The sequence below is a fragment of the Vigna unguiculata genome, chromosome 2 (genome assembly GCF_004118075.2).
Source record: "Vigna unguiculata cultivar IT97K-499-35 chromosome 2, ASM411807v1, whole genome shotgun sequence".
NCBI lineage: Eukaryota > Viridiplantae > Streptophyta > Magnoliopsida > Fabales > Fabaceae > Vigna > Vigna unguiculata.
The window spans coordinates 22,716,372-22,860,550 of NC_040280.1; the positions used below are offsets into that span (position 1 = coordinate 22,716,372).

The window sequence follows — 144,179 nt, forward strand, 5'->3', positions numbered from 1 at the left end:
AAATTAAGATACGTCTTTGTCCAAAATTTTAAAAATAAATAAATATAGTCATTTTAACTCAATTACGTTTATTTTTCTTTTACGTGTAAAACAAATCTTCCAACAAATATTGAAGTGAAAATATGTCAAACGATATAAACAACTCAAATATGAACATGAAAGGTGTTTGACATGTCAATAAAAAATTTAACATAATTGGATTAAAAAGACATCCACTCTTTATAAAAGTTTGAGGACCAAAATTAAATTTATCAGTTTTAAACAATAACAAATTCTAATTTCACATCAAAATTTAAGATTAAAAATATATTTAACTATTATTATTCTATGTATTATTACATTTATGTCATATTACAAATTATAATACTATCCTTTTATTTACTTTTTTACTCGGCATGTAATTTTTATATTTTGTTAATCGTTTTCACAATTCAAATGAATAGTTATATATATTTTTCACTCCGCACTTAATAATTAATGCATATCACAAGAATTTATATATATATAAAACCCTTAACCTATATATTATTAGTGATGTTTATTATACTAATGTGCCCCACCCTCCATCCAAAAAAAAATGAAAAAGAAAATGACGTGCTTTATTTTAAGGTACCCTACATCTTTGTGGATTATGATCCATTAAAAGTTGTAAGTCGTGGCATCCAGCTTGAAACTTCACAGTGTGGTGCTTTCCAATTCATGTTTACAGCTTTCCACCAATATTTGTTGGCTGTAAGTAACTCAAAAACTATTTCCAAAATAAAGTATATCTTCTCTACCATTCACATCAACCTAACGTCATAATTATTCATCACACAAAATCTTATTCTATGTTAATTCTAATTTTATTCATTTTATATTAACTTCTAAGGATTATAAATATCGGAATCCATTAGATTAGATTAAATGTTTAAGTTCTATTAATAATTAAATGTGTGGCCTTCTTATATCAATTATTGAATTAAATATTTATTATTAATTCAAAAATTATAACTTATAATTAAAACATAACTTTTTTTAAGTGGTAACCTAACAATTCAAATGTCACAATTTTGATTATAAGTTAATTAACCTAACGTTAACAACATAACAATTGATCTACTTACAATAATTACTACTAGTTTTTGTTTGACAATATTTTTCTACTTTGTGTCTTTGTTTTTCTTTTTGTAATGCATAGATCTAGTTTGATATACATTATAGATAAATAAAATTTATAAGTAATTGATAAAAAGATAAACTAGAAATTATACTGTATATACGTTTCTATCTACAAAAATGAGAAACTTATATATAAAAATCAAACTATTTTATGAAAAGTTGACCTGAGAATATTATTCCCTTTTGGTATATCTTTTGGAAAAAAATATTATTCTCAGAAATATAAAATATTCGTATTTATATTTTTTATCTCATGGTAATAAGTGATACCCTCACATTTTTATAGAAATAGAATTTACTTTCAAGAATAACTGTCCATTCTCTATGTTTTTTGTTCTAATATTATTTTTTTCAATTTTTAATTAGTGATTTTATTGAGATTATTGAATGTTAACTTGTAGTGTTCATGTCAATAATATTCTGAGATATATGCAATGTTAACTATACCTTAAATCAAATGTGACTACGTGAGTAAATATGCACATTTATACTCTTACATATTTTACTCAACATTTATCATTAACTAATATTATTATGGATATCATAGATTTATAAACTAAAATACCCCATCTCAAATTTAAATTATTTTACTAATAATTTAAATAATCGTTATAATATATTCTTAGTCTTATAATGCCTTCTTCTACATATAATGTTATTACTACATTTAAAAAAAATCAAATTTATATAACTAGTTCAACAATAAAATATATTCTTTACTCACATGCAAATAAAAATCTTCACCACCAAAATACTATACGAAGTCTTTTTTCTGCTATGGTATCAATAAAAAGAGATCAATAAAAAGTATAGATAGTGTCTTTTATTATTATTATTATTATTATTATTATTATTATTATTATTATATCAAGATTAAATTTCTTTAAGGCAGGTTAAGTATCTTTTGTAACCCGATTTAACAAAATATGTCATTAGAAAAGGGAAAAAAAAAAGGAAAGTTGATAAAACCTACATTTTTTTGTTAAAAAAAAAAATATATACATTGCTTTTTAATTTAGAGACTAATACGAACCCCTCCCTAAAACTATAACGTTTCTACCTAACTCTTCTGCCTTCAGCCACCCAATATTTATTTATTTGTAATCTTTCTTTCACTCTTATATAGTTTTTTTTTTATCAGTAAAAAAGATATATTGTATGTTGAAAATTTTTAGTCAAAATATACATTACATTATATATATATATATATATATATATATATATATGTGTGTGTGTGTGTGAAGTTAATATGATTCTAAGCGGAAGATGACGAATTTTTTTTACTTTGAATTTCTTCTAAAAATAATTAATATAATTAGAGTATCTTTTAATATATATATATATATATATATATATATATATATATATATATATATATATATATAACTCTTTCATGAATGATAAAGACATCTCAACCTTTTCTATATTTTTCAATAGAGAATAAGTCTAACTCTCATCACGAAGATGATTATTATGAAAAAAAAATTCTTTGAAATATTTAACATAATTTTAGTTAAACTAGCATAATTTTTTAGTAAGTGGTCCTCAGTCTTTTTTTTTTTATTTTGAGGGTTAGTTTTGAAGTTTGTGAATGGTATGTTTATAGTAAATAGAGTGGTTCTGGGCTGTTTTTGGATATGCAGTACAGAAAGGAAACTCATGGTTTTCAAATAAATACTAAGAAAGGTCAATTTATACGATTCAAGGGAGACAACACTTCAACCACAAAAATCAACAACTAAAGGATTCAAATTTGAAAAAGAGCAAAGTTTTCAGTTTCCTTTTTTTATATTCTTTCCTTGCCTCTTTCGTTCTTTCTCTCTCTTATACTTTTTTTCTTTCATTATTCATTGTTTCTAGTCCAAAAAGATAAAAAAATAATTGAAAAAATAAAAAGAAAACTCGTATTTTTTTTTTATGTACTTTAGTTATTGTTACCACTATACACCAAACTAGTACGATTCATCTACCGTGAGAAACAACTCATCTATTAAATAACTTTAGTTTCAACATATCGATAATTATTAGTCATGATAATGTTTTTGCTTCCTCTCTCATATCTCACACAACAATGACATAATCAGAATCAAGATTCTTTGTATTTTTCCTTTCTTTCTTCGTGTTTTTAAAATACATTAATTTTGATATATTAAAAAATATTTTTTAAGATATAAAAATCGTTATAATCATCAACATAAAAAAAGAAATCAATAATTAAAGAGTTCAAATATGTAAAATCATGACTTATACATGAACTTATCCATCTCATTTTTTTTTCATGTTATATATAAATTCATTACATCCATTTTCCCCCCTTGCATGGTTTTTTCAATTGATTATTTTAATTTTTTTTAAGTTGTTCTTCTCTCACAAATGATTTTCTTTCATTTTTGCCCTAAATAGGAAGAGTAAAGTATAACAAAAAAAAACAAGAAATAAGGAGAAAGAAGGAATTTACACAATTGTTCTGAAATTTATGAAAGATATTCTGTAATGAACTTTACAACTTGGCATATGCTCCGTATGAAGAATCAATTATTAAAAGTAAAATTGAAGTTGTCGGATTGAGAAACACATAAAATGGTTCATTATCTCCTTAACATGTCTCATTTGAAGAGTCCAATAGGGCTTAATTTGGAAATAGATAATACACATGCATGTCAACTTTGTGCTTTAATTAAATTCTTTTATTTATAATGGAAACACTATGATTGAACTTTAAGTCACTTACTTGGTCATGGAGACTTGATAGTTGCTACAGTGTGTGAACTATTTTCAATGCCTTTCACCCAACACATTTATTAAAACTATTATTCATCACACTCCTATGATCATACATACATACTTACTCAACCTCTTACATTATTTATTTCAATTTTTTTTTCTATTTTTCATAAAAATAAAGTCGTGTTTGTTTTTCTTTTCTTATTTTTTTTTTCAAGAAAAATGGCTTGTAAATTGTAAATGGCTTCCTTATGAAGAAGAAGTGTGATGTCGGTGTTGGAAAGTGGGAACCAACGCTCATTGACATTAGCTTTTGTCCCAAATCACACTCTCATTTTCAAAGTTGCCAATAAAGAAGGGTTTGAGTTTAGGGATCAAAAGTAATTGAAGGGTATTAGTGGAATACAACTAATAAAGATATCAACAACAACAACATATTCTCTAAAATACTCTTTATCATCGCCTAAATTAATGAAATATGAATTTTATTTATTATTTACTAAATTTTACTTCTAATAAAACTTAAAAATAAGATTATATATATTGGAAAAAAAAGTATGTTAAAAAGTATTATTGAGACTCTTTTTTAACTAAGTATTTTTATTTTTATTCTCGTTCATTTTATCCCAAGATCTCATCTCCATATTTGGAAAAAGCCGAGTAGAAAATGTCTTTGAAGACTTTTTCACAAAGACAAATTGAATTTAAGTTATATTGACCTTAATGCCACAACAAAACTTACACTCCAAATAAATAAAAGAGACTTATGAAATGAACTTAATGCCGACAAGAAACCTTTATATATATATGAACCATATAATGTCTTGAATATATTAATTCTTATTATAACGTGTGGTATATATGCATTTTTTTTTTCAGTAAACTACTCCATTTAAGAGATACTTACATTATAGTTATCTCCTTTTATTTAAAAATAAATAAAAAATGAATATACTGTAAATAGTTTAGTGTTTTTGAATATAAGAAACCCTCTTTACACCACTGAACAATTAAAAGGTGGTTCCCAATGATATATTGTCGTTTGTTTTACATTTTTCAATGCCTCCAACCACTGAACATTTGGTTTTAGTATTCAATAGTTGAATAAAATTTTAAACATCTTTATCATCAGCTTTGCACAGTGAGAAAGGTCCCATCCGAGTACGTAGCAGCCAACTGAAGATAATCACTGTTTAAGTAACTAGTTTAGCGACAGTGAGCAAGATCACCAAGAACTAACAATTTTTAGTAATCAATGTTTATTGATTGCTAAGTTCTGAATTTTAACGGTATAGAGATTAAAAGGAAATGAAATGTAATTAAAGCATATATTTGTTGTTGAGAAAAGAGTTGTGTGGAAGAATGGTGTATTAACTGGAGGAAATTGGAGGCAGAAGAAAAAAAGAATTGATAATGTTGGGAAATGTGAAGAAAGTTGATTGTTTTGATAGACTTTAAGGGTAGAAACAAATGAGTTAGTTAAGATAAGAAATTCCATGACTTCAAGAAACACTGAAATTTAGATATAGATAGATAGACATCACGGATAACCAATTAGGGTATCCTTTATTTACGAAGGCTAAGTAAGTGAAGTGTGAAGGTTATGTGTCTGCTTCTTTTAAGACAAAAAGAGGGGGGGCCGGAGGGAATCTAACCCTAGCCATTAACTATAACCTGTAACATGCCACCAAACATTCCAAAACAATATCTAATTACACTCTTTTCTCCCCTACCAAGTACTCTTTTTTTTATTTTTTTATTTATTTTTTATATACATTGTGCAAACAAATATCTTTGCCTGCTTACAACTATGCATTATAGATCCTGTCTTTGCTTGTCTCCTAATTAATATGCACTTTCCCATTAATTAATTAATTCATTAGTTTATATGTATCTGCTACATTTGTTTATTAATTTAATATGATGAAAAAATGAGACATAGACGTTGGGAAGGATGGGAGAGCAGAGATTCCACTTCCTTTAATTCAAGAAAGGGATGGGGCATCCTTCCAGATTCAACACCTGTTCCTTGACCAAGACTATTGTGCCATTCTTTGCTCCCATACCCCTCACACCATTCTTTTTTTTTATATTTTATCAGAAAATTTAACTAATTAATGATGAATTAGTATAATAGAGTATATTATTAGGGCATGATGAGTGAATGAGGCAGGTCCAATAAAATCCAAAACTCATTGAATTGTTTTGTAGCCCCCAGCACTTTCCCTTGGCTTACATCACCCATTGCAGAGGCTGTCCCCAACTCTCTACCACTGCTAAGTAACTTTCTCTGCCTTACCATCGTACACATCATGAATTATACATGCACAGTACAGTTTATTTTAGCCCCTTAATCACACCAACCCCTCCGTTTTCTCACTCACACGCGGGACACACATGAAACCATTGTTGTTGTTGTTGTTGGTACATTACACAGGAAGAATCCGTTTGGGAAATCATGGAGACAGCAATGTCTGTCACTGTCATGAAATGAAGGCAATAAATAAATGGTTGGGTTATTAGGTAATCTATAACATTAATGCTTCCCCTAGCTTTTCACGATATTTCAAAACAGTTTATTTTGTATAATAATGTATGGTCAAAGGGATAGGAGTATAATGGCCTGCCTGTCAAGCTTTTTCTGGTGTGTCAGAGTGGGGAAATCAAAGTAATGAGTTCTTCTCCATTTAGTCATTATGTAACTTACACATTCATCACACATGAGAGCCTACCAGGTGCAAACAAACAACATTACCATTACCATCAAACAACAAAGAGTAAAATTTCAAGTCTATAGATGCTGTCGTTGAAAAACTTTGTTTTTCTGATATGCTTCTTCATCATCATTTTCGTTAGGAAAATTTTCCACCACTATACCAGGTTTTGGATTAGCTGGTGTCATTTTATGTACATGCTGCGCTTTCTCTTTGCTTCCTTCCTACTAATTATGTATCACTCACACGTTGCTTTCGACTTCCACTCGAGGAAACTGGGAAACTTGTTACATCAACGTTTGAATTTGCATATCATGTGAAGAATGTGAAAAGAGATGACGGAATACCATGTCTTCCCTGGAACTGAAACAAGGGTTGAACAAGAAGTGTAGTGAGTGAGACTAATCCATTTTCTCATTTGGGTTCAAAAAATAATAACTCTCGGCTCATCCTTTTGGGGTAAGAAAAAATTATAAGAAGACTAATATCTGACACCACTCATGTATGTATATAAAGAAAAAGGATTTTCTTGCTTACGAAAAGTGATTAGCTATCGAATTTACGCATTATTACTGAAACTGGTTAGTACACTGGTTAGTTTGCTACTAGTGGCTACGAGAGTGTGATGAAATAGTATTGAAACAGTAATGTGATGTTGATATTTCGCTTCCTGTAAGGGATATCCTGGCACCACTATCTTGTTCCTCACGTAGCAGACAACCGATCGAACAAAACTACAAATCCTAGTTAATGGAAATATGAAAAAGCAGTGTCTGAGAGATATTAAAGTTAATTAAAAAGGTGGTAACATTTATTAGGTGCGGTGTTGTGGCCGGTTGAGTAGAATAAATGGTTGTGGTTTAGGAAGTTAGCCTGGGACTGGAATCATGAGTACATGCTGATACCTAAGAGTGTCAGGAAACAGAACGGTAAGCGATGGAACATGAATTAATAAAACATATAAAATATGTATATATGTGTGATAAGATGGATGCTGCTGCAGGAGCATTGGGGTTCAGGATCAAGGCTAAGAGTCACAAAGACATGGAGCTACGTGAGGGACAATGTATCATGATGTTTTTAAACCACATATATATATATATATAAATATAATACATTATTGATATTACGTTTGGCCTATGCTGGTGGTGGTGGTGGTGATAGATGATGGTTCATGAATTTGATTGTTTTGAAGTTTGGAGGATATTGAAAGAAAAAATGAGGAGTTGGGGAAGGGAGAAGGAAAACGGGAAGTGGGGTCTGAGTAAAATATTAAAATATTAATTTTTTGTGTAGAATGAAAAGTATATGGTTCATTTATTTCACCCCAACTTTCCCCACCTAAATGTATAGTATGTGTAGGAGAGAGAGAAAGAGAGAGGGAGTATAAATGTGAGATTTGCTTGTTGGTGGGTTTATATAAAGGAGGATAGGATGTTGCAGTTCCCCACTCTTAAAGATAGCTAGGTGAGGGGGTGCAAGAGAAGAGAAAGAGAAAGAGATCATCAAATTGTTTTGCTTTCTGAGGATTTATTTGATGGAGGAACATCTCACTCCACTCGCTGTTACCCATCTCCTTCAACACACTCTCAGAAGTTTGTGCATCCATGAAAATTCCCAATGGGTCTATGCAGTTTTCTGGAGGATCTTGCCCAGAAACTACCCTCCACCCAAGTAAGGAGAGGGGAATTATAGAGATCAATCATCTCTTCCAAAGACACATTTTTTTTCTGGACTAGCTAGGCACAAAGATCACACACACACTCACACACGTATATAGTTGGTATCTATATATAAATGGACTATTATAGTTAAGTATGTAAATATATAACTATATGAAAACGTTTGTGCTGATTCTTGAATCTTGTTTGTTGGTAATGGTATAGGTGGGAAGGACAAGGGGCTTATGATAGATCAAGAGGAAACAGAAGGAATTGGTATGTTAACTTCCAGTGTTGAGGTTAACTTCAACACTGGTGCAGAATTATTGTGTTTGGTTAACAAGTGTGTGTTTATGTGCATGTAGGATACTGGTGTGGGAAGATGGATTCTGCAATTTTGCTGCATCAGCAGCTCCTGAAATCAACTCTGGAGATTGTCCCTCATCGTCCGTTTATGGGAACTGTGAATTTCAACCCTACCAAGGACTGCAACCGGAACTCTTCTTCAAGATGTCCCATGAGATCTACAACTATGGAGAAGGGTATGATGCATAATAATTTATCCTTTCTTTTTTTCATTCTGCTCCTGCAAGATTTCAAAGCAAAGTAATTATGTTGAATGGAGCAGGTTAATAGGAAAAGTTGCTGCAGATCACAGCCACAAGTGGATATACAAAGAGCCTAATGATCAAGAAATCAACTTCTTGTCAGCATGGCACAATTCAGCAGATTCGGTGAGAAACAAATTAAAACCCCACCTATATCTTCCCTACGCTTGCAAAGTGAACAGCATTAAATGCCAAATTTAATTGCCAACAGAATCATCCAAGTTTAGACATTAATTTCACGTGTTGCAAATTAATACCCATGATTTCATGTTTATGTATATGTTCCTATGGTTTTGGTTTCCAATTTATAAAATCCTCTTTTGCAGCACCCTAGGACTTGGGAAGCCCAGTTCCTGTCTGGTATAAAGGTATGAATGAACTATGAAACATGGAGCCACTCTTTGATTTCACACTGCAGAATCTCCTTTCTCTACTGAATTATTCAAACATTGATTCTTTCAGACCATAGCTCTTATTGCTGTGAGAGAAGGTGTTGTTCAATTAGGAGCTGTTCACAAGGTTTTTTATTTATTTTTTTTCTCCCTCTTCTCCTCCCTCTCTTATTTCTCTCACCCACTTGGCAAAATTTACAATTTGACTCTCCATGGAACTAACTGAAGGTGATTGAAGACCTGAGCTATGTGGTTCTTCTGAGAAAAAAATTCAGCTACATTGAAAGCATCCCTGGTGTGCTGTTGCCTCATCCATCATCTTCTGCATACCCTTACAAAGTAGAAGGAGGGTATGCAGTTCCAGAACAATGGCATTTCCAAGGGAACCATCTTGCACCTCAAGCTGAGTTATATGAGAACAACCACTTCAACTTGCCACTGAAGATAACTCCCTCCATGAGCAGCCTCGAAGCACTTCTGTCAAAGCTTCCCTCGGTGGTGCCACCACCACATCCAACACAACCACCACAGTCCCATCATCATCATCATCATCATCAACTTCTGGCATCACCACAGCAAAGGCCACTGGAGTTCATGGGATCAATGCAGAAAGTGGCAAAAGAAGAGTTGGAAGAAGAGGTATACAGACCAGAACTCGACATTGGTGAGAGCAGCACTTCCATGTCAGGGTACCACCACCATCAACATCATTTTCACCAAGATCAGAATAATGTAACTAGGAGTGGAGCCAACGATGGATTTTGAGTTTCACTTTGCAAAAACACATGGAAACAATATCGTATCACTCGCATTAATGAAAATTTAGTCCTAATTATCAACTCCTAACATTGATTGTAGCCGGTGTTTAGCTTCATTGTCATTGTTATAATAATAAAAACAATAATCATAATGATAATAGGATAACAAGATAATAAGCATGATGATGATGATGTTTTAGCTTCGCTATTTTGTGATTGTTGGTAGTGAGAAAGGAAGTTGTGTTTCATGCATGCGTGTGCATATCTGCAGCTGCTGATCATGATGTGTCTGTCAGTCGGTGGGCGTGTGTATGGGTTCGTAGCACGTAGTCACACACAGCGAATCTAGCACAATATTGTACTTAGAAATCAACTGTTACAGTTGTTTAAGTATGTTAAGTGTTGCAAGTAATAATATAATACCATATATTTTGTTTTGTAACTTATAATAAAAATCTCATGAATAAGCCACACATGTTGTGTTGTATGGAAACAAAGAAAAGAAAAACAATATATGGATGTAATGTAACTATAGATATATAGTGGTTTGGTTTAGATATGTTTTTTGGCTTGAAGGGGAGAGATGAGAGATGCGTGAGTCTTGAATAGGATGACTAATAAATGGTATTAATATAATAAAAAATAAATAAGAAATAATGATAATGATAATAATTAACATGACAATAGTCTGTTATTTTTTATTGATACAGTTTCTGATTTCATTTGTGTTGGAATGAGGCTTAAAGAACAGTAACTTTGGAATTAGTATGATTGAGAATGTAGTCTCTATCTTATTTTTCAACATTAATTGCATTCACAATGATTGAATTTTAAAATAGATTAATATAATGATAAGATACATTTACTACTCATCTCTCCAAAATTAGAAGTGTTGATAATTGAATATTCTCTGATATTTTATAATATACCGAAAGGGAACATACATTGTTTGATCAGATTTTCGATGAACATATATTTTTGAATGAAGTTTATAAAGATTTGAAAGACAAAAATTATAAAAATGAAATTAATTTATTTGTAAATTCAAATTAGTTCACGGAAAAGTAATTTGGATACAACTTTTAATAATTTCTCTATTTTTTAATTTAAATATAAATTAATTTTAGTCTATAAAGACATATATTTTATTTTATTTTCATATTTTTCTTTTTAAAATATTTATGCATAAAGTTTCTTTCATCTAGCTATTGAATATTCTCTGATAAGTTAAATCATAGAAGTTTCTTTCATCTAAAAATAAAATATTTACTTTTGTGAAGAACATAAGGAGGTAGTGGTTGTGATGGTGCAGCATGGCATGCAATGGCTATATCATGCGTATAACAGTGAAGAAGACTTTGTTATTATGTGCACTGTGAAGACTACATGATTGAAAATAATAATGGAGGATGTTGAAGAAAGGACGTAACCAAATTTAGTGTCCATTGTCTATTGTAAATAATTGATTACCAAACAATACATAGCAGTCTGCAGCTGCTACCACCACCTACATTTCGACCTTTTCTCTAACTTGAGTAAAATTAGATTCCCTTCTGTTGCTCTAATTCTTACAGGTTTTACCCAAAAATGTCAACGCATCATTGTACACAATCACTTTGTGTGTGATTTTTATTTGATTTTAAAGTAAAGGTAAAAAATGACTTGGCATTGTTTTCTGCTAAAATTGACTATTTAATTAATTTACTTCTTTTCTCAAGAACAATGTGCTATGGTAAAGTGTGGTGGAGTAACTAGTTATTTTCTAATTATAGAATTTCATTTTGAGGCATAGTATGAGCTATATCAATGAAATACAAAACATTATTAATATACAGATGATGATGATGATGGAAATGTGTCACATATGTTGCAAACAATCAGACTGTCTGGTTTGTCCTGTTTGAATGAAATAAATAATAATTCTATGACAGTATAGAAATTAATAATAATAATTCAATTTATATATAATAGCCTGTACCACTTAAAACTTAATTTATTTTTAAAAAGAAAATATCAACATGACTTAAAGATGGATGTCATCTAACATATATACATATACCTAAAATTTCCTTTCCTCCCTTTTTTTCATAAAAGCAGATGTAATAAAGTTTAAAACACATGTATTGAAAATAAGTTATTGTATTTACAAATTAGCATCTAGAAATATTTTTAAGATAAATACTTCTCACAATAAATAATTTCACGAGTATTTCTTCAATCAAATGTCAATAATATATTAAAGTTACACATAGGTGAATAGTATTTTGAATCCAATCTTAAAATAGTTTTAGCACCACTAAATTCAAGTCTTAAAATCCTTGTGAATAACTAACAAAGAATTAAAAATAATATAATACAATTCACAGAGAACAAAACAAAAAAATCAAAAATAATATAATACAATTTAATAAGAACAAAACATCACGGAAAGTTTGAGTATTTTAATAATTGATGTATGATGATTAATTTTTAATTTAAATTCATCAAACATATTCTGAACTAAATAATTCTAAATTTTGTAGAACTTTTCTGAATAGTCAAACATATATAATAGAATAGACAAATTTTATATTTGCATTTGCTTGCAGATTAAGTTTTGAAATATATAAAATAGATGTAAAACATTTACATTTTTAGAAAGATATTGTCAAACAAATTTCGATTATCAAAATTTTATACACTTTAATATACTTGTTAGTTTGGTCTACATGTAAACTTTTATATACTTGTGGATAAAAGTCTGGGAGCAATGCACATTAAAGAGAATAAAAAGCATATGAAAATACATTCAAAGAAAAGACATGTATATCAAAGAGAATAAATAAAGCATGCATGAAGAACCTACCTACGCTCAAGTTCAATTGATTAATGAAAGACATTCTCACTGACAAACAAATAAAAAGTTAAGATAAATTCTAAAATGAGTCATTCTCACTGAAAAAAAAAATAGATGGATAAGAAAAATTCTAAAGCTACCCACTACTTGTGACGTCACACAGTTGGGTTGAGAACTCTCGAAGTTAATGCCACATAAGCCAACCAAGTACAACCATACGACACAAAATGGGTATGAATATCCAACTTAACGTTCTTCATAATACACCAAAAAGACAATCCTGGATCCCTACAAAAACCTAGGCAAGTTGCTAACAATCATCATTGAAGATCAACTCCAAAACGCATATTTTCTTCAAAAGTCAGTCAACAACTTCAAAGAAAATAGAAAATTCAAGAGGCATGTAAACTCGAGGTAGGAACGTAGAAACACCAATACAAGGATCTAATTGACTACGTTCCAGGTATAACCAAAAAACCCGTTATCTTCGTAGTGTGATGGCAATGCAATACACTGATCATTCAAATCATATATAAAACCAGGATAAATAGCAAAGTTAAATTAAAAATATAAATAATGCACACACAAATGTGTAATCTACGGTATTTGGGGCTGAAAATTTTCTTAAACAGTTTTCACAAGCAAAGTATCAATGGTAAGCTGCAGCTTCGTCTCTGAAATGTTTAAGTAGGTTCTCTATACTCATAACGTTATGATCTCCCTTGTCTCTAACTCGCACACTCACCTGGAAAAACAAATCAACTCAGCTTTCCACAGGTAGTAAACAGAATCATTAAAAGATAGCTACATGATCCATAAATAATGAAGCAACAAATGGGCGTAAACACTGATGTATAATTTATTTTACTAATGTAGAAATGAAAAAAAAAATTATATTTGGTCCAATAAGATAATGGTGTTATACTATTAATGTAGTTAACTTCTCCGGACAGATCAGGACCATTGGCATCTCTTAAGAGATAATGCGGGAGAAAGCCTCCAAGATTAGTAGATGATGCAATCTTAATCAGAATTCTTAGAAATGTAACTCAGGTATATACTTGAGCTAAAATGAGGAAAAATGATTAGGTGGTTCTACATTAATATTTAAATAACACATGACCTAAATTGTAAAATTTGAATTGTAATATATAGATATAGATATTGGTTGGATTAGGAACATGGGCACTTAGCGTTCTACTTGATAATTTCACCAAAATGAGAGATACTAGCATCCTTCAGCTCTTCAAATTAAAATCAATCAACACAAAGCTTAAACAGTCTTAACCAAGCTAGTATCCTTAGCCCAACATTGACTTGTTCAGTAGGCCAAAGGTTCTTTCATTCTTAACCCTTTCCGTTTCTGAATTTGACTGATGCTATACGTTTTGCACATGGCATGAGTGTGAATAAAATATTGTGATGAAACTGTTTGTGCATAAGCTCATATAAGCAAGCTTGCTTTCTCCTTTAGACACTTCTAATTAATCCAGACATAATTATCCAAGTGTGAGAAATTCATTAAAAACTGTGTTTACAGTTGTTAGCAACCCTAGGTCAAACAAATATGAAATGTATATGAGGATATGTCACGAGAGAAAAGGACATGATTATTTATGATAAGGGACAAATGAAGAACCTGTCCAGTATTTGCTTCCTCCTCTCCGACAACCAAGATGTAGTTGTATTGTGCTAATTGTGCTTCTCGTACCTGCAGAATGTCACAACTTCTATTTAAAGACAATTCTCTTCAATCAAGAAGCTGGATAAATAATAAAAGTATATAGTACATTGAGAAAAACAACTTACAATTACAGATTTACTAAACATTTAGTATACTAAATTTTTCAAAAAATAAACTCCCAAATATTAAAAACACAAAAACGACTATTAAAGTAGTTTGATATAATAAGTTATAAAAGTGATACTAAGTCATTTGGGACACAACTAGTTTAGTTGCGTTTAAATGAATTACGATACTGTAATTAAGGTTCCAAATGTATAAAAAAAATTGAATAAAATTCATTACATATAAAAAAAATTAAAATATTACAATAGAATAATACATACACTTTGGCAACGTACAAAATCTAGTAACATAAACTCATCAGTAGCTGACTAGTGGCAACAGCTTGGGGCAGAAAAGATACATCCAGTAATACAAAATCCTCTTTGGCAACAAATTAATGTTCTATCTAAACGCTTGTATAAAAAATATGAACCATATAAATGCTGAGTCTCTCCCATTTCAAACTTAATACCAATCATATAACCAATATAAATACTGAGTCTCTCCCATTTTGGGCATTATTATCCTCAGAATGAATATGTAATGAAATCAAACTTCTGGGCCTAAAGGTTTAGGTTACCTTCTTTTGAATCTTCCTATCAGTTGTATCAGCATCAATGTGAAATCCTGCTTGGTGGATCTGATCTTTCACCTAGAAAATTGCAGTCCAAAAAAGTTACATGACCAACAAGCCCTTGCATTTCACATATCAATATATGTAGCATTACAAGTATCCTAACAAATTAATAAACAGAACGATAAAAAGTCAATGGCCTGTTTGATTTAAGAAATGTTTCCTGCCTTTGCCAATAATTACAAAAATGATATATTTCCCTGTTGCCTATTTCCAAATAATTGTACAAGGTGAAATTTTAATGATCATTAGTGAAAATAGAAAGCATTCCAAAAAACCGAACACACTCTAAGATATTCAACTCTTCACGGAGATTGCTTGAACTTTGCGATCAGGTTACAGCTGGAAGTTTACTTGAAAATGAATGTGATGGACTGAACATAATTTAGTTACACAATCGAACTGATTCAATGGTTTCAACATCATACAGAAAAGCTCAGGAATAAACAAGGAAAAGCCAATGTTGCAAAAGCTCCTTGAGAGTACTAGACAGTTAATTTACAGGCATGTAAAAAATACAGGTGCTTCAAGGGATACGTCGTACAACATTTGTACCATTTAATAGTTATAAGCAAATATATAAAAGAATAAAGCATAAAATTCAGAGCTGCGTACCTGTAGTGCATAAGATTGTGATTTTTCAGACACAGGACATACAATTGCTTGACGAGGACTGAGCCAGAAAGGCCATTTACCCTTGTAGTGCTCTAAAAGTATGGCAAACATGCGTTCAACAGATCCTAGAATTGCTCTATGTATCATTACAGGTCTCTCAATTTTGGCTTCATCCTCAGCTGAGAATTCCAACTTAAAACGATCAGGAAGCTGGAAGTCAAGCTGCAAGCAACCACATTCACCTGGCTATTAGATGAAAAGTTATGCAAAACTAAATCATGTGAACAAAAATTTATCTGAGTATGGCGAACCTGCAAAGTTGCACACTGGAATTTCCTACTTAATGCATCAGATACACTGATGTCTATCTTTGGCCCATAGAATGCCCCATCCCCTTCATTCAACTGCAAGGTTTTACACAGAATATAAGCACAAAGATAGTAAAGCTTACAAATGTCACATTTCACAGAAAATAACAAAACAGATTATGAAAATAAAAAATGGGGTATGTACGTGCGAGTTTGCCCATACCAACAATATAAAGAGGAAGAGAAGAAATAGGTGCTGTCATACACAGAATGAAACTGCTAACATAAGCAAATTGGATCATATGGTGCAAAGAGGAATCAAGGACGGCCTGGAGGAATGGGCCTGTAGTAGAGAAAAGGACAAGAGGATCTTGAGGTTGTTAATAGAAACTTCATTTATCATAGGAAGATTGCAGAGAAGAGTGATTAAGTGCAATTATCACCGAATGATGAGAGAATGGTGGGATAAATGTGATGGGAGGATGGGAGAAAACAAGGGGGTAGGCAATGATTGAGTGAATTGAGAGGAATCTATGAATTTCCTTGGTATTGAAGATGAGATGGGTAAACTCCACTTTTGGATATCCAATCTGTATTAGTTCTAATCTAATCAGAATTATAACCGTATTTCAAAAGAATATCCTGAACTATATATCACTGGCATGAAATATTCTATAAGATATACAGAAGAGGACATAATTACCTGCCAAGGCTTGCCAAAATCATCTAAAGCTTCTTTAAGAGCACTTTCAGCTTTATCCCAGGTTGCAATATCTCCTAGGTATTTCTCTGGTCTCTAATCAAGTATCCGACACATGAAACAGTTATTTTTAATTGAAAAAAAAAAAACAAGGATTGGTTTGAAAAAACTTTCTATGCTTTTCTCCTTAAGTGGGACGCAGCATAGAAAGACCACAAATTTGCTGTGGAGTTAAAATGAGTATTAATGATTCAGTGCTACATGGAAGTAACGGGACTATAATGAAAGTCCACGTTACCATACCAATTAAATAATAATACATAGTGAATACGTTATTTTGAAAAATTTAATCCAGTGTTAGCACTAATACTGAGAGAACCTACAATAAAAAAAATACTATATTTCTTGGTAAATTTAAATAAGAGACTAGTGTAGCTATAATTATAATTTAATCTACTGGAGAAAACTGTCACATTAATGGGATGGCATAATAAAATCTAAAAACAGTCCACAGGCCACAACAATTAAGATACTGTTGAGAGCCCCTTAAGTTGAGGACTAAGCTTTGAAACTCTGAATTTACTGATTTTGAAAACATTTAGAAAGGTACATGGGCATTAAGAACAATTAAGATTGAAAGCATACCGTTGAAAGCTTCAGCTCATATGTGAAACCAAATATGTTATAGACATAATTGATGAAACTTAATGCGTTCCTCACTTCATCCTTTATCTGTAAAATAAACAAAAATCAGTAGCTCAAACTGCAGCTCAAAAGGGACTTGCAAAGATTTATGTTGCATAAATTTAAAGATAAAAACTCACCTGGGACTCCCTGCAGAAAATATGTGCATCATCCTGAGCAACATTTAAATCAAATGTCATTAACAGTATGAAACTCAAACAGTATAGAACAGAAAGTAAAAAAGATAAGGAAATGATCCATATTTTTCCTTTTAATGTTCTTTTGAGTTGTAACCGTATCATATTTTAAAGAAAGGAAAAACAAGCATCACCAGGAAAAAAATGACATTTTAGCTACACTACTATAACAGCGTATAAACACAACCACGGTGTTTAATTTTAAGATGAGCAGATCAATCTACTGTTTCTGTATATAAAATTGTCAAGCCCACAAACAGTAATCCCCAACTTATTTGATAAAAAATGCATTTTCTACTCCAGTATTCATAATTAATGAGACCGAAACATGCATTCAGAATCTCAAATACCAAATTGATATGTTTGTTATAGTTAGTATTCAATTCGCTATGTTTGCCTGCGAAATTGAAAAACCGAAGAATCTAGCCACAATAATGTATAAATATGTATGTGTTCCTGCCTCTGTACCTTGACATGAAAAGTAATGTATTTCGTGGTTCTATATACTAAGCAGCAAATTAATTTTATTGGATTAACCCAATAAAAAGTGGACCCACTTTCATAAAAACTACTGCTAATCCTGATACAGAAGAAAGATTCACCTGTTGAAATCTCCGAACACGTGTCAATCCACTCAGGGCACCACTAGCCTCATTCCGATGCAAAACTCCAAAATCAGCAAAACGGAGAGGAAGTTCTGAACAACCATTGAAAAGTTGAGATAATATTTCATGTAAAAAAATAAAAAATCAGCTCAATCAAATTCAATTCTTCAAGATGATATACACTGACACTCATGAAGCATATCAACCTTAAAACAAACTACAGATGACGGTCTGTTTGAATATTGTTTTTAAAAACGATTCTTTAATTTTAAAAAGAATAAAACTTGCTTGATGACATTACTTCTCATTTGAAGTTTGGGAAAAATGTTTACAAAATTAGTTTTTTAAAACCAAAAAATCAGAACAGGTTCAAGATGTTTTCTTAATCTGTCTTTTTTTTTTTCTGATTGATGTCTCTCAAGAAAGTGATGTCTTGTAGAAACTCAGCACTGTCATAGTCAACCCTTTTGACCTCTCTTATTTTCATCCATTTTCCATAACCTAAGTAAAGGGTTTGCATTGATGATGTTAAGCCATTCTAACAGCAAGTAGTGATGCTGTGATGGCAGCTGGTTGACAGTGTAAGGCATTCCAGCAGTGGAAGAGTGTGGCGGTACATCTAGGTGGTGGTGAGATGACAAGTCAACAAAACATGGAGACACAGGTGTGACAGTGACATGCTATTCTATTGATGGTGATAAGAGCCTACTAGTACAGCATTGATGATGGTCCTTGGCATGGTTGAGCAGTAACAGGGAGAGATTGTGTTATCAAGATATCATGTTATCAAACATATTGTGTTCTAGTTTTATGTTCTCAAGAATAGTTTTCCTAAACTATTTAAAAAAAACAGCTATTAAATACAAAATTAAAAACTTTCAAACAAGACCTTGGTATTTGAGCTCACTTGAAAATAAAAACAGACTGTATCCGCCTCTCACCACCACAAAGGTATAAATTTATACTCAAGTTCAATTTTATCAAGTTAGCTGATTGAAAATGCAAAGCAACAGTAAGATATAAAGTGGAAAAGTAGAAATTCTAGATGAACCATAGTCACAGTTCCCACCTTGGTCGTCCTGTACACAAATGTGGCTTATCATAGGAAGAGGAAAAACTGAAGCCATAATATAACGACAGTGAATACTTATTTTCCATATAGGCAACTGTAAATTCACTTATCTAGGAGCTCAAATATGTGCATTTTCCTAAATTCAAACTGAAATCTGGACTAGCTCAGCCAATGAACATACAAACATGAAAGATTGATACCATCTGAAAAAGATAAATCTCCATCTAAATGAAAATTACCTCTATATGATCGAACCCTGTGTTTAAACATCAGACAGTGTCCTGGGCAATTCATTGGTTTCAACCCAAACTCTTGTTTGTCAATCTAGTTCACATAAAAAAATACACTTTGGTCAATAACTTGATTGCTTGAAAATTAAATGCCTTCTTGGAAGGGTTTTATACTGTTCAGGTTGGGCAACTTAAAATACGTAGTAGAGATATCCTATACAAATCCCAACAACACTATTAGTTTCTTTTCCTACATCCTAATACATGGTCCCCGCCCACAAAGATCATTCATAAAGGTAATAATTACATGAGCACATACATCAACACAAATCTCATTCGTCCAGATTCCCCCATGATAAAGAGATATGTCCTTCAACTCTCTAACCAACATTCTTACAGAAGCTAGCATTAATAGATATTGGAAAAAACATACCTCTAAAATAAACATATCCTCTCTATAATTTGCAGCATGACCAGATTGCACCCACAGATCCATGTTAAATACATTTGGAGATATGACCTGTTGATTCCATTGGCAAATAAATAAGTACTAAGTGCATGGCCTTTTCGTCACTTCAAGAAACTCCTACAATACAGTAGTGTTGGGCCTATCTTTTTTTGGCTTTTCTTCTTCTTAAGAGGAGAAGCTAAGTCAAACATATTTGAGGAAAAAGTCTTTAAAAATCAAGGAGCTTAACGTTTATAAAAGAAAAGGAAAAGCAGCTTTTAATATATTTAACTGAAGTAGCTTGTCTTAAAAATTATTAGATTATACCATAGCCTCCCCCTCCCTATCATCCTACACAGATCAAAGTGGAACAACGAAATAGAGCTTATAGTTTAAAAGAAGTTTTTAAGCTAAAATAGACAAACAACTTCCACATTGTTTTTTAAAGTTCGTTTGCTAGATTTAACTTCAAAGTGACTTCTAAAATCAACACAATGGGCCAGATGTAGCCTAAAACTCAACCTCTTGATAACCCCTGTCTTTGTACTGATTTCTAATGAAGTCCATGAGTTTGTTGTAGACACGAGTACCATGTGGAAGAAAAAACCAGCTTCCTGGGCTGACAAAACAAAGACAGATCAGTCACATAAGCTTACTAAATGTTGCAATAAGACTAATGGCCCCAACATACCTCCATTCATGATGAAGAATAAGCTCTTGCTTCACACCCAAAATCCGGTGATCATACTTTTTAGCCTCCTCCAGCCGATGCAAGTATTCCTAAAAATTCAATAACAAAATGGGGAAAAATAATCAAATCATAATAACACAGTAAGCCTTAATTCAAAAACACCAGTGTGCATGTAGCATAGCACAGAGGAACTAGAGCACCGCTGATAAATGCTACAGGACACTATTAATGACTACTAGCTAGTTATTTACTTATTCCACAAGAAACTGCAATTGATTATTCAACCCACCTTTAAACTCTTCTGATCAGGATAAGATATGCCATAAACTCTTTGTAAACTTTCACGATCTTTGTCCCCCCTCCAATATGCTGACGAAGCCTAGAATTCCAACCCAATTAAACCAAAGTACTTGCCATTGATACAAATTAAAGGATAAATAAAAATAAACAGTGGTTGCGGGAAAACACAGCTTACACATACCTTTAAACATGCAATTGCTTTGACAAAGGATGTATTAGGAATATGGGGTCCACGACACAAGTCAACCAGGGGACCACATCTGTATACCGTGATAGTTTTGTCGGCAGGCAAATCATTGATAATCTCAATCTGATCAGAATAACCACAAAGCCGAAGCGGCAAATTGTGAATTTGAGATATAAAATATTATAGGCGATAGCAAACAGGAAATATCAGAATTAAGAAGATAATAGATAATATCATTAAAAAAAGAAGCTAACCCCACCCCACCTCACCCCACCCCCAAAAAAAGTACGGTATGCTTGCCTTAAACTTATTATCAGAAAACATCTCCAGTGCCTGATCACGTGTAACTTCAATGCGCTCAAACGGTTGCTTTTCCTGCAAATATAATTTTCAACGTTAACACAAAAGTAATGTTTATCAGAATGATGAGTAACACATACAACAAGAATAACAATAAATGTATTCCATTAACTGAGGCCAGCTAAATTTTCAGAAATATTATTCACTGTGAACTTTTCTTTTCCATAAGTTCTTCCAATATTGTTTTCGATCTTCCTCCACCCCTTTTCATGAGGCTATAAAAACCATTAATTACTCTCCTCACCAGTGCCTCCAGTGACCATCTTTACATGTTTCCAATCCAACTCAACCGATTTTTATCATCATTTTCTAAGTATCTGTCACATCAAAATCCCCTCATTTACAATCATTTTGCATCCCATTCTTTCTTGTCCTGATCCATCTTAGCATACTTGATTTTGCTACTCCAACATTTTTCTCTTGTTCTCCATTTAAGTCCACATTTATTACCATAGAAACGTGCTAACGAAATTCTTGGAAACGATAGATAAAAGAATGGAAAAGAGCAACCAGATCAAAACATCTAGATTAAGGAGGAAAATCTGAAATCTCTTTCCCTGTACTAGGAATATTTGAAAGTATGAAATGATATGTTTTGATTTAGACATTAAAGTCCATGTTGAAACTCATTATCAGTAAGTGGGCACCCATCCAGTACATGGGTTCTTCAATAAAAACCATATCAAATGGTGCAAATGACTCAACATTTTGTTGCTTCTGGTAAACTAGAGAGAGTGGAAACATGTGTTGCTGATTTGCTTCCACACATGCATTATAAAAAGGGGATCTGAATTTATTTAGAAATCAAACTTATGTTTGGAGCAAATCAAAAATGGGATAGACTTTATATCTTTTTTTTTTCTAAATTAGCTTTTACTAAGGGTCATATGGTGAACCAATAAAAACTTAAAAATAAAAATCATTTTTTACTAAATTAGAAACCACTTCTAAAACAAAAGCAATTGAAAAATTGAATAAGGTTGGCTCCTCTAAAGTGAGGCTATCTCTAAAATGGGTAAGGGTGTATGATATATCTACCTTATTTAACTGAAAGTGCAAAGAGATCTTAAACAAAAGTTGAAGGAAGGGTACATCTTCGCACTCATATTGGGGAAGATATATCCCTTTAGAAGTGCATTTTCATTAAAAATAAAATCACTTACTATTTTTTTAGCATTCCAAACTCAAGATTTGTTCAACAATTAAACCAATAATTCCAAAGACACTCTTGATAAACATTACATTTCCAGATATAGAAATATATGCAGAGGATCAGAAATTTGGGAAAATCTTTGATAACTATGAAGTGTCTGTAAGTCCACAAAACAAGATTACAAGGAGAAATCAACGTCAAGAGAAAAACATTAAGTACCATAACCATTATTCATCATGGTAACCTCTAAAAATCCCAATAGCCACTGTAGCGTCTAAAGCAGCAGTAAACATTAAAAAAAAAAAAAAGACATAAATAAGATAATAAAGAAGAAGAAGAAGAAGAATACCGCAACAGCCTTCAATGCGCCAGCTTCAATTTGCTTGAAGTGATCGTCATTGAGACCCAAGTCACCGTAAAACGCATCATAATAGAATCCCTAAAATAGAACATTCACTGTCTAATTCAATGCACACCTCACAAAAACATCACAACATAGTCAAAACCATATAAACACGTTACAACCAACAAAAAACACACACGAACCTCTCCTCTTGTAGTGCAAGGTCCAATGCAGAGCTTGCACCCATACTCCGTCTCAAGAGACTGAAAATAAACAAAAAGAACAATACCAACAACAATAATCACTAATTCATCTTAATACAAATTGTGATAAAAATTAACAAAAAACACTTGAACAGAGCTAGACCTGGCCGAGTATGTGTGCGCTGGAGTGCCAGAACGTGTCGCGACCTTCGTCGTCGTCGAACTTGAAGATCTGGAGCTGGCAATCGTCCTCAAGCGGGCGCGCCATATCCCAGAGCACGCCATTGACTTTGGCGATGAGCGCGTTGTTGGCCAAATTCTTAGAGATTTCGCGCGCCACGTCGAGCGGAGTCGAGAGCCATTTCTTCGCCTCCCTCACGCCGCCGTCGGGAAGAGTAACTTTAATAGGATCCGGCGAGAGCGAGAGGCGCTGCGTTCGCTGCTCCGCCTGAATAGTCTCGAACAGCTTGATGCGCTTCGGAATCGCCGCCTGAAGGTAGGCGTCGTCCTTCGCGTGAGCAACCATGGCGGCAACGGCGGAGGAGAAATGGTTAATAGGAAGACGAAGAAGCCGAGAATGCGGACAAGCGTAACGGCGCAAACGGATTAGAGAGTATAGCATAGCATAGTGTGCTGTGTGTGGGTTTTGGCTTCGAATTTTCCTTTTTCTTTATTAGTAAAACGGAAATAAAGAAAAATGAAAACAAATTGTATGCGCTCACTGAGTTAGTGGGTTCAGTGGGTAAAGAGAAAGGTTTCTAGGGTTTATGGTGAGGTCGAGCCCATAATTTTATCTTAAATTTTTTTTACTATAGGAAAATGATAAAAATATTTTTAAAATACTACAAAAACTCCAGTTACAATTTTTAGAAAAATTCTGAAAAAAATATTTAAAGACGAAAATTTTAAGAATGATAATTTAAAATTGAATTTTAACCAACTTGAAATAATATTGTAGAAAGTAATTCGACAGGGTTGGAAGTGGAAATTGTAGTGGCGCTATGTGGCAGTGTTTGGCAAATGGACATTCTATTGAGGGAATGATTCTAAAGTATCAAGTAATGTGTCAACAAGCATTAAGTTCAAATTGCAAGATAAAGATTTCCGGCAAATGAACTAACTCACTCTGAAAAAGTCAATGGATGGAGTATCTTTAATAATTCTTATATTTTACATTAACTTGTGACATAATAATTTTACATATTAATATCAAATGTTATTTACTTAATTTTAATTTAGTACATTTATATATATATATATATATATATATATATATATATATATATTGATTCAATTTAATTTTTATTTATTTTATTTTTGTACCAATTTTCTTTTGAAAATGTAGTAATATTATGTTTTTCGAGATAAAATTTATTATTTATATAAATGTTACATTAATATTTTTTATTAAAAATGACTTTTTAACATATTACATTATTATATATTATTAACTTGTATTTCGTTAATCATTACTATTTTTTCATAGAAGAATATTATCTATTTCTAATTTGAGACCAAATTTATTATTCGTACGAATGTTATACTAATATTTTTTATTAAAAATGATTTTTTAACATATTACATTATTGTATATTATTAATTCATATTTTTTTAATCATTTTTTTATCATTAAATTTTAATATAAATATCAGTATTTAATTTTATAAAAATATTTATACTTAATTAGTTTTAATAATATAAAAAAATATGGATTAAAAAACATATTTCAATTATTAAAAAAGATCAGAAGAATTAAATGGTAATCAATTTTTTTAAAATTTAAATGAATAAAAAATTTAATTGTCAAGTAAGTTCCATACTTATCATGATAATTACTAAGTTTTAAATCATAACTAAAACTTTTAAATTTTGAATAATAATGAAAATTTTATTTATCAAATAAGTTTAAGACGATAATTAACGAGTTCCAATATTAATATAAAAAAATTCATAAATATTAATGTATATGAGAAAATATGGGATGTCAACTATTATTTTGAAAGGTGGGACAATGAAAATTAAAACAATGGTAAAACAACGTAAGCTCAGTCCCAATATGAAGAAAATAATGGTGCAAAGGGAGTAAAAAATATAGGGTTGCAAGAAGTAATGAATGGTGTGTCCAATAAACAAAACATGGAAGCGCAAAAGTATGGAGAGAAGGGTGCACCTAGAAATTTTGATCCTACAATAAAATAAAACTAGGGGTGAAAATATAATAAATCTAGTCAACTGTGATGTAGTGTTTTTCCTGAGAGATAAACCCTAACTTTGATCACGCCTTGCTCAAGCCACTGCGCGAGGCTAGTACTCATCAGTCTTCTGTTAACAATAAAGGTATTCCATGATAATATACCTATAAAATTATACCAATAGACAGAAGGTAATTACCCACAAACCACATCTCCTAAAGACAAAAATATGTTACAAATTAGATACACTTACGTTGTCAACAAGTTTTTTTGCCATTGCATAGTTGGTGATGTTAATATCCATGTATTTTATTAATTACTGATGGAATTTTACTGTCAATAATTATTTTTATGATAAAATAAATTCACATATTTTATTAATTTTTTTTGTTAAATATGTTTTTGTCGTAAATATTGAAATCAGTCTATCTTAACAACTTTAAATTAATTTAGTTTCTCATCTTTTTAAATATATGAGTTTAGTCATTTAAATCATAAATAAATAAAATTTATTTGACGTTTTAAACGTGTTTTTCAATTAACATTGAAGTGAAAATGTGTCAATCTATATAGACAAACTCAAATACTAGCGTTTGAAACGTCAAATAAACTTTTATAAAGACTAAATCCACACTTTTATAAAGTTGAATAACTTAATTAGACTAAAAAGTTAAAGATTTAACCGTTTGTTGTGTTAACTTTTCCCAATAAAAAAAATTATTACATAAAAAATCTTTCATCTAATGTAAAAGCTTAAAACATTTAATAAAAATAACACATTATTATTTTATTCTCACAAAATTTATAAAATTATTTTACAAATATATTTTACCAAACGATCATATTTGAATAGTTCCTAAAATTATAATTTCCAAAAATCATAATTTTGAGGTGTGAATTTTTTATTCCATACAGCCGTTAACATATTATAAACACTCATGCATAATGAAGATATGTGAATTATTTGTCGAAAAAAAAAGTTTAAATAAGTAAGAGTGTTCACCAAAGACAATTAAAAATGGAAATAGGGTGTATATAGGAATATTTTGAAGGGCTATAAGTATGAATCACCTAAGCCCAATACTTCTAACAGTAGCGAGCTTTGAACATTTGGGCTGAATGGTTCAACTTCATCTTTTGGACGATAAAACACACATTTTGATGAATAATATTGAAGGGGCAATCTACTAAGAAAAACGATGTGGGACATGTATATGAAGCAATAGAACAGCCTCAAGTTGTGAAACGACAAAATGACAATTTTGCCTAACATTTTGCCTTTTTTGGTCAGGTGAGGCCTATAATCTGTACTATGGTGTGCAGTTGTAGGGGACCCAAAAACCTTGGGTTTTGGAAGTGACTTCCTTTTCACATGGCCACTATTGGCATTAGATTTGGAACAGCACAATTAGATGCACTCTTCATCATCACTTCCTTGTTATCATCATCATTAGGGTTTCTTTTTGCCCCAGAAGAGAAACCCATGTCAGGTGTCTGCTAAGATTTCAAATTTTCAACAACTATATGGTTGGTCAACTGCTACTGCAACGTTGACATTTTCTCAGGCATGTTTCCTTAAATGCTTTCTTTTGCCTATCATTGCTTGTTTTCCTCAATGTATGAGTTGGGTTTAATCCCAAAACAAGCAAAGATAATAACTTTGTTCAAAACCACCACATGGGTGGTGGTACTGGTGACACTCTCTCTCTCTCACACACATTCAAACCTCAAACTCTGAACAAGGTCTAATTTGAATTTTAGATATCCTATTCTCAAAATGTATAGGGTTCGCTCTCAAATCCTTCTCAGCAATGGTGCTATCACCAACCCCCCTATTCTTTCTCCATATTCTTCTTCTTCTTCATCATCATCATCATCACCCTTTGTGCCTTATGTTTCCAACTACCAGAAACAATCAGCACCATCCCCAACTTCTTCATCGGGGAACAAAATAAGCCCTGCAATTCTTTTCATCATAGTCATTTTAGCTGTGGTGTTTTTCATCTTGGGTCTCCTTCACTTGCTTGTTAGATTTCTCATAAAGCATAGGTCTTCTAATTCATCAATTTCCCAATCAAACAGATACCCTGACATGTCCGAATCAGATGCTTACCAGAGACAGTTACAACAGCTCTTCCATCTTCATGATTCAGGCCTGGATCAGGCTTTCATAGATGCTCTCCCCGTCTTCTTTTACAAAGAGATTATAGGCCTGAAAGAGCCATTTGATTGTGCTGTTTGCCTCTGTGAGTTCTTGGAACAAGACAAATTGAGATTGTTGCCCATGTGTAATCATGCTTTTCACATTGAATGCATAGATACATGGTTGTTGTCCAATTCAACTTGCCCTCTCTGCAGAGGGACTCTGTATTCACCAGGCTTTGCCTTTGAGAACTCAGCTTTTGACTTTGAAAGTCAACTTGAGGAAGATGAGGTGTCAGGCAGTGGTGGAGGTGGGGTTGGGGCTGCTTCTTTTCACAAAACTGTAGAAAGCCACATAGTGAATGGCAAAAGGGTGTTTTCTGTTAGGCTTGGAAAATTCAGAAGCACTAACAATGGTGTGGAGAGAGGTGAATGTGAGAGCAGTAGTGGGAATTTGGATGTTAGGAGATGCTATTCAATGGGGTCTTTTCAGTATGTGGTGGCTGATTCAGATCTGAGAGTGGCTCTAGGCCCTACAAGAGGTGATGGAGGCAGTGGCAGCATGAGACAACTGAAGGGAAGAACAGCTCCAAATGGAAGTTCTTTCATTGATGGAGATATTGAGGGTAAGAAAATCAACCTTGCAAGGAAAGGTGAAAGCTTTTCTGTTTCCAAGATCTGGCAATGGTCTAGGAAAGATAAGTTATCAGGTTCATCTGATTCTCACTTCCATAATTCTACTTTGCCATGGATGAATAAAGCCAGAGGTACTTGATACATGAAGCTAGTTTGTTTTAACTCATTCATATGTTCATTGAAGGAATCCTTTTGTTGAGCTTCTGCTTCCTCTCACACTTTGATCTTACTTTTTATATTTGTAGTGACAGAACTTGTAAATTGTGCCATAAACATAATCAGGCAATGCTCTTTGAGCAGCAATTAATCTCGAGTATGCAGAAAGAATATAACTCTTAATTCTATCATGCATTGTATTATGTGTTCATATTCATATTCATGATACATATACACTTATTAGAACTCTTTTTCTTTCTATCACACAGAACTTGGTTTTTTGCATCACGCTCCTACAGTATCCTCACACTAACTTTTAGGAGGGGGAAAAACTAAATTTACACTATTCCCTATAAGGACACAAAAACTTAGAGTAAATAGTGTATGTTACACAGTACAAAGAGCTTTTATATTACTATCCAGTCACAATCATCATATAATAAATATATCAGTTTTGCTTATAATCACTTTAGAAGTCATTCTGACAACGTTGTGTAATGCATAGAAATTAAACTCAAATGTTTGAAAAAACCATTTTTGTTTGTAATAACACTTACCAATATAACCACAAGCAATGAGCAGGGAAAAGAGTAAAGTGAGATAGTATTTGAAAGTGGGACCCTGATGCCATGTGATGTGATTATTTGTTAAAGTGTGAAAAGTGGTTTTGATTAGCAGTTTCTCAGAAGGAGGAGGGAGATAGATGAAAGTGAAGTCAAAATGGGGTTGCTTTTTGGATGCTGTGGTTTTCTCTAGAGGCTTGCTTTTTGGGTTTTTGGGTTAAAAAGAAGTGAAAGTTAGAAAGGGAGGATTCTATTCCTTGTTGTGTTGGGTCATTCTTGTGTGTGTGGAAGTTATCCTTTTTGGATGGTTTGTGGGGGAAACTGGAATGTGGGGTGCACCAGATTTTCAGATCAGGATTGTGGAGTCTTCAGTGGTGGGTGGTGGGGTTGTGTTGTGACTCACTCAGTGTTAGGTCTCAATCAAAAAGATGTTATTTATTTGTTTGCAAATTTCTAGGAATTTGGGATAAAAACTAAGAAAAACGAATTTTTTTGCTGTTTTTGACCATTTTTTTTCATGAGTTTTTGAAGTAACTAAGCAAAAATGTGTTGTTTCATTAAGAATAAAAATATAGAAAGTAAGACTATGTCAAACACATCCTAACATTTTATACTTTTCATGGAAAACTTAGTTATGAGTGAGTAGCTTAATAAGTTGGTGTGACTGCTACAATTGTCAACATTCAATCATTACCAATGAAAAAGCATTTTTTTTTTAAATAAATCGATTGTGGATATTGAAATAAGAGTTAAATAGGTTTTGTTTTTAACTTTTGTTCATGTTGAAATTGATTTTTGTAAAGAAGTGTGGTATATTTTATCCTAGTACTTAATAAAATTGTTAATAAATCGTCATAGTAACTTTGCTAATGTTATGTTATTTCAGTTAGATGTTTATACAGGCATGTGACACTGTCAAATCAATAACATTAATTTAAAAGTAATATTATAATTCCTAGTATTGAATTGACATAATAAATATTATTAGGATGCAAATACTAAAATTATATTAAGTATCAATTTTAATATCGATCAATTTTGGAAGTATAAAAACTAATGTAACCCTTAAATAAACTACTTTAATCATATTACTATTTTTACAAAAAAAAAAAACTATTTATACATTGAGAGGAAAAATAGTTAAGAAAATTCTAAATATAAATACAATTGAAATTGCAAACAACTTTTTTACTCCAAAAACAACAAAAATCCTTAAAACAAAAATCAAACCTATTTAATTGTTCCAATTTACACAGTCAATTTGCTGACTTTTGTATATTTTATCACTGAATTATTATTATTTTACACATCTTACTTATTAAGTGTGTAACAAAGTATCGAAATTGTTTTATCGTTGACTTTTAGAAATTTCGCTATTTTGCTATTGTGTGAGTGTATGTGGCATTAACATTGAAGTTTAATACATGTCTTAAGTTTTGAAAGTCTTAGGTTTACTCAGATGTATAAGTATATACTAACATAAACCGGTTTTGTAGATTTTGATTGAGGTTAGATTTTGTTAGAAATGAAAACGTCCTTTTACTAACTCTGCCAAAGGAACAACCATTTGATTTTGAATATTGTTAGCAATTTGCTTATTTTGTAAAAAAAATAAAAAAATCTCTTTTGACCTGTTTGTTTGTACTCATTCAACATACTCCTAAATTCTCTTCTAGATGATATACTGAAAAGATCATACAGTAATAAATTATGAATAAATTAAATAAAAGATTATAATACTACTTTTACACCAAAATCTCTCAAATAATTTATTTGAATTTTGTTTTAATATATTGTTGAACTTTTTTATTTTTATTTTTACTTAATATAAAATTTTAAACTTATATTTGGATTCCTAAATTCCTAACATAGATATGTATATAAAAAGTTATGCGTTCTACCTTTCACCAAAACCAACTAGTATTAATTTATGAATCACAAAATTAAATTTAGATATTTTGCTTGATGTTTTGAGATACATATATTTTGCTTGATTTCTTTTTATGTTTAATAGCTTCTTTTATTCCAAATTTTGTGAAAATTATTTAATGTAATTTTCTTTTATCTTAACGCAGTCTTTATATTTTTAAAAAACAAGTTATTATGTTCTTTTCTATTGAATTGGTATCAACGAAAATGGTGTACATGGTAGTATAAGTGTGTGTTTGAAAATGCGTTCAGAAAGACCAAATCGATTCTTCGACGGAGAATCAAATATTTGCTTCTTATTGACGTGAATATTTTAGTTAATTTGACGTGAATCTTTTATTTGAAATCAATTATGCGTCAAATTGACGCCAAACCAAACACACTCTAAATGACATGATTGTATTTATAAGATGTGTTATGTCATTTATAGTATCACATTGTCATAATTGTGTCTGTATCAATTTAACGAAATAAATTATATTATTATTTTCTAAATAAGAACTACATCAACACAAACAAAAATTAAGATACCACATTAAGTAATTTCAATAAAAAAATAAGAATAAAAAAACTATAAAACTATTTTTTTTAAAATTCTTTTGGGTCAACCTCCTAAGGTTAAATAAAGGGTAAGAAATAGTGCATACCTTAGTACTGGGGCCTGGGGAAAAGGGAAGGTTCTCTCTATCCTTTCATTATTGTCCCATGATAATGGGGTACATATGTTATATCATCTGCTCACAAACCATACCCTACCAAAGCATCACTCACCCAAATTTAAGATTCAAATATAATAACTAGTACCATTGCTAATTTTGGGTGCACATAAATTATATATTTTTTCTCTCATTTATTTATATTCTAAAATAGTTGTATATTATTTACAACTAGAAGATACATGTTAATTTCATATATAAAGTAGATTTGAAATGAGAAAATAAAAATAAAAAGGGAAAAGAAAACATAGTTTAGTATTGGTGGTTGGATGGATCTCATATAGAAACGTACCAACTATGCACTATGTACTTGTTATTTATTAAGAGATATTATATTAGATATCAATTAACACGTTTGTCTCTTTCAACTTGATTCAGTATGATGGATAACAACTAATGTTTTTACTGTTTGAGGCAAAGAAAACAAAGGTGGTAGCTAAACCAGTGATTAAGATGTTGTATTAGATAACACAAAATTGTAGAGAAGACATGTTTTAAAATCAAGAACTTTGGATTTTTTTTTTTTTACTTTTTAATAATTTTAAAGATGGGTGAAAATCTTGGTAGGTCTGAAGTGGGTGCATATTGATAGTTTTCGATGATATTGTTTAAAAAATTATTTGGCAGCTCACTACCGCTAAATGTCCATTATTGTAATTAATATTTGTGTAACATTCAAAAGAATTAGTTTATTGAAACAATTATTAGCATGTTTTTATTGAAGATTTTGAACTTGGGTTGCATCGTTTAAACTTTATTGTCGGTGTTCTATTTTTCAAAATTAAATTCCAAGACAATCTTTAGACTTTTAGATATGAAAAAGTAACATGACTAGAGGAACATATGAAAGAGTACAAAGGAAAAGATGTGGAAAAAGGAAAAAAAAAGTAATAAAAATGAAGATGTTTAAATTACGAAAAAGTGAAAAGAAATAAATAGAAGTTTGGGAATAATTTGAAACTTTATTTTTGTTTATGTTTAACCTTTTGGATAATATTAACTTATTAGCTACCATTGTTTATTTAATCTTCCAAATACAATTTAAACATAAACATGGCTAGCGTGTTTAGAGTTTGTAAGAGCGAAAAATTGGCACAGAGCTCGAAGAGGTTTGTGAGAAGAAAACTACGTAGGGATAGAGTGTAGAGAAGGTTGTGTACAGAACAATTGTATTTTCAATTGATTATACCGAAATTTTTTTTATATAGACGTCAAAATAGGTCGAGAAAATTTCTTTTTTTTTTCTTTTTAAATAAGTTGATCTGAATTTGGCTTATTTAATATACAGATTAGATGGGTTCAAGTCCAATTGAAGTTGGATTGATCCATAACCTACTAACGATAACTTTATTAAATTTTATAATTTTTTAAATTTTGTTATTATAATTATTTACTACTATTAATCATATAATTTCACAATTTAATATTTTTAAATACTAAAAGATTGTTCAATAATATTTAAATAGTTTGAATGTTTGATTTATTTGTTTATCAATGTTGATACTTTAATATTTAATTATTATCTTTATAATAATATTTTGATAATTATATAAATATTTTGATTCTATTATTATAAAAAATAAACCGAATCAATTCATTTTTATTTTATATCCACCGATATCTGATAGGTCAAAACAGATTACAAAATTTATAAAATTTGACTCAATAAAAAGTGAATTAGGTTGAATTAAATATTTTTTAATTCAATATGTAATGAATCAACCGGTTTATGTCAGGTTACTCATTTTGATACTCTTAAAATTCCCCATCCTTGCATAATATGAGGGCATAACATAGTTTGAAAGTAAACAAAGACGGGTATCGTCCTCTATTTCTCACATTCATGTTTTCGTTATCTAAATAATGTGCTGATTTTGTGAACAAAATTTTCAAACCAAAATGAGGAATATGTTTAGTAAACGCCTAGTCATGAGTTTTGTACCTTAGGCAATCTTCTCAAAAACTGATACGGTTGGACCATTTTTTTAACAGCTCGTGAACACTTTTTCTATTTGTCCAAAGTTCCATTTAACTAAAAATCTTCTGAAACACTTCTCTGTCATCTTATGTTTCCCCGAGTATTTTCAACACAATTTCATCAATGCAATGCACTCTCGACAGTTTACTAAATAAAATGTTTTCCAGTCTCTTATCTTACGAATAGTAATCAATGTATATTTATTTCTTCGTATTAATAAAATAATACAATACAATAACCTTGGGATCTTACACTAAAAATATATACATTTCATGACTGTTGAATGCATTGAATGACTCTTAGTTATTCACCTTGGATCCGTGAAACTAAAATGTTTAAGGTCGAAGGGTTGAAAGATATTTACAAATAGTAATTAAGAACTTCGAATCCACAGAATTTTAAATAAATGTAACAACTTGAAGTTGGATTTTCGATGAGCCAATTCAAACTGACAGGGCTAACGTGCAGAGGAAATTACCATATTGTACCAGATCACCGACTGAAGCCATCTTAGCTTACCTGACAATTAGAGTATTAGCTAAAATGCGTCGAAATTTCTTGAACTGGAATTGTTTAAACTTACCAAACATCACACACTTTGACTCGTATAAATTTACGCTGTACAACATAATTTTGCATGTTCAGAGTTGCGTAGAGTTTTGAACAGACAATTTCTTCAATTGATCTACAACGAAAGCTCTTAAATACATTTGAGCCTATTGTATTGGTTAGAACTCTTAATTTCCATACACTGAAATGAGCTCTATAAAAAAAAAGGAATCACATACATGTTTTACAAATAATTCTCACTTACAAATTTCAATTGAACAGTCAAACGCCGAGCAAGAGAGCTGGACATAATTTTGAGATTACATTTCATTAATCTTTAGGGGGCAAAGTTACATAAAATCAAATATATCAATCGTCTAAAGGATACCAAATTGCATTCAACAACACTATAACTTTAGACAGAAAGACCGAGCGACTACCTCCGAAAAAATAGCAAGAAAGCACCTCAAGTACCCAACATGACACAACTCTCACCGCCTTGAGAGGCAAAATTTGACTTTGACATTCATACACGAATATTTTTGTACTAATGTACATAAACCACCTAGGTAAAAAAAGGTAGAAGAAAGAAGTGAAGCCACTGAATCGACTTCAAACTTAAGCCAAAAAGTGGTCCAGATGCTCCAACCATACCTTCCTCATTCGAAGGAATGAAACATTAAAACTGCACCAGTAGTTATGGAGGGCTGGGGAAAACGAACGGTTTTGTGCATCACCTTAATGACCCCTGATCATTGAGCTTCACAATTCGCGAGGAAAATTATTGACTTGTCCTTCCTCTAGTGTATCCTTGCCATTTATCTTGTACGCTATCCTTGTACGCATGACAAGCGATTTCTGAAAAAAAGAATAATTGCTAGCAATCAAGTCTTCTCTAAGAAGCACTTACATAAATGTTTTGGGAAATAATATCAGCAAGTGTACACCATAATCATACTCACAAAGCACAAACAGAGAAAAGGAGGGGATGGAGGAGTCTAAATCATTGTGGCCAATCTCAGATAAGGTGGAGTGGCCAACCCCAAAAATGGTCTGGCAGATAGTAAATAGCGGTATAGCCACCATTGACACATTAAAATACAACTAACAACATAATGGCTTATGCTACATAATTACACAACAGATAAAATTAATTCAATATATTCATCATTAGTAACTGAAAGTAAGTCCAGATAATGTACATGAGTAAGGGTCGTCAAATCCACAATCGCAAAGCACAAACATAAAAAGGAGCCATGGAGTGGCAACCCCAAAATTGGCTGATAGCAGGATAGGAACAATGACAGATTACAATACAACTTACAATCAATTATGATACATAATTGAACACCAGAAAAGAAAATGTGATTTACTGTATAATGTGCAGTAAACTAAATATATTGGAGTTCAATCCTACACACTATCCTGGTTGACTTTGATGACCAATCTGAAAAGTAGTGATCAATCAATAACCCACATACTCAAATCGTTAGCAGTTTTGCAGCATGTAATATCAAATATTAACATAAAGCATAAACTAGCATTTCTGTTGCAACATGCCATTGATCAACATTTCGTTTAGAATTTAAGCCATACAAGGACACAGATAATTACAGCAAAACAATAACAAAAGAAAAAAAGACCATCTACCTTCCCATGTTGGCTGTTAGTAATTTTCAAATTTTGGGTTATGGACCCATTTCCAGCTGCGGGAAGAGTACTACTGCTAGCTGGATCTAAGTGCAACTGCAGGAACTGGAAGTCAACAAGAAAATACGTAAGTACTAGATGATGGAAGGTAACCAAGCAGTTAAAACGATTTTGAAATCCCACTGAGCAACCAGTAGAACCGAATACCATTATCACGTTAAGAAGTGAACTTTAAATAGAACTTAACCTTACAAAATTGGCTTATAAGGTGTGGTTTGCGCTCACTTATATACTGTAAACTGACCTACTGACCTTATCTCTAGTCAATGTGAGACTTTCAACAAAGATTAAATATGATGGACCTATGAAAGCTCGATTGTGATAACAAATCAACAATTAGCATAAGCTCATAATCATGTTCAACATGATTGAACAAAACACATAGAAAAGGACAGCCATTTTATCATAGAAAAGTTGGACAAGGGTTTGATTTGTGCTCTGTATGCACCTTCACTAGGTTAACTTGCATATATTCTCAATTAAGGATTGTGAAGTTTTTGAAAGAATAATGTGCTATGGAAAACATCTATTCTCCAGCTTGAGGAAGTGTTGGAAATGGGAGCATTTAATGTTTATTATGCTGAAAAAAAATATATTTCTCTTTCAAGGTGTTTATCATAGTTCAGTGTTCCATAGGAAGTTCAGACGTTTAATTGTTCTCTTGAAAATAGTAGTTGTTATTTATTATCTATGTAATCCTTTGTTTTATAAATAAATCAATCTGCTGAGTGGAAAAGATACTCAGGCACTTTCAGAAAATCACCTTTATCATTTTCTCACAATGTTAAAAGAAGTAAATTAAAATTATATCTTTACAATTACAATGATGAAGATCTTAGCACTTCATATAGAAAGCTCAATAGCATATTGATTGGCATACCTTCGGAACAGCTGCCTGGAAAACAAAATCTGTATATGTATTAGAGGTCAAATTCGTAAATGTAGCCTGGATAACTGTAGTTTGTGGGTTTCCAGGTTGTTTTGAGAAATTGAATGTCAATCTCAAGGAGTTGCTCTCAAACGCAGTTATAGATGGATAAACTGGTCCATTGTTTTCTATTCAAGATAAGAAAGAACAAGAAGTCAGTACTTTGACTAAATATCATGCAATGACATTGCTCAAATACTAAACAAAGTTAACAACCTGTCGGTGGGCTGGGGGCAAAACCATCCAATAAATCCATCATAGGAGCAGCATTCGAAGATGCTTTTGAGGAAAGTGAAACAGATGAGAGATCATCCAATGGTAAAACTGGTGCTTTGTTGCTAGAATCGGAGGATAAGATGTCTACTGTAGATGAGCTGGTTGGGGCAGAAGCTGATCCAATAGACAAAAGGTCCAAAAGAACATCATTGCCACTTTTTGAAGCTTGGCCAGCTCCTAAAAAAGCAAATAAAAGTCAGACATGCTACAAATATGTTTGATGGACTTATTCAGTATTAATAAAAAGTTAAATGGTGTTTCTTGAACAAAATCCAAATCACAACAACCACCACCACCACTAAAGCTTATCCCTTTGGGTAGGGTAGTTTACATGGATCAAACAATGTCATTAGGTTTGATCAAAAACTAAATTTTCAATAAATCCATAAGAGAGAGGTTCTTCATAATTGTTTTTATTATGGATCAAGTGGTTTGGAATGTAAAGAAGGCCTCATGAAACAATGTCAATTATGTTGGATGGGTGAAAAGCGAAGATGTATAAATAAAAATGGTAATTACTAAATACAAAAGATATTGTTTTCAGGCATCGCAATACGAACCAGATTGTTGTGATGCTGGAGCAAGATCAACACCCAAAAGGTCCTGAAGAAAATCTCCACCAGAAGAGCTAGGTGCAGGAGCATCATCTGAACTTAGATCGAGTAGATCTACAAGAGGAGCCACAGGTTTGGCAACACCATTTGGTAGACTAACTGATGGTACAGTTGTAGTTGAAGCTGCGCCTGGCAAAGACCCAGCCCTCCTACCAATAAATGCTGCTTCATCCAAAACTGGCATCCTTTCTACAAGAGTAGACCTGCACAATGACATTCTCTTATGAGAGTGTGGTAGAATGTCATACTATTGATATAATCTACTAAGCAGCTTAATTAACCTTACCTAATATTTTGATGCTTTGCAATAATCGCATTGAATTCAATAGCTCTCTGCTGCAATTCTAGCACAAAGCTCCCTTTGAACTGAACAATAATTTCTCTGATCCTCCTATATCCATATTCAAAAGAGAATAAAATTTCCATGTTAAAAATAAAAAATATAAGAGGAAATAAACTTGCAGTTGGTGCATGAGTCTTAGGCATGGGTAGTAAGAAGGTAGGACAACCATGGAAGAAAAGTTCCCCGATTCCTCTCACATATCAAATTGCAAGCATAGGATTTTAAAACTATCCTGAACACAGTATGGTAAGCTTCTACTAGAATATAATATTCCTAATTCCTCTAAAATAAAAAGGGAAGAAAAAGAAGAAACAACAATATTAGACATAAAACCATTCATGAATCTTCACCTAATATTTAAAATGTTTGGGAGTTGGTTCTTGATATGGTGTTAAAGCCTCTATGATCAATTGGCCATGGGTTCAATACTTTCCAACTCCATTATAATAAATAAATGTTGAATTTCAGCACAAAGTAAGATGCTACATTTAGAGCCCAAAGGGCTCAAGCGTGACAGAGCCTGTTAGATACAAAATCATCCATAAGGTTTCACATACAACTTAAGTTTTTGGGAGCATTGATTCTTGGCAAACTCCAATTTAAGGTAAGCTGTATTAGATAATAACAATTTAAAAAAAAAACAGATCGTACTCTGAACATGAAGGGAAACGTGAAGAGAGTTTTAATAATGCAACCAAAGCCATCGCTTTTGTGGTAAGATCTGATGCATGGCGGTTTATGGCAATCTCTACAATGTCAACTGCATCAGACTCGGTCACCTGCAAGCATGAAAAATTGAAGGCTAATAACTTTTAAAAAATTAGATTCAATGAAAGATTTTATTTTAGATTTTCCTATGTGCTGCTAATATGAGCAGATTTAGGCAACGATTGTTAAAAATCCAATCACTGATAAATAAAGCTGCAACTCTCAAAAAAAAAAAACATGGCCGGAACACAAACTCATTCCTCTGTATAAAAAAAAAAATCCAACTATGCAATAAGAACTAAAATGAAAATGGTAAGTCATAATGCTAACATATATAGTTTTAGTACCAACATATCATGCCCAGATTTCATTGAGTTAGCAAGTACCCAGGAGCAGTTTCTGCCAAAGAGCATGTTAAATAAACTAATCAATCATGTAAACTAAATCCCACCCTCGCTCCCCCACACACACACACTTCAATTAGGGAGAATTATAAAACTATGAAAGTGACAATAAGTATAACAAGGACCAGGGACATTGTTAAAACATCTTTTATTAGAAGGTTCAGACCAATACATTTATAAACTTGTTAAATTATTGCTTGTAATCAAAGTGGTATATCATATTTATGCAACCTGAAGCAACAGTTAGACAAATGAATAAACTTCTCAAGCCGTAGCACTCACTGTTATTGGATCTTCTATGTCAAGCATTCCAACATTGTGGACTAACATGTCACCATACTCCCCAATGCACCACACTGTAACTCGAACTAGAGTCTCCTGAGGAAAAGTATTAGGTAATATTATGTGCATGGCATCAAAAGAAAAGTAATAGTGCCTAGATTTTGTCAAAGCTGAAGTGAGCACCTGTTCAGCTGACGTTTGAAATGCTCTGTACAGTGCTCTTACGGTATATCCATGAAGCTCAGAAGCATTGGTAATCACAACAATTAAGGCATACCATACCTCATCTTTTACAAAATTTCCAGCCTACTAACATAGAATAGAGATCAGAACATGCACCCAATATTAAAAAAAAAAAAAAAGCATAGCTCAATGTGGAGACAGCTAGCACCAAACAACAACCACAATAAAAGGACAGCTCAACACATAAAGCTCCCACGATTCAGTGGTCCTAAGAAGTTAAAATGTAGCCACACCCCTGTGATCACATGGATTGTTTCCACAGCTAGAACTTTGTGGCCACCAGATTATAAGGTAGCGACAACCTTATTGTGTCAAGGCACACCTTCCAGACAACATTCTCAATACACCATCAAATTTATTTGGTAGACATTTTCTGACCAACACATGGCATACAACACAATTCTGACTCAAACAAATTGATGCCATGAAATCGTATATACATGGCAGACTTTTAACATCAATACCTGAACCACCATCAAATCATAAAACGACGACAATAAGTTGGGAAATGTTAACATTATTCTTAGAGCAGATTTTAAGCATGCGAATGATTTCATACAATGTTTCATGCCAATTGGAAGCAAATGAACTATCATATTTCACATACAAGGATTTAGCTCCTCTAGGAGCAGAGTTCACTTCAGAAGAAAAGGCAAGGAATTTTGAGCATAGATGAGAATGGTTGATATTACATGCACATGTATAATCATGGATTTATTAAAATCAACTCCCTTAATTTTAGCATTTATGGTTGACATGTCTCACTTTTCCCTCCAGTGAATCACTTTCACTTTAGAGGAATTAAATCTACATGTAAGCCCACATCACTGCCCATGGATAGCCTAAAAAGCTAGCATGCTTTGGAATTTTTGCCTTTAAAATTTTAATTCACTGCAAAATTTTGTCTCTTATATTTATTACCTCGGACAGAACCTTGAGCATCTGATCAATGTACCAGATCTTCTCTGGGGAAAACCTGAAACATTAATAAATAAATGCTAGTCAACTAAATTATCTATATGTACGCACGAGAGTGTGTGGTGTGTGTGTGTGTGTGTGAGTGTGAAATTTAAAGAAAATCTCTAATTAGTTCTAGATTGACAAGGGGTAACAAAGATAAAGGACCAATGCAAAATGGGTCAAATGGCTTCATCTTTATTTTACCAAAAAAGAGAGTGAGAAGAAAGAACAGAAAATTCCAAAATGTAAAGACTGCAAGGCCAACATAGGAAACATGTTCACAACTACCAACGTGAGAAACAGTTATATCTTCTAAAAGAACTAATGCCATAAAGCATGTTCCTTTGACAAATCAAATGTCCTTTAATGAAGGAATATCATAAGCGATCCAGAAATTATTGGATACTGGAAAAAGAAGAAATAAAGTTCACACAGTTGGCATCCTTCTCTTCTCTCCTTGCCCAAGTTAAAAAAAAAAATTAAAAAATGAAGTATACTGAAAAATGAATGTCATTCAGCATCTTATGACTCACTTCGCTACAATGGAGCAAATTTTCGCAGTAAGGTCAGCTCTGAAATCCTGATCACTGACTTCAAGATAATCTATAAGTTCTTTTGCCAAGGGCTTCACATTAGTATCATTGACCAAGACATAAACAAGTTCAAGGGCTCTTTTCCGAATTGAAGCATCTGAATCCTGAATGGAAGAGTCAAATGATAAACTCATACGATTCTAAAACAAAGCTATTTTTTTGTTACTAAGTAAGAAGACAAATTTAATACCTTCACACACTCTAAAATTGTTGCACGGTGCCTTTGTACTGCCTGACCATCGGCTGTTACAGCCTTCATTAGCATGTTTAATGCCACATATCTAAAGGAAGAAGGTAGAAGAGTAAGATTCACTTCAATAATTAAATTTAAAAGAAAAACAAAAAACAGAAGGATGGAATGAATATAGAGCTTAAAGAACACTAGATGCAATATTAATTATAACCTTAATAAAGTATTAAAAAAATTGAATGGGCACACGATTTATTTTATAGTAATATAGAAGTTCTATGGGCCTTTTTCCGTCAACAGCCAAAGAACCAATTCAGCCTAAGAACAAATTAAGCCACAGCATAGCATATATTTTTGTAAGCAACATAGAAATTACAAACAAGATTTTGACCAAGTTAGTTTTGTAAGGTTGAATTAGGCTTAATCTCCTTTCTAAGAGTTATAATGAAGCAAATGTTGTCAATATAATTGGGGTCCCCGGTCTTATTCTTTTTTAGAAACTTTTTTTATCAAAGAATTACTTCCGTTTTAAAAAAAAAAAAATCCCTTTCTTTGTTACAAGTTTGATCGGCTTTTAAAAATAATCAGAAACTGGAAATAATCACAAATGGTTAGGATCCTTTTACACATGGTACAATCGGATTTTGTCCATCACAAATGAAATTACATTTTAGAATAGCTTCATGTAAAATTAATTACTTAAAATATGGTGATTTTCTGATTGTGAACAAACCTGTTAACTACTACTTCTTTAAAAATCTCTAGAAAACAATCACTAAACTATTTCATACCAAAATCACTGTTTATCTTAAACAAACTGGTGATTCCTTATTTTTTAAATGTGTTAAATTGGTAAGGCAATAATTTGATTGCTCAAATGTTACTGAATCCAGTTTACTATAGATCAACCCAAAATGCACCATCCTTCAATCACATTTTATGTATACCTCTTACAGTGCTAAATTGTGTTTCTTTTAGCTATTCTAGTGAAGCTTGCAATTTGAACACTCAATCTACTACTGTTAGTAGGTTTTGGTTAAAATTTCTAGTTAGTTAAGAAAGAGAAGCAATGACGAGAAATAAACCTGATATTGTTGTCACGGTTTGACAAGAATCTTCCCAGGATATTAATGGCTAGTACACGTAAGCCACCATTATCTTCAATGCTCATTATTGTTTGAACACATTCATATAAAATGGCATTCCCTGCAACTTTATTTGACTCAGTCTTCGTAGCCACCTAAAACAGGCAGCACGTGTAAAATTGTCAACCTAAAATTTCAGAAGAGATGGCCACCAACAACAAGAAATAGTAGATTAAAACTCATCTACCCAAAAAACATTGATTTGGGAAACAGCAAAGAAAACCTAAGAATAGTGAAACAAATGACCTAACTAACTCTTGATTACTATAAAAGTGGTTAACACAATTGATTAAAAAACTTAGCTTAGCCAGTTAACTGAAGAAATTCTAACAGTAACTAAATCACATAGTGTAGCATAAATACTAGTTCCTGGGCAAAATTTTTATATAGAATACAATTATAAACCTCCCTCTTTTCTCTTTGGCCTAATTTATAATTCTTCAAAGAACTAGATAGAAATCTACAGCGAAATTTGAAGAAAGAAGAAAACCCAGCTGCTCAATGGCTTCCATTTCAACAGCTATTTACAATGGAAGACACCTCTTCATACATTCACATGCACACAAGAAAGAAATAAAAAAGATTTTAATACAAATCTTCAACTTTAAGCACATTTAATATAGTAACCTTACATTAATGCAAAACCAAACTAACCAACCATAGATTACCATAAACCTATAAAAAACCATCTTCCTCTGACCAGTGCCACCCAAACACACCAACATCCAAAACCACAATAAATGTTTGATAACGCCCTTTAATGCATTAGCTGGAGCAGAAGTTTAGTACCATTAACTCCTTGCCCCTAAATGTGGTCATAGGATTATGTACTAGTGATTTAGACATAACTCAACCCTATAAACCAGCTTATGAAATAAGGACTACCCCTACTTATACGCCATATTTTAGTATTATCTCTAGTTGATATGCACTTGCATTTTTCTTGATACATTCCCTCATGTCCAACATTATTGGGCATGGTACATGGATAACATGGTGAGTGACCCTTTTAATGAATCTAAGATAAGCTCCAATACCATACTAAAAAGTGGATTTATGCATAATAACTTAGCCCTACAAAATAGACTTATAAAGTGAGAAATGATATAGGCGTGTCAGATAACCAAGCATCACAGCATGACTAATGAGCTATATAATAATATAATATCATAAAATTCACCATAAACACACAGCTGACCTGGGCAAGTATGTCATTCATGCTGTCACTAGCATCAGCATCACCTTCACCCAGCACTCGCAAAAGTTTAAGCAATCTGATGTGGAGAAATGGGTCTGTGATACCAGCAATATCATACTCTGGTGAATATGGACTATTTGCTAGATCCTTAAGAGTTCTGACCAAACCATCTGTGCACTTCTGTAATAATTTGTTCACAAAAATGATTTGTTACAATAAAAGCTTTCCAAATCATGGTTCAATTTGCAGGAGTTCTTCATATTAAAATGCAATCAGAGGTTAACTTTGACCATAAAGTTACACCTATGAAACTTGCTAATATGCCTTTCCAGTTCAAAAAAGTATATACTATTATTTATACCCAACAGAATAGCTTGCAGAAACTAACACATGGTGCTGTGACCTTAGAAACAGTATGTTATTTTTTTAAACAGTTGAGTTTACAAACACCATAATACTAGTTCACAAAAAAAGGCTTTCCAATATTGCAAGGAAATTTCAAATTAACTACCCAACAAATCCCATGTTCTAGATTATAACTTCATTAAATTTCCTTTAGGTTATAACATAGCCAAGAATTCGTGGATGCTATTAACTCCCAAATACCTAGAAGAATATATAGAGAGATTATTTGACTTGCAGCACAAAATATTTGTCATGCTAAGGTTATAGCAGATAAGTTTACCTTAAATCTTCAATATGCAAAGTGAGTTATAGGTAATTACACTATGTGACGGACAAAATAGTTTAAAAGAGATGAAAAACTACCTTCCTAATATTTTCAAGAGCTTCAGTGCTAATTTTACACAGATCTGTACAAAGCTGAACCCCAGTGATCAAAACCCCATGATGCTTCTCCCTAAGTAAGGCAGTAGCAGGATTGATAAAATTTTCCGCCAAGTCTGGAACTTTCTTTAAGATCCTTATAGAGCATAATGCTGCCTATATAACAGTGAGCACAGTTAACTTGTGAATGAATTTTTTTTTGAATAATTAATCATTAGACATCATTCAAGCAGTTAAATGGGAAAGGTTTTACTAATAACTCCAACATTAAATTACATTGCAAGGTTATAAATATTTAGAAAATGGGGATAGGGAGATTGCTAGTACATGTGATAGACAAGACTATGAAACCAATTGTTGCATGCTAAGTACCTAGGAGGAAATTTGATAGAACTTTTACTCAAAATAATGAAAATGAAAGAAAAAAGTACTAGTCGCAAACAGCTTTTTACTGGTAATCAATGACAAAATTGATATTTTACAACCACTCAATGCTTCACATCCATTCTCGTAACTCCACATTTTTTGTTATGTGGTCAGGCAAGATTATACATAGCAAAATTTACTGTGATGTCAAATAGGTGTAGCACGCTGGAACAGACCAGCCTAACCCTAAGATAAGGATTATTATTTATTTTTATTAATACTACATGATGAAATTACAGATTCTTCGAATGGGCATCAAACACAAAGCATCATTGTATTTGTGCATCAGAATTACTTCCTTGAGCCAAATACAATTAAAAAATTTATAGAACAATAATCATCTGATGATTGAAAATAATTTATAGATGCATGTAAGAGAACTCTTTACAATATATAACTCAAACCCTATAAAAAGAAAGAAATAAAGAACTCTAACAAATAAGCAACCTCTTGCAGAATAATCAAGAGAGTTACAGTACTAATCATCATATGGAAAGGGTAGTATGTAACTGTCACTAGGTAGAAGATACTGTCACTATGAAACCATAAAACCATTCATTGATGTACACTGAAAATTACCTTCTTCCTAATATTTGGATCTCGAAATTGCAACAATCTCTCAACCTCCGGTGCAAGATCACGTGCCATTTCCGCTGAACAAATGTTTCCTAAAGCACAAAGGGCAAGTCCGACTATATACTGATTTGTATGATTAAGATCTCTGTGATTCAGTTAAGGTTCCTCCATGACCAATCATTAATATTCTTCCCTTCCCTCATTTTGTTACAGTAGGTAGAAGAACAAAATAACACATTTGTAAAGTGCAACATAAAAATCAGGAAATATATATAAAAATAAAAATAAATCACAACTTTGACTAACAACTGGATACTGTTTCAAAGAATTGGTGACCAACATGAGAACTTCTTGTCTTTCATCCAGAAGCAACATGAGGCCAAGATAACCTATTCTCTTCTCCGGAAATCCAGGAGATGCTATCAGCTTGAGGCATTCCATTTGACCAAAATGTGTGGGGTAACCAAGCATGTGGATGAACATTAACTTAGCCAGATTCCGATGCCGATAATCAGTATCATTTTCATTTATTGCTGCACGAATGGCAGCACACTCTTTTCTTACAACAGCCCGTTCTTCTGCTGCAGTCTTGCAAGCACGGATTGCCCGGATCATGTCCCTACAAGTTGGGATATTGAGAAATATGAACCCGATGTGTAAAAGATATTGATCAAAATTAAAGTCAAACAGAAACTAGAAATTAAACACGTCTCCCCTTTCCAACTAGCAAGAAACCTGGAAAACTTAAGTGTATTTGATCGTTTAAATCAGAGGAATTCTGAAATAAAAAATGTCAATCACAAATACACAAAAGAAAACACATGCATAATTGCAAGATCACAAAGAAAACAAGACCTTGCTTATGTAAGTGACAGCATAGTATAGTTGTAGTTCCAATTCTTCTACACAATGTTTTTTATCAATGCGTCAAAGTTAGTATGGAAGCAGAGAACAAGAGATGCTCTAACTATTAACAAATCAATACAATAGTGCTTACGGCACAGCTTATTGCCCCCTTCCAAACCAGCCGAGTGTGTAAAAATCATGATTTAAATTCATGGGAAGACTCGAGCCCGGCCACATATTGTAACTAAAACCATAGGATGCTAATTTACAAAATCATTGCTTCACAAGGGGGAATAATGTAATATATAAAATAAAATCAGCATGAACAACCTCATGACTATTCACATCAGATTCAAATCCATTATCAAACTGGTAGGTCACAGTACTTGATAGGGACAGCATCACTGACATTCTGTGGATGAGGGAGACAAATAAACTAATAAAGATCTATAACTCAGTCGCTTACAATGTTGCAACTACATATCCCTAAATATACAGAATACATATCGTTCAAGAATTGTTCCAACGCTTCTATAATTAGACGAATGAAACTCTGATGTACAATGTTTATTCAAGTTCGGAGCTAGAACCTAGAGTTCAATATGAACATCCGATTCAGAAACTGAGAGAAAACCTCGACAAGCTAAGCACAACAAAACCAGCCACCAAATGAATTGTTAACATGTATATCACTAATTTCAGCTGAAAGAAAAACACAAAATCGCGACCATGCAACTAAAAGAGCAGTAAATTCCAATAAAATAAAAATGCCGACATAATTTAAGATTCTTCCAAACGCAAAGCCCTACTCAACTACAAAACCAGCACAAAGAAGAACAAACATTCAAACATATTGTACATGATGTGAGAATGTGGTCTTGCGTGTTAGCGTGTGCGTGCGTGCACTAGGCGTTGATCCAATCCATGCGACCAAGCGAAGAAGAGAAGGATTTAATTGCTTACCTCAAACGCGTTCCTGAAGAAAACGGGTTCATGATTGACGGTGATTGTGTACGGCGAGAAGCTCAAATCGGATCCAATTGCGACGAGGAGGAATCGGAGAAGGAGATCAATCGGAGATCCGAATCGGCGAAACGAAGAGAGATTCGGATCTGATACGAAGCGAGTGTTTGCGTTGTGTGTGTGTGTGCGCGAGTTCTGAGAATTTTCAGAGGAAACAAAACAACTCGACACCACCGCACCTTTTCTTTCTTCCACTTTTGCAACGATTTTACAATTTTAACGTTTCTATCTCAAATCTTTGAGAAGGAAAAATATGAAAATGGATTAAAATTACAAATTCCAGACAATTAAAAATGATAATTAATTAGGGACAGATTCGTAAATTTGAACCGCTTTTAGCAGAATTTAAAAAATAAAATGTTCCTCAATCCTCACCCTGAGAAAGAAAGATGTTACTTGAGTATTAATTTAATTGTGAGGAAGATGCCTTTGTTCGAGTCGCGAACCCGTGATTAATTTAGATTTTTGTTTATTTCCAGTAATGTATGCATTTTCAATTTATAAAGAAAGTGTTAGAAAACATTTTAAAAATAAAGTGTGTTAGAAAAGAGTCATCTACACCCTTTTGAGTCATTGGGTGCATTTTGAGTGATTGGGCAATTTGAGACATTGGGGGCATTTTCTTTACTTAAGTCAGGGTTTGTTTTATTTGAAATTGGTAATTGAACATTAAAAGTGTTTATCATTTAAATTTGATCAGTTTGAAAATTTGTGTTTTTATTAATACTAGTAAAAACATATCTTATGTACTTGGTCGCCTTTTTATTGCGTAATTACATTTTATATTAAAATAGTGGGTTTTTTAACAAAAAAGACTGTAATTTTTTTTTCAAAATTATCTATAAGGCAGATTTCAAAAATATTATCGAAATAGATTAAATTATGTTCAAAGAAAAAAATTTCAAATATTATATTCAAAAAATAGACTTATACTTTCATACAAAATTTTTATATTTTTCTTAATTTTATAGTAAAAATATTATTTATTTTGAAATTTTTAGATAATTTAATTTTGAAATATTTACAAATTTTATTTTTTTAACAAATAAATATATGTATTTTTAGTTTTAATTTATTAATAAAATTAAATAAAAAATATATAATTGCATAAAAGTTTAAGAAAAGGTAAGAAAATTTTTAAAAACGATTTGCTATATTATCAACAAACAGTATAAAATTAAAAAATATGTTTATATAAAATTTTTAAAATATAATAACTAAAAACTTCAAAACATATATAAATAATTAAGAATAAAATAAAGAAACCATATGGTAGAAACACTATTTGTATAAGTTAAAATAAAAATATGCATATAAATGGTAGATGTAATAGTTAAAATAAAAATATACATATAAAATGGTAGATGTAATAGTTAAAATAAAAATATACTTTTTTTGAATACGAGTTTATTTTATGATTTAAAATCATGTTCTTTGAACATAATTTAAACTATTTGGGTAATATTTTTAAAATCTAGATAAATAGTTAATTTTGAGAAAAAAAAATACACTATTTTGATAGAAAAACCTAAAATAGTGATAAAAAAATTATTCATTATTTTTTGTCTAACTACACCTTATTGTCACTGACGTTTTTATTACAATATATTATTGCCTGTTGGTCAAACATTAATAGTTTATAGATTATAAATTAGTAAGTCTGAAAAAGAAATGACATATAAAGTATTTAAAAAAAAATGTTATCAAGAAATCGTCGAAAATAACATAAGTTATTATATTACATACAAAGTATTATATTAACTACTAACATCAGAAGATTAGAAGATTTAGTAGATATACAACAAAATATAGATATAGGATCTAACTCAAGAATAGATTCTCTAAATCCTAGACAATTATACAACATAGGATGGCTAAGTTCTGAACGAACAAGCCTTTACCGATATAGGAGAATAGAAGATTTTCATCTCCCTGACAACACCTACGAGATAATCCCTTTGATATCTCCACAAACAGGAAGACAATTACAAAGTCAACAAGGAAGATATGTCCACATGGGATTAATTACTATTGGAGTCAGATCCTTAGCCAGACATATGATTGAAGCTAGAGCTTTGATAGTTCTACACGATTCAAGATTTCAGAATAATGATTCACAAAGTATAATAGGGATTTTAGAAGTAGATCTAAATCAACCCTTTTCTCTTATTTATCTTGCTCCAAATTTCACGTTAACACTATAAGATTTTATAAATCATATAAATTTAGAAGTACAAACAGTAGGTTTTGGAACCAATTGGATTGGTGAAAATCTACATTTAGACATAACCTTCATAGGAAGAATAAGTAACCATATTTCTTCTATGTATAGAATAAACACTAGACCATTAGAAGAAGCCATCAGCTCTTATGGCACACAATTCTTACCAGCCCAAGCCTTCACAAGAAGAAATGAAGGACATTTATGGCAAACACATTTACCCAGAGAAGAAAATAACCCAATTACAGCCCCTTCATCTGCTATTCTACATAACAGATCGAGAGGACTTAGCCTAAGTTTTGTAGATTACACAAATGTACCACGTCTCGACTTAGAACAAGATAGGTCAGCCGAAAATAGACATAGCACTTCAGCCATCCCTGATAACGAACACATCTCCATGATGAATATAATACAATACGAAGAAGATGAAAATGATGAAATGACTGATGAAGAATGGAATCATCATCAGGCAATTATAGCCATGTATAGACAAGGATTGGCTTGTAAATAGAAATTATCTTCATGTATTTAGATTACAAATAACCAAAACTTCACTAAATATAAAAAATTAAATATTCCATATATTTATTAAAGTTAGGTTGGTCGGTTGGTTCTATCGACCGGTCATATAATCGAATGTGAATACATTGGTGATGTGAGATTACTTAGAAAAAAGTCTTCAGAGATGTGATCGAATGCGCATCCATGGATCGTGTGAGATTACTTCAAAGAAAATCTTCATTCATATGATCATCAACCGCTCGGTTTCCCCCGGTGCTAACAGTTAAACTATCCTCGATATTCCATCTTGGTCCTTTACACAAATTATGGGTCACATCGTTCGGTCAATCATGTCTAACAATGTCATAATGAATTAATCAGTCATTTAATTAGCACGAAAAGATTAGTAATCATGATTAAAATGCAATTTGGTCATGATCAAGTCGACCCTAATGACGAACCTATGTGAGAAACTATAAATACATGTTAAAGATATGGTTGTTAGGACTTTTGTCTCGCATCAATTACAACATTTATTATTTTGACTGATCGACCCTTGTAGTAAAAAACATCACACCTAAGGAGGCATGGCGTGGAATGAAGCCATATATTTCTTAGTTCAAAACCTTTGGTTGCATTGGATTTGTTCATGCATTTGACCAGAAAAGAAGAAAGCTTGATGATAAGAGTAATAAATGTGTGTTGTTGGGTGTGAATGAAGGATTTAAGGCCTACAAACTTTATAATCTTGTCAATAAGAATATTTATATAAGTAGAGATGTTAAGTTTCAAGAGGATGTAGCTTGGGAATGGGGAGAAGCCTAAACCAACATAATGCTTGATCCCTTGGAAGAAATCGATCCAACAATTGAGGAAGTAATTTAGACATCTCGGAATGATGCAACAACAACAAATACAATAGTTCTAAAATCAAGTTCAAATGTGTCTAATCTTTCACCAAGAACTGTAGAAATTATAGCTGAAGGGAGGGCCAGAAAACCACCAGCATGGATGAGAGAAAATTATGATCTTTAAGTTGTCAAAATGTTGGTTTACTTGGAGACCTTGGATCTTTGGAAAGTTGTAGAAGAGGATTATGAAGTCCTTATGTTGTCGAAAAATCCTTCCATGACCTATATCAAGCATCATAAGGAAAAAAAAACAGAAAGCAAAGGCAAGGTCATGCCTTTTTTATGGGGTTTCTACCATTGTTTTTACTAGGGTCATGACTCTCAAATCGGCAAAAGCAATTTGAGATTATTTCAAGATGCAATATGTTGGAGATGAAAGAATTTGAAATATGCAAGTGCTTAATTTAATGAGAGAGTTTAAGCTTCAGAGGATGAACGAGTCTAACAAAATCAAGGAATATTCATACAAATTGCTAAGTATTGCTAACAAGATAAAATTGTTAGGAGTTGATTTTGCATATTTCAGAATTGTTGAAAAAATCTTGGTAACTATACTAGAAAGGTATGAGACAACTATAGCTTCCTCGAATTCAAAGGATCTTTCTAAGATCACTCTGGCATATGTGTTACATGCCTTATAGGCCTAGGACCAACAAAAATTGTTGAGACAAGATCGTGTTGTCAAAGGTTCTTTTCTAGTCAAATGAAGTTGAGAAGAATCAAGCATCAAACAATGTAAGTCCAACAAACAATCAATTTAAAGGCAAAGGGGGAAAGTTAACTTATCCACCTTGTCAATATTGTGGTAAAAAAGGTCATCCACCTTTCAAATGTTGGAGAATACTAGAGGCAAAACGCAATAAGTGCAACCATATGCGACATGAAGTTGTAATTTGTAAAAGAAAAAATTACCATGATGAAGAAGCTCAAATTATTGATAAAGAGGAGGGGAACCAACTATTTGTGGCTACACGTTTCTTAAGCAGTGAGTCCAATGAAAGTTGGCTAATTGATAGTGGTTGTACCAACCATATAACTTTGACAAGTCATTCTTCAAAGATTTGAGGCCAACTAATGTCACTAAAGTCAAAATAGGTAATGGTGATTGTATCACAATCAAAGGAAAGGGACAATTTTAATAACAAGTTGTGAAGAGACAACATTTATTTTCGATGTTCTTTTCATTCCTCAACTTGACCAAGACTTATTAAATGTTGGTCAACTTATTGAAAAAGGATTTAAAGTTGTTTTTGAAAACATAATTCTTGATTAAAGATGCAGTTGGACAAAATATGTTTGAGGTAAAAATGAAAGGAAAAAGCTTCTATCTAAATCCCTTGGAGGAGGAGCAAGTTGTTTTCTCATTAAAGAAAAATGTCATATAATTTTGGCATAAAAAGGTTTGGGCATTACCATCACCAGGTGTTGGTGCAATGGAGCAAACAAGGGTTGTCACTTGATGTTCCTAAGCTTGATGATCAAATTTCAAATTGCAACGCTTGTCAATTTGGAGAGCAAAACAAAAAATATTTCTTAAAGATGGCCTAGAGAGCATCAAGGAAGTTGCAATTAATTCACACAAATGTTTTAGGTCCTTGAAGAACATCTTCATTGAAAAAAACAACACAAGGCTGATAGAAAGTTTAAGAAAGAAATGACGAAAGTCTTTAAGAAAGAAATGATGGGTTAATGACTTTCTTCCTTGGCATTGAGATCAAACAAGGAGAACATGAAATCTTCATTTCTCAAGAAAAGTATGCCAAGAAGATTATGAAGAAGTTCAAACTTGAAGAATGCAAAGAAATGAGCACTCCAATGAATCAAAAGGAAAAACTATGCAAGAAAGATGGGACTGAGAAGATAGACCAAGCATTTTTAGAAGCATAATTGAATGTTTGATGTACCTTGCAATAACTCGACCTGACATCTTAAATGTTGTAAGTATTTTATCTAGGTTTATGCATTGTCCAAGTGAAATGCATATAAAGGCCGAAAAAATGGTGATTAGACAATTTTGGTATCAAGTTCAAAAGAACTGAAGAATGTAAGTTAACAAGTTTCTCATATAGAGATTATAGTGGTTCAATTGATGATATAAGGAGTACCTTAAGGTATTGTTTTAGCTTTGGATATGGTGTTTCATCTTGGAGTTCAAATAAACAAGAAAATGTTGCGCAATAAAGAAGTTGAGCTTATTCATAACACAATTGTTGTTAACCAAGTCTTGTGGTTAAAGAAAATTTTATTTGATCTTAACATGGAAGAGAAGGAAAGTGCAAAAGTTTTTGTTGATAATCAAACTGCAATAGACATTTCCAATGATCCTGTCTTTCATGGGAAAACCAAGCATTTTAACACTAAGTTGTTCTATTTAAGTGAGGTATAAAAAGATAGAGTCGTTGTTCTAGTTTATTAAAACTGAAAACCATGTTCTTGATTTGTTTACTAAGCCTTCCCATCACTTATATATATTGTGAATTGGTCTTATCTCTAGTCGATGTGGGACTTCCAACACACCCCACAAAATCGGCTCGTAAGGTGAGGTTTGTACCTCTTATATATTGTGAATTGGCCTTATCTCTAGTTAATGTGGGACTTCCAACACACCCCTCACGCCGAGGTATATTCATCTCGTGTGTGGGACTAAAAGTGGATTTTAAGCCTAACTCAACCCCACAAAACCGGCTCGTAAGGTGAGGTTTGTACCTCACTTATATATTGTGAATTGGCCTTATCTCTAGTCGATGTGAGACTTCCAACAAAGAGTTTTTTTTTTCTTTTTTTTAATACTCATGAATATAGATTTTGAAAGGTATTTTCATATTCAAAAATGTGTTTTAAAACGATCAATTAAGAAAACATTATATTCCAAATTAGATATTTTAAAAGATATTTTCAAATTTAGAAATACTTCATAAAACACTCAATAAAAAAATAAAACATAAATGACACAAGAAATTTTATTATATATTTAACAAGGAATAATTTGAAAATGAAAGTTTTATCGGGACAAGAAGAAAAATGGGTGCATAATATTTAGGCTTATAATGGTATTTATTTTACCACTTCCATACTTTTTTTTTTCTTAAACCTAGGTGTAAGAAAAAATAATTATCATTTGAAAATATTTAAAATTTGCAATTCAGATATTTATTATAAACTATGTAATTTAAAACGCAGAAATGTAGATATGCCGTTCATAATATAGTTTATCCAAAATATATTTTTAGATTATGAAAATATATTTTGAATTACATAATTTAGAATTAAAATATGCATTGTAGATAATGTAATTTAAAAATCTAAATATATATTTTAGACTATGTAATCTCAATAGAGGTGATCATGGATTGGATTTTTAATGATCCAATCCACATCTATTTTGGATCCAAATAATTTGATTAGATTTTCGATCCAAATTCATTTTTTCAAAAAAAGTAGATTGGATTTTTTAAAAATCCATATCCAAATATTTAGATCAAGTTTAAATCCATATCTAAATATTTGGATCAAGTTCAAAATCCAAAATCCATTTTTGATAAAATAAATTCAAATTAAATTTTTTCAAACTTGTGTCCATAGGGCTGACAACATAGAATTTGACAGATTTTTGTCGGGGCCAATGAGGCCAAATTTCAGCACGGGATGAACTTGGATGACTTTCGAAGGAATTTTGGTCGGGGACGACGTGACCAAATTTGGGCCAAGGTCGACTTGACAAAATTTCAGTCGAGATCGACTTGACTGGATTCGACTGAATTTCGGCTAGGGCGATTTTGCCTAATACGACCAAATTTTGGCCAGAGTCGACTTGGCTAAATATGGCCACATTTGAGCCACGGCCTGATCAGTCAAATTTTGGTCGCGATTGTCTCGGCCAAATACGGTCAAATTTTGTCTAGGTCGACTCAGCCCAATGCAGTCAAATTTGGGTCAGGGTGAACTCAACCGAATACTTCCAAATTTTGTCCAGGACCAACTGGGCCAAATTTCGATCGGGACCAACTTGACAGAATTTGGCCTAATTTAGCCAAATTTTGTCTAGGGTCACGCCAACTCAATCAAATACGACTAAATTTGAGCTAGTTCGTCTCAACCTTTAGCGTAACCTAACCAAAAATATAAACTGAATATTTGGATTGGATATTTTGGATTATCCATTTTGAAAATCTAGATTTAGAGTATGGGTATATAATCCATAAAATATATAAAATGTTGATCAGATTGATATCCAAATCCAATAAAATGGATTGGATTTTTAATAAAATGAATATTAAATGGATTGGATCATGAAAATTAGATTTTTTTGTCCATCCTTAGTTTAACTTTTCAAATCATCCTCTTCTTCCTTCCGCTCATTTAAGAGTTCAATAAATATAAATTATTGTTGTTATCCTCATAATTTTTATTTTTATGTGTTAAATAAACATTAATTATTAGTTTTACCCTCATATTTTTATTCTTTTAATTTTATATATATTTAATCTTTTTTATTAATACATTTTTTTTACAAGAGTATAATTTAAATTTGTTAGTACAAATTTATGGATACATTAACAATTATTTTATTAAACTTCTAAAATTTACATTTAAATTGTAAGCTTTAAAGTTTATGAATATAAATTTTAGGGGTGGCAATGCGGGCCCGGCGCGGCGGGCCTGAAAATTGAACCCGCAAGCCTGATCTGGCCCAGCCCGCATAGGCCCGCGGCCCGCATAAAAATTGAGTTATTGCGCACATGCTCTTTTGTGTACTGTTGTGAGACTGAGAAACCAAACCAGGGAACCCGTAAAAACGCACTATGCCCCTTTCCTCATTTTCGTCTGCCCTAAAAATGCAACCCAATCACGGCCAACGCCGTTGCCGTCGAACGATCTCCTTCTACCGTCGATGATCACTCTGCACCGCGAACCACCGAAGCGCACCGCGAACCACAGGAGTGCAGGTCTCCTTCCACCGACGACGACCACTCTGCACCACGCCCACCGTAGCGCAGCGAAGGAGCTTCTCCCTTCATCCCTTTCACCTGATTCACGGCCACCGCAGCGTAGCCCAGGAGCACCCGATTCACGATTCACGACCACCTCCACCCCCTTCTTGATTCCCGGCCACCGCGGCGTTGTAGCGACTCTCCTCGACCACTCTGACGATTCACAAGGTCACCGCACCAGCAATCACACAGGTTTTGAGTCTTCCTTTCGATTTCATTCTTGTTGCTTTTTATGAATCTGCAATAGCTTGTGTGTGTGTGATGCTTTATATTGTTACTGCTTGAAATGTGTGTTCATTTCGATGTTGTTGTTGCTGTGTGTTGCCATTGCCCCTGCTCAATTGCTAGTTGTTGCTGATTTGGTTTGGTAATGTGTGTATTTTATCAGGAAATTGAATTAGATTAATTTAGAAACAAGAATGACTGATAAGGATGATGTTAAGTTAGAATGGTTTTAAGTAAAAACAAAGTTCAAACTGTGCGGGCCAGCCCGTAGGCCCGCGGGTCAACGTATATGCAGGGCGGGCTGGCCCGCATTGCCACCTATAATAAATTTCAAGGTATAGTGTTTATAGACGTCTCACGTCTCATGTCGCACGTCTCATGTGGCACGTCGCACGTCCCACGTCTCACATCGCACGTCTCATGTCTCACATCTCACGTCTCATGTCTCACGTCACATGTCGCACGTTGCACGTCGCATGTCTCTCATGTTCCACGTTTCACGTCCCACGTCTCACGTCTCACGTCCCACGTCGCACGTCCCACGTCTCACGTCCCACGTCCCATGTCCCACGTTTCACGTCTTACATCTCACGTCTCACGTCCCACGTCCCACTCCTACGTTGCACGTGTCACGTGTCACGTCCCACGTCCCACGTCGCACGTCCTATGTCCACGTCTCACGTCCTATGTCCACGTCTCACGTCTTACGTTTCACGTTTCATGTCTCACATCTCATGTCCCACATTTTACGTCCAACGTCCCACGTCTCATGTCCCACGTCCCACGTCTCACGTCTTACATCTCACGTCTCACATCTCATGTCGCATGTCCCACATATCACACCCATGTCTCACCTTCCACGTAACACGTCTCACGTCCCACATCGCATGTCCCACATATCACACCCACGTCCCACCTTCCACGTAGGACTTCTCATGTCCCACATCGCACATCTCACATTATTACACTGAAATACTTGATTCTTTCATAAAATAATGGTGTTTTGGTTTACTGGTTGTAGTATGGCTAAGGTTCTTCTTTATTGTTTATCCTTCTTCAAATTTCTTATTGATCGAAAGAAGAGAAAGGACATTATTTTACCGGAAATAGGAAAGCTAACCTTATGCATCAAAAATAATTTGAAGCTTTTGTAGATGTATGTTATCATTACATGGATGACTTTAGAAAAGTGTTTAAATGTTGGCAGCCAATATTTTTTTTATTGGTTTTCTGTTCTGACATTCAATATGCGAAGAGATGTGTCACAAAATTTTAATCAAGGGTGGGCAAAAAATCTATTTTTTAATCCAATCTATTTTTTCTATTATCTAATCCATTTAATATCTATTTTATTAAAAATTCAATCCATGTAAAATCCATTTTATTGGATATGGATATCAATATGATATATATATATATATATATATATATATATATATATATATATTATGAATTGGATATACATTCTCTAAATCTAGATTTTCAAAATGGATAATCTTATATTCAATCCAAATTTTCAGTTTATATTTTTGGTTAGGTTAAGCTAAAAGTTGAGACTGACTAATCTAAATTTAGTCGTATTTGATTGAGTTGGCGTGATCCTATACAAAATTTGGTCAAATTCTGTCAAGTCGGTCTCGATCAAAATTTGGCCTAGCTGGTCCTGGACAAAAATTTGGAAGTATTTGGTTGAGTTCACCCCGACCCAAATTTGACTGCATTGACCTAAGTTGACCTAGACAAAATTTGACCGTATTCGGCCGAGACAACCGTGACCAAAATTTGGTTGTATTCATCCTAGTTGGCTTCAGTCAAAATTTGGTCGAATTCAATCGAGTTGGCCCCGATTGAGATTTGGCCGAAGCAGCCTTGACCCAAATTTGTTCATATTTGGCTGAGACGGCCTAGGGTGAAATTTAGCCGTATTCAAATGAGTCGGTCATGATCAAAATTTGGCTATATTCAACTAAGTCGGCCACGACCGAAATTCGATCGAATTCAGTCGAGTCGACTCCGGTCAAAATTCGGTCGTGTTGGCCTCGACCAAAATTTGACCGAGTTGGTCCTGGCCTGAATTTGGTCGTATTCGGCAGAGTTGATCGCGACCAAAATTTAGTCATATTTAGGTGACGGTCCTAACCTAAATTTGGCCAAATTCAGTCGAGTTGGTCATGACCAAAATTTGGTCAAGTCGGCACTTGCCCAAATTTAGCCGTATTCGGTCAACTAAGTCTCGAACGAAATTTGACTATATTCAACTTAGTCAACTGTGATCGAAAACTGACATATTCAGTCAAGTTGGTCCCGACCGACGAATTTAGTGGAGTCAACCCTGATCAAAATTTGACTGATCAGGACCTGACCCAAATGTGGCCATATTTGGCCAAGTCGGCTCTAGCCAAAATATGGTCGTATTAGGAAAAATCGGCCCTGGCTGAAATTCAGTCAAATCCAGTCAAGTCGATCTCGACTAAAATTTTGTCGAGTCGACCTTTGCCCAAATTTGGTCATGTCGTCCCCGACCGAAATTTGTTTGAAAGTCATTCAAGTTCATCCCATGCTGAAATTTGGCCTCGACAAAAAGTCTGCCAAATTCTATAGTGTCAGCCCTATCAAAAATGTAATCCACATCCATTTTAGATCCAAATAATGGATGTGGATCCAAATTTGTGTCCATAGGGCTTACACCAAAGAATTTGACAGATTCGCCCGAATACTTCCAAATTTTGTCCAGGATCAAGTAGACTGGGTCAAATCTCGATCGGGACCGACTTGACAGAATTTGGCCTAATTCGGCCAAATTTTGTACAGGATCACGCCAACTCAATCAAATACGACTAAATTTGGGCTAGTCCATCTCAACCTTTAGTGTAACCTAACAAAAAATATAAAGTGGAAATTTGGATTTGATATTTTGGATTATCCATTTTGAAAATCTAGATTTCGAGAATGGATATCCAATCCATAAAATATATAAAATGTAGATTAGATTGATATCCATATCCAATAAAATGGATTTTAAATGGATTGGATCATAAAAGAAATAGATTGGATCATAAAAATTGGATTTTTTGTCCACCCTTAAATCTCAATTGTAACTATATATGTAATCCATAAATATGAAAATATATTTTAGATTTAATAATCTAACATATGTATTTTTAAATTACATAATTTAAAAATATATACATAATAAGAAATATATTTTTAGTTTTTACGATTGAAATCCAAAATATTCATATAAAGTAATCCAACCTATGGTGCTACATTTATTTCCGATTGTATTTCCCTTGACATATTTCTAAATTTCACAATTGAAAACATGAATAATTTAAACATTCGTAACAAAAGGCTATAAAGGTCATATTGGACGTTTCCAACATCCATAAAGGTTGGGGTTAAATATGTTTTTGGTCCTTTAAATTTAAGTGAATTTTGAAATTAATCCATTTCAAAATTTTGGACCAATTTAATCTTTCATCTTTCAAAATACGTAGATTTAGTCCTTTTAATCAATTTTTGTTAGATTTATTTGATGTTTCGTACGCATTTCATGATTGTATTTGAGTTGTTTATACTGTTTAACACATTTTTTCTTTAATGTTAAGTCAAATACTATTATAAAATATGCTTGAAATGTCAAATAAATTTAACAAATTTTGATTAAAAGGACTAAATCCACGTATTTTGAAAGATTAAGGACTAAATTAGTCCAAAGTTTCTAAATGGACTAATTCCAAAATTCACTGAAAGTTAACGAATGAAAAACATATTTAACCCTAAAGGTTATTAGAATTATCAAGTTGACTGGTGTACCGAATATGATTTTAAGCTACATAAGACGAAGTAAAAATAAAATAAATAAAATTCACAAGATAAAAAAAAACCCATATAAAATTAATTTGGTTAAAATAGGGATTATGGATCAAATCAAACTCATAAATCAATATTTGTGAGTTAGTCTTAAGTTAAAATAGACAGGGCTAGATCGAGATTAAGTCAAGTATTTTATAATTTAATAATTTTTTTGATTTCTTTTTAATTATTTTAAAATTATTTGGTACGTGTCACATTAGTATTGTGCCACGTGTCAAGTGTGACACATATTAAGTTATTGTCTGAATCTCAATTTGGTTAATATACTTTTTATTATGATTCAATTTCAGTCCATCATTTTTTTAGAAGTATTTCAATTTCATCATTCGAAATTGAAACTGAATTTAATATAAATGTTATAATGATATTTTAATTAAAATTTATATTTTCATTAAATATTTTAACAATGTTAAGTTTATTTAAATTTCTATTTTATACTAAACTTTACTTATATTTTGTTTTAAAATTTTAAATATATTTATTTTAACTTGTTACAAAATTATTCTAAAAAATTTATATACAAATGTTAGAGATGGTTTAAAAATAAAAATTTATAAATTAAAATATAAAATTTTAAAATAATTTTGTAACAAGTTAAAATAAATATATTTAAAATTTTAAAATAAATAAATAAAGTTTAATGTAAAATATAAATTTAAATAAACTTAATATTGTAAAAAATATGTAATAAAAATATCACTTATAATAAAAATATTATTATAATATTTATATAAAAGTTAAATTTGGTTTTAATTTGGAAGGAATTAAATTGAAATTTTATTAAAAAAATATACTGAAATAGAATCAAAATAACAAGTATATGGATAAAATTGATATTCAGACAATGAATTGACATATATCACCATACTAACTTGACACATGACATAATATTCACGTGACACGTGACATAAATAATTAAAAAAAAACAAATTAAAAATTAATTAAAAACTTAAAAAATAAATTAAAAAAAATAAAATTATGAGCCTGTACATGATACTTCCTTGTTACCGTTAATACCATATTATCAAATTGTTACGTATTTTTTTAAATATGAACCTGGAAACCTATATAATATTTATGTCAAAAATATGAACCAGTAAAATATTTTAACATATTTTTTATTTTCAAGTGTGAAGTACCACCACCTACTGTGATTCTGTAATAAATACTTCAAATTTTTTAAAAAGTTTTTTTCCTAAAAGTAGCTAACTGAATTAGAAAGATTTAATCAAACTAATTATTAAATTAGAAGAAGGATGTGATAAAATTGTAAAATGATATACCTATATAGAATTTATTGTATAAATAAAACTTGTGTCTTTTTAGACAAAAAAAGAAGAAGTATGTTATTATATAATTATACTTTTAAAAGATAATTAAATTTTATTAAACTTTATAGTGTTTTATCTATTTTTTTAAGAGTTATATATATTTTTTAACGAGTCATTTTATTTGATGTAACTGATCTGACGAGTATTAATAAAGAAACACAAAAAATAATTTTTGTGGTCTCTCTGAGATTAAATACATATGATAAGTAAAAAAATAATTATAATGAAAGTTATTAAAATATAAAAAAAATAGTAAAATTAAATTAAATAATGTAAAAAATTAAAATTAGCTAAAGTAGTTTCTGTAAATTAAATATTAATTGAAATAAATTAAAAGCTCATAAAATATACTACTAGATATGTTATCAAATACTTTAAAATATTTTTATATTGATCAAATATAAATTTATAGATTACTTAAATAAACCACTAACTACTTTATTATTGGCCATTAATATTCTAAATGTGAATATAAGTTATAATTAAGTTTTAAATCTTTCAAAAATTTGTGTACTTTTAAATAATCTTTCATTAATTTTTTATTTATCGGGTATTAAAAACTTTTACATTTTTCAATTGAGTTTTTGTGGTTTAGTTGTTTGTAAATTAGGTGAATTGATTATTATTTTACCTATCATTATGTTTTATTGTCTTCACATGTTAATAAATATGATATTTTATGATTAATATAAAATAATATTAAAACAATAAAAGTTATTTGTAGTTTTATATTAATATACTATTGTTTTATTAATGACAAAGTATTACATATCTTAACATATGTACAGTACAGGTAAAGAAATAAGACGACGGGACAAAATAATAATATATCATCCAATTAAAAAAAATGTCAAAAATAACTTAATTGAAAAAAAAAATTGAGATGGTATGTGCGTACTTACACCTTATCCATTATTTACTATTCTAAATATTAATTAAATAATTTTAATAGAAAGCGTAAAAATAATGAAATATGTGTTTTAAAAGTGAGTTAAGACACTAAGTTTCAGTAAAAGTTTACATAATGCATTTTTTTGAAGGAATCATAAGCCCATATGTAAATCTGGAGATCAAACTTTTATAAGACTTTTTGCATAAATTCTTAAAAAAATGATATCTCTTTATTGTCCAAATTTCATAGTAGTTTGAAACAAAAATAAATATGAAAACAAATATACTAGCACAATAAATATACACTGTCTTCATTCTTGTACCAATTTAAAAATATAAATATTACAAATACTCGGTCAATAGTAAATTTTCTCACAAACTCTAGACGTGTCATCCCTACATAAAAAAATAGCATACACAATTTAAATCTCGAACCCTAATAAACTTGGGCGTATTCACCTAAACTGCCTCTGCTTCGGATAATTTTTAGATTTAATCAGTCCATTAGTACTCATTTTTTTCAGAAATTTTAATGTGATATCTGTTTTTATACAAGTTTTAATTTCGTCCAAACTTTGAAAAAATGTTTCAATTAGAATTTTTTTTAAAAAAAATTATTAACGCTGTTAACAGCGTCACGTATCACGTGTCAATCTCTGATTTTTTAAATTTTTTTAATTTTTTGGCGCGGGTCAAATCTTTGGTGTGACATGTGACATTATTAGTGTCACGTGACAAGGTACTGTCACTTGTCAGTGTCTCTGCCAAATGTCATTGTCTTGATTTCAATTTAGTTTATACATATGTCTATTTGTTTCAATTTAGTCCCCACATATATTTATTTGTTTCAATTTAGTTCACACTCTATTTGTTTCAATTTTGTCCGAATTTTTTTTACAATATAGAAAAATATTGTATCTCCCTTAAGAACAAGTTTATTATTTATATAAATGTTAGATTGATATTTGTTATTAAAAATGACTTACAAAATTAATTACTCATATTTATATTAAAATTTAGTAGTAAAAATCATTAATAATAAAATATGAGTATAACAATTTCAATAATTCTCATATTTTTTATTAAAAATAACGTCATAACATAATAAAAGTTACTTAGAGATGATATCTATATATAATTATTTAATGAGTTATATTTGGTTTTTAGGTAGCTTTATTATTTAATAATATTTTAGTATTGGCAGAATCAAAACAAAATATCTTTGTAACAGCCGCGGAATTTCTTTTCCCGTATCAGAACAAATTTATTGGGTTATGTAAAAGTTAATTTATCAGGTTATATTACCGTCTAGTGATTTTTTTTTTGTGTAAATGTGTTTAGGAATATCTTTCTTTCAAAACAGGTTTTATTGTTGAATGGAGATCGAAATTGTTATTTAGGACAAACTACTTTACCGATCCAATGAGAAATGTTTTTTATATGGTTTTTGAAGAAGGGTTGATTAGGAACAAATTGTTTCGTATATCGTCTAATTTTGAAGAATTCTATGATCTGGATGACGTGCATTATATATGTACTCTGTTTTGTGGAGATCATTATTTTCGATTAAGGATTTTTAATATGGCTAGGGATGAAATCTGATATCCCGACTTAGCAAGTGTTGTTGTTACTAAGGAAAATTTAGTATGGTCTCGATTTTTGTCTTCACTGAGGGTGAAGTTATGTCCAACAAAGGTTAGTTTTTCAAATTGTTTTTCAAGAACTATTTCTTATTGTATGTATTTGTTTGCTATGAATATAATGTTGAGTGTTTTTCTCAAAACAATTATTTATCAAGCTGGATGCGATTTTTTACACATTCTAGGAGAAAAAGGTTCTAAATGGTAGGGAGATGGAGTTGATTGATCCAATTATGAAAATGTGTAAGTTTCGATATTTTGTAAAGCCTAGTGGTAGGCTTCATTTTGAGGAATGAAGTTTACTTAATGTTATCTCGATTCTGGATGGAAAGGATTCGTGAAGGATAATTTATTAGTTGCAGAGGATTCCATAAAGTTAGAGGTCGATAGAGATTATGGAAAGATTATCCATGTTAATGAAGTTTAGAATATTTGTAATTGTCTAATATTTTGAGATGAAGACGATATATTAAAAATATTATTGTGACTTTTATGTTTTAATAAGTACTATGTAAAACCTATATTAATTTATTATAAAATGTCGGTATAATTTATCTTCTTTTATTATGTTCTTTAACAATATGTTATAATAATAAATGTTGAGAATAATAGAATAATGTATTTTATAAGAATGTCAAAAAAAATAAGTTATTATATAAAATCATTTAATTATTATAAAAATATCATTATTTAAATCAAATGAATATATGTATTAAGGTTTAAATATTTTTTTTGTCCTCATTTTCGTAGTGTTTGTTGCGGATGGTCCTCATTTTTATCAAATTTATAAAATTGTCCTCATTTTCGTAGTGTTTGTTGCAGATGGTCTTCATTTCTACCAAATGTTTAAAATGGTCCTCATTTTTGCAATTCGTGTTTAATTTAGTCCTTTTCTATGACATCGTTTAAATCAGTAACGGAACACTTACAGGTGATACTGTTTATATTACATTGTATTGGGGTATATTACGTGTATTGTATATGTGTAAGAATTAGATATTTAGGGATAAATAGGTGAGCTAGGGTTTATCGTTGAACCACCAACATTGCACAAATTGCTACAAGACTATTGCCTCCAAAGATTATAACCAGAGGTAAAGGAAGAAGATTGGACAGTAACATGGGATTGCAGGAAGAAGATTGCAACAACACAAATTGGAAATGGATGAAGAAGATTGCAGCATAACCAACTGCCCAACAATTCATTTTCAAAACCCTAGCTCACCTATTTATCCTCAAATATCTAATTACTATACCTGTACAGTACACGTAATACACTAATACACCCCAGTACAATGTAATAGAAACAGTGTCATCTGTACAGTGCTTCGTTACTGATTTAATCGACATCACAGAAAAGAACTAAATTAAACACGAATTGCAAAAATGAAAATCATTTTAAACATTTAATAAAAATGAGAACAATCTACAACAAATACTACGAAAATGAAGACTATTTTAAACATTTGGCAAAAAATGAGGATATCCGCAACAAAAACTACAAAAATGAGAACAAAAAGGTATTTAAGCCATACATTAATTATTTTGTTCATTTGAGTTTAATTATAATTATTTAACTCATAATATGATTTATGTATTAATGACATCCATCGAGTATTTTTAATTATTGAGAATTAAAAATGACGTCATAACATTTCTTTTACTAAAATCTTTAAGAATTTAATAATATAAAATGCCATAATGTCAGTCACATGCAGTGGCTCCCAACATGTCATGTCATCCACTTGTAATGAAATCTGGAGTTGGAGTTAACAGACTCCGGTGGTCACTCCAATTATCATATTCCTCCTTCAATTATTATTACTCTCCATTATTACCACCTCCATTCCTTTGTCACTACTATTAACATCTTCTATTCTATCACCTTCAAAATAATATTAACTTACATTGATGATGTGTTCAGGAATTGTTTGTGTTGGAAGAACTGCAAAATTGTTCAAGTTCTGACATGCTCAACTAGGAAAAAGGTTTTTCCTTGTCAGTAATTATCACAAGCATGAGATTTTTGCATGAGGACAAAGCAGAGAAGAAGTATATGTATACTATATATAATATATCTTATATTTTAAGGCAGAGAACTTCTGCTGGACATTAAAACATCATCATCACCAGAAGAATATCAAGAAATAGCATGCCAAAATTTCTTGATCTTACCCTCAAACTGATTAAACACTTGGTATTGTGATGACCACCAGCTTCTCCTTACAAGGATCACACTGTTTAAAAGAAATCATTAATTATACTTCCTGTACTTGATATCACTCTCCCCTCTCTAATCAAAGCTGGATTGGGGATACAGTACTTCTTTACTCCTAATCTTTGTGGTTTTATATACTTAGTGCTTGTTGGTATACCCCATAGAACTGATTCGAGGTCGAATGTGGTGATGATGATCATAGAGAGATTGACCATATTCCACAGGCTTGATAACCACAGTTTCCTGCTTCCTATCATGCACTTGAACTGCCCCGAATACTATCTCATTGGTTTCCTCGTGGCTTTGCTCAAGGTAAGTGTGAGGGATTGATGAATGATATTGATGGCGATGATGATGCTTAAGTTGTTGTTGTTGGTGGTGCTGATGTTTTAGTTGCTGTTGTTGATGAAGATCTCCTTCCCATCCGCTATAGAATGCTCTACTTTGCAATAGTTGTTGCATTTTTTCGGCATCCTTTGACATGAAAGGATATGTTTTGCGTGGAGTTGGGGTTCTGGGATCAATAGAAGGAGGCTCGTCTTCTTCTGGGATCACAAAGCTTTCTTGCACAGGCCAAGCATTTACTTGCTTTTGAGGTTGCTGGAACAACGGTTGGCTTTGAAATTCGTAGCTCTGTGGTCTTTTTCTGAAACCAGGAAATAAACCACCCATTATTTCCACCACTGATGCCCCAGCATTGGTAAGAAGCTTCCCAAGGGATCCAAAGAAACTTTCTTCTTGCTTATCTGATTCATCTTCTGATGGAATTAAAGGAGGCCTCACAGACTTCACTGGCTTTTGATATGAACTGGGTGAAATGCCAGACATTGCTGGATCCTTAGTCTGCAAAAGCTAGAGATGATTAAATGACTCAAGTTTTCCAATAAATTCATGTAATTATTGCATCAACCAACTATGCAGTTTTAGAAAACAAAGCAAGTTTAAATTCTGCAGCTATGGCAAAAAACTAAGATAAAAAAGGATAATTTGAAAAGTGTAGCATAACATGAAATGAGAGATCTAGACCTGTCCATGTATAGAATATTTTACTTTCATAGGTAGCTGCATAATAAAGGAAACTATATCTGATTTACTGTTATAATGTATAAGAAGACAATACTATGCACTCACATCTTGAGATGATACAATTGAACCGAGTCTACGCTGTAACAATGCAAGCATATAACCAAAGAAGCCAGCACCAACAAGCATTGCAATACCTGAAAATTGATGGTAATTAGCCTTAATGTGTAATTAAAAGATTTTCTCGAGAAAGACTCTGGAATGATTTAGTTTACCAAGTGGAAATCCATTTTCGTATTGGTAAGCACAGTCATCAAAGTGTAGTTGAATCTCCCTGATGGCTTGGTTCCCCCGGTCTATGACAAGTAGAGAACAACTACTTCCAACATAAACCACATCAAAATCATTAGAAAATTTAGCTTCTTCACTTGGACCATCAACATGGCCCCCTCCACGGCTCCATTTTCCGCCAGCAATTGTTGTGACACCTGAAAGCAGAAATCTCAACTCAACAAAAACCTCTCACCAATGATTCTATAGTGAGAAGTAGAACAAGGGCCTCGCGAGGGAGAGGAGGAGAAAGAATTGTTCAGTTTTAACATAAGGTTTACCTGAATCACTAATCTTTCTAATTGCCATGTTCAATATATCTGCAACATAGATATTTCCACGATTATCAACAGTTATCCCCTTCGGGTGATTCATCCTAGCTTCCCTAAGCCTTCCATCAACATGTCCAGAATATCCTTCAGCAGATCCTGCCACAAGCTTCGGTCTGCTATCTGCAAAATTGAAAAGCAAATGCTATTAGATTTCCAAGTAAAGAAAAATATATGCATAAAAATGGATTTATGTGTGGCAGAGAAATTTCAACAAAAAGAGAAGTCCCACAGATGCAGTGAATTCAAAATGCATTACAGTTACACTGTAAAAGTTTGATGCATGTTTATAAATCTCGTAAGCAAGAACTAAAGTGAGATGATATAATGCTTGGCACATAACACATTGATTCAATCATATGTGATTCTAGAATGTAAAAGGGATTCGAGCAAGGGGAACGTGAATCTGAAATGACGGTTGCCAACTACGATCTATAAACAAGTATTTTGACACGAAAACCAGATGCTTGAGTATCAGACAATGGAGAATAATGATCTTCAAGTTCAACTACACAAAAGAGTTAAAAAAAATGGTCTAAAAACATTGCAATTGACTTTTGCAAGAAATTTTGAACAGAATGCTGCGGTGAAGTAGGTAGGAAGCAAAACCTCACAAGTTTCTATTGCGAAAAATTCAAGGTTTTCTAATACTGCATAATAGATCACAAAGTAGAGAAGCTCATAATTCTTAAAGTGACAGCAAGTCCAATCTCAAGAAAACCTTAGTCTACTGTTAACACAGTGAAGAGATCACCCACTGATGCTGATTTTACAAATTAAATAAAAACACAATCAAACCAAATGACAGATTGGACATGGAAAATGAATCAGATCACAAACTCAATCTATCGAATCAAGCATCAAGCGGACACACTTACACAAAGAAAGCGAGGAGGAAATCCTATAAATGTTACTATTAACCGAATCCAGAATAAGAAGGTCCCCATCAGGCAACACCTCAACCGCATAAGGTTCAATTCCAAGCTTGCTTCCATCAAACACAGTCTCCACACTGTACCCACTCTCGAACTTCATCATCGACTTCACACCAAGCGCTGCAACAACACTCCAATCACACATAACCCGAAAAATTCAAATTAAAGAAAAAAAAAAGAGAAAAGACAATGCAATCTACATTGTGCAGATTCATACCAGTTTTGGTGGGTGCCTTGAGCGACCACACCCATTTGGTGAATGCAGGCACGACGTTGGAGACAAACCCACTAACAATCTCTGAAAAAGGAACAAACTTTGAGCTAAAGAAGTTGAAAGGATGAAAGCAGAGTGATAATAGTAAACAGGGCTACTCACTGGCGGGTAATGTGGTGGATGGTGCTGCTGAGACATTACAGAGTAAAAGAAAAAGCGCGAAAGTGAAAGCCAAATGAAGTTTGGCCATTTCTTGTAGTGGAGGAGGGAAATGCAGGTCTGTGAAAGGAGGGGAACCCTAAATCATGGAGGTGAGAGGGGTGATAGCAGAGAGTGAAAGATTGGGTTTTTAGAGTTCTGAGAGTTGAGTCTAGTGTGGAGAAGGAGAGAATGGAAAAGGGAAGAGGAAAGGCAAAAGAGACAAGAAAAAGAAGATGGAAAAAGGAAGAGAAAGTGGTGGACCATTGGAAGGAAGAGTGATTTTAATGGAGAGAATCATGAACCGCCATTATTGTCTACCTTCGTTTCTCTACTACTAGTCTACACATGTAACTATGTATCCACGACCGTTAATTCTTTTCTTTAAGGTTAAACATATGGTCGTTTCCCTTGGGAATTGTTCTAAAATATGTTTTATTAATGTAATTACACATTTTATTACAAGTTTAATGTTGTGTTCAATTGATGTTTAGAGATGAATGATCTTAGGGTCATTAAGATTATAGATGAATGAGTTGAGAGTGATTAAGGTGTATAATTGCATGTATTTGGAGAAGAGAAAAAGAAAAAGAAAAGAATAGTAAGATTACATTATTTTCTGATTTTTTATTTACAAATATTTGAAGGTGATTTGTGTAAAATTATTTTTTAGATTTGTAATTTATGTTGATTCACGTGCATGTTATTTTTTTTTACGTATGCTCATTTCAAAAGGTAAAGAAGTAAATATTTTGAATTTTTATTATTTTTTTAATTTATTTATTAAAATATTTTTTATAAAATAAATTTAACTCATCTAAATATAATTTTATATTACTTTTAAATCAAGGATAATTTGATAATTTTATTTTTCTTTTTATTAAACTTAATTTTTAATCTATTATATTAATTAAATTAATTAATCACAAACATCATTTTTCACTCACTTGTATTTCTAAAGATTCTTTAAAGTGAACAATATAAACTTCGACATCTAATTTACTTAAATTCATTCTTTTACTTTTTATAAATATTTAATTTACTTAAATTCATTCTTTTATTTTTTATAAATCAATCTTCACACTTGAATAAATTCCTAAAAGAATGATCGTTGTTTATTCCTAAATGTAACTGTCTTCTCAAAGGAAAAATAAATAATAAATAGAGATAAAATAAATGGTAAAAAAATAAAGAAAAGAAGACAAATATAAGAAAAAACGTATTATCTGAAGAAGAAGAAAAGTAAATGAAAAACAATACTATTGTTTTTATATTGTATGTATGTATTATTATTTTATAACTTAGTGCAATTAAATAATATAAGATAGGCCAGAGTGTAAGAGTATATTAGATTAAGGACCACAGTGTAGTGTAGTGTGTGTAGCTAATTCACCCAAATTTCTTTTTCTATGTAGAACTTTTTTAAGTGAATCTCACCTTGTTTTTACAAACTAGGAGTGGTTAAATATTGGAGGTAGATATTTTTCAATAATATATATATATATATATATATATATATATATATATATATATATATATATATATATATATATATATATATATATATATATATATATTTTAATGAGTATTTTAAAAGAATGTTTTCTAAAAACTATTTTCAACTTTAAAACAAAAAAAAAAAAAATTATTCACATGATCATGATCATTATCATGCTTTTTCAGTGGTAGTACTTCATATTATTCAATGCATTAGTTGATGGAGTGTGCTTTCTTGTTGGTGTATTAAAGGGTGATTTATTTTCATGTATATTGAAAATAGAAATAATAAATACATCCACAACATCTTGTAGAAACTAAAACCATGAAAGTTTTTCCCTAATGTCGTTGAAACAGTGACATTTTTGTATTTTTAATTTATCAAAGTAGATAATAGACAACCCTTCCTCCTCCAACTACCCACATTCAAGAAAATAATAGCTAATAGTTACACTTCTTTTCACTTTTAACAATTTGCATCATTATAGCTACCCTTTTTCTCATAAAAAAAATGTTTTGTGGTCCATAACAGCATGAAGCAACGAATGAACCATATGTTCCATAGCCTTGACTTGTAGTTGTGATAAGCTTAAAAATCTCACAAGGGCAAGGAAATGATTAGCATCATGATGAATTTGTAGAATCACCAAGAACTAGTTATTACCATCAAAATTCTCATTCCAATTTCTTCTTTTTTGTGTGGTGCAACCTCAATTAATGATCATGGGTCAGACCAAGTTATGCATAATCCATGATATGATGGTTTTCAAGACCGAGTTACATTAACCAATAATGTTGGCAATATATAAATACATAGCTGGCAATTATGTCGTGCCACGTGATGATATTATTGTCTTGCATATCAATGTGCTATTGCCAATTCAAGTAATGCTTGAACTCATCAAGATCAGATTCAACATTTGATATAATAATGTATGATCCTTCCAAAAACGGAAAGCAAATAGAGACACTGACAGAGCAAGACAAATGTGGCCAATTTTCTATTCTCTGTTTAGACAAACAACAAAAGGACTTGCCCTTTTACCAATGCAGTTTGAGGAAAACTGAGATGTGTCTTAATGAACTAGCTGGTAGACAAAAAAAAGAAATTTTTTCAGAAATTTATTCTTGCAGCATGCTAATTTCTGAATACTATATTCTCCCAAAATTTCATGAGATGGGTCATTTCGCCTTGAAAAGATTCATCACTGTATCATATTCATCATGTGTGTCTAGTATATATATTCAACCTCTATTTCATTTTCTGTCAATCACTCGTACCATGTTTCACACTAATCATGAAATTGGTTTTCTGTTTAAACAATTGTTGTGAATCTGTAAGTAATTAAAGGTGTTTTAGTGCCAAGATGTCGATTCATCCTAAATATGTTTGTCTTGTTGTGTGGTGTCTTATTTGTTTGACACTTTTTGTGATTCCTATGCCTGGCTTGGATTTCAACAATGAGGTGATTCACATAGATATAGGTTTGTGCAAACTTCCAACACCTACCTACGAATAATAAAATAGTACAATATATTGAAATGACAAATTATGTGCAGTAGAAATAAATTAAAAAAAAATCATAAAAGGGTGATGGAAAATAATCTGATGTTATTGATATAATATTTGAAAGTGGCAAAGTTTGTGGCTTTAGCAAGATGTATTGGAACACAGCTAATTCTTCCCTAATAGAGAGAAAGAAGTCACACAGAGACGTGAACAAATTATTATAATAATATAGTTGTAAATTTCTTTTATTAAATTGGTTTTATAAATATGAATTAAATTTAAATTTTATTATTTTAATATGATGTTAGAATTATTGAAAATATATTGTAATAGATATTTAGATTTCATACATTAATAAACTCTTCTTATTAAAATAATTCTATAAAGATAAATAATATTTAAATTTTAGTACTTTAATAAAAGTTATTAGCATCCAAAGGCATAGGTTGAAAAATGGTAACCATCATTATCTTGAAAAGCAAGTAGCCATAGTTAATGACTCTTTACACACGAGAAGAACAGTAGTGTGAGTAATTTTACATGTTAGTAATTTATATTTAATTTTTTTTTATTTTCCACATTTGAAATTCAGAATATAAATGTAAAATTTGAAACGTCAAATTATTCAGACAATAAGATTAATCTAGCATTCACGCTATCATACTTTTTTCTTATTTGAGTGAAAGTAGATTCATTTCTTACAGTTTCACATTAATTAAATAAAAGTAATTAAGAAACGCGTTCCTTTAAAAATAATTAATGGAATTTTTCAATGGATTAATGATAGACAAAACTGATGAATAATTTACTCTGATAACATTTAGGAGTGAAAAAAGGAAGAATCTTGACAAGGAAAGTGATGTTCTGTTTGGTTCCGGACCCAGATTTTGGTCTGAAGAAAACCTGGAAAATGAAATTGGGCTAATAGCAGGCCTTTGGGCTATAATTGTAACTGTAAGAAGCCTGAATTAAGGCCTTCACTGAGACAAGTGTGGTAAATAAGTTATATATGTTAATTTCTTGATGAGAAATAGCATACAAAATCTGCATGAGTGACACCATTCACCAATGAGGAAACTGAGAAGAATCTTTTTAGCTAAAACCACACTCTCATGTCATGACTCCAATCACCTTCTAAGTTTTGAATGAATAATAATAATAATAATAATAATAAATAAAATATATACAGCAAAAGATAATGAAGAGAAAATGAGATCATTAAACTCTAACTTGATTTACAAATTAAATAAGTTTAAGTCAGATTAAATGTAGGTCGGCTTGTACCAACAATCTTTTATTATTTTTAAAAAAATTACAATATTATTTAATAATATTTAAATAATTAGATATTTAATTAATTTATTTGATTATATATATGATATCACTTTCAATTTCCAATTATTATTTTTATAACAATGTTTTGTAAAATTGATAATATTTTTATCGGTGCCGGACTTTTAAAATATACTTTGGATGTCACAAACTTTTTTTAGATACATACAGATTTAAAAGAGAAAAATATACTAAAATTTAAAATATATTTTTTATTTATATACTAATTCATAAACATTTAAAAAAGTTTTGTCATAAAGAGAATCACCATTACTTTATTATAATATTATAAATAGATAAGTTAAATTAATTCATCTTAATTATACACTTAATTGTTCTGCAATAAATATATAATAATATAAAATAATAAAACAAAGTATTTTAAATAAAATAAATATATAAAATAAACGAATAAAACAAAATATTTTTAAATGAATGCAGTGAATTACAAAATTTGTAATTTGGTTTATTTATACACCTCTATTTCATTAGCCAGGTAAATTTATTGGTAATTTAACAACTATCAGTCTGCGCAAATTTCAAAATAGGTCTAATCTGATGTGCTATCAGTCTAAAGTTGAGTTTGTTTTTATTTTTATTTTTATTTTGTTTGCTTTTTTATATGGAAAATTATTAATTAAATGTGTAAAATTTATTTTTTCATTTATTTAAGTAAAGACAAAAGAGATTAATACTGTATATATGACAACAACATATATAGAGGAAAAAGAAAATGATTATGATTTCTGCCTATCCACTTGATTATAGATCATATGTTTAAAAAAAATTTCGCCATCAAATTCGTTATAAGATATTTATTTTGAAAGTACAAGACTACGTTAATAATTTAAATATAAGTGTATGTCTATGATAAATAAAAGATAAAAAATAAAATATTATATAAAAAAAATTTATAAATTTATTACATTAATTTTTTAAAAATCTTTTGCATTACACTGCAGAAGAAAAGAGGAAAAAAAATTATTGTGATATTGGCATGCTACTGAACTACAAATTTTAAAATTAGAATTGGAATTTCATTCGCAATTGCATCAAAATGATATTTGAATGACAAGTTTACTAAAGATAGTTCCTTGCTTTCTATAGTTGAATTGTCAATTAAAATTAAAAGAGAGAAATACTGTTTGCCATTACAATTCTTGTTTTAATTTTTCATCTTTTTCATATATTTTTATTTGTGATTATTGTTTGAATAAAAGATTCACTATGGATGGTTCTTAGTTTTTGTAATTAAATTGTTTATTCAAGGTTTAGAGAAGTTGGAATTTTAGTTTCACCACATCCTCAACATCAAATAGTTCTTTATCCATTTTAGATATTCAGAAAATAGGTATAAGCCGGGGCTTTCAAATTTCACAAGAAAAACACGAATATAGGAGGCTAGAAATGGACAAGAAAAATCTAATTTAAACTAAATTGAATGTGGAATGGTGAAATCTTCTCAGTTGTTCACCCACTTTGATTCTTAACATAAACATATTATTGAAATTTCTTAAATATTATTTCTTAGCTTTTGGTAATTTGATTTTTATATTTAGATTTTTAATTTATTTAGATATCTATACTTGCTTTGACTCAATTGAGTCTAAACATTTATTAAATAAAATTAATGTAATTTTTTCTATTAGATTGATATAAATATTGTTGGAAAGGTATTCACACCTCAATATAATACAAAATTTAATTAGTAATTTAGTTTAACCTATCATATTTTTTCACTCAATTAAATCTTTATATTTTTACATAAAGATAATTGTAACTTTTTTGTCAACATCAACTTTATCGAAACTTAGAAACAAACTCAAAAGGTTCATGTATCCATATTCAACATTGCAATAGACAAAATCGAAGGTCTTAGATTTGTGATATTGGATCTGAAGAAGGTGGTCTTAATGAAATTGTGTAATCGAATAAGAAATAAGAAAGGATTAAAGCGGAAGAAAGGGTTTTGACTTACACGTAGTCACTTTTTATATTGATATTAACGGTGATTTCACATAAAGGGTCACACTGTCTCTATTTAAACACTATTTAAACAAGGATTAAATATGTTTAGTTCCTAAACTTTAACACAAAATTAGAATTCGTCTATGTTCAAAATTTTAATACAATTTGGTATCAAAACTTTAAAAATGACTTGATATAGTTCTTCTAATGCAATTGCGTTGAATTTCTTTTATGTGTTGTCAAGTGACTTTTTTGTTGATATTTGAACTATTTACACAGCAGTTTGATACATTATAGTACAAATGTCAGTCCTGAAGACTGTTTAGCACGTAAAAAAAAAAAAACACATTTGGGTTAAGATAATTATATCCCTTCATTTTTAAAGTTGAAAGATCAAAATGTACCAAAATTTTGAACATGTACGAAATGTTTAAAAATTAAAAATATATTTAAGCCTTTAAATAATATAGAAACTAAATTGAATAAAAAATAATATAGAAAAAGAACAAATTATATACCTATACCAAATTACTAATTAAACTTTTTAGTAAACTAACACATGATAAAATTCAAAATAACATTAATGTCAATTTAACTAAAAAACTACATTAATTCAATTTAATAAATATTAAGAATTAATTGAATTAAAAATAAATATAAAATCAAATGAATAAAAAATTTAATATAAAACAAAATTATTAATTAAAATTTTGTTTTCCAAATAATTATTATGCATCTTTAAAATTATCTTTCTTTAAAAAACATATAAAAATTCGCCTGAGTAGATTATTAAAACCAATATTTGATTTTCACACACAACTACTTTCAATCTAGAAATCAATTAATTTATAGGTTTCAATCTTTGTACGAGTTTAATTTTTTTTATCTCTACTTGTAGAATTTATACTAACACTTGATGTTTTAATAAAAAATAATAATATAATTTTTTTTATTTTTTGTCATTTTCTTGCTTTAACTTTATACATGATGTCATTATCTTGTCCACCTTATATTTGCCTCTATGAACGATAAGATTGTTATCTTTAACTTTAACATGCCATTATTCATTCATTCATTAATGGTAGCAGTGACACAGTGCAATGAATCCCTCACCACATTTCTTCATTTTGATTTCACATCACCCTCTCTCTCTCTCTCAACACCCATCACTAACATCCTTATCATATTTACTATGCCATTCACACCATATCAAAACCATAATGTTTCACAATTTAATTTAAGTTTTACTTTCGTTTGATTTGGACTTTCAAGTTAGATTTCGATAATATTTTTATTTCAATTCAATTTTTAAATCAGCCTTCTCATTAACATCTTAAGCGAAAGGAGAAAAGGTGTGACTTACACTGAGGAGATTAATACTTTTATTTATATCTATTTCACATGTCAAAAATACAATTTTATTATTACTTTTCTATCCTTTTATTGTGTCAATTTAAATACCATTTTAGTCTTTGACATAAATATAAATGGATGTTTTTTTGGTCCTAGTTGTAATTAAGAAACACAAATAAATATATTATTAATTCTGACTTAAAGTCTTGATTTGTTGAGTTCAATTATTCATAATGCAAATTGGTATATGTGTAGTAAATATACTAGTCACACATTTATTGGAGAAAGTTATTCATTAAATTAATATAAATATCATTAAATGTAATTAATACTTAAACTGTTTAAATTAACACATTCAATTAAGATTAAGTATGTTCATTTATTTTAATTATTAATTAAATAAGGAACTGAAATTAGTGATATATTATTTTACTTCATTTCTACAATGTTTCTTACTCCCACAGTTTTTTTTATAAGAATAATCACATTCTCAGAATTGTTATACCTTTTTATTTACATGGATAATATTTTCAGATAATAGTGAAAGTTTTTTTTTTAAATTGGTAAAGTGTTGTTTTTCTTACCAATATCTTCTTTTTATGTTTATAGTAAAACATCGAAGTCTTCAACTATGCTTGACAAATATAATTATATATCAATTGTAGTATACTTTCTTGAACGGAGTAGCACATTTATGTCTTTCTTGATCGGAGTAGCACATTTATGTCGTATTTTTCTTTTATTTCCTTTTTTCTGAAAAAATAAGTAATGTACATAGTATGAAAAAATTTATTTTAGTCTTCACTTATATTTTATATATATATATATATATATATATATATATATTATATTGTTAATTATCTTTTTAAATATCAGTTTTGAAAAATATATCAACAAATTATTTTATTCGGTATATAGGTTCAAATTTTATTCTTATTTATAAAAATTATTTTTTTTATGTGAAAAAAAATCAGAGTCTTTTGCCAAAATTAACTTCTAATTGATATGTTCACATTAAGTTGATAAGGTATACTTGCTAATTGATAAGTTATTATTCTAGCTTTATAAGTTTTAACGATATGAGCTAGTTTATTGATTTAGAAGGGCGTTTGGTATAAATGAGTTGGTAAATATAAAATGAAAAAAATATATATAAGTTTTATCATATGAATTTTAAATAAAAATATATTATTATGTAATATAGCGCTAAACTTTTTAAATTAACTTTTATTGTTTTTTAGAAATTTATTTATTTTTATTTCTTAATTTAAGCTGCTGCTAAATTGAATTTCTTTTTACAAAATTTCATTGAGTGTGTAGTTTTGATATAACACCATGTAATGAAATATTTATTAATATGTAGTGTTAAATTTATTTTAATTTGAATTGTTTAAAATTTTAAAAATATTACAAATAATTTAATAATTGATCATGCATACCAGATTGAAATAAGTAATAATAAATTAAACAAAATCATAGTAAAATAAATATTAGAATATGGAAAATAATTTGAAAGAGAATTAAATAAATTAAAAGTTAAGAGCTGATTCAAGTTGCTTAGAACATAATATTCATTGCAAGCATCATATAGGTTATAAAAATAGGGTCTGGACATCTTACAAGACTTCCTTGTTGAAGTATAATTTAATTTTATATAATTTAAGACACCAAGTCACAAGAATAAGGAACACATTTGTTTGTCTCGAAAATATATACTTTTGCGAATAACCAAATAAAACACTAATTAAAGTGTGAGTTATATAAAATTCTTCCAAAAGTTGCAAGATTTTAATTGTGATGTTTTATCGAACTTTTATAGTTCAAATAAGGTAGTTACATATATTTAGAGTAACAAAGTGAAAGTAAGATTATGATGAATGAATTAATTATTATTTTGATATTTGACGTAATTTTGTGTATTTTAAAACACTAAATCTTTATTTAAAAAGTGTATAAAGTTAAAATTAAAATTAAAATGTATATAAGTATTAAATTTTACTTAGCCCAGTTAAAATGCATATATACACACCTTTGATACTTCTTACAATATTGTGTTCATATTATTTGTTGGTAAAGCCTGAAAATATCCTAATGTTCTCCAGAACTTTGATTGTATCTCATGCTTTTTCTACATGCCATGTCTTTACTCCAAAGCTTTGATAGCATGTCCAATTTGATTCTTAGGGTTTTAGGTCTAAAATTATTAATTACAAAATTAATAATTAAATATTTGGAAGGAAATAAAATGTTATCCAACAATTTGAGTGGATTGAATCAAAGAATATTGTGGTGTTACATCAGAAGAAATTACAAGGAAATATTTAGTGTAAAACCATTTAGCTCAATAGTTAGTATTTAGTATTTGACTTTGTGAGTGAGGTTGGAGTGAAGGTTTAAAGGTTAATTTGAAAGTTGGTTTTGTATGATTGACCTAGAATTAAAGAGTTTTGAATGATTGACTTAGAGTTAAAGTTTACTTGAATGTTAAAGTTGAAGAAAGATATCTGAAATCAGATGAGATGGTGATTATGTATAGTGAAGAAAAATAGTGTAACTGTACAAGCTATTGGTGCCCCATGTTGAACAGGGCAAAGATGTGTATGGTCTACAGTTCTAAGCACAACTAAAGCTAAAGGTGGCACCAGCAAATACAACAATTAATGTAACCATGTACCTGAGAAGAATTGTCAGTTCATTTATGAACCGCACTATAAATGCTTCCAAAGCCACGCAAACCGGTTCAGGTGCAACGAATCCTATCTGCAACACCAAGGTCCCACCATATGAAAGGGTAACACTAATAACCTAACATTCCCTGATTCACATGTCAACAATCCTCCCAATAACTCAAGCCATGCTTTCAAAGGAAACTTGGAATTGTGCTAGATTCCTGGGCTTTGGTTTAGATGAAGCACCGAGGCCATGAAGCAACTTCGTGACATCAGCAGAATCATCCAGATAATATTTCGCCTTACTGGGTTTCTGACCAACAGTGCAGGCAAAGATCTCTGGAACTACCGGTAATGATGGGCATGAAACTGTCCTTAATATGCTCTCAAACATGTCTTCATCGGAAATGTCATCTCCCACACACATAACAAAATCTGGGGGGTTACCACCATTAACCATAGTGGAAAGAATCTTTTCAGTTACCAGGCCCTTGTTTAACCCCTGCAGATAATAGAGGAAGACTTTGATAAATCCAATGAAGCTTAACCAGGGGGTAATATAGAAAACTCAAGAACTGTACCTGTGGCTTGACTTCAACAATATGTTGGCCCCGGGTGACAACTGCAGGTTCATTGGCAAGGACACTTTCCAGATGATTTAACAATTCTTTGGCCTGGCAAGAGCCAAAATCAGGGTCCGCATCTTGATGATGCCACACCAAAGCACTTTCCTTAGTTTCAATATTAGATCCATCAGTTGCCTCCGTATACAATTGCATGACAGGTTCCACAATCTTCTTCCAATCAAGATCAGAAGACAAGTGACTAGTTTCCCACTCAGAGTCTTTGTTCCACCTGCAACCACAAAATGAAGAGTCAGACTTTTTTGTTTTGTTTTGTTTTCGGAGGAACCAAAGAAGGAAGGGAGGTGAGGGGGCGTTCAAAATATGGTACCAAATATTTCTAGAACTTAAATAAATACCTTAAAAAGTATCCATGTTCGGCAGCAAGTCCAATCATTTTGCATGAACTAAACCAATTACTTAAAGAATCTCTTGACCTTCCACTCACAATGAAGAGTGTATTTTTAGGATCATTACACATGTCATTTAGCACGGATATGACTTCAGGGCTGGGGGTCTTGTTTATAGAAGATTTTGATACGATAGTACCATCATAATCAAGAAATATAGCTCGTTTATCAGTTCTTTTGTATGCTGAAACAATGTGATCAACAGACAATTTTCTAAAACCAGGAGAAAGAGAAACAACTCTAAACCCTAGGCCCAAACCCATTCCCCAGCACCTTTTGGTGTAATGATCTTTGCATGCTCTCTCCAAATCCTGCATAAAGCTGCGTGCCCAATACGCCACATCATGAGAACTGATGTACCGGTAGTGTTTCTCGTGCCTCAATTGCTTCTCTGAATCATGCATAGTAATAGCTGAATACAGAGCATCAGCCACAGAGTCTATGTTCCAGGGATTGACCCTGATTGCTCCACTTAGAGAAGGAGAACAACCTATGAACTCAGACACAACTATCGTGCTCGTACGGGGAGAATCACTTTTTCTACTCAAAGCTTTATCCATCTGTGCAGTTCCTTGTCTGCAGACAATATACTTGTATGGGACTAAGTTCATACCATCCCTCACGGCATTAACAATGCAACATTCTGCTACAGCATAATAGGCACTCTTTTCAAAACGAGGAACAGGACGGTCAATGAGAATAACTGGCTGATAATTATTTGAGCCATAAGTATCATTAATCCTCTGGGCAATTAAATATGTTTCCCTTTTTGCTTCCAGAACACCCTTGCCTGAACTCCTAGCAGGATTCACAATTTGTATCAGGACAACTTTGCCCTTCAAATCTCGATTCTGCTCCAGCAGCTGCTCAACAGCTAGAAGTTTTAGACTGATGCCTTTAAAGATATCCATGTCATCAACACCAAGAATCACCTTCCTACCCTTAAACTCTTCCTGAATTTCTTTCAGTTTTGCCGATGTAGATTGGAGATTTAATACAGATTCAAGCCTACCCATATGAATGCCTACAGGCAAAATTTTGATAAATACAGTACGCCCAAAGTAATCAAGTCCTATATGCCCACGTTTAGATTCGTAGTCAAGACCTAGCATTCTTTTGCAACAAGAAAGAAAGTGGCGAGCATAATCAAATGTGTGGAAGCCAATTAAGTCAGTATTCAACAAGCCCCTCAGAATTTCATCCCTTACAGGCAAAGTTCGGTAAATTTCAGATGAAGGGAACGGACTGTGAAGAAAGAATCCAAGTTTAACACGATTATATCGCTTCCTCAGGAATGTAGGCAAAACCATCAAGTGATAGTCTTGAACCCAAACAAAATCATCATCAGGATTGATTATTTCCATAACCTTGTCTGCAAATATTTTGTTTGCAGAAACATAAGCCTTCCAAAGCGTGCGGTCAAACCGCTCACCATGATCAGGGAACATAGGTAGCATGTAATGAAAGAGAGGCCAAAGCTGCTGTTTGCAAAAGCCAAGATAAAAGTTTTTCATGAGATCATGGGGTAAAAAGGTAGGTATGCAGTTAAAGTCCTCCTGCAGTTTCTGAGCAACTACTTCCTGCTCATGGGCCTCTATTTCAACCTTGAGGGATCCCACATAGATCACCTCAGTATCAGAAGGAAAACCATCTTTTAATTGTAACAGAATTGAATCCTCATCCAAACTGAAGCACCATTTACCAGTGTCCGTATCTCTCTTAGCCTGCAATGGCAACATGTTGGCCACAAGGATTTTCCGCTCCCGGTAACCAGAAGAACTAACATCGGAATCACCGTCATATCTACCAGAAGCATCCAGGTCAGAAATAACTCCAGGAACTGTCATAATCCTTGGAATAGTTCTTTGTGTAGGAGGCATATCAAGTAAACCTCCAGCTAAGTCTAGTAGGTTAGCATATGATCCTGACGCCATGAATGATCCAAGGTCTTTTCTTTAATGCCTTGAATAGTATGAATTCACACACAAAAGTCAGTTAATAAATAAATTATAAGAAGAAACACATATTCTAAATGGTATCCTACAAAATATTAACAGTAATTGTGCAGAATTATCTACTATTATTGGCCCTTATGAATCTTTCCAGGCACGTTTGGTGGCTTCGGTTTATAAAGGCACTTGAACAATAGCAATTAGCAAAACTTTTTTCTATTGTGTCAAAATAATAGTTGATAAACAATTCAACAATGCTCACAATAACAAGTTGCAACTTAAAAACATAGATTTCCAGCCTACATAACAACAAATAAGATTTTCTCAACATAACTATGATGAATTGATGATCAAGGCAGTTCGGATTATGGACTATTGACTGATAAACAGCAGAAGATGCTTTACAATAATCCATATGGGAATGCTAACTCTAATAAATGCATCTAATGATAATCATTTTGGACAACATTAAAAGGATCATTAGAATTGCTGAAAACAAAACGTAATTATTTCGCTAGCAATTAACAATAACTAAGTACGAGTAACATTTATTTACCCCTAGGCTCCCCAATCCCAAAGAAAAGTAAAGCAAATGAACAAATAGCCATATTTGTAAACCCTGGAAAGCAAGTCCAAAAATAAAATTTTAACCATGCATGATGTAATTTTTTCAACAGATTGAGGAACATGCCAACTTTAGTACTTACCAAAAGGGAACATTATCTCCACAAAATTCAATCTAAGCCACGCATCCATATAAACATAATTGTAGCACTTCATCGGTATTGACACTAGAACTTAGAAAACAATTGTTGGACTCTAGATCAATAATTCTGCAACGACAAGAATGGGTAGAGGAGGTGTTTTTTAAACAAGAATTTCAATTCTATCAATAAATTAACTGTTCTGTTTAAGGTACATCCTCGAATCATGACGAACCCAATCGATCCATTTTCCATGGACATACATTCAAAGGTAGTACATAACAATAATAATAATAATAATAAAATCAATTCACACAAATTATATTCCCCAAAGGTTGCAGACACAATTGAATACGCACCCATTCTCATAAAATTGACTCCAGAGCCATACAACAAAGCCAGTACAGTTAGCAACAAGCAACACGGAAGAACTCTCTTGAATTTTGAGATTTCAATGAATTAGAAACAAGTTTGAACTCTGTTGAATTTTGAGATTTCAATGAACTGGAAACAAGTTTGAACTAGTCCAAACTTGAAACAACGACAACGGGAAGCCATGATTGTGCTTGATGAAATTGGATAACTACAATCAAATAATAATACACATCGGGCCAAAAAAACTAAACCAAAATACATTGGTGGAGATTCCTTTTAGCCGAAGGGTAAATGCTTTCTGCTGTAGGGGACAATAGCATGTCTTGAAATAGAAACAAAGAGACAAATGGAAAACACGGAAGGCACACATAACACCACTCGTTGAAAAATTCATGTGAACCCCAAGAAGCTCAAACCCGTAAAAGAAAAAAAAACTTCAAAAATAAATATTAAAAAGTAAACCAGAATAAAAGAAAATACACTCTATCAAACAACCACAAACTAGTAATAATAGATTTAAAAAAAAGGAGACACACACCTTAAGCAAGTTTAAGCTATTAATATTGAATCACCACGTTACCATGCTTCAATAATCTGAAAAATCAAAGTTACAATATATAATTAACAACAACTCGAAATTGCAAAACAAATAAAATAAAATAACAGCATAACAGTCTATTAATAAATAAAAGTAAAAATGCGAAGGATCGGGACTAATAAGAATTTAGCAAATAAAATAAAATAAAAATCAATTCAAATTATAGACCTAGAAAAGAAAGAGAGTGGAAAAGCTGAAGATGATGACCTTGAAAAGGTGACGATGAAAATTTGACGGCAAGTTAACGGCGGAGATTGATCTGAGAGAATATGAAACACAGTGACGGAAAGGGTGTAGACGCTGCTGCTTTGCGTTGCAACGAATTCAGAGAGAGAGAGAGAACGTGAGTTATTGAGAGTGAAGGAGAAGAAGATTGCGAAGAGGTAATATTTTATAGCAGGGGTCACTGTACAACTACAACTTCAGTGGATAGAATTTTTTTTTTTTATTATTATTTTGTTTTTCTAGAATGAAAAATAAATAAATAAATCCATTTGTTTTTTGTTTTGTGTGTAGAGTAGCTACAGTAGACATCGGTTTCCATGTTACAGCATTTTGCCGCACTTCAATTCAATGGATAAGGATTTCCTTTTCGTATGATAATAACATATTATTTAATACACATTTTCTTAATTTAAATTTAAATACAATTAGCACATTTTTATACTAGTTATCAACACTTCATGATATCTTTTAACAAATACAATTGCAAATCTCTTCTATAAAATGTTAAAGATTAAACATATGAATGTAAATAACGGAACAACAACAAAACAAAAATACGAAAAGTGATTTGCCAATGAAAAATAAAATTATCCTTAAAAATAAGTTATATAGTCAGTGTTAAAATGAAAGTTATAATTAGATAAGATAAAATGGTTCGGTTTGATTTGTTTCGACTCGATTCATTTTTGGGCAGTTGAAAATAGATTAAGTTGAGCTGCTATTCTTTTTTTAAATAATTATTTATAAAACTTGTTTGTATATGTATTTATAAAAGAATATTTAAATCATATTTAATTGTATAAGTATTTTTTAAGTTTTCAATTAATTAATTAATATTTTTAATTGTATAAATTAAAATAGTTATTACTTCTGTATGTTAAATTATTCTATTATAATTAATAATTAAAACTTAATTTGTTAGTGTTAATGTTTAAATTATAATAATATTGTATATTTAAATCTTTATAAAAGTATGATATAAAAAATTTAATTTTTTAATTATTTTTAATTTTAAAAAAATAAAATAAAATCAGGTCAGCAAGGTCAGGAAAAATCTGACTCGTCTTTGACATACCAATTTGGTAGATTAGACATATCAACCCAAAACAGACGACAAACAGATTAAAATTTTTAACTCAACTTATCCCATTTTGATGAATCGGACCCAACCCACGTTACCACCTATAATTTTAAATAGTTCATTATACAAAAGTCTATATACAATTACAAAATCCAACAAAAATATTCCTAATAATTATGGATATTAGAAACGAGTATTTAATTTATTTTTAAAATTGAATGACTAAAATAATGTAATTAATGAAAACACATTGATATTGAAAAAAATATTTAAATTATATATTTTTTGCATATTTATTTTAAATTTTAATTTAAGTAATTAAAATTGTTTTTTAAAAATTATTTTTTAAATTTATATTTTCCCGTATAATTATTTTTATTATATTGTGTTTTGTAAATTCGTTTAGATACTTTTGTAGTTAATATTTTATAGTATAACTTTGAAATAATCTTATTTTAAAATATAATATCATATATAGTGAGTGGTAAGAAAATCATAGGTTTAATTATGCCTTTGGTCCCCATTTTAGAGTTAAAATCTCAAGATGGTACCCAAATTTTTAAAAGTCTCAAATTGGTCCCTTTTTTTTGTTAAAACGTCTCAAGTTTGTCATTTCCGTTAAGTCAAGGTTGACGCTGTTAGAGGGAGTGTCACGTGTCAGTTCCTCGATTTTTTGAATTTTTTTTATTATTTTTTTGATTTTATTTTTATTTTTTTTTTTGATTTTTTGATTTTTTTTAAATATCAAAATATTGCCACGTGTTAAATTGTCATCGTGCCACATGGCAGTGTCAGAGTGATGTGGCATTGACAGTGACACATGTCAGTATGATGCCAAGTGTCATTTCCTTAGTCTCAATTTGGTCCCTTTATTTTAATTTGTCTCAATTTAGTCCTAATTTTTGTAAAAATGAGTAATTTTTCTCTCTCTCCAAATTGAAACAAAAATTAATTTTATATAAATGTTATACAAATATTTTTATTAAATTTGATATTTTTATTCAAATTGATATTTTTATTATATATTTTTAACATAGCTAAGTTTATTTAAAATTGTGTTTCACATTCAACTTTACTTAAAATTGTTTTCAAATTTCAAATTTATATGTGTTTTATTGTTACATGAACTAGTTAATTTATGATTTTATTTTTCTATTAACATTATTTTCTATTAACAACTTTAAAACAATTTTAAATAAAGTTCAATGTAAAATATTAATTAAATGAACTTAATTTGGATAAAAATATTTACTTCAAATATCAATTTTGATGGAAATATTTGTGTACATTTATATAGAAATTAAATTTGATTTCAATTTGGAGAGGGACAAAATTGCTGATTTTTACAAAAATTGAGACTAAATTGAGACAAATTAAAATAAGGGGACCAAATTGAGACTAAGAAAATGACACCTGGCATAATACTGACACGTGTCACTATTACTGCCACATCACTCTGTCACTGCCACGTGACACGATGACAGCTTGACATGTGGAAATTTTTTGATTTTTTAAAAAAATCAACAAATAAAAAAAATCAATAAAATAAAATTCAAAAAATCAAGGAACTGACACATGGCACTCCCTCTAACGGCGTCAACCTTAACTTAACGGAAAGGGCAAACTTGAGACATTTTAATAAAAAATGAGACCAATTTGAGACTTTTAAAAATTTGGGTATCATTTTAAGATTTTAACTCCAAAATGGGAACCAAAGATATAATTAGGCCACAATCATAAACATTTTTTATGCAAGATACTGAGAGGTAAACACAAGTAAAATAACCGTAACGCTTTTATTTTAGATGGAGTGAGTATGGATAAATACTACACATGTGTGTCACATCCTACTCTTCATATTATGAAATTTATGTTGGTCCTCTTAATCAATTATTATCATGTTTGAACTGTTTAAACTATTATTTTTAAAAATAAAACATATTTTTAACTATTAGAAAATAATTGTCAAAATCATTGAAGGGGCACACATGGTGTGGCTTTTCACTATAATTTATTTATTTATTTTCAACTAAATAACGACTACCGTTGAATATAGGGTGAATTTTCTCGAGTTATTTTGAAAGAAAAAAATATTGTCTTAATATAAAATGCATTTAATACTTTGTAAACTATTTGTTAAAAACATTTATTCGTGCTCTAATTTTAAGCTTAAACAGATTCACTATAATATCATAAAAATAGTTAGTTCTTATAAATTTAGATAAACAAGTTTTATCTCTATAAAAATAAAGGATACAGACAAACAATATATTTTGGCAAATTAATAGCATTATACTAGCAACTCATTAATATTTAACCATTACTTCCTTGACATATTAAAATCCTTCAAATCAATATTTTAGCAAAACTCATTGTTTGAATGAAATTCAATAGAAATCACACCTCATAACCTCTTATATTTTGGCTAAGTGAAATTCAATAGAAAAAATAGAGAACCAATATACATTATAATACTACTACAAAGTTAATAAATTTTTTAACAGAAATTAACCGTCTACAAAGTTAATAAATACTTTATAATACTAAAATTAGAAGAAAAAAATGCACTATAACTCGATTGACCAATAACATTCTAGTTTATTATATACAAATTATAAGAAAAAAAAATCATTAAACTATGTGAAGTCACTTGCTAGCTTGTATAACATGTTTACATAAAATCTATCAACTTTTACTTACATAATAATAATAAGAGTAAGTTAAGTTCAGATAAACTTCTATATAACCACTTATTCTATATAATCACTTATGAAAAAAAAATTCTTTTATAAATTAAAATCAATACATGTATATGTTGCAAGTTGCACAATTGTTCTCTAAGACGTTAGGTGGGTTAAGTTACAATTCAAGAGTGAGATTTCTAATGAGACAATTATTGAGAAAAAATTTGTTACAAGTGACTTTAATTGTTGTGTGATAGAGGTCAAGTGAGTCATGTCTCAATCAAATTGTGGCACTTAAAATGTTATAATTAAGCAAAAAGAGTTGCGTCGTGACTAATAATTATAGTTTTCTGTCTAGTCGTGATATCCGAAGTTGGTCAGGTCACAATTGAATCATGACGCTTGAGCAATACAAAATTAAATAAAATATATCTAAAAAAATTATTACAAATTAATTTTATACATAACTTAGTTTTAAATTTATTTATTTTCTTTATATAGACAAAAGCATATCCAAAAATCATGTTGTGTTTCTCTAAACTTTGACGAAAATGGAAAAATAAAAATAAATAACAAGACTCGAGCAAGAGGTTGGAAATTTGAGAAGCTAAGTCAACTTGACACTACACAATGTTCTTCGAAGTTCCCCTTTTGGATAACCATAAATATCATATTCTTAATTTCAAAAGAAGCACTAATTACACTTTGCCACTATCTTTACCAACTATACTTCTTCACACATTCTATCATTTTCTTAATCACTATTTCTCCATCTCTATATTCTTTCTTTTCAACCCTTTCATGTAACTCAATTTTATACTTCATCAATAAATAACATCACTTCACTGTAATAAGTGTAATTATAAAGGTCAATCATTGTTTGAAACAGCTGAAATTTGTTCACTTTTTTTGAAATTATACTTTTATGTAAATACTTCTTATTTTACATCCAAATAAAATCATTTTTTTTGAAGCCCGTTTCAACAAACATACTAAATAAAAATACTAACTATTATTATACATATACAATAAACTATTAGGATGATTGAATTTTGACAAAACATTCTAAGTATGGGTGGCAATTAGGGTCTGACTCGTCAGGTCGGTCGGTCGGCAGGCCTACGGAAAAAATGCGGGTCGGGCCAGGGCAATGAGCCCGCAGGTCTGCAGAGACTCGACCCGCATAGGCCTGTGACCCGCGCGGGCCGGCTCGCAAGCCGGCATAAAATTAAAAAAAAAAACTTTCACTTGTGTATATTAATTACTTCTTTTATGGACTCTTGCATTAACGTTTTAAATTCTTGTATAATTGGAAAAGACAAGTATTATGTAATTTTTAATTTTTAATGTGCTAAAATTTAAAGAATACATTGTGTATGTCATAGTACGAATATGATGAAAATGTTGAATTATCAATTTAATATCTAATTCCCCAAAGTTTTTACTTAATTTTGTGAACTTCTTAAAGTTTTTCAAATTTTAAACATTGAAATTTTTATCATAAAAATTAATAAAAAAATAAAAAAAAATGGGTCGACCCGCAGGCCAAGTGGTATGTGAGGTGGACCAGTGTTTTCGGCCCATATAAAATATACAAGACAAGACGGACTAATTCGCGTTGTGCGGATCTTATGCGGGTCGGACCTAAACGAACCGAACCTACCCGCATTGTCGCCCCTAATTCTAAGAATGTAAATAGTCGTAGTTTGAAAATTTGGAATGCTGAGTACCTTATCATTGAAATAGATGGAAAGTGGTAAAAAAAAAGATGGATTAAGTATGCAACACAGAGATGAAATAAAATACCTTAACATAATTTAATATTAAGGTATTAATTTATATTAACATAAACCATTAATATAAATTAACTATTGTATTAGGGTAATCCGGTGGTTGGGTAACATTTTAACGATAAAATTGTTAAATCTTAAAAGGCAAGTTTGGTTGGTGGCTGACACAAAAGAACCAATCTTGGATCATATGCCTATTTATAAACATTAATTAGCTCTGAAATAGAGTTTGACTTCGACATTAAAAGCTTTTATTTTTATAATGATGACAATAGCATTGGAATATGTAGTTTTAGGCAAATTATTTAAGTTTTTTTTACTATTAACTTAATTTTAGTGGTGTAATTAATTACAATTAAGAAATTTGATGATGAGAAGATGTTGGCAACAAGTTTTTTTTTTTCACTTTTCAGTCTAAAAACAACTTATAAATAACGAGTAAGAACAAAACAAATGGTTGAATCTAACATCACAATCACATCATTGTAACTTTTTGGTGTAAATTTTCAAAGAGAAAAGACATATACAAATATGTTTTGTTCAACTCTAACCATTTTTCGCATCCTAAAGAGTATAATTCACCAACGCACACGTGTCAAGATTATGTGACCATATAAGCCACGTCACGGTGGAACGGTTTAAAGGACTGAACCGTGCAAGAGGATAGAACTTGGTGTGACTGACACGTGTCCGTGTTGTTAGACCTTATCTGTGCATGGTATGTTTTTTTTTTTAGCTTCTTGCACCCCTTATCATGATTAAAGTACCTTTCTTTAGTGCATCACACCATTGTTGTGGTGTTTCCGTTATCATCTTCGTCATTGCACAAGTGGAAAGGTAAGAAGAAAGGGAAAACAGTCTACGAAGGGAAAGAGAGAGAGAAAATACGTTGTAAAAAAAGTTTTAAAATATATCTTTCTATTTTAATCTTTTCACACGAAATATCGAAGAGTAAAATTGTGACCGAAATAATATCTTATACATTGCTCATTACACATTAAATTTCGAATTCACTCATTATAGCTATAGATCTCAACGGGACATGTAGGATACATGTATCATAGATGTAGGATATGAGTAGTAACTTTTATGTATTTTACTGTGAATAAATATTCATCTTGTATCTGTATTCATATCCATACGAGTATTCGTTATGTGGTTGCTCGCACATTTTTATTTTTTTTAAATCTACTGATATTCACAGGTATCCACGAATATCTATAAAAAGAAAATTTTAATATTTAACAATAAATTTTAACTATAAATTCAAATAAAAATACAATGCATAACATTTATAAACTTCAAATAAAGTGAGAATAATCCATTTAAATAGTGTTGAATGACAATTTACAAATAAATAGAGATTTTTTAAAACTAATTGATAAAAAATAACCCATTCAAAATCAATGTGTTAATATTTTAATCATTTTTTTAATTTTTTTAATTTAAATTAGAATATAACGGTACGAATATCGACGAGTACGGATACTATGATATTTGTACCTATCCTATTAACATGCGGGTATAAAAAATATTCGCACCCATTATCCATGAATATTCACTTTTAATATTCATTTCTTACTCATTACGGGTTTTATCCGTCCGCATATACCTGCATATAGAAATTATTTTAATATCCCTAATTATACATGATGTAATTGTCTCTTACATCAAACCATATTAAATAATTCAATTTTCTCTAAAATTCTAAATCAATACTATAAACACTAAAGTCATTTCAATAAAAATAAATAAATATTAAAATTTTAGTTTTTCGGTCTTTTTAACAATACATTCAATAAAATTAAAATTTGTCGAGCGAATTATTGGTTGTAAACATCAAATCTTCTAAAACTCCATTTGCGGAGAGAAATTTTAACCTGATGAACTGTTTTTCATAATTATTGTTTCTTTTTCACTGAATGATTCTTATGACCGAAATTCTAAAAAAGTAATCTTCTTTCAACACGCTTCAAATTTTCTTAATACTTAGACTATTGAGCGGTTTTAAATTTGAATAATTGAATGAAGAGAAGAAAGTATAGTTTTTCAATATGCATAATCAATTATGTATGAAAAGAGTACTTTATTCATTTTTTTTCTATCTACTTCAATGTCTACAACACATGTATAATATTGGAAAGAAAAAATGAATAATATAAAAAAAAAAAGATCATGTATGATGCTTGCTTGTAGGGTGTGTTTATTTTGTATGATAAAAAAATAATAAAATTATTATTGTTACAGTTATAATAGTAAATATTAATAATGTTTATAATTTTAATATATATAATTATTTTAATTTTAAAAATAATTAAATTTAAAAAACTTCTAAATAAAAAATATTAATTTAAAAGTGTCATTTAAAGTATGAAATTTACGAAGTAATTATTTTAATTTTAAAAAAATAATTATTTTAAGGTAAAAATAGAAAACAATGTACATCAAAATGGAAAATTCTTTATATAATAATATAGATATAGTAAGAAAAAATTTATTAAATTATAAAATTATTTGTATTAAAAACAGTTATAAAAATGAATAATTTGTAAAATTTTTTATATTTTTATTATACAAATAGATTGTATCATAAATAATTATTTTAATTTATAAAAACAGTTATTAAGAGGATAGAATTGGAAAATCATTCTTTATTATTATTTTTTATTTACTTCTGTGACTACACATGTATCAAATAGAAAGAAAAAGGTCAAATAATCCATATGTATTATTTGTTTTATGACAACAAAAAATAATTAAATTATTATTACTATAACTATAAAAGTAAAAGTAAATAAAAATAATGTTTACAATTTTATTATATATAATTATTTTAATTTAAAAATTATTAAATTTTAAAAAATTATTAAATGAAAAATATTAATTTTTAAAACCGTGTAAAATTGACAACTTAATTATTTTAATTTAGAAAAATAATAATCTAAAGGATAAAAATAAAAAGGCTTAAATAATGATTTGGTTATAGTTTTTCATTCGATTTTTTTAATTTGGTCATACTTTTTTTTTTAATTTAATCCTTATATTTGTCAATTTTATTCAATTTGTTTTTTCTTTTGCTAACACCGTTAAAATAGTTAACGAGATTGTGAACAGTAACTGTCACGTGTCATTTTTGTGATTTTTTTTAACTTTTTTTAATTTAAAAAGAAATTATTTTAAAAAAATGTCCACGTATCAAGTTCATATCATGTCACGAGTCATTTTTTTATTTTTTATTTTATTTTAAAGTTAAATGTTTTTTATTAAAAAAAAATCACGTGTCAAGCCAATATCATGTCACGGGGTCATATTTTTATATTCAATTTGGTCATAATATTCGTTACTTTTTTTCAATTTGGTCATAATATTTTTTTTAATTTAATATTTTTGTTCTTCTCCAAATTGAGACAAAATTTAATTTGAATATAAATGTTATATGGATATTCTTATGAAATTTGTACATAATATTTATATACAAATTAAATTTTTTTCCTCAATTTGGAGAAGAGTTAAAATGTTAAATTGAAAAAAAAAATATTAGAACCAAATTGAAAAAAAAGTAATGAATATTATGATCAAATTGAATATAAAAAATTGATCACCTATAATGATATTAGCTTAACACGTAGATTTTTATTAAATAAAAAATTAATTTATTATTTTTAAATTAAAAAATCATAAAATCACAAAATGACACGTGGCATCATAAGCTTGACACGTTAACATTTTTTTAAAATAAAAAAATTTAAAAATTTAAAAAAATCACAAAATGACATGTGACAATTATGGTTCACAATCCGTTAACTATTTTAAAAGTGTTAGCGAAAAATGCCAAATTGAATAAAATTTATAAATATTAAGACCAAATTGAAAAAACCGAACAAAAACTATGACTAAATCATTATTTAAGTCAAATAAAAAATAAATATGTACAATCAAATGGAGAATCTCTTATATAATAGTATAGATATAATAAGTAAAAATTATGAAACTATAAAATGATTTTATTACAAATAATTATAAAAATAAATAATTTGCATAATTTTTTTATATTTTTCATTATATAAATAACTTAACAAAAAAAAAAAACACTCTACCTTATCCTATTTAGCATAATTATTAGGATGACAATGTGGACTTGGCCTAACAGGTTGGCCCACAGATCCGTCTAAAAAACACAGTGCAGACAAAGATATTGAGCCCGCTGGCCTGCATATCCACAATCCGCTCGGGCTGGCCTGCACAAGAAAAAAAAAACCTTGTACTTGTGTATATTAATTACTTTTCTCCTAGACTTGTGTATGATCATTCCAAATTCTTGTATGAGTGCAATAGACGGTGTTATGTATTTTTTGAACTATGTAATTACCATTTATTTTTCTTCAAAATACGTATATTTTTATATATTTTTTATTTTCTACAAAGAAGTGAATTTTATTTTGATAAATTTTAACTATATATATATATATATTATATTTATTTATATAAATTATATATAAAAGAATAAATTTCCAATGTTAACTATACTGGTTTATTTTCAATTTTATTTATAATTATTATACTCTTTACCATTTTAAGTTATTTTCAGTGATGAACTAGTTGATTCCAACTTTCATTTACAGTTATTATTTTTTCTAACATTAACTTTTTCTATTAGTTCTTCTAACTATTATTTATAATTTTTCATGTTTCTAGCATTTATTTTGTTCCCAGTTACTTTAATATCATTAAACATGGTTAAATAGATATTAAACATATTTTCTCATTTTAAAATATATCTATTTTTCAATAAACACCTAAAAACATTTATTGTGTTTTATTGTGAAATTCCCATAATGATTTGAAAACAGCACTCCATGAGAATGATAGGCAATAGTTTGCAGCCCGTGAGCAATTGCAGCTCTAAAACACGACCCAGTTATTATGTCTACACACTATGTTTTTCATAAACAATTATGTCTGTGACAACTCAAAATCACAATCAACAACTTATGGAGCTCAAAATTAACACCACAAATTTCATGTCTAAGGAATCTATCTTTCCAACTTCGTAGTTTGCTATATATAGAGAAAAATAACATCATTGTACAGAGTATATTCCATGAAATGTTTTTTTTTTAATTTAAATGTCACATCTATGTTTTTTCTCCTCTATTAATTATGAAGAAAATAAGATGTGAGTGGATAGTGTATGTTTTTTCTAATGATTAATCACAAATTACATTATATTAACTATTTTAAAGCTCATTAAACAGATTCTTAAGTCGCTGATTTCTTTATTTTTGGACAACTTTAATTTCTTCTATTAAAAAAATTTACAAATCATGCTTTAAATATTTTATTAATAAAATCATATTTTTGATTTTCTTTTAATTTGTTCACTAACATTTAGAAGTTACACTCAATAGGCCAAATACTTGCTATCTCCATCTTTTATTATTTTTATTGTCCGGGGAAAAGTTAAAAATTAAATTTTATTTCTATAAACGTGTTAAACTTTATTTTTTTGTCTTTCTTAGTATCAAACATAAACTTTACTTCTGTCATTACAAATAAATACCTTAATGTAATTTTTCTCTTAATTATTCTTAAATTTATATCTCTTTATGCATAGACAACTTAATGTCAATTTCATCTCCATTAATTCTTATAATTTACCTTTTATACTCTATTAATTACCAACTCAATATTAAACTGCCATCAAAGAAAAAAAATTATTTTTTTTAAAATACAACCGTTTATTAGTTTTACTTACATGAAAAATTAAGTTTCAATACTTGAAATAAAATTAAGAATGAGGTTGAGTATTGTTTTCTCTTATTTTTAACATCCAATTTTTTGTTATATCTTGATGACTGACTGAGGTTTGCTACTGACTTTAATTTTACCCACCATTGACCAACAAACATGGTAAAAGCACATAGATTCCTAAAGATAAGAGAAAATGACCAAAACTTGTATACTATGTTTCCTTCACCACCTGAGGGTTGTAGCTTTTGACTATCTATAAGATGCAGTATATGTACATGAGATAACTCTATCCTATGTGATCCCAAAAATTAAACTTGATACATCATCCCAACTTCCAGAGATGATGCATGAGGCACACCAGTGACAAAGGAGGGTGCCCTGCTATTTCTTCTAAGGAATTCATACACTATATTAATGGCTATTTTTTTCACCATGCTAGACCCTGGTTTTGCTCTCATGTGTGTCTGTCCTATAATGTAGGCTACCCCACCTTCTCTTGCTTCCATCACCTCCTCCAACTCTTCCTTTGCCTCTGTGTCAATCTTTGGACTCTCAGGTACCAAAAACCTTACCCTTTTCTTCTGCTGCTTTATAACCTTTGGTGACTTTATCTCCTTCACTTCTGATGGCCCTGCATTCTCTACATTCTCAACACTCTCTGCATTCTCCTCACTCATTAAAAGGGAATGTGTAGAACATGTTCCGACAACTGCCATTTTGTCATCCTTTCCGGGTTCATCATTTGAGGAGTTCAATCCTGTTTTTTCTGTGCGAATGAACTCTGCTATGCTGCACAAAAGATCATTCTCAAACTCAACATCATCTTTGTGGACATCACGGTATCCATATCGCACTATGCACCGGTAGAGTCTGAACTCTCTCGGGCCAACACGACCAACCAGAAACCGTTCATCAGGTCTGACATGTGGAACTGGCACGTGTTTGATGCAGAGGAAAACTAGGACTTCATGGAATGCCGGGAGGTTGGTTACAAAGTGGGAGAAGATTACTGGAATTCCAGAAACTAGCTCGGTGTGTATCAGGCCAACCCCACGCACTCGGACTATACCTATGCTGGGACCTAGGCCGAGGAGCCAGTTGATGGAAACCTTGTTTTGAACATCATATTCATACTTTTTGAGTGTGCCGTAGTGCCAAACATACATGAAAGTCAGAAATACTAGAGCCAACGCTACAGGCACCCATGCTCCTTGCAGGAACTTGATAAGAGAAGCAGAGAAGAAGAGAGCCTCAATGGTTCCAAATATGAAAACAAACCCGAGTGCAAGGAGGACATTCTGGTGCCAGCATAGCACAATAACCAGTGACATCAAACAGGTGGTCACCAACATCACTGTGATAACTGCCAAACCTGTTGTGCAAAGTAAAGTGTCATATTCTTGTCAGAAAAAACACATACTGTTAACACACCTCTCCCCCTTCCTATTTATTATTTCAACTCAAACAGAGAACTAAATGTCTGCTTGCTACCAAAGCTAACTTGTTACAATTCCATCTTAGAAATGAATGTTCTTGATGCTTCTGGTTCCATATTATATTGCTGCAAAATTAATGTATAGATAAATAGCAATCAGTGTCATACCTGAGGCATTACCGAGGCGCTTTGTGTCTCTGAAACAAATAGTTACTGCCAAGCACAATATCATCAATAGCCAATTGATCTCAGGTATATATATTTGCCCATGAATTTTTGATGATGTGTGAATCACTTTAACTCTCGGGAAGCAACTTAATGCAGAGCACTGCTTGATGATTGAGAATGTTCCAGTGATAATGGCTTGACTACCAACAACTGCAGCTAGTATGGCTATAACCAGAACAGGCCATCTCAATTTCTCTGGAAAGCAAAAGAATGAAAACGGTCAAATAGCTGAGACTTCCCCATCATCTACTTTCTCCGGCAAAAAGAATGAATTACACCACCTACCTGGTACAGATACGTAAAACCCAAAGTGATAATCTTGCTCAATGTCATGATGTTTAGATAGATAAGCAGCTTGCCCCATATATGCAAGAATTAAAGATGGATAAACCACAGATGTAAAAGCAATCTGCAGAAGAGATGGTAAATAAATAGGCATTAACAAAAGCTATTGAGATTAATAACTAACACTGACAAGAGTTAGATTATACTATGTTTAGTGTATTAATCTCAGTGGGAAGAGAGGTTAAGACTTGTCAAGGAACATAAATTACAATTTAAAAAGTGAACCAGCCATGATAAAAAAACCCAACAGAAGCAAAACTTGAAGATGTCACATTGCTAAGTCTACTACTGTATCGTGTTTACAGTATACAGTATACTAATAAAACCAAATAAAATACCATACCTTGATTGATAATTGGCTAAAGTGCCCAAGATCAGCAAACATGGCTTCTGCTCCTGCAAAAGTGCAATTGAAATGGTATTAATATTGTCAACAAATTGATGTAAAATATAAGTTAACCATCAAGTAGACCGACCAACCTGTGATGCACAGTAAAATTCCACCAAGGGCCATCCAACCTCCCTTCTGAGTTTTCCTCAAGAGTTGGAAAGCATAATATGGAGAGAGTGCTTTGTATACATGGGGATTCCAGTGAAATATATTGTATATTCCAATGCTACTAATGCAGAGAAGCCACACAATAATTACAGGAGCAAACAAGAAGCCAACTCTGTGCGTGCCATAATGTTGAAGAGCAAACAACCCTATCAATATGATGCATGAAGCTGGAACTTCAACATCTGCCAGGCATCAATTTTACAACTTCATATCAGCAAGGAATGTTCCATAGTTCTCACATAATATAGAAGAGTGATATCAAAATTTAAGTGAAAATAAAAAAGCAGATAAAATATATGATGGGCAAGCAAAAATTAAAGCACATTGGACCAGCAATTAATTTTGTCTTTCATTCTCTAATTCTCAAGAACCAAACTCCAATTTGTCAAAAAAATAAAGATAAAAGTTGGTAATGGCCATCCAAGTTTAAAGAAGTTCTGCCACTTGATAACAGCTATAAGACAAGCAATTTCCCCTCATCAGATGAAGGGCACATTTGTTTGGGATTTATTAAATATTTTTAATTAAAATTATAAAACAATATTTTAAAGCTTAAACAGATAGGATAAGAAATCACACAATGCCGAATCAACAAAAAACACAAGAATAGGTTAGCTAAACATTTGTATAATTTTAACAATAACTGATGATTAATCCCAACCCAACCAATAACATTGAAATAACTGTTTGTCACTGTAGCCACAGTATAACTGGTTATTGCTGCAGAGTTAGGCTCATGATGCAGAACTGATCTTAGGATCCCTACAAATAATCTGTTGAAATAAAAATTTATGAGTAAACACATAACCCAAGTTTCAATTATCGCCAGAATTGAGTGAGACCAGTATGGAAATGTCAAATTCAGAAGATACAGCACAGTATTTCACAGTCCACCCAATTTATCAAACAGGTTGCTTAAGTCACATGTTAAATGCAATCCCTAAAGCACTCTCTGTGATTGCGGGTCTTCACGTGTGACTCATGAGGATTTCTACCAAATATAGGATACCCTAAAAGTGCACAGACAAATGCAACAGCATGACTTGTACTTGATGCACAGTTCCTCACAAGACGAGTATTGAGTATAAACTACTAAGCATAGCAACACCCACAAAGCGGAGAAAATATAACATACACAACTAAAGAGAGAAACTTTTAGTGATGTAAGATTATTGGAGAAAACAGAACTTCTTTTTTCATGGAATGAAACATGCTCAGGTCAACAGGAATCTCCTTTAGACAACTGGTAACAAAATTATGCATAAAGCTTCCAATTATGACCAGTATCAAACTTCTAAACAAACTAATATATAATCAGGCACACAAAAAGATCAAGCTGAACTCACATGCGTGCGTCTCCTTCGACATTGAAAGCTCCAATCCAGAAACAGCCGAGAAAACTGCAAGCACTCATCCAAACAATCCAAAGTTCAGCAATAAATTCCCAAAAGTCAAAGAACAAAACTTACATAGATGTACTTTTACTACTGTTCACAAATCAAGATCAAAGTTTCACCAGGAAAACCTACACCCACCTTTCATCCAAACATATATTACGCGAATTATCAAGATGAAACTTCAACTCTAACACAAGAACCACACCAAAAACACACAAAAAAACTGCATCTAAGTTTTCTCCAAAGTCAAAGGACAAAACTTACACCGAGTTCTTCAAGTGCTTTTAGTCTGTTCTCTTATCAGAATCAGAGTTTCATTTCGAGAAACTATATTGACCTTCAATGTAAACATTTATGTAAAATATTGAGATGAAACTTCAATTGGAATCGAAAAACACAATAGAAGCACACACAAGGAATTGATTCTACAAAACAATAACGCAATCATTGACCTCACCAGAAATAGCCGGCGTGAGGATGCCATCCCCAATGACCATGCAAGTCCCAATCAGAGCCAGGACTAGTAAAACCCTCTGCAGAACCTTGTGCTTCTCAAACGTGCTTTTGAGCCGCAACGCGAAGCTCCTCTCCGGAGCCGCGCCGCGCGAATCCTTCTTGTACTCCGACAACTCCTCGTCCGCCACCTGGCAATTCGGCAGCGAACTCACCCGCGCGTGGCGGCACAGTAACGAGTACAACGCGAACGTGCCTCCCTCGCCGTTATCATCAGCTTTCAGCACAACAAACACGTACTTCACCAAAGGAACCAGCGTTATAGTCCAGAACACCAGCGACAAAACGCCGAAAACCTCGTCGTTGCTCTCCGTGTGCTTAATGTCCTCCGCAAACGTGCTTCTGAAAACGTACAACGGCGAAATGCTCAAATCACCGTACACTACACCCAGACTCTGGTACGCTAGAGTCAGAACTGTTCTCCACGACTCTCTCTGCAGTGAAAAGAAAAAACTCCACATTCTCAGACAACGACAATAAAAACAACAGCATCAACGACAACGTTGTTCACATCGAAAATTGAAACATTGCTGGTTTCAGAAACTCGTTTGGTTGGTTCTCTCACCTTAGCAGAGTATCGACGAGTTCCACCTTCTAGATCCATCGCATGACTATTCGTGCGTCTCAGAGAACCATTTTCAGGAGAAATCAAAGATCAAACAATTGCTGAAACTAGTTCAGCATTGAGAATTTGTCTGCTATATATATTTTGAGTGCGAAATTATTTAATTCAGAAATTAGAAAAACAAGTAAATTAATTAACCCTGTTTTTTTTTAATTGCAATAATTACGATTTATGAGATAGTAATAATAAATATAACAACAATAATAATAATAATAATATATAAAAAGTAACTTTCAAGATCGATGACGAGGTATTAAAGAAAACGCAGGAATCCAAATTTTTTAGTAAAATAAGAAGATTCAACTATGAGAAAACGACCCTCCCAGCTTGTAGGTTCATTTGGAGAAAATAAAGATGCACACGAAATATGGGTTTCATTATTTTATTTAATTAAGTACGAAGAGGTTAATGGAAAGAAGAAAAAAGAAGAAAAAGGTTCTCTTATTTGAGAAGTTATCGTGCAACAAAAAGAGGTTCACAGGGAAGGCGAAAAGCCACGAATTGTGTGCATAAATTAAAAAAAAAAACGAACCCAATAGAAGTTTAGTTTGCGTGTGTGTGTGTGTGTGAGAGAGAGAGAGAGAAAGTGAAGGATTCTGATAACAGTGAGAAAAACTTGAACGTTAGTGGTGGGGTTGGTAGGGTTTGGTTAAGTTTATTCTTTCTTCTGGGCAATTACTGATAAGAGCGTGATCTTTTCCACATGCTCATAAACTAGAGGCTTAGAGTGACACGCTTTAGCTTTATTTTTGCAATTTTTGGCTTCAAATCTTGAGAGAGTGTAGCAAGTAAGTGTTAATTACAATTGTGTAAAACTTCAGATTACTTTAAATGCAGAAAAGAAAAAGTCAAAGAATTTGTGATTATCATCTTTGTACATTTGTTTACGTTTAGTTTTGTAATTGGGACTTTTATGGAATACTTTTATCACCAGGAATTACTATTTTAATCTTATCTTTTTTCCATTTTCTTCATCACATTTTATTGCAGAAATTAACTCTCTTCTCACTGTCTGCCAAGACTTTCTATTAAAAAAACATGTATGAACATTGACAGAGGAATAACAGTAGACACAAAAATGGTAAAAAGAGAGTAAAATAAGAACAAAAATTTATTTATTGATGTTCCCGTCCTAAAGCATATCCTTAGAATACACAGTAACATTTGAGATAAATTTTGATATTTAAAATTATGGGTTAAATACGTTTTTGTCTCTTAATTTTTTGTAAAAATTGAAATTAATTTTTTTTGAAATTTTAGACCAATTTAGTCTCCCAACTATAAAAATGTACGAATTTAATTTTTTTAACCAAATTTCGATAAATTTTTTTAACGTTTCAAACACGTTCGTGATAATATTTGAGTTGTTTATATTGTTTGACACATTTTCACACTTCAATATTAAATCAAATACTATCATGAGATGCGTTTGAAACTTCAAATAAAATTAACAAAAATTCATTAAAAAGACTAAGTTCATCGTATCTAACAGTTGAGGGACTAAATTGAATCAAAGTTTTTGAAAGGGACTAATTCTAATCTTCACTAAAAGTTAAAAAATCAGAAACATATTTAACTCTAAAATTATTAATGCATTCATAATTTTTATTTAAAAGATACTTAATTGAGACATTTTTTTAAAAATTAAAATTCGGTTGTCATCTTTTTAAAATTAATATCAAATTAGGACATCTAAACAAAAGTATCATACAACTGATTAAACAAAAGTATCATACAACTGATTAAACCAATTTATTAATATGAACATCGGAGAAAACTGATTCACTGTGCAGGTACCTCATCAATTTAACTATGCAAGACAGTTAACAGTGTTAAAAATCCAAATGATTAAAACTGTTGATAACAACACACTATGTTGTGTATGGTAGACATCACACACAAAGAGTTCTTATAGATAAGTGATTATGCAGCATTGAAATTGATAGGGCCAAAGGTTGTTTTCTTTCTTTTGGTAATAATTATAGAAACTGGGGATGTTTGTGTCCAGTGATAATTAATAATTATCCAGTAATGCATAGAAAGAATGTGAAGAACAGCAATAAATGTAATTAGCTTGTAGTAACAGCTGGAGAGAGAGAGAGAGTGCAGAGAATGAGACCCTTTGATTTGAGATGTTTTGTTTGTTATAAAGCTGAAACATTTAATGAAAGGGTGTTTTAATTTTTGTTTAAGTTAATAAAGTAATTGAAGATGATTATGGTTTTGAATAGTTGCAATGTGGTGGTGTTGACCGAAAATTAGAGATGATAGGTTATCAAAGTAATAGAAAATTGATTAGTGTTGTTGTGTATAAGCAGAGTCTCATATTTGCCATAAATATTGGTTTGTGCGGTGGCCGAAGTGGAATCTCATATTCAGAGAAAGTCTACATGTCACTTTTTTAACACTATTTTCTTTGTCTTTATCAGAACCTAATATTTGACAGCAACCACCACTCACTTTTTTTCTAATCATTTTCAACCTTCAGCTTAAAACATTGAAAAAAAATATATATATAAAATGCTAATGGAGATAAAAATAGTGCAAAAACCATGTATTTTCCTTTCTCGTGATATGTAGTTAGAATTAGGAAACATAAATTATTTTCTTAAAATGATTAAACAATATAAATGGAAAATGTTTATTCTTTTAAGATTTCAAATTATACATAATAATTATAATTTTAGGGGTTACTAAAGAATTTCGTAAGTTTATTATAATTTTTGGTGAATTTAGTAGCCTCTAAAAAAGTGTAGTAGTTATATCTAGAAAGTTCAGATAAATTTTTTACGTGTTGAATTATGTCATTTTAAATAATAGTAGTCAATTATCACTGAAAAAATAACTTGTTTAGACGGTTGAAAATTAGAAGAAAAAAGGGTTTTATCTTGACAAAAATAAGCTTCTAATATCTAATTCATTCTTCTCAAAATTTAAGTAGAATATGGGTTATGATTTGTGTGCGTGAGTCAAAGGAATGTCTTAAAATCACCAAGTGTCAAAAGGAAAAAGTAATAATACAAGAAAATATAGATAAAATAAAGTTTTTATTAACAATGAATTTGATCTATTAACAAAAAGTTAATGAATATTAAACATGTTAATAAAGTTATCCAATTAAAGCTTACCATTATTTAAACTTTTTTTTTAAAGTAATAGTAATATTAAAAATATTAGAGTAATTAAATGATAACAACGACATTAAAACTACACACACAAAATTTATTTAATTTTTTTTATAAGCAATTGAAAAACTTTCTCGATGGATTATGTACTTTGTGGAAGGTACACCAATTATTCTTATAAAAAAAATGAGTGTCCCTTTACAGATTACTGAAAATGTGGAACTCTTATGTCAAGTTTTTAACTTTAAAAAGATAGAACTTTGAATGAGGTCATCTGAGTATTAAATGGACATTCATTTTTAGAAGATTTTTATATGTCTAAATTGGTGAGAGATGAAATAATAATGATAAGTGATGTAATGCATATGGGAATAAATGTGTAACTCCCTTGATTGGAATGGTGTAGATACAGCACTTTGGACATTTGTGAACAAAGATAAGGGTTAAATATGTCTTTTGTTATTCAATGTCAAAATTAAAATTAGTCTTTTATAAAAATTTTAAACTAATTTAGTCTCTTATATTTAGATATGTGTATATTTAGTTCTTTAACCAAATTTTTTTAAATTATTAAGTTTATTTGACATTTGAAACACATTTTTTAACTAATATTGAAGTGAAGATATGTTAAACGGTGTAAAGAAACTAAAGTTTGAAACTTCAAATAAACTTAATAACTTAATAAAATTTTGTTAAGAGGACTAAATCCACGCTTTTAATCAATTGAGGGACTATATTGGTTCAAGATTTTCAATAATGACTAATTTTAATTTTCACTCAAAGTTGAAGAACCAAAAACATATTTAACCCTAAAGATAAATAAGAAAATAATATATGGAAACATAAGGTTGACTTTGTGGTAAAGTTGAAAGTGAAAGTAAGGGAGATTGTGAGTTCAACTCCATCTACTAACACTTGAGATGTATAAAGCTAGGTTGATGAGTTTGGAAGGGAATGAAAGAGGTTGTGGGTTCAACTCCCCTACTAAAAACTAACATTGTCAATAAAAAAAAAATATATTAAAGATATTTCAGTGTATTTGTTGTTATAGATATAGTTGAGTAGTTATTATTTGTAATTGAGCTATTACGAAGTGAATTTGGTGGCATATATGTGTATTATTCAAATGTTAATGATTTTGTCGAGACATTCAAGAGTGGACAATAAATTTACCAAGCTTAAAATCTGAATAACTTTAGCTAAGTAGTTGAAAGATTTGATCATTTCCTCTATTTTTATGATGAATAAACTTTATCATTTTGTAAGATTTCGTGAGTTTGATTATATAGAGCACAATTTTTACGTATTTTTCCATGAGTCCGATCACCCGGACAGGTTTGAGAACGTAGACGACTCGACGACACCAACAGACTCGAAGAACTAGACATACCTGACAATTAGGATGAGCCTCATGACCAAGGCGTGCCCGAAGACTCGGACGGGCCTGACAACTCAGACGAATCTGACAACCAGGAAAGACTAGACTACCTGAACAATCTGGACAAACCCGATAACCCAAATGGGTCTGACAACTCGAACGTGCCAGACGATCCAGATGGGCCCCATGACCATGACGGGTCCTATGACCCAGACATGCCTAACGACCCGAACGACCCAACGACCCCGACATGATCGAAGAACCGAACAGGCCCAACAATACCAGGACAGACTTGAAGACCTAGACGAGCTTGACGACACATACGAACCCGACGACCGAGACAGACCCAACGACTTGGACTCACCCGATGACAAGGATGGGCCTGACGACATGGAAGAGCTCGTCTGGATCGTCGGGCTCGTCTGGATCGTAGAGTCTATTTGAGTTGTCGATTTTGTTTGGATCGTCGGGTTTGTCTGGGTTGTCGGGCCCGTTCGGGTCATCGGTATTGTCGGACTCGTCTGGGTTGTCGGGGTCACTCGAGTCGTTCGGGTTGTTAGGCTCGCTTGGCCAATCCGGGTCATCAGGTATGTCTAGGTCATCGGAAAGTTTAATAATATATTTTAAAAAATAATAAGTTTTTCATGTTTAAGTAGCAAATCCATGAGTTGACCCTAACCCATATGACTTTTGTGAAATTCTTGGTACTACAAACTTTTTTGATGGAAACTTTCTTTTAAAGTGAACTTTTTTTACCCTAGCCCACATGGAACAGAATCAAGTCCTGTGGGTTGAGCCAAATTGACACCTTTATGCTCACGTCATAAATCATAGTTACATATTTTCAATAGATGAAGTCAAAATAAATATATTTTCTTACTTGTTTATAAAAGATGTTCATAACATAAGGATGAATTAAAGATGTTTTATGTCTAAGGTTAATTATAAATAATTATTTATTATTTTATTTTTTGTGTTCGAAACATAAATTTAAAAATAATTAATTAATTATTTGAATTCAAAAATAAAATAATAAAATAATAATTTTAATTTGAAAATTAATTAAATTTAAATAAATAATTACTTAAAAGTAAAATTGATAAAAATTTGAACATACTTAAAAAAACTTTATAAATCAACATTTTAATTAAATTTCTTTATGAAATCTTAGATAAAATCATATCTAACAACCAAAATGTCATAAACCATAGCTTTATGAGCCCAAATATGCTTGGGGACGCACTTGTATACACATTTGGGAAAAACATTTTCATTAATTAATATAACTTTTAGCGCATAATATATTATTTCGAGATATTACTTATCATTTTGAACAAAAAGTATCTTTCGATAAATGCTGCTAGTAAACGTTTGTTAAATAGTATTTATTATGTAAATATGTATGTGTAAATATTTTTTAAATATTTAATGTTAATGTATATAAAAATTTTACTCAAAATTATTATATTAATTCCAACATTCCATATTTAATTTTTTTTTCTTTAAATTATGTTTTTTTTTTCCATTTACAAAACTTCAACTTCAAATTTTACTGAAAACATTAAATATTTAGTGTTATTAGTATCAACTACTTCTTAGTTGCACACTGTATACCTTTACTAATATGTATTTAACTGACTTAAACTTAAATCAAACACACCAATTTAGAATAAATAAACAAAAATTAAGAGAGAAGGAACATCAGGAGTGGAAGAAGGTTAAAAGTAACTTAAAAAAAAAAACTATTTCTCAATATAAGTCCAAAGCTATATTTCAAAGTTACTAAAAAATATTTCAGTTCCATTTCTAAGTAATTCAACCTCAAAAATTGAAACAAAAAATGGAATTATTTTATCATTAAAGTAACAAATATTATTATATATAATAATCAAATCTAAATTAAAAAAAAAAGAGTACTTGTAAGGTTAAATTTTACTATTTTAATTTATAATTTTTTTTTCTTCAATTTTTTCTTATAAGAAGATTGACTAAGAAAACGATAAGTTGACATGTGACGTGCATTTTGTCTACAAAAATCTCAATGCTAACTAATAACACAACATTCTCAAAGCATTATGGTCTGCCATTCATACCATTGGCGTTATTCATGTCCTTTTGTTGACTTCATTTCACAATTTACAAAACATTCTTTCCATACCATTCAAAAAAAATATTATTAAAATTATGTGAAACATTTTCACGAAAAAAACATTTTACAAATTAAGAAAAGAAAAAAAATGTCCAAACATTTGTTTTTAGTGACCTCCATTATATCTTATAACACAGGTCAAGTTTTTTTTGCCTATTAATATTATCTTCAACTTTTCTTTTTTTTAATAACGTGAGACTATTTTAAAATTATGTATAACAAGATTATATATTACTATTATTATTTAAAAAATAATATCATAATTTTTATATTTAAGCTCTTTTAAAGAAAAAAACAATAAAAAAGTGGTTGAAAACCTGAGAATATTCATAAATTGAGAAAATGCGTAATGAGTATATGCGGTTACAAACAAACACTCACCAACGCATACTCGCCTATGCGTTACGCGTGGCCAAGCACGCTTCGAAATCATTTCACAATTATTAAGCAAGTTTCTGAAACCATAATAATATTTGTTTAATTTTTCAAATGATTAAAATAAATATTATAACTTGTAACTTAAAATATAAAATTAGCAGTTGGAAAGTGAACTGATATAATTTATAAAAAAATATATTTATTTATATAGAAATAATGAATTTTGATGGATGAATTGTTATGCACGTCATTTTCTTTATTTTTCTTTATTGTTTGAAGTGGGGAAAGAGAAGTGGCACACTATTTTAATGGAGATTATTTCATCTCATCTTCTTCTTCATCTTGGTGTCTCTGTGTTACCAAAAGGTAGGTCTTTTTGAGTTTATGAAACCTAATCAACCCATACAAAATTAGGCTAAGAAAATGACACCATAGCATATAACATCATTTTCTTCTTATTCATAATTAACACATAAAACTTTACGCAATGGCCCACTAATAATTAATATCAAATTTAATCCACATGCTTCATTTGGTGCTTAATTAGGTATAATCCGAACAGGAGAAAGACTAAATAATAATTATTCCACTAATCACATAGTTGTCAGCGTATACGTATCGATTGTTAGGTCAAGTTCAAAAGGGTTTGGAACTATACATAGCATAAGCAAAAGCAAATACTTCACACAAATCAACACATTGGCTTGAGATTAGCAAATTTATTAGGGTTAGAAATAATCAAGATTATGATAGAAAAGGGAGAAAAATATTAGGTCAAATAAAAGAAAAAAAAAGTTTATGGTATTAAATAGTTTTATTAATTAGTTGAATTTTCTAAAGGTGTGGTAGAATAATAATTCTAGTAATATAAAGAAAAAAAGTTGTATGAAAACGATGTTCAGTGGTCAACAAAAGAATTGGCCATGCTTGCACGAGTTATGTTTAATTAGCAAAAACCTTGTTGAGTGGTCAGTGTTCGTTTCAGTAGAGGATCTGGGTGGACCAGAAAAAAGGGAAAAGAAAATAAATTAGGGTTTCCAAATTTTCAATTCCTTTCTGTAGCTTATTTTTGCACCGACTTTTTTATATATAAATAAAATAATTAATTCTTTTAATAGGTATTATTATTTTTTGGTCTGTGGATGTGTACATTAGAGGAAAATGTTCGATAACACGACGTTTTTGACAGAATATGAAAATGATTTGGTACATAATAGCTGCTACAACAGCTATGCATCGAAAACAATGGTTTATTATTGGTATATGATCTTTATAAGTTATTAATATTTAGTGTTATTTTTAATCTGTACATTAAAAGTCATTGCATGACAAAGAAAATAGACACTATAATAAACAAAATAATTGATTACAACATCATAAAATACTTTTAATAATTTTATAAATAGAAATAAAAATGAGATATTTTCTTTTAAATAAAACGTGAGACACAAAACCATATGGTGGTGATAGTACCTATCACAAAACAATGCAAATACATAGAAAAAAAGTAATGCAACAAAACGAAAATGAGTCAATCTATAATAATTGCTCATCAGAAATATGGTCAAGTTTGACCATAGTTTTTTTATGAGAAAGAAAAAAAGAAGAGGATTTTAGCACTACACATTAAAATGGAGGAAAACTAAAGATGAAATTTCCACTACTCTCTCTAATCAATAAAATATTAATTTTAATCTAATCTATATTAAATCCATTTCCATGTACTAAACGAATCTCAATATAACAAATAAAACTAAAATAAATAGATTAATGATTTAAATAAACTCAATATTAGACGATGAAAAAGTGAATAAACTCATTTGGTCAAAGTTGAAATTAATAACTTAGATGAAACTACGAGGAGAGATCATACATTAACATCAACGCCAAGATTATTGACTTCAGCATGTGCCTATAATCATCACATCCACTCGATTCCATGTCTCATAAATTATGACACCATCCATATATAATTTTTTTTTTCAGCATTATAATTATTACGTTAGCAAACATGTTGCAGAACAATATGCAGAAAAAAAATGTGAAACAACACCTTCATAGACTTAGACTTATTGTAACTCGATTGGACCAACTATTTGAAGTCAAACAAAAGAAAAATTGTTCTAACCCAATTAATACTTCAAGTTTAACCACTATAAGGCATAAATTACCTTATAATGATTTTACATTACTTTGTTAACATTTAAATGATAAATTTTAAAAAAATTATAGTCCGAAATAAATTATGTTAACAAAATACAAATTTAATACAAAAAAAATATATCAATAGGACATAACTTTATCTCAATCAAAATTGTGTCGCATTGATCAAATTTCTTTCTTTATATTAAAATTGTGTTATATTGATATAATTTTGTCTAATCGTATTTAATCACGTTCAATGGTAGTCCTTTTAATGGACCAGGAAACCACGACTCTCCCAATATTTTTTTAATTTATATATATATTTTAAAAATATATTATTTATATAAATTTAGTTTAAAATAGTTTTGTCAAAAATTGAAAATTATGTATTTTTTCTCTTTTGTTATTTTTTGTTCTATTTTATTTGTTTTCTCTCTTCTTTGTACCTCTCTTTCTCATATCTTCTTTCTATATCAATTTTCATCCCTAATCTCTCGTCATTTTTAAAATCAAATTGCACCAAGATAAAATTAAGGAGCTAAGGAACATTTTGGACGAAACAATTTATTGTTTTGAGTAAGTTATTTTTTACTCTTTTTTTGTTCAAAGCAATATGTTTTTCTCTTGTATGTGACTTTTCTACATCATAGGAATATCTCTATTTGTTATAAATAATAAAAACATCATCTAATTATTGATCGAACTCTTCTTTGTGTAGATGGGGTTATTTTAAGTTTTGAAATTGTGTAAAGTAAGAATTTGTGTAAGGGAAGAGCAGTATTATTAATCTATTTAAGGTAAGGGAAGCTAATCATCTAGAAGTTGTTAATTTTCTTAAAATATTGAGTTTTGATTTTGAGATTTAGGTTGGGGTATTCATATTTTTTCTTTTCATAGATAGGTGAGAGGTGACAAATTCATATTAGAAAAATTATGATAAAGAATAAAAAAAATTGTTTTTTTCTTTTCAAGAGAAAGACTTGTGATGAAGATGAAAAAATTGTATCTACTTCAACTAAACTTGAGAAACTTCATGAGAATCCAAGAATTGAAGAAAATAAAAAAACCTCTCTAAAGTTCCTAATGTATGAAAATTCTTTAAAACGTGATTCGTGATTCGGGGATACATCCTCAAATTTGGTAATACTCACCAAATCAAATTGACGAGATACGATTGACTTATATAAAATGGGATTCATATAATGACTCTTTCCGTTTCTATAGCTACAATTGAAAGATATTTTTATATAATAAAAATAATCAAGGACATGTTTAGAAATAAGATGGAGGTTAAATTCTTAACAAGTAGTATGATAATTTGTATTGAAAATTGTAACAAACTTTAGTTCTGATTCAATTATTAAAGATTTGAAATCATTGAAATAGCGTAGAACAACATTATGACTAAAAGTGTTTTTTTTTTTCTTTTTTTAATATATTATTGTTGATGATAAACTTTATGTTTCACTTTCATATATATTATTGTCATATTTTATTGAATTCTACTATCATGTATATTTGTTTTGAGTAAAGAAAATGATAAGAGGAAATGAAAACATTTTTTTAATTAAAAATAATAATTTATAAATAAAAAATATAACTTGGTTCTTGCATTTTTTTCAAATTTTGTCACTCTCATCACGTTAATACTATTTATCTTAAATTGTAATCTTTTTAAAATTTACACCAAATTGATAATTATAGTGTTAAATTGTTCCAAAATTAATAGAAGAAAAAAGGTCATTTTTACATGTTGAAGCAAAAATATGTTTGGAATGTGACCTAATAATACTAAAATTGTCTTCATTTGCATTTATAAGCAGTTTCTAGCATCTATAAATAGGCTAACACTTATCTAATAAGGTTTTCAACTTTATGCATTATTCTTCACTCTTTTAAATGCTATTATTGGAATATGACACCATACCCTATTTTGAAGGGAATGTATACACGTTTCATTCTACACCAAGACCAAGGGACCAAATTGCTCAGAGTCTATCTTGTTCCTCTTTATTATGACTTTCTGTGTCTATAGTGTTGGGTTTTTTTTGGGCTCAAGTGTCCTCCAATTTTGAGGGCACCCCTAATATGGATAAACATTGTTATCATGTCTTTCTCAGACCCTGTCCCTCAACAACACTGCCACTATTATGCATACTTGGAAAATGCACCTCTTTGCATTATTGGTGTATGATTTTTATGTGTAAAATTTTGTCAATAAATTTTTGGCATAATAAATTTGTTAACGAAATGTTCAATGTAATATAATAATATTTTAATCTATTTTTTTTTAATTTACTTTTAATTTATTATTTTAATTATTATTAGATCATCACATTATATTATTAAAAAATTTTAAATAAACAATTTAATAATGAATTAAAATAATAGATTAAAAGTTGTTTAAGAGTCAAAATATTGTTTATGTATATAATGTATAATCATAACACAATCATTAATCTTAATTGGGTCATTTTCTCGATTGAAGAGAGGGGACAAAGCAGTGTTTGATGTTGAAGACATTGAAGGGCATGATCATTCTAGACAAATGTACAACCAACCAATGACCCTACTTATTTTTAATATATTTTTATTTAATTTTTCAATTTTGCATTTCAAGATATTTCGTGTGATTTCTATTATATATAATTTATAATTAAATGTTAGAATTAGAGTGTATTATTACTATTAAAAAATTGTTTCTACGAACTTTGAACTGATTCATGCATCTCAAATTTATGATATTTTTGCCAATTTTAGGTGACAACAAAAAGACATGTTGGAGAAAAAACATAATAAAAAAAACATCTATCAAACTAGAAAGTAATTTGAGGTGCCACTTTAAATGATACAAACCTTGACTTTCTCAAGTAAAAAGCAAAGAAAAAAAGAAGCCATGCTTTTTAATATCTCACAATGAGTTGAGTAGAGTAGATATTTTACGTATGGAATTATTTTTTTAAAATTAAAAATTAAAATAAAATTACTTAAAAGACTAACTTTTTTATATTAATTTATTTCAAGATGTAAGTATATCTCAATATTGTAATTTAAATCATTACTATGTATAAATTAAGTTCTAATTAATAAATACATTATTTTAATTTATTCTATAAAAACATTAATTAATCAAAGGTTAAATATATTTTTGGTTCCTTAACTTTCAGTGAATTTTGGAATTAGTCCCTTTTCAAAAAATTTGACCAATTTAGTTTTTCATCCTTAGAAATGCGTGAATTTAGTCCTTTTAACCAAATTTTATTAAGTTTATCTGACGTTTCAAGTGTATTTCATGATAATATTTGAATTGTTTATACCGTTTGACACATTTTCGCTTCAATTTTAACTCAAATATTATCATAAAATGCATTTAAAATGTCAAATAAACTTAACAAGATTTGACAAAAAGAACTAAATTCACACATTTCTAAAGATAAAAGACTAAACTAGTATAAAATTTTGAATAAGGACTAATTCCAAAATTCACTAAAAGAGTTGAAAAACAAAAAATATATTTAAGCCATTAATCAATTACAAAAAAAATATTAATGATGAACCATAAAAACCTATTTTATTATCTTAAAAGACTACTTAGATAAATAAAAATTCAACTAATAATGGTAACAAATTATTTTCTTGTGAGAAATACACTGAATGTTACCCGGATGATTTGAAAAGGATACAATGTATACAATGACAAGTTAGGGTTTAAATCAAAAGGGTCAAAGTTATAATTACATAAAAGTAGACATTATTATAATTGAATTAGATATCCGTCAAATTGGGAAGTAAGACTTCTGAATGTAGAAAATAAATAAATAAATAAGTTTTGGATAGCATGGAATCCATTTGATGATATTATTATAATGTTAAATTTAAACAATAGAATAACTTAAAAACTTTATTCTACGTTATGTCATTTGATTAATCTAACATTATGGTGTTATGTCATTTGATTAATCTAACATTATGGTAAAGAAACAAAAAGGGTCGGATACACCTAACCAAACCAAACCAAACGTAAACTTACCCAAAATAAAAACAAAGGTTATGCCGACAAAGGCTATAAGCTGTATACAAAGTTAAACTTTATTTATTATATTTGTTTCTAATTCTTAATTTAAATTATAAAATGACACAATATCAAAGAGAGTTCTGTGTACCCTTAAAATACACTCCACGTATTTATATATTGATAAAGTAACCTACCATTGCTTGTATACCAAATAATATAATAAGTTGAACAAGTTCCAGCTGTGATATCCTCACCAATGTCTTACATTTAATGACCTAATTCTCATCAACTAAAATAGTTAAGGACATATCTTTTGCATGTTTTTCTCTATCTTAATATCTTGTGGATTTATGAAAAATAAAAAACACTATCAATAATAGAAATTTTAATGTTTATGTTGCCACATAAGCTAGGATGGTTAATATTTGGATTTCTAATCTCTTAATTTTCTTTCAAAAAAAAAGTTGGAATTAGTTCCTCTCAAAAATGTTATCCAATTTAGTCCTCTTTTGTTATAAATGTGTACATGTAGTTCTTTTCACCGGATTCTGTTAAGTTTATCGAATATTTCTAACACGTTTTATGATATTTTATGATAGTTTTAAGTTGTTTACATCGTTTAACATATTTATGATTCAATGTTAGTTGAGATGCTAACAGGGAACACATATGAAACATCGTTTAACAAGATATGGTTAAAAAGACTAAATTTTCATTTTTTTAAATTAAAAAATTAAATTGATTTAAGATTTTAAAAACAAACTAATTTTAATTTTCATACTAAATTAAAGAATAAAAAAATATTTAACTCGGAAATTGGATTTCTTTGCTCATATTAATTGATTGTACCCACTTTTTGCATGTTTTTAGTAATTATTGCATAGAGATTTAAAAGTTATGTTAGGGCTTATTATTATTTTGCTTTCATATATTAATGAAATAAGACAAAGAAGGGGACAAGAGAATATTTCAGCCCATTAACTTGTATTATTGTTTTGTCTCTTTGGATTGGCCCATTAATAAGAATGTATATATAATTCGTTCATGGAAATCCATCATGTGGACCCGAAAACCCATCTCCAAAGAGTATGAATTATGGATTTTGAGGATGCTAGTTTATGAAATCGTCAAGTGATTTCATTTCATATTAATTTCTAAAATTACAAGTTTCTAAAGTTAATTGCTTATCATTGCTTTTTATTTAATATATATTAATATTATTATTCAGATTACTATTCTTTTAACTTTTAACTAAAAGTATTGAAGATGTTTTTTTTTTTTTTTTTAAGTTTCTTCCTTTCATATGTTAGATTTATTGTACCAAAATATTTATAAAGAGTAGAAGAAACATGGAAGATGGAAGATTAGATGGTAAAGTGGATCAGTTTATCCGTTTTAAATTGGCCCATTGTTAAAATCGGCTGGAAATTTTGACTTAATATGCTAATTTATTAATTTTTTTAAAATTTTGAATAACACATAATTTAAATGTTTATTTAAAGTTTTTAATTAAATAAATTAAAATAATTATTATTTTTATACGTTAAATTAGTCTTTAATAATTAAAATTTAATTTGTAAGTATTAATGATTTAAGTTAATTCTATTATATATTTGTGTTATGTTGCTCAAAATTTTACTAAGGCTAGAGATGTTAAAATGGGTTGGAACCCTCGAGCCAACCCGACTCACCACAGATTTCGGTTGGGTTGAAATTTTTTTACAAATTTTAATACGGGTTGATTTTGAATCCGGCTCACTTAAAATCCGACTCATTCTTGAACCCATGGTGAGCCGGGTTGGTTCACCAACCCGCAAGTAAAGGGTTAACAAGTGTTTTTTATTAAGTTAGGCTTTGCTTTGGGTCATGTTACATTATTTTTTTAGCCAACACATAAATAATTTGTATTTTTGTGATTTTGGTTTGTATGTGGATTGTATTAAAGTTTATTTAGATTTTAATTAGAATTATAATTTAGTTTTGACAGAAAAAAAATTGTATTTTTTCAATTAACTGAACCTGTGAGTCAACCTGTTTAATCCACCAATCCATGGTAGGTCGGACCGGATTCAAATTTTTTTGGCTCGTTAATAAGTGAGCCAAGTTAGGTTAACTTACTAAATGATCAATCTGTGGTGGGTCGAGTCGGATAGTGTCAAGTTACCCATTTTAACAACTCTAAATAAGGCCTGTTTGTTTCGTGTGATGGAAAAGTGTAAACTTTCTATGTATAAAAAAAGTGTGAAAATGAGAATTTTTACATCAATGAAGATAAAATTTGGACGTGAACTTTCTTTGCTATAATGAGAGAATTTGAAAGGAAATGAATATTAATTAAATAATATAATTATTATCATTCTAAAATATAATTTTTCATGTATAGAAAATTTATAAAAAATTTTAATCTATCAAACAAGCACACGATTCATCTATTTCCCTAAACTTTTATATGAAATTCTTTATTTTTTGATTTTTTTTCTCTTAATTCAAACAACTTTATTTTCACTTCAATTTTCTTTTAAATATTTTTAAATTTACTCTCCAAAATCCATTCTTTCAAATTCATATTCCAAAACAAACACATTTATATAATAACATTAAATGATATTATAATTTAGTCTTATTTTTAAATAAAATGAGAAATAGGTTGAATAAAATGTATGAAGTAGTCAATGATTTCATGTTATACATACTTTTAGTATCTCTTTAAATTTGGTGATAATAGCTTTTCACTTTTACCTATGTCTTTTACACATAGCAATGCTCATCTTTTTACACAAAAGCATTTACTTCGAATCCATGAAAGTGATAAAAGAAAAAAAAAAATCATTTGCACTGCACAACACAACCACCAAGATATCCCTTGTACTTTTACCAAAAATAATAATTTGTTTATGTGATCTCAAAAAGGATAATAACACAACCATGATTCTTTGCTCTCAAAAAGTGCTATCATCCTTAGTTTGTTTTTAAATTCCAATAAAACCTAGAGAACATTAAGGGAAGTTGTCGCAAATTTTTAATTTGCTCGTTTACATAATAAGACAACATTTTTTTTTTGAACACTTCTAAAACCAATAATAATGTAAATGATAGTAAGAGGGCTTTTATGTGAAAGCATATGATTGGTTCTCTTTAGGTTAAATCATGGCATATTAAACTAATTCTTTGAGAAATGTTACATATCAGATATACCACAAAGTTTTGAATTAAAATTCTTATATTACTCATGGACAATTAATATTGAATATTTTTAGTGTTTTACTCTAAAAAATTCACTAAGTAATATAAAAGTTTTTAGTTGGTGTTGGTGATTGTTAGGACGAGTATAATTTCGAATAGATGAAGAATAATATTTTTATCAATATTTTTTTTATCGAAAAATTAAATGAAAAAAATTTCAATCAAGGGTATTTTCTTATAATAAATAAATGTGGTCTAATTAAATAATATTTCGGTTTAAGATCAATGTACAGTATTTGTAAGATTATTGAAATCAAATCTGAATTAGAAGTCCACATTAGATAAAATGAGTAATTTATTATTTTGAGATTTTGTTTAATGAGGCTTTTCACTCTTTAAAATGTTTTCTAATGAGCAAATATAATTTTATATTTAATATCTCAATATTTAAAAATCACAAATATCAAATATTTGTGATAAAGTTAAATACAAATTTAGAAACCAATTTATTTTATAGTTAACATTAATGATCAATTTATTATAATGACCAATTTAGAAACTATTTTAGTTACCAATTATTTTTAATTTATAAAAATAATTAATTATTTTTTGTTATTAATAAAGTATTTTCTTATAGTGAATATTCTTATTTATCTTTTGAGTTATATTCTAGAATATACATTTAAAGAATGTTAATATTTCAATTAAGTTGGTAACTTTTTTATTATTTGGGTTGCAAAGTGAAGATTTTTCACTACAATAATAAATATTATTATTATGATAAATGTAAATTCAATAAATTAACTTTTTATCTAAGTATTATTGACAATTAAACTAAAAAAAAAATTATATTAAAATGATAATGTTATTAGTGTGTACTTTTCTTAATCATTTATTTGGTAAACACTTATTTTAATTCTCTAAAAGATTCATGGTGTGACAATTTAGTCTTTGAAAAAAATTCTGGGAAATGAGTAGATCTTAAAAATGACTTTTGTTACGCACATTGGTCCTTGTGTTAGGGTTTGTTAGTAACTCTATTTGTTTAGTGAATAGTTGATTATGGTACTACATGATTATTGTCCCCTTATTCTCCTCAAATGAACTAGAATGGTGAGTTTTTGCAAACTTTTCATGTATAACAAAACATTCTTCTTTTCAAATCATACCTACCACGGTCATCTTAAAAAACAAATGGAAAGTTCATTTTTTTTCATAGATTTTTTAGTCTCTTTGACTAAGGTTTGAAATTGAGGTTTGTAATGAAGTATAATGTTTCACGCTAATGTGTCTATGATTATATATTCAAATGTATATCGAAAGCTACTTTTATTATAAATTCTCATTGTATAACACAAAATTTGTCACGAGTACTTACCAAACTAAATACTAACTACTAAAAACTACTAACTTCAAAGAGATAAAAACATACGCATTAAACAAAAAGTAATCTTCAACTGAAGTTCTAAACGGCCAACAACGTAAATTACTAGGAACTGAATCCGTCATCTACCAACTCATTTCATGAAACAAAAGTTTCTCTTCAATGTCATCATCTGAAGCTCTTAACTTATTCCACAGTTCATTAACAGATGGACCAATCCAGTAAAAGCATGAACAGTGCAGCCACACTTGCTCCTTCAGTCTCATGAAAAATGTTCTCAGTTTGCTTTAGAACCAATAGCCCTCTTAGCAAAAGATGGCAAACAGAAAGCCGCAGAATGAAGCTGTAGTAAAAAACGCAGACAAAATATAACAGTTCAGTAAGATGAGAAAAAATTTGGTAATTGAAGTGAAAGGGAAAAGGATCATCATGGTTGGAGCACAAACCTCAGAGTTGTAAAATTTCAATGGTCTAGTTGAATGTTGACTATCATCCTCATCTATAGAATACACTGGATTCTTGAAGTCCACAGTAGGACCCTCAGTTGAACAAAGCATAAAACCAATCATCCCACTGAAATGGAAAAAATCAAAGCAACATAAGTAAGGAAAATCATAAGGGTATTTTGTTTTGAAGAGTGGCATGCAAATGGGAAAATAGATAACAAATTTTGAAGCAGCATGCATACCTTGGGTATGTAGGAACAGTGGTCCATGCATAGTTGACAGAACCTTTGAATACCTGGCGACAATTAGCAACAATGCCCTCAATGATATCCATATGAAGCCATATACTTTCTGCTTGAGTACACACAACTCCCCCTGGACGAAGAGCTCTTGCAACCGACGCGAAAAATGGCTTTTCAAACAGTTCTTGAGCAGGACCTTAAAGATTTCAAATATAATCTCAATTAGAAACATATTCATTGACTGTAAAAGACCAGGAATGTTCAAAGATTTTACAGTATAGCCTACCAATAGGGTCGGATGAATCCACTATAACTGCATCATAAGTTCCTTCTTCAACAGCCTTCAAAAATGCAACTCCTAGATCACAGAGACAAACCATCTTGAGAAATGTTATCTTCAGGAGTAAAATAATTCAGGAACATAAAAACTATGGAGAGTAGCTAATCATACCATCACCAATATTCAGTGTCACGCGTGGATCCTCGAAACCTACAGCTACATCTGGAAAAAATTGCTTGGAGACCTGCAAAGTGTTACAACTTCAATTGTGATATTTAGCTCATATTGCTAACAGAGGTTATTATACATTTAGCTTAAGAAGATTAGGGAAAAAGTATGACAATAACCAATATACTTAAGCAGAAAAACCCTTTTCCAAGTTACAAGATTTAGAAAAGAGCAAGAGAAACAAATTATATGCAAGATTAGTCTGCTACTAAAAATGTTTTGCTTTGATTAGAGGTTGGAAATAATAGTTTTATGGCTATTACTTACCTCAACAACCATCTTGTCTATTTCGCAAATGTCTATCTTCTCTACTGAGGAATAGCGTGCTATTTCACGCAGGACTCCACCATCTCCTCCACCAATAACCAAAACCTAACAGAAGAAAAGAAGCAAGGAAAAGAACAATTAATTCCAAACATACATTATACATTACACAGAATGTTATCCAAACATTATATTCCAAAAAAAGATCATTGCTTATAGTTCAAGACATATCTCAAATGCCTTACCCCACGGGTATGATTCTTCCTACTCTCATCAACACATACCATTCTGTACATTTCTAATAAAAAGTAAACTCAACAACCAAATACATAAATGCAGACAATGATATGCTATATAAACACCAGCAGTGCAGCCCAAGTTAGCATGATGATGGGCACATCAACAATCTGAGTAAACAAATCAATATGAACATTTTTTTTCACAATTCTTCTGACAAACCCCTGCCCTCACCACTGTCTAAGCGTTTACATTCAATGACTAAAAGCTATACACTTCCTCACAATTGTCCTGAAAATATTTTGTTAAACTAAAAAAATTATCAAAACAGTCATACTCTAAATTACCTTTCTGGGGTTTGGAATAGAGCAAAGAGGAAGATGTGTTATCATCTCTTGGTAGGCACACTCATCCCTCTCTGTAAGCTGAATGACCCCATCCAGAACAAGAACCTTGCCATAAGTGGACGACTGAAAAAAAAAAGAAAAATCATAGAATACATCATTAAATAAAACCAAGACCACAAAAGGGGGGCAATAACAATAAAACTATCAAATTTAACTAAAAGTACATATTCACCTGGAAGACCATGACATTCTGATAGTCAGACTTCCCTTCAAACAGAATCTTTTCCACCTTCAAAGAATGTGCCTCCCCTGCAAAATTAAAACCAGATTCCATCTCACGTGTTATTACAAAACAACAACACAAACATTCACAACAACACCAACAACTTCAAGATGTGCTTCAGTTACTGACATGACATCATATGCATCCTTTTAACCTATATACATATGCACTTCTCATTGATTAAAAAGCAAAATCTCCCTCCTCATAAAATCAGAACAGATTTGAAAAACGAAAGAACAAAAACTAAACATAGTCCAGAACCTACCCAATAAAACCAAACCGGAAAACAAAACAAAACAAGAAAAGAAACATTAAAGAACAGAGATTTGAAAACACTCTATAGTCCGTTATAGGACAAGCAACATGGAACAATCGAAACAACGATTCCACAAAAACAAGTATTTCATACCCAATAAGCAATTAAACGGAGGGTCGATGAAAAGTCTTGAAATTGAAGGTTGAGAGAGAAGGAGGGGAAGGAAAAGAGAGGGTTTTTACTAACCAGGCCACATTGGGCTGATTTCAGAGAACCAACCAGGAATAACCGCAGAGATACCAGGGTGTTGAGAGTGATTGGAGAGCGTTGAAAGGGTGTCGGTAGCGCCATTTTCTCCGCCGTCTTGCTCTTCTTCTCTGGGTCTCTTGACGGGTAAGTCTGAAACCTGAACCACGTTGTTGTTGTTCTCCGCAGCCATGTTCTTCTTTGAAGTGAGTAGGGAACGCACGAACCAGTGTTGCCCTCTTCTACTCCTTATATAGGTGTTATGCAGATGAATGATTAAAAAAAAAGGTGGTAACTTTGGAGATAAATGATAAAATAAAAAAAAGTGATAACCTTAGAGATAAAAAAAACATAAGTAATTTAATAATATCATGATTCATGTCATGTAAATTAGTCATTGAGTTTTTAAATTTGTTTTTTTCGATGTTAGGTGGGAAAACCTAATCTTTGGACCGACACAATCTTGCTCCTTCTCTCTCTTATGCCCTATTTTTTTTAATTAAACTAATTAACTTATGAAATATACTCTATTTGAATTGTTGGTAATATTTTTTAGAGACTGGGATGATTTGATTTGATTTGCAGATTGAAAGACGAAGTGTAAATTGAGAGAGGTATTTGATTTAGAAAATAAACTTAATTGGAAATAAAGATAAAAAATATAACAGATTGAAAGAGATACGAAATATACTAATTGGAAGAAACCAAAGATGATGTACAGTAGATTGAAAGAGACATTAGGTTAGAAAAAGAAACTATCAAAAATAGTTGTTTTAAAATGCATATTCAAACAAGAAAAAATATTGCTTCGAAAGAAAATATTAAATCAAATCTAATTAATTGGATCAGTTACTTGAAAATTGGATAATTAATTACTTTTAGATTGAGACATTGTACTGTTATGAATAATAAATTAAAAACATTAAAGGTAGTTTAAAAGGTAAATTATTTCAAAATCCAATATAGTTACAAATATATATATATATATATATATATATATATATAATAACAAGTTTAATTATATAAAATCAAAACATTAGAAATATTTACAATTTAGTTTAATTTAAAAGTATGAGCAGTTACTTTTTCTTATTTTTTTAATAAAATCTTCGGTAATAATGCCTAACATGACTTCTTTATATTTATATGTATATTTTAGTATATGATTCATTTATCTATTTATTTATATTTTTAGTATATTAAAAAAAAGTGTTATATCTTTATAAAATAACTAAAATTTTGTTTAGATTTTTTATTTATTTTGTATATTAAAATAATAAAGAAGTGAAAATATTATGTAATAAAATATCATGAAAATTAGGTTATATTGTTGTAAATGTTATTATTAAAATAATGAAATAATAAATCTATGTTATGTGATAATAATTTTAGTTTTAAATATAATAAATAGAATTAATATATCAAAAGTATTTAGTATAATAACATTTTTTATAATTAAAAAAATAAAAATCCATTATGAAGAGTAATAATAATAATAATAATAATAATAATAATAATAATAATAATAATAATAATAAACTATTGATAATAATAATAATAACATTTATGCTATCAATATTAATGTTAATGCTAATATTAATAATAATAATCTATAATTATATATAAAGATATACATCAACAATAAAATAAAGAAAATAAAAATGACAAGTAATTGAAATATGATATATGATCTCGTAGTAAGTAGAATGAAAATGTGTGTCTAACCTTAATAATAATAAAATAATACCATTATAATAATATCTCGTAATAATAAAAATAATAATAATAATACAACAACTACATATATAAGAGATATACATTTTTTGTCCTCTTTTTATTTTTACATTTTATCTTCTTAATTATTATTATTTGTTAAATTTAAATAATTATTCATAATAAAAAATTATTTGTCACTATTATCATTTTATTAATTTTAGTAACTATTTTTTTAATTCAAATAATTACACATATATAAAGATAAAATGAACAACAAAACAAAGAAAATGCAACTAATTGAGATATGATCCCGTAATAAATACAAGTAAAATGTGTGTCTGTCAATAATAATAATAATATCATTACAATAATATCGCATGGAGATAAAAATAATAAATATATAACTACATATATAAAGCAATAAACATCTTTAGTGTCATTTTTTGTTTTTTCAATTTTATCCTCTTAATTGTTATATTTTAAATTTAAATAATTATTGATAATAAAAAATTTATTTTTTAGTTTTATTATTTTACTAATTTTAGTAACTATTTTTTTGAATTGAAATAATTGTTCATATATAAAGATAAATGAACAATAAAATAAATAAAAATGGCAAGTAATTGAAACATGATCCCTACATAGTAAGTAAAATGTGTATCTAACCATAATAATTAAAGAAAATAATAACTATTATGATAATTATAGTTCTTAATAATAATAATAGTAATAATAATACTGATAATAATAATAGTAATATAATAATAGAAATAATTATAGTTAATAATAATGATAATGATACTTATAGTTGATAGTAACATAATCATTATAGTTGATAACAATAATTGTTATTATTATAATTATAATTGACAATAATAATAATAATAATAATAATAATATAAAAATCAAATAATAACTATCATGAAAATTAGGTTATGGATAATGATATTTTGACCAACTTTTACCCTTAGATCTTTTATTTTAATTTTTTTAATGGTGTGATATGATAATCTAAGGGTGATTGGAGTAATGAGTTAAGAGTGGGTGAAAAAAAAAGAAGGTCAAAATATCATTATGCTTATGATATATTGTTGTAAATATTGTTATTAAATTAATGAAGTTGTAAATTCAGTTTTAAATATAATAAATAATTAAAATTAATATCACAATATGGTGTTAATTGATTTTATGATTTTACACTCCACATATATACTATTAAATTGTCCTATCTCTAGTCGATGTGAGACTTCAAACACACCCTCCTCACGCCGAGCATCTTGTGTGTGAGTTTAGAAATGACATGTGAATATCAAAACATCACAAAAGAAATATAATATTGTGAAGATTTTAATTATTCCTACGACAATATTATCATAAAGAATTCAATAAAACAAATAAATTATTTATCATATTGTACTGTATTAAGGCACATTCATTAACATAAATACTCAACCTTACCTCCAAAAGACAAGTGTATTAAGTAATTTAGAGACCTTGCACTTATCACGTGTCTAACTTACTTCTCAGAAGCTATATATAGGTATAGATTTGAAAATTATGATCCAAAATCCCATCATGAGTATGAAAGTGAATCAATGGAATGATTAAATTGTGTATTGTACGAGGTTTGTCCTTCTATAGGAGAAGTGCAAATCTTTGTTAGTTAGTTTTATGCATTAACTAGGATTAATACGTGTTGGTCATAAGTCATCTTAAACTCTACTAGACTTACATACTCACATAAAGTTTTGCAATCTAGGTGGTGAAAGTTGAAGGAAGTTCGTATAGTGGGATCTGGGCTGAGACCCCTTTTCTAGCGAAGCCATAAGTTAACTCATCCTTGTCATGCGGGGGTTGAAATCGTGCAGTTTGGTATGTTCGGTCTTGGTACTTTGTTTCATTATTTCATAACAAGTGCAAATTTTCTACCAAGTCTGCCTAAATCCGGATATTGAGCCTAAAATCTTATATCATGTATGATATTTGGTTGTTCTATAGATAATCTGCTTGTGTTGGTTGTAAGTATTAAGGATTCCAATATTATAAATATTATAATATAAGTACCTTTGAATTACCCTTTTTCTTGTTCTCCATGGCGGATCTTGGTCAATATTTGTGGGGGAGCCAAAATACATTCAAAATCTATATATTTAATTGTTGTGATTAATACAATAAAAATAAATACATGATTTAGGATAATTGTAATTATAAAACAAATCACACATCTAAAGGATTATCCTTATTTTGTCAGATTCTTGAACTCATTAATAATTGAATTAGTATTAAAATTTCTAGCGATTTTTTTTTTCAATGTAAATAATTATATTGTCAACAGGAAATTCATCCTCCATTTTATTTCGCAATCTTGTTTTGATAATTTTCATTATAGAAAATTATTTTTTTGTTAAAGATGTAAAAATAGGAATAGTTAAAATAAGACGAGATGAATGAAAGAGGATAAATCAATTAGATGTAATTGACTTTTCCGTTTTTATCAAAGATTGTTTTTTTTCTTGTTTTCTTCCTCTCGGGCAGTTTTCCTTTTATCACTTTTAAATAATTAATCTATTCTTTTATTTCTTCATCAATATACCTATGTTTAACAAAAAATAAGACTAAAAGATAATTTATCATAATTTAATAAAAATGTGGAATACATAATTAATAAAAGAAAAATTTATGATAATCAAGTTACAATTAAAAATCAGTTATGAAACAACACTTGGTGCATTACCTTGTCTTCTATATTCATAAAATTGAATATACAAAATGTTTGTAAGCTGTGGCGGATCTTGACTACAAAATTTGGAGGGGCCAAAACAATATAATTATTTGACTATTAGATTGAATCATTAGTATAATGCTTTAAAAAACAACTCATCTAACTGAACAATTTGATCATTGGTACAATACTTTAAAATATGTGAAAAAGTAAAATCTATCTTGTTTTCATCTTCACCAACAACTTCTCTTCTATCACTTTTAAAGAATGAATCTATGATTTTATTCTTCATCAATATACTTTTAAATAAATTAATATTAAAAAAAAATTTATCATAATCTAATGAAAAATTGAGAGTCGTAATTTTTAAAAGAAAAATATATTATAATCAAGTCACAAAATTGGTTTGAAAAAACACATAATACATTATTTTTTCTTCTATATTCATAAAAAAATGAATATACAAAGTTCATGGAATAAAAAATAATATTAATAACTATTAAACTAATAGTTCATTATCAAGGAAACAAGACAGTTACCTTTTTTTTAAGGGAGGAAGATAACAAATGATAAATGAGAAAAAAAGTAATGAGTTTGTGTCTAACTTCTTTTTTCTTCAAAAACAAAAAGAAAACATATGAGGCTGAAAGATGAGTACAAGTTTGTGAAAACCTAAAAAGACAATGAGAAATAAAATAAAAAATATTTTAATAAATATTTGTTTTAATAACTATTTTGGTTTTTTTTTTCAAAAATGTAAGTTGGTCCTCAAGTTGATTTAGTCTCAATTTGGTTATGATTTTTTAGTCGAAATTTGATATATTTTTTGACAAAAACAAAAACAAAAAAATAATTAAACCTAAATATTTTTACTCTTTATTATATTAAATTTTATATTTTACTATTTATTATGTAACATCCCATTTAATAGTTTGTCATACTATCAAACAAAACATTATATCATGATCAAACATAGCAGATAGTAAGGGTAACGGTCACACACACAAGGTATATGTATCTAGTACAGTCCTCCACATTGCTACATCTATATACACATACATACACCAGGTAAGAGTAGGTAGAAAGGATGCTAAACTACACCCAAACCCTCAAGATATACAGTAGAAATCTAAACTACAGTGGGCATTCCTTGCCAAGCTCCAACTTCTATTCAAGAGGGGGTATCTCCATCTGGTTTCAGCTCTGCTCCCACCAAACATAGGTGATCATTGTAAAAGGGATAATATGCAAAAGCAGACAACACAAACAAGAAGGGTAAGCTAACTGAAAGAAATAACGTCAATACACTTCGCAATCAGTGAAATCATTCATAGCATATAATTCAATCATAATTTATAGACTCGATATCCGGATTGTGTAAGTGACGTTGGAACTCTTGGTGGCTTGTACCTGTAACGGTTCCCAGACTCTGCAGAGTCTGGACACATGGAGTATTCACCCGACCGTTCCCAGAGTAAGTCCCCTCCACGTCTAAGACTTGATCAAGTTCGACGACGAGGACCTCCTGCTACTCCTCACGACATAATCCATCCTACTCTATCTGAGCTTGAATGATTATTGGAGTTTCAGGATACCAGCCATTATAGATTCCTTACATCCTTACACACTACAATTCCACTTGGATTTCCCTTGAAATTCCATTTTAATCTCATCTTCTCATAACTTATATTCATCCAATTTAATCATACAATACATCACTAGTAGCATTCCAATCATACAGGGCCTAAATTGCACAAAGATGCATTAAAACATACATTTTTACCAAAGGAAACAGATTTGAAGCACCACTACTGCAGTAGCTCTCGCTCGAGCTAAAAAGTCTAGCCTAGGCAAGAGGTTATCTCGCTTAGGCGAGTCAGTCTCGACTAGGCGAGATACTAACAGTGGCAAAAGAGAAAAATTGAGCGAACTCTCGCTCAGGCTAGGCTGGTTCGCCCAGACGAGATCGTTATCTCGCTCAGGCGACCCCAGCTTGCCTAGGCGAGACTTGGCGCAGGAACAGATGTGCGTTTCCTGGTGTTTTCGCTCGGCGAGCGTCACTCGCCTAGGCAAAAATACCAGGTCACGAACTTGTTCCTTCATGCGGTGGGTCATTTTATCTCAATCAAGATCAATTAATCATCAATTCATGCAATTCAAACACCAGTTTATCAATCAAACATGTAATTCAAACTCATCTACAGATTTCCTATTCGAATTAAGGAGATTGGTTAGCTTCCCTTACCTCTATATATCTTTCTAATTAGCTAAGATCCTCCCACCCAAAAGCTTCAGCTGTACCACCTAATGAGCTGGAATTACAGGTTCAAGTATGAGAAGGGTTCCCAACAGTAGAAAGAGGTTTTACCAATTTCGAATTAAACAGGAAGGTAAGGGTTGGGAGTGACTTACATGGAGGAAAAGGAGGAGTTGAAGCTGAGAGGGAAGATCTTGAATTGGCCTCAGGTTTAGGTTTTGCAACAGGGGAAGAGTGATTCAGAATTTCTCTTTTGGTAGAGAGAAGGCAGAGGAAAAGAAGAGGGAGAAGGGTGTTGTGAAGTGCAAGGTGTTTCTGTGGTGTGGGTGACAGAGAGAAGAGAGATCAAGGAGCTGAAATATTTGGGTTCCTACATATTATGCTTTATAAAAAAATTAAAAAGACACAATTTAAATTTCTATCAATTTTTAAAATACATCACTTATAATTTAAAAAAAATAAAAATATATATAATTAAAAAAATCAAAAGTATATACATAATTAAAAAAATCAAAAATAATTTGGGGGACTAAGGCCCCTCCCTGCTCCATATATAATCCACCACTGTTTGTAAGATAAAATATAATGTTAAATATTAAACTAATATTTCACGCTACGAGACAAAAGAGATTTGTCTTTTTTTTTTTCAAGAATTGAAGAAAACATACAAAAAATGAGAGCACAAAATAATGATTTTGTGTTAAATTTTCTTTTTGTCTTCATAAACAAAAAAATAAAAATAAAACAAGTAAAAGTTAAAAGCGGGTATAATATGTGAGAAACTCAGAAGACAATAAAAAAAATAAAAAATACTTAATAAATTTGTTTATTTTTTATTAAATTTGATTTTATGTTTTATTATTTATTAACATTAAATGATATATTTTATAAAATAAATAAAAAGATACCTGATCTAATTTTCATCAATTCTCAATATATATTTTTATTATTTAAAAATTTTCCAAAATTTTAATTTTTTTACATATAATTTAAAAAATTAAAAAATAAATCAGTTTTCATATACCACATATAAATAAAAGAATTTCAAAAAATTTGAGGTACATGACCCCTATCTCTTCAATAGTCGGCAATTGTTTGTATTTTTGTATTTTTTTTTCATTAATTACCATAACGATGAGCATATGAACCTATATGAACCTATAGTTGATGGTGAAACTAGACCGAGGAATGATAGTTGAATGAAGTTTTTGTTTTAGATTAGTTAATGTACATAAATATGACATGTGGGTGTAGATACTTCCTAATTGAAACTAACATATGTACTTATTTTGAAATACTTTTATATTAAGAATTGTGGCTATAGTGTACATGTATGTTTCCTATATTCATTTGATCAAAATTTGTCCAATATATATAATGTGATAACCCTATTTAAATATAATAGACCTATATTTTGGTGTTATACGTATTATCCAATCCTAAATAAAATTACTTTTCGGCCTAGGAAGTCAAACCTAATTAGGGCATTGGAGACTAATTATTACTTCTGTCAGATTCAACCCGTTAATAATACTTAGCAAAATATTGGGTAGTTCAATGATGAATATTTTTAGAAGTTATAATGTTTTTATTCATTGAACTTTGAATATTAAATTAAAATTTGTTTATGTTCAATAATGTTAATATTTAAATTTTGAAAATAAATAAATAAAATCATTTTAATTTAATTATAGACATGTCATGTATATTTTATGTTAGAATTTAAATTCTTATATTGTTTAATATTTTTACACATCAATGTAAATTACACGTTAAAAAAATTATTATAATTAGATTAAAAATATTATATTTGTTCATTTTAAAAATTTTGAAACTAACATCTATCAAAATTTGGAATAAAAAGAATTGATTTTACGTCAAAACTAAAACAACTAAAAATATATTCAATTTTATTTTTATTTTAATCACAAATAACAAATGGTAAAAAGTTATATTTTTATAATTGAGAAATAGTAAAAAAAATATTTAATGAACACAAATAAAATAAAATCCCTTGTGGGGTCTAACAGAAAGTAAAAGGAATCTGCTTTTCAGAGTAGAAAAGGAAATATGATTAGGGTTAGGATTTTGATCAATAATGTTCATTTCATTTGGAATGTGCTTTCGGCTGCTACATGTTTATTGCCACACGTCATTTCAAAAGTATGGCTCTGAATCATAGGGCTCTCAATTAGGGTTTTTTTCCGTTACCATTTTCTATTTATTATGTTATTCAAGAAAACTAAAACCCTATTCTTTTAACCATATTTTCCAATTATAACTAAAATTTCACCTTAAAATATACAGAGAATTTTAAAAAATAAACTACAAATTTAATTTGAGAACATCATTTATAGTATAGTATTGTGTCTACATTTTGTCTTTTTCTTTGGCTTTTTATGTAATTGTAATATTTAAATTTGGATACGGTTAACATTCATTTAAGTTCGTATTTTAATTTTGAGAGTTTGATATTGACTTAATTGGAATGCGAACTTATAAAATTTTAAGCCTCATGTTACAATATAAAATATTAGGGATTATATAATTATATTTGAAATATTATGAGTCTTGAGAATTTGTAAAAATATGAAAGATATAAGATAAATATAAAAAATATGCTACACGAAAAATTTGTTATTTTATTTTATTCATATGCTCTCTCCCTTTCATATATATATATATATATATATATATATATATATATATATATAAACACAAAAATATTAATCCAATTTTTTTTTCAAATGCGAATTTAGACGAGATGTGAATTTAAATAAATACAGACTTAAAGAAAATGTTTAATATACATTTCATACTACAAATATTCAATTTACAATTTATTACTCTCACGCCTTCTTTTATGCAAGTGTAAATTAATTAATTAAGATTATAATTGACAAAAAATATTATTTTATTATAGCCATAAACAATATTTTTTTAAAAGAAAGATGCGAGTATAACTTACTAAAACTTAATTATAAGTTGCCTTCCAAAGTTTTCTAACTTTCACACCATTACTTTTACCTTTAAAAAGGGATAACAGCAACAAGCTTTTAAGAATGACAAATGCATTGTCAAATGTTCTTTGGCTGCTGTGAGTATGGTTTTAGGACGTTCTATTCAAAATATAGGACCTAAAAATTAGTTAAGAAATAGAAATGAGTTTTCAATAAATGGTATTCGAATATTTAATTATTAAAATTTTAAGTTATAAATAGAATTATATTAAAACTATATTTATTTAAAAAAGAAATATGTATTTCTCTAATGCTTAATCTTTAGACTTTTTCTATTTTCTTTTAAGAGATTTTGACTCCATTTTTCATCTTTTTTAATATTAAAGTCTACCATAATACTCTTGGCATAGAGGACAACAACACCAATACCGATCAATTTTGTGAATAGAATATCAAATTCTACTATATTCTTGAGACAATTATTGATCTAGTTACATATGGAAGATATAGGATTGTATGTGATCTTAAGTAGTTCCTTATGAATCTTTAATCTTTTGTGATTATAAAGATGTGTTCAGATCATTAATATAAACTTTCTTTATGTAATTAGAACATTTTGTGAGATACAGAGCTTATGAGCAATTGTGAGCTACGAGCTTTCTATATTAGGTAAGGGAAGCTAGTAATAATTATTGCTTATTGTACTTTTTGATGAATTGTATATTTATACTAGATGTCATTGCATGATGATTGAATCAAATTTTGATTTTTTGAGTTTAACTAATGAAGAAGCCAATTGGGGAAGTATTGTATTGAGAGTTGTGATATTATATGGTGTGTTGAATTGATAATGAGCACTTGAGTTTGAGCAATTAACTACTGATGGTGGATTATGAAATTGATTTGGTACTTATTAGGATTTATAAAAGGGGTAAAAGTGTCCATTAGAGTCAATTGAGCAACCTTGGTACCATTGGGTGCTCACTAGGCAATGAATTCCAGGGGTCTAGGGCACTAGGCGCAACCTTAGTATCAACAGATGCTCACTGAACAATGAGTTCCAGGGGTCTAAGGCATTGGACGCGACCTTGGTACTATTGGTGCTCACTTGACATTGAGCTTCAGGGGTTTAGGGTATTGGATGAGACTTTGGTACTATTGGGCTCTTACTTGACAGTGAAATCCATTGGTTTAGGGTGTGGGTGCTACCCTGGTACTGTTGGGCACTCATTTGATAGTGAGTTCCAAATGATTCAGCGTTGGGCACCCTCTGATACCGCCAAACGCTACCCTGTTTTCTAATACTATTTGTTTTTTGTATAGTTTATAACAATTATATATGTGTGAGTTGAGAAAATTTGTATTGTGGTTTGATATGAATTATATGGAATGAGAAGGTAGTGTTTCCTTGGGTGGGAATACTACTATGTGTGGTGATGTGTGTAGTGTATTGACGACAAACATTAAATTGAGATCATATTGACTCTATTAGTATTAGACTCATACATAGGAAGATAACTAGTTGTAAGAGTCAATAGAGGTTCATATATGGAGTTTTGGAAAGAGATCAAACTCATAAGATGTAGAATGTACCCTCTCATACTCTACGAATTAGGAAGCGGGTCAAATATGATATAGCTATAACTCCTCATAGACAAGTAAATGAGTAAAGACAGACGCATGATCTCGGGATTCTACTCAAGAAATACATTAGTCCTCCGGAGTTTGAGTTTGATGTCTATATGTCTATATGTATGTGCAAGAGCCATGACGGTCTTGTGTGTTACAAATTATAGGTTTGATGTTCGATTATGTAGTGATTTATAATTTTTTTTTCGTTTTCTTTTTTAAGCATTCTTTTATTAAAAGAATTATAAAAGTTTTAAATTATCACTGACTTGTGTGTTTGAGTGTTTTGGTATTCATCTGTTATCATCGTGCATTTCATGAGAACAAAAGAAAATGCAAGACTATACTTTAGGGGTGCTAAGTTGATTTCATAGTTTATAATCTATCTATAATTTGTCCGTTAAAAATAATTGGGTATTTAACAAATTATCATCTAAATATATATATTTCTACAATTGGAGATGGGTAGTAATTTTATTGAATTTTACTTTTAGAGAATAAGTATGTTTGAAGAATTTAAAGTGTTAAAATTGCTTGAATAGAAATTGTGTGAAGGGTGTCTATTTCCCTTTTTAATGGTACGAAAGATCAAAACAATAATGCAGATATTCTTTTTCCATTCTAGTGATTCAAAAATAATTTCTCAACTTGCATATATAGTATTTCTTCTATTTATCTAAATAGTACATTTTGTAAGGCTAAGATTCTTTTATTGAGAGTTGATTTCTTTTCATGATCCACATCCGAAAAATTGTACATTATTTGTATTTTTAACAAAAGAAAACAAATATATAAAATTTAAAAGATACAAAACCTTACTTTTTTATATTTTGAAACTTGTATTAAATATCTACACATGTATGTATTTCCATTTTAAATATATAAAAACTCTCCATTGCAATAAATGAGTGGTGGAATGAAACTATATTTCTTCGTACATGCTCTCTCGATAAAAAAAATAATTGAAAAGTGTCCAATTTCACTAGCATAAGAAAAAGGTGGAGAGGATCTTTGTGACACGTGACTTATGCAGTCACTGATGAGAGGGGAGTGCGGGTTTTAAGGTGGAAATTACCCTTACAACCTTGCAGGTTAATAATTTAAAAAAGAAAATCAAACGATTAAAATATTTACCATATCTGATGAAGAATCTCCGAATAAGTCAAAACGGTGTTTGCAAAAAAGGTTGACACCGACAATAGGAGTAAAGACGAATTTGAAAATGACAAGTTACCTAATTGTCCAGCAAATTCAGAATCATTTCCATCCACATATAATGCATTATATTTGTAATTATAATAAATATAATTATAGACCGAAATAATTTATTTAAGAATGAACCTACTTTAAATGAAGCCAAATATTTTATTACTTAAACTATAATGTTTATAAAAAAAAGTTAGTTAAATTTTATTTTATAAAAATTATTGTTTGAGTGATTGAAGGTTATCCGGGTTAGTTTCTGACATAGGTACGTGGAATTGACTCTGTCAAAGATTAATCGAGTCAATTCCAGACAAAAGTCGATCGAATCGATCTTGATCGAAAACTGAGTGAGTCAATCCCAGTTGAGAGTCGATCGAGTCATTCCTATCAAAAGTTAATCAAAATTTGATTAAATCAGCTAAGCTAAAAATTGATTAAAACAATTAATTAATGATCAAGTAAATTTATTTAGTTAACAGAGTATTACTTATATTTCTAATTATATATTTAAAAATAATATTTTTCATATTTAAAAATAAATCCATAAACTCCCTTGATTCATTTCTCTTGAGTCATTAGGACTGTTGTAAACTTTTCTAATGACAAACTTTTTAGTCTAATGAGCTTTTTTTTTTTTCCAACCCACGTGGATCACGATGAAGACATGTGGAGTGACTTTAACAACTCTAAATTTGTATCATTTATCGCTAAATATAAAAGCAAATTTAAGAGGGATCAAGTCAAGATACTCTCAAAATCATTTTAAACGAGTGGCTTTCAATTTTATTGAATATGTTTTTAAACTAACAATTAAATTTTATTTGGTAAATAAAGTTACCATGTTAGACATATGAAATATCAGGATTAATTTGTCTGAAAATGAATTGATTGCCTTTTTATTTATATATTATGTATAAAAGTAATAATTTTTTATTTTATTTTATTCTGTTTTAGAGGTCTTTGATGTGTATAAAGCCTCCGGCCCTAGCCCAATTTAGCACTGCAATAACTTTGGGCCTAACTGGTATTAAATCCATGGTCCCTTCTCTAACTAAATTTAGTAGTACAACAACTCTAACAAGTTTTTTATATATCTAAATATACTCTGAATTTCTTTTTTAATATATTTATGTTATGAATTGTATGATTTAGAACAATAATATGAATTAAATAATTTAAAATAATTTGAATTATGTAATTTATTGTATTATTTATTAAATAATCTAAAATTATGTAAACTAAACTATTCTTTTATTTGCTTTGAATTTATTTTAATATTTTTGTTACATAAATTTTTTTATAATAATAATTATTAAATTGTTAAAAATTTAATAATGAAAAAAGTATTCAAGAATCTTAGCCAGAAACTTTATTTTACAGTTTTTATATTCATAATTTTAATTTTATTTCATAAATAACTCATAATTAAAATCCTTCAATATAAATTTATTATTTTGGTTTGGTCATTGCAAATACAATGCAGTCAAAGTATAAAATAATCTTTAAAAATTCACACTTACATATGTTTATTAGTTATTAATTAACTCAAAGGATGCAACTGATATTTAAATACAACAAGTAATTTAATTTGATTCTTTATTTTTAAACCAAAATTATAACAAAATCGCTATATTGGGAAAGAAATAGACAAAAAGGAAATAAAAAAAAAATGAGTGATATTTTTATATCTAATTTCGGGTTATCGTTTTGGGCGATAGTCATGCACAATGATTTTAATCATAAAGATAAATAATTTAAATTATTTATGACCGATTTGAGTCTAATTTATTTTATATTTATTTCAGGTTTACCTATTCGATTAAAAAAAGTTTGATTTATGGTTAGACTAAACTATTTAAATGAGTTAAATTTTATAAGCTTGTCAATAATAATCAACTTTTAAAACATTTATTAATTGGTTATTCTTTCATTTTACCTTATATGTTAGGATAATATAACTTACCTTTTTAAGGATTTTTTATATAATTTACACACTTTTAAGGTGGTCCATATCCAATAATTCTTTTTATCCATAACTTTATTATGAGATTTAAATTGCTAATTTATTAATATATTTATAATACGTTTTGGTAATTTTATTTTGTATTCACTTTCTATTTTTATCAATTTATGTTACAATGTTAACTAAGTTCTCATTGGTATGTTAGTGAATCATAACCCAATAAAAAATTATTCTTTCACTCATCCTGTATTTTCATATTTTCTTGTGACTTTCACATGATTTATTTAGGATTATCTAATGTAAAATAATAAAAAAGATGGTCCAAATTAGTTGTTGTGAAATTTACACTTTTATGACATGTCTTACAACAAATAACCTACAATCCAGGCAACAATGTATGACCACAACGTGGAGTGTTTTTTTTTTTCACTGTCTCCTTCAATCATTAGGTCAATTCTCTTCCTTTTAATGCAATGGATGTTATAATTCATATAAAGAAATTGTTTAATGAATTCAATAACTTGATTCAGAGGCACTTTTCTACTTACTTTTTGCTTATTCAATATTTATATCTTCACACACTTTGAGTTGACACTTTTATTTTATAATACTCTATCACAATCATATAAAATAGCATATAACCTATAAATTAGCTAACAAACAAAATAATGAAATAAAAGGACACAAAAATAAAAATAAATGTTTTGCTTGAAACATATCCTATGTTAGTTTGACTTGACCCCACTTAACCCTATATATAATAAATTTCAAAAACACCTACCTTTGCTTTCGTACTTAAATTCACAGACCAACCTTTACACCAACAACAATAACCATTAACCCTTGAAACAAAACAAAATCCTAAATAAAAGTTTGGTACTTACCAAGAAAAAGAAGAACAAAATCCTAAATAAAAGTTTGGTAGTTACAAAGAAAAATAAGAAGAAAAAGAAAGTGACTTCACCATTGTCATCTTCAAAAAAGTGACTTCAATACCAATTTAGGATTGGAAAATGATATTTTAACTATTAAATTTTAACAATTTTCTTTTACAATATGATGTGTCATATTCTAAGTAGTTTTGGAATATTGAAAATGAGAAAATGAAAAAATGAAAAACCATTTAAAAGATGCCACCTAAAGTTGTAAGAGAAAGTTGTCAAAATTTAGTAGTCAAAAAATTATTTTCCTTTAAGATTATTTTTCTTGAGTAGCTCATGATTTGCTAACCTTCCATTTCATTGCTTCGCGCTCTCAATTTGGGGAAAAAAATAGCACCATTAAGTGTACTTACACCAATATACACTTTCTTTTTATAAATTAGATCTTCATTTTCACTCCCGACACCTATAATGTCCTCACATTATTTGACCATTTTTTTTTTCAAAATAATAAATTCTAAAAGGTTAAATATGTCTCGTGACTTTTAAATTTAAATGTAAAATTGGAATTCGACTATATTCCAAACTTTGATATATTTTAGTTTATAAACGTTAAAAAATAAAAAGATATAGTCCTATTAACTTAAATGTGTTAATTATTTTTTATATACTAAATGATGTTCCAAGCTAATATTTAACCTGAAATGTATCGAATTGTATAGAAAACTAAAACATTAACCTCAAACGTTGTTCGACAAATAAAAAAAGTGTAACGTAGTTGGGTTAAGAGGATTATATCCATTCATTTTTAAAGTTTGAAAACTAAATTGTATCAAAGTTGAATATATGAATAAATTTTAATTTTGCATCAAAGTTTAAGAAATAAAAACATAGTCATACCATTTAAAAAAAAAAAGTCTTCAAATGGACTCAATGACAAAATAATTTCATAAATAAACATGTTAACTATACTTGTTCATAATTCAATTTTCAGATAGTCAAATTTTCATCTCTCATATACGGTTCCAATGAAAAAAAAACTCAGAATCTAGTTCTTGAAGACTCGGATTTTGGATGGATTCTTTATTTTTCCTTTCTAAGTAGAGAGCAATGTGTTAAAAAAATAATTAAAATTAATAAATGAATATAATAATATAATAAAAGTAATAAAAGAGGGATAAAATAGAAGAATGGAAACATAATAACCTTGCGTCCCGGGTTCCTTTTTCCATTCCCTTTCAAAGTCATCCTCCATCTTCATTTCTCTCAATATAGTATATTACATTATAGGTTGAGATATGTATGAATACGATAATAGAGAATGATAGACTATGTTTGAAGGAACTTCCAAGTTCATGAGTAAGATTACCTTGTTAGCAATATAGAGATGGTGGTAGTGATTTTTTTTAAAGGTCTGGATGTATTGTCTTGATGGTACTCGATTTCACATGTTCAGTGATCCCAAGAAACTCGTACACTTATTTTATCAGAAGGAATTGGATACAATATACTTAGAGATGATTAAGTTGTAAAGGTTGTGATTTTGAGTTTTTGTATCTTTTATGGGAGGGAAATATCATTGGAGAGGCCTTAAGTAAGGACAGACAAATAATTTTTTTGGACAATAATTTTTTCTTCTATTTATTTAATTATTATTATTATTATTATTTCCTACAATATGCTTATAAAATTTAAAGACAAAATTATACGATGATATCTAATTATACTTAAAATATTCACACACAAATATATATATATATATATATATATATATATATATATATATATATATATATATATATTTACAATATTGTATGCATCTTATAGCTACACCATTTAGTACATCTTATATTTCCTACACTAGAAGAGGAATAAGTGTTATCTATTTACAGTTTCCCACTCATATATTGGTTTTCAAACAGCTGGAGGAAAAATGTTATGTATAAGGTTCACTTGGACTGTTGGGGGTAAATAGAAGGTAACTCCGATTTGTCCTTTAATGACAATTGACGCGTTTGGAGCAGAGAGAAAAGTAATAGTAGAGTTTCCCGTTCCCTGAAATGTTACAGAATTATTCACTGCATTGGTTTGTCATGCATCCCTGGGAAAACAACCACAATGTCGACGAAGAAGGGATCAAGCATGTTGGGAGCAGCCATCTATGATATGGTTATAAAATTTTGTTTTTTCATACACAATCATAAAATAGGGAAGTGAGACAAATATCACATAAAAAAATACAACATATAATAATAAAATAAAATGAAATGAAAATTCTCCTAAATCCATAAAACTGGATTTTTATTATACTTTTATAAAGATATATTGATTAATTTTGTATTGACTAGTCAAGATAAATGAGCTCATGATCAACAAAGTAACTCAAAAACATCTCATCTTGAGTAATACTAACTCGTTTAAATTCCGAAGGTCATACCTCCAACTACAATAATCAAATCTTTATTTATCATAAATTTTATTTCAATATTAAACCATATAATTATAGAAATAAATAAATAGATAGAATCAATGAATAATTAAAATAAATATAAATAAATAAAAAGGACCAGTACATAACTGGAGATAGATATAAATAAGTAAATGCGAGTAAATATAAATTGAGTAAATAGGACCAATGCATAACTGGATATGAATATAAATAAATAAATAGGAACGAGAACTAAATATAAATTAGAATGATGTTAGGGACACCTCACTTAAAGAGATAAAAAATAATTATGAAAATAATCAAAGTAAATAAAATGATAGATGTCTCCTCCCCTTACCTTAATTATTGTGAAAGATATATCCCAAAGCTTTGTGAACGTTTCATCTTTCTTCTTCTTTTAGTTTCTTCATTGCCAATTTTATACTCACAAACTCCTCTTCTCCCTTTTTTTTCTTTGATCTTACTGTCTCGTTTTCCTTTCACAATCACCACTCCTATTTATACTACATACATAATCATTACGTTTAATTCATTTGGTTGGAAAACACTGTTCAATTTTTTTCTTCTTTCAAATTCTTGTTACTGTTGTTTCTTATGGATTAAGCTCTACATTTTTTTTCTTTTCTAAACTGTAACTACATTAAATCTCAAATGCATTTATTGACATCTTATCTAATTCCATTACTGGAACAATGAGCATAGAATTGTGGTGAGGGATTTCTTTTCCTCTTTTTCTCTCTCTTTTTTTTTTCATTACATAACAATATGTCAGTTTACTTATTAAATTTATCCATAATATATATATATATATATATATAACTTAACTTATATATTTTATTTACGTTTCTTCTATTATTATAATAAAAATATTCTTTCTTATTAACATTCTAAAATATTTAATATATTTCTTATAAAATCATCAATTATTTGTATATTTTGGATATTTATAATCTTTACATTCATATGTTCATAATTTATTATAATAGATATATTATTATTTTTAATAATATGTATATGTTATATATATATATATATTCATATATATATATATATATATATTAATTATAGATACATACTAAAATGCTTATAAATAAAGTAATACATTGATTTATGGATGTTACACAATCTAAATGTTAGATGTAATGATCAAGAACTTAAGTTATGGAGTGTTAAGTACTAAATAAACTAAAAATTTCATAATTAAAATAAATAGAACTTTTTTGTTCAAGATATGGTTTGAGTATCGAGAAATAAGAAGTTAGAGAAATTGGTTATATATATATATATATATATATATATATATATATATATGTTATATGGACGACTTAGTTTGTATCAAACATGATTAAGTGTATCGGCACCTAGAGAGGTTCTTTGAGTAGTTCAACATGAAGAATGAAGAGGTTTAATGTGTCATCTTGAGAAAAGAAATGTTGTTAGGAATGCTTGAAGTCATGAGGAGATCCAAGATTGGTAATCAAGAATAGAAAGTCGGAGCCGAGTGAAATTTTTAGAAGTTTGAATTTGGAAGTTTTGTATCATCATATCACGTGGGATGTAATATACAAGTTTGTCAGCTGGGTCACCAATTTATTGTGCTCACGCTAATTTAATTAATAAAAATAAAAGGAGGTATTTTTTATGAGCTCTCAACCCATTATGCAATTTAAACATGCAACTCTTGCATCAAGTTTGTTATGAGAGAAAAAATAGAGTGAGAGACAGAGAGAAAGAAGTTGTGAGTGTCTCTGGTGAGAAACCATCAATGAGAGTCAAGAAGAAGAAAAGAAGAACCAGTTTATCTTGTTCAAGTTTGTGCAGAGAAGTTACCTTGGAGAAAAAGTTTTATTCTTCTTCTCATATATTCAGATTCTCTCTGTTGATCCTTAGAATCTTCAAAAGAACTTGTGGTGTACCCATTAATTTTTATTAGTGGAAGATTTTACTGGACTAGGTCCCATGGGTTTTCTCTCCATATTGAGATTTTCCCACATTAAAAGTTTTGGTGTTTGCTGGTTCCTCCCTTCTCTATTTTATGCATTTTATTATTTTGCATATTATTTATTTAGGGAAGATTTGATCTGGATTTTACTTCCACGCTTGTTTATTTGTTATTTTTGAGATCTTCCCAACAACTAGTATCAAAGCTCCGATTAGAGGTTTTGATTTGTGCTTTGAAAATGGGAGATAATGATGGTGTAGAAACCATGATTAAATTGGATTCTACAAATTATTCAATATGGAAATCTCGCATGGAAGATTTGTTATTTTGCAAAGGCTTGTATGATCCTATTGAGGAAAAGGGTGTGAAAACAATAGGTAAATCTGATGGAGATTTGAAGAAGATAAATAGGAAAACTATTGGTGTGATCAGACAATGGATAAATCAATCTATTTATCATCATGTGTCAGGTGAGAATCTTTCTTACAATTTATTAAAGAGATTAAGTGAGCTATTTGAGTCTAAAAATTCACTAAACAAGGCATTCCTTATTAGAAAGATAGTAAACCTGAAATACAAGGATGGTTCCTCAATGGCAGAGCACTTGAGCAGTTTTCAGAATATGGTGAATCAGTTGACCACAATGGAGATTATATTAGATGATGAGTTATTAGCATTGTTGTTACTTAGTTCATTACCAAACAGTTGAGAGACTTTGCTGGTATCACTAAGTAACTCTGCTCCTAATGAAAAATTGACTTTTGACATGGTCAAAGATAACCTCTTAAATGAAGAAATTAGAAGGAATGGTAGCAATAAGGTTATCTCCTCTTCTCAAAATGAAGCTTTAGTTATGGAGTTAAGAGGAAGAAATATGTACATGAATTCTCGGAAATTTAATAATCGTTCTCAGAGATTTAATGATCATTCTCAAAGATTTAATGATCGTAGTAAGTCAAGAGGGAAATCAAGGCCAAAGAAAAATATCAAATGTTTCCATTGCAATAAACCAAGACATATGATTAAAGACTGTTGGTTCCTCAAGCGAGAGAAGTCAAGGGATAGAGGAAAAATGTTTCATATAATCATTTGAGAGTGTTTGGTTGCAAAACATTTATTCACATCCCTAGAGATGAAAGGTCTAAGGTTTATGAGAAGTCTAAACAGTGCATTTTCCTTGGTTATGGTTGTGACAACTTTGGTTACAGATTTTGGGATCCAGTTGAAATGAATATTATTAGAAGCCGAGATGTTGTTTTTCTTGAGGACCAAACTATTGAAGATATTGAAAAGAAAGAAAAGCCAAAATAGGTTACTCATGGGTTCATTGATGTTGAGCCTGAACCTCCAGCCACAATTGTTGATCATGGGGGAGATGTGAATGTAGATGTGAAGAATGCAGTTGATATGTCTGAGACTAAAGTTAATGAACCGACTGAAGTAGTACCTCCTGAACCACTTGTAGAGCCTCTTTTGAGAAGATCTGTTAGAGAAAGACATCACTCACAAAAATATTCCCCTCATGAGTTTGTTTTGTTGACCAATGAGGGAAAGCCTGAGTGTTATGAAGAAGCTATGTTGCATGAAGAGAAAAACAAGTGGTTAAAAGCCATGCAAGAGGAGATGAAATCATTGCATGAGAATCATACTTTTGAATTGGTGAAACTGCGCCAAGGTAAGAGAGCACTGAAAAATAAATGGGTGTTTAAATTGAAATCAAAAGAGAATAACTCACAACCAAGGTACAAGGCAAGGTTGGTTGTGAATGGCTTTGGTTAAAAGAAAGGTATTGATTTTGAATAGATATTTTCACCCATGGTTAAAATGTCTTCAATCAGTTGTACTTGGCTTGGCAGCAAGTTTAAATTTAGAAATTGACCAACTTGATGTGAAAATAGCCTTCCTTCATGGTGACTTTGATGAAGATATTTATATGGTACAACCTAAAGGTTTTGTAGTCAAATGTAAAGAAAATTTTGTTTGCAAATTGAGAAAGAGGTTGTACGGGTTCAAACAAGCTCCAAGGCAATGTAATAGAAAATTTGATTCCTTCATGATGGATCAGAGGTATGATAAAACTTCTTATGATCATTATGTTTTTGTGAAGAAATTTCCTAATGAAAAATATATTATTCTTTTGCTCTATGTTGATGACATGTTGATTGCTGATCATGATAAAAATGACATTCAAAGTCATAAAAGAGTGTTGAAGAATGGAAAATTGTGGCTATCCTAGCAAAAATATATTGAAAAGGTATTAGAGAGATTTAATATGAAAAATTCTAAGCCAGTTTGCACTCCACTTGCAAGTCACTTCAAGTTGAGCTCAAAGGATTGTCCTACAAATGAGTATGAGAAAGAATAAATGCAGAAGATTCCATATCCATCTGCAGTTGGTAGCTTGATGTATGCCATGGTGTGTATAAGGCCAAACATTGCTCATGTTGTTGGTACGGTGAGTCGTTTCCTTGCTAATCCTGGAAAAGAGCATTGGCAAGTTGTGAAATGGATACTTAGGCATCTCAAAGGTACTTCTAGAGTTTGTTTATGCTTTGGAAGTGGTAAGCCTGTGTTGAATGGTTACACAGATGCAGCCAAGGCTAGTGATGTGGATTCTATAAAATCTACCTCTGGCTATATGATGACTTTTGTAGGGGGAGCAGTGTCATGGCAATCCAGACTACAAAAATGTGTTGCTCCATCTTCTACAGAGGTAGAATATGTTGTTGTTACAGAAGCTCCTAAGGAGCTCTTGTGGATGCAAAAATTCCTACAAGAGTTGGGATTATCACAAGAGAAATATGTTTTGTATTGTGATAGTCAAAGGGCAATCCATCTTAGAAAGAACTTAACTTTTCATTCAAGGTCAAAGCATATTGAGGTCTAATATCATTGAATACGGGAAGCATTAGAGATGAAACA

General features: G+C 30.0%; 8 protein-coding genes across 12 annotated transcripts; 2 read left to right on the top strand and 6 right to left on the bottom strand.

Moving 5' to 3' along the window:
• Positions 1–7,945: 7,945 nt before the first annotated feature.
• Positions 7,946–10,455, top strand: LOC114173114 (protein RICE SALT SENSITIVE 3-like). The gene is made up of 7 exons (XM_028057338.1): positions 7,946–8,273; positions 8,486–8,536; positions 8,626–8,802; positions 8,889–8,994; positions 9,195–9,236; positions 9,331–9,387; positions 9,489–10,455. The coding sequence occupies exons 1-7, from the start codon at positions 8,137–8,139 to the stop codon at positions 10,023–10,025; spliced, it is 1,107 nt and encodes a 368-aa protein (XP_027913139.1). The 5' UTR covers positions 7,946–8,136; the 3' UTR covers positions 10,026–10,455.
• A 2,818-nt stretch (positions 10,456–13,273) lies between these two features.
• LOC114173790 (threonine--tRNA ligase, mitochondrial 1) lies at positions 13,274–24,066 on the bottom strand. Its single transcript, XM_028058392.1, has 19 exons — positions 23,537–24,066; positions 23,374–23,433; positions 23,177–23,266; positions 21,615–21,689; positions 21,309–21,437; positions 21,117–21,206; positions 20,828–20,916; positions 20,659–20,755; positions 20,122–20,208; positions 19,698–19,782; positions 18,384–18,478; positions 17,725–17,757; positions 17,546–17,632; positions 16,904–16,996; positions 16,204–16,296; positions 15,893–16,114; positions 15,224–15,295; positions 14,494–14,565; positions 13,274–13,599 (listed from the first exon to the last, which is right to left on the bottom strand). The coding sequence occupies exons 1-19, from the start codon at positions 23,993–23,995 to the stop codon at positions 13,504–13,506; spliced, it is 2,124 nt and encodes a 707-aa protein (XP_027914193.1). The 5' UTR covers positions 23,996–24,066; the 3' UTR covers positions 13,274–13,503.
• A 2,755-nt stretch (positions 24,067–26,821) lies between these two features.
• LOC114171118 (RING-H2 finger protein ATL47-like) lies at positions 26,822–28,688 on the top strand. Its single transcript, XM_028056338.1, has one exon. The coding sequence runs from the start codon at positions 27,343–27,345 to the stop codon at positions 28,480–28,482; it is 1,140 nt and encodes a 379-aa protein (XP_027912139.1). The 5' UTR covers positions 26,822–27,342; the 3' UTR covers positions 28,483–28,688.
• A 5,788-nt stretch (positions 28,689–34,476) lies between these two features.
• Positions 34,477–47,722, bottom strand: LOC114173151 (AP-1 complex subunit gamma-2-like). The gene is made up of 18 exons (XM_028057397.1): positions 47,426–47,722; positions 45,933–46,235; positions 45,620–45,761; positions 44,597–44,770; positions 43,829–44,008; positions 42,571–42,725; positions 41,486–41,576; positions 41,236–41,399; positions 40,664–40,718; positions 39,683–39,805; positions 39,500–39,595; positions 38,757–38,884; positions 38,049–38,153; positions 37,709–37,965; positions 37,089–37,325; positions 36,825–37,000; positions 35,885–35,989; positions 34,477–35,092 (listed from the first exon to the last, which is right to left on the bottom strand). The coding sequence occupies exons 1-18, from the start codon at positions 47,455–47,457 to the stop codon at positions 34,997–34,999; spliced, it is 2,619 nt and encodes an 872-aa protein (XP_027913198.1). The 5' UTR covers positions 47,458–47,722; the 3' UTR covers positions 34,477–34,996.
• An 18,493-nt stretch (positions 47,723–66,215) lies between these two features.
• On the bottom strand, positions 66,216–69,637 carry LOC114169386. 3 transcript variants are annotated; one of them, XM_028054542.1, is made up of 7 exons: positions 69,287–69,637; positions 69,128–69,208; positions 68,854–69,041; positions 67,928–68,098; positions 67,592–67,804; positions 67,425–67,513; positions 66,216–67,145 (listed from the first exon to the last, which is right to left on the bottom strand). In XM_028054542.1, the coding sequence occupies exons 2-7, from the start codon at positions 69,160–69,162 to the stop codon at positions 66,432–66,434; spliced, it is 1,410 nt and encodes a 469-aa protein (XP_027910343.1). In that variant the 5' UTR covers positions 69,163–69,208; positions 69,287–69,637; the 3' UTR covers positions 66,216–66,431. The 3 variants fall into 3 exon arrangements, with proteins under 3 accessions (XP_027910343.1, XP_027910330.1, XP_027910337.1); XM_028054529.1 differs by having other exon boundaries at positions 68,854–69,030; positions 69,287–69,635; XM_028054536.1 differs by having other exon boundaries at positions 66,216–67,136; positions 68,854–69,030; positions 69,287–69,633.
• Positions 69,638–79,485: 9,848 nt separating this feature from the next.
• Positions 79,486–84,709, bottom strand: LOC114173410 (probable alpha,alpha-trehalose-phosphate synthase [UDP-forming] 9). Of its 3 annotated transcripts, XM_028057787.1 has the most exons (6): positions 84,521–84,709; positions 84,254–84,309; positions 83,344–83,469; positions 80,634–82,646; positions 80,233–80,506; positions 79,486–80,153 (listed from the first exon to the last, which is right to left on the bottom strand). In XM_028057787.1, exons 4-6 carry the CDS (start codon positions 82,616–82,618, stop codon positions 79,830–79,832), a joined length of 2,583 nt encoding a protein of 860 aa, XP_027913588.1. In that variant the 5' UTR covers positions 82,619–82,646; positions 83,344–83,469; positions 84,254–84,309; positions 84,521–84,709; the 3' UTR covers positions 79,486–79,829. The 3 variants fall into 3 exon arrangements, with proteins under 3 accessions (XP_027913588.1, XP_027913587.1, XP_027913589.1); XM_028057786.1 differs by lacking the exon at positions 83,344–83,469; XM_028057788.1 differs by lacking the exons at positions 83,344–83,469; positions 84,254–84,309 and having other exon boundaries at positions 84,521–84,687.
• Positions 84,710–96,001: 11,292 nt separating this feature from the next.
• On the bottom strand, positions 96,002–101,146 carry LOC114173833 (potassium transporter 6). Its single transcript, XM_028058473.1, has 8 exons — positions 100,887–101,146; positions 100,266–100,755; positions 99,758–99,811; positions 98,333–98,593; positions 98,196–98,248; positions 97,793–97,916; positions 97,448–97,702; positions 96,002–97,216 (listed from the first exon to the last, which is right to left on the bottom strand). Exons 1-8 carry the CDS (start codon positions 100,923–100,925, stop codon positions 96,153–96,155), a joined length of 2,340 nt encoding a protein of 779 aa, XP_027914274.1. The 5' UTR covers positions 100,926–101,146; the 3' UTR covers positions 96,002–96,152.
• A 17,485-nt stretch (positions 101,147–118,631) lies between these two features.
• On the bottom strand, positions 118,632–121,816 carry LOC114174340 (spermidine synthase 1-like). Its single transcript, XM_028059176.1, has 9 exons — positions 121,533–121,816; positions 120,980–121,056; positions 120,748–120,870; positions 120,167–120,271; positions 119,843–119,915; positions 119,678–119,749; positions 119,392–119,587; positions 119,150–119,276; positions 118,632–119,046 (listed from the first exon to the last, which is right to left on the bottom strand). Exons 1-9 carry the CDS (start codon positions 121,723–121,725, stop codon positions 118,981–118,983), a joined length of 1,032 nt encoding a protein of 343 aa, XP_027914977.1. The 5' UTR covers positions 121,726–121,816; the 3' UTR covers positions 118,632–118,980.
• Between the last annotated feature and the right edge of the window lie 22,363 nt (positions 121,817–144,179).

What these genes read in the sequence shown, in the direction of transcription:
- LOC114174340 (XM_028059176.1), bottom strand. Translation starts at nt 121,725, where the DNA reads ATGGCTGCGGAGAACAACAACAACGTGGTTCAGGTTTCAGACTTACCC. An exon ending in AATCAGCCCAATGTGGCCTG is followed by an intron (nt 121,057 to 121,532) that starts GTTAGTAAAAAC and finishes TTAATTTTGCAG; the next exon opens with GGGAGGCACATTCTTTGAAG. An exon ending in GGATTCATCCGACCCTATTG is followed by an intron (nt 119,588 to 119,677) that starts GTAGGCTATACT and finishes GAAATCTTTAAG; the next exon opens with GTCCTGCTCAAGAACTGTTT.
- LOC114173410 (XM_028057786.1), bottom strand. Translation starts at nt 82,618, where the DNA reads ATGGCGTCAGGATCATATGCTAACCTACTAGACTTAGCTGGAGGTTTA. An exon ending in GAACATGGATACTTTTTAAG is followed by an intron (nt 80,507 to 80,633) that starts GTATTTATTTAA and finishes TTGTGGTTGCAG; the next exon opens with GTGGAACAAAGACTCTGAGT. An exon ending in TTGTTGAAGTCAAGCCACAG is followed by an intron (nt 80,154 to 80,232) that starts GTACAGTTCTTG and finishes TATTATCTGCAG; the next exon opens with GGGTTAAACAAGGGCCTGGT.
- LOC114171118 (XM_028056338.1), top strand. Translation starts at nt 27,343, where the DNA reads ATGTATAGGGTTCGCTCTCAAATCCTTCTCAGCAATGGTGCTATCACC.
- LOC114173833 (XM_028058473.1), bottom strand. Translation starts at nt 100,925, where the DNA reads ATGGATCTAGAAGGTGGAACTCGTCGATACTCTGCTAAG. An exon ending in CCTCACGCCGGCTATTTCTG is followed by an intron (nt 99,812 to 100,265) that starts GTGAGGTCAATG and finishes GAGTGCTTGCAG; the next exon opens with TTTTCTCGGCTGTTTCTGGA. An exon ending in GTCGAAGGAGACGCACGCAT is followed by an intron (nt 98,594 to 99,757) that starts GTGAGTTCAGCT and finishes GATGCCTGGCAG; the next exon opens with ATGTTGAAGTTCCAGCTTCA.
- LOC114173151 (XM_028057397.1), bottom strand. Translation starts at nt 47,457, where the DNA reads ATGAACCCGTTTTCTTCAGGAACGCGTTTGAG. An exon ending in GTCACCAATTCTTTGAAACA is followed by an intron (nt 45,762 to 45,932) that starts GTATCCAGTTGT and finishes ACTGAATCACAG; the next exon opens with AGATCTTAATCATACAAATC. An exon ending in TCCAGGCAGCTGTTCCGAAG is followed by an intron (nt 35,990 to 36,824) that starts GTATGCCAATCA and finishes GTTGACTTCCAG; the next exon opens with TTCCTGCAGTTGCACTTAGA.
- LOC114173114 (XM_028057338.1), top strand. Translation starts at nt 8,137, where the DNA reads ATGGAGGAACATCTCACTCCACTCGCTGTTACCCATCTCCTTCAACAC. An exon ending in AGAGGAAACAGAAGGAATTG is followed by an intron (nt 8,537 to 8,625) that starts GTATGTTAACTT and finishes ATGTGCATGTAG; the next exon opens with GATACTGGTGTGGGAAGATG. An exon ending in AATTAGGAGCTGTTCACAAG is followed by an intron (nt 9,388 to 9,488) that starts GTTTTTTATTTA and finishes AACTAACTGAAG; the next exon opens with GTGATTGAAGACCTGAGCTA.
- LOC114173790 (XM_028058392.1), bottom strand. Translation starts at nt 23,995, where the DNA reads ATGCTATACTCTCTAATCCGTTTGCGCCGTTACGCTTGTCCGCATTCT. An exon ending in GCGCACACATACTCGGCCAG is followed by an intron (nt 23,434 to 23,536) that starts GTCTAGCTCTGT and finishes GTTTATTTTCAG; the next exon opens with TCTCTTGAGACGGAGTATGG. An exon ending in CTGATCAGAAGAGTTTAAAG is followed by an intron (nt 20,917 to 21,116) that starts GTGGGTTGAATA and finishes TTGAATTTTTAG; the next exon opens with GAATACTTGCATCGGCTGGA.
- LOC114169386 (XM_028054529.1), bottom strand. Translation starts at nt 69,374, where the DNA reads ATGGCCAAACTTCATTTGGCTTTCACTTTCGCGCTTTTTCTTTTACTC. An exon ending in ATCCACCACATTACCCGCCA is followed by an intron (nt 69,209 to 69,286) that starts GTGAGTAGCCCT and finishes TTCCTTTTTCAG; the next exon opens with AGATTGTTAGTGGGTTTGTC. An exon ending in CAATTGTATCATCTCAAGAT is followed by an intron (nt 67,146 to 67,424) that starts GTGAGTGCATAG and finishes AATCATCTCTAG; the next exon opens with CTTTTGCAGACTAAGGATCC.